At 38.9% G+C, this 117,577-nt stretch overlaps 7 protein-coding genes across 10 annotated transcripts in view; 1 reads left to right on the top strand and 6 right to left on the bottom strand.

Annotated features, from left to right (window-relative positions):
* The first annotated feature begins 9,851 nt into the window (after positions 1-9,851).
* cplx2a (complexin 2a) lies at positions 9,852-21,398 on the top strand. The gene is made up of 4 exons (XM_033970310.2): positions 9,852-10,119; positions 10,937-11,017; positions 19,161-19,339; positions 19,873-21,398. The coding sequence occupies exons 2-4, from the start codon at positions 10,987-10,989 to the stop codon at positions 20,071-20,073; spliced, it is 411 nt and encodes a 136-aa protein (XP_033826201.1). The 5' UTR covers positions 9,852-10,119; positions 10,937-10,986; the 3' UTR covers positions 20,074-21,398.
* Positions 21,399-21,566: 168 nt separating this feature from the next.
* Positions 21,567-44,536, bottom strand: LOC117377355 (tropomodulin-1). 3 transcript variants are annotated; one of them, XM_055230827.1, is made up of 24 exons: positions 44,393-44,536; positions 43,733-43,937; positions 43,503-43,647; positions 43,313-43,418; positions 43,084-43,157; positions 42,930-42,994; positions 42,692-42,862; positions 41,983-42,615; positions 41,708-41,886; positions 41,295-41,481; positions 41,116-41,227; positions 40,840-41,051; positions 40,623-40,757; positions 40,473-40,556; positions 40,258-40,392; positions 39,616-39,726; positions 39,404-39,554; positions 38,690-38,853; positions 38,420-38,613; positions 38,185-38,345; positions 37,038-38,072; positions 36,177-36,368; positions 34,302-34,341; positions 34,141-34,208 (listed from the first exon to the last, which is right to left on the bottom strand). In XM_055230827.1, exons 2-21 carry the CDS (start codon positions 43,934-43,936, stop codon positions 37,840-37,842), a joined length of 3,456 nt encoding a protein of 1,151 aa, XP_055086802.1. In that variant the 5' UTR covers position 43,937; positions 44,393-44,536; the 3' UTR covers positions 34,141-34,208; positions 34,302-34,341; positions 36,177-36,368; positions 37,038-37,839. The 3 variants fall into 3 exon arrangements, with proteins under 3 accessions (XP_033842939.1, XP_033843014.1, XP_055086802.1); XM_033987048.2 differs by lacking the exons at positions 38,185-38,345; positions 38,420-38,613; positions 38,690-38,853; ... (15 more) ...; positions 43,733-43,937; positions 44,393-44,536 and adding exons at positions 21,567-22,572; positions 23,341-23,440; positions 23,800-23,944; ... (5 more) ...; positions 30,505-30,661; positions 33,929-34,065 and having other exon boundaries at positions 34,143-34,208; positions 37,038-37,461; XM_033987123.2 differs by lacking the exons at positions 38,185-38,345; positions 38,420-38,613; positions 38,690-38,853; ... (15 more) ...; positions 43,733-43,937; positions 44,393-44,536 and adding exons at positions 21,567-22,572; positions 23,800-23,944; positions 24,626-24,769; ... (4 more) ...; positions 30,505-30,661; positions 33,929-34,065 and having other exon boundaries at positions 34,143-34,208; positions 37,038-37,340.
* A 964-nt stretch (positions 44,537-45,500) lies between these two features.
* On the bottom strand, positions 45,501-54,610 carry stra6l (STRA6-like). The gene is made up of 18 exons (XM_033986933.2): positions 54,272-54,610; positions 53,945-54,014; positions 53,751-53,851; positions 53,500-53,630; positions 53,139-53,259; positions 52,798-52,843; positions 51,752-51,874; positions 51,580-51,653; positions 51,374-51,482; positions 49,857-50,010; positions 49,365-49,440; positions 49,208-49,289; positions 48,995-49,043; positions 48,805-48,922; positions 48,607-48,726; positions 48,362-48,525; positions 47,432-47,575; positions 45,501-47,348 (listed from the first exon to the last, which is right to left on the bottom strand). The coding sequence occupies exons 1-18, from the start codon at positions 54,292-54,294 to the stop codon at positions 47,128-47,130; spliced, it is 1,926 nt and encodes a 641-aa protein (XP_033842824.1). The 5' UTR covers positions 54,295-54,610; the 3' UTR covers positions 45,501-47,127.
* A 363-nt stretch (positions 54,611-54,973) lies between these two features.
* On the bottom strand, positions 54,974-56,574 carry spink4 (serine peptidase inhibitor, Kazal type 4). Its single transcript, XM_033987232.2, has 4 exons — positions 56,433-56,574; positions 56,284-56,315; positions 56,085-56,197; positions 54,974-55,140 (listed from the first exon to the last, which is right to left on the bottom strand). Exons 1-4 carry the CDS (start codon positions 56,488-56,490, stop codon positions 55,074-55,076), a joined length of 270 nt encoding a protein of 89 aa, XP_033843123.1. The 5' UTR covers positions 56,491-56,574; the 3' UTR covers positions 54,974-55,073.
* Positions 56,575-56,757: 183 nt separating this feature from the next.
* On the bottom strand, positions 56,758-65,552 carry LOC129457333 (stimulated by retinoic acid gene 6 protein-like). 2 transcript variants are annotated; one of them, XM_055231031.1, is made up of 18 exons: positions 65,424-65,552; positions 64,507-64,579; positions 64,296-64,396; positions 64,049-64,176; positions 63,542-63,662; positions 62,920-62,965; positions 62,595-62,720; positions 62,444-62,517; positions 62,232-62,340; positions 61,768-61,858; positions 61,621-61,696; positions 61,470-61,551; positions 60,866-60,914; positions 60,669-60,786; positions 60,473-60,592; positions 58,845-59,008; positions 58,222-58,365; positions 56,758-57,828 (listed from the first exon to the last, which is right to left on the bottom strand). In XM_055231031.1, exons 1-18 carry the CDS (start codon positions 65,444-65,446, stop codon positions 57,626-57,628), a joined length of 1,848 nt encoding a protein of 615 aa, XP_055087006.1. In that variant the 5' UTR covers positions 65,447-65,552; the 3' UTR covers positions 56,758-57,625. The 2 variants fall into 2 exon arrangements, with proteins under 2 accessions (XP_055087006.1, XP_055087034.1); XM_055231059.1 differs by having other exon boundaries at positions 64,507-64,575.
* A 4,995-nt stretch (positions 65,553-70,547) lies between these two features.
* LOC117389101 (phospholipid-transporting ATPase ABCA1-like) lies at positions 70,548-103,052 on the bottom strand. The gene is made up of 48 exons (XM_033986816.2): positions 102,922-103,052; positions 100,214-100,317; positions 98,304-98,397; positions 97,447-97,588; positions 97,174-97,292; positions 93,408-93,529; positions 91,406-91,597; positions 89,961-90,050; positions 86,737-86,980; positions 85,714-85,853; positions 85,506-85,622; positions 84,658-84,846; positions 83,213-83,424; positions 82,758-82,934; positions 82,448-82,670; positions 82,040-82,261; positions 81,402-81,717; positions 81,137-81,311; positions 80,608-80,739; positions 80,372-80,511; positions 80,141-80,278; positions 79,830-80,059; positions 79,662-79,734; positions 79,355-79,557; positions 78,984-79,035; positions 78,760-78,864; positions 78,354-78,502; positions 77,727-77,851; positions 77,546-77,644; positions 77,277-77,466; positions 77,102-77,196; positions 76,978-77,010; positions 76,776-76,881; positions 76,540-76,614; positions 76,027-76,196; positions 75,769-75,946; positions 75,515-75,630; positions 75,284-75,428; positions 75,080-75,203; positions 74,739-74,868; positions 74,291-74,474; positions 74,097-74,203; positions 73,869-74,010; positions 73,643-73,777; positions 73,463-73,566; positions 73,294-73,386; positions 72,968-73,211; positions 70,548-72,816 (listed from the first exon to the last, which is right to left on the bottom strand). Exons 2-48 carry the CDS (start codon positions 100,277-100,279, stop codon positions 72,682-72,684), a joined length of 6,792 nt encoding a protein of 2,263 aa, XP_033842707.1. The 5' UTR covers positions 100,280-100,317; positions 102,922-103,052; the 3' UTR covers positions 70,548-72,681.
* Positions 103,053-113,048: 9,996 nt separating this feature from the next.
* The window catches only part of LOC117371126 (galactosylceramide sulfotransferase-like), a 5,020-nt gene continuing 491 nt past the window's right edge, over positions 113,049-117,577 (bottom strand). The window contains exons 2-3 of the mRNA XM_055222119.1: positions 116,766-116,899; positions 113,049-115,399 (exon numbers count right to left, since the gene is read on the bottom strand). Of these exons, the coding sequence (XP_055078094.1) occupies positions 114,265-115,399; positions 116,766-116,875 (1,245 nt within the window). The 5' untranslated portion in view covers positions 116,876-116,899 and the 3' untranslated portion in view covers positions 113,049-114,264. The remainder of the gene's footprint in view (positions 115,400-116,765; positions 116,900-117,577) is intronic.

The following is a 117,577-nucleotide window of genomic DNA, read 5'->3' as shown; positions in this document are numbered from 1 at the left end:
GCTTAGCAATTGTAGGTAACTTGCTATACAAATGAACGACTTTTTTAATCACAAATAATCCGTGCGGAAGTTGCAGCTGCATCAACCGGTCTATGCAAAGTTACCTAGCAACGGCGCAAAAATATCGCGCACTCTGAGGAGTTCTGAAGGAGAGCAGTGCTGTTGACACGTCAGAGTGGATGGTGTCTTTTGACTAGTATTTAGCTCAAATATTTACTTAAATCTGTGCAGCCTATAAGCCTTATTCAAATAACAGCGGATATAAAGGCCCACTCTTTCTAAGAAAATGGTTGCCTGCAAATCCACAGTGATTAACGAGGGAGTATTCTGGACCCCAGACAAAGACAATGGGTGTTTGCAGATAGGCCTATTGTGCATTGAAAGGTGAACAAAAGTTTGTGCTTTTCTTCAACCGTCAGCAGCAATATTACACCTAGTGCGTTGAAAGTATTTTGAAAAGCTTTTCTGGGTCAAGCTCAGAGATGCTCAAGGACTTGAAGCTTGAATCCATGGAGACTACAACAACACTGACGCAGCAGGACGTGCACAGAGACATAAATCATCTACTGTACTGCCCCACCCACAACCCAACCCACTCTGTCTCGTGGCATGATGTAGTACTTGATTCTCCTGTTTGCATGAGGAAACAATCATTATAAAAATTACTAGGCTAAATATTTTGTAGGCTATTAGTACTGTCCTGGAAAGAAAAAGTGGCTATTTTAAACTACTTACAGGGTTACATAAAAGTGTAAATTTGTCTTTTTGTCTGAGGAAAAAAAGCAAGATTTGTGTTCACTCAGGCTTGACAGTTGTGGGTAGGTTGTACATGGCTGAATTACTCTAAGGTCAAATAGAAAGACTGACTTCATCACAATTTCAATACTAAACAGAACATCAAGCTTGGTAGAGCTTCTTTTACTTCCTGTGAACCTTCATTTTGTATTTCTACATCTCAGTCACTAGGGGGCAGCAGTTTTAACAGTTGGCAGCATCATGACTGCACTGTAAGCCAAGGTCTCTTTCAAGGGCACACATCATATCTGCAAAGTCACATGTATCACAGAGAGTACTCAAAGGCCTAGCAGTATTCAAGATAAAGAGGATGAACGCATTTTAATATTTTAGCAATAATCTTTTGTCCTATTATTCCAATTATTTGATTCAATGGTAATTAGCACATAAATAAATCTTGGATTTGCAAATATAGTCTGTCGAATACAGAGGAAACTTACATGGTCATGCATCAAATCTCTCTTCTAGTCTTACCTTTTTACAATCATCAAATATGCATGGGCCTCTTGAGTGTAGTCATAATGTATTCACAGATCCCTGTTGCTCTAGAAATCTTCCCATCAGCACTTTGGCTACAGCATCTGTGTGTGTGTGTGTGTGTGTGTGTGTGTGTGTGTGCGCGCGCGTGTGTGTGTGTGCATGTGTGTGTGTGTGCATGCGTGTGTGAGGAGGGGGCCAGATGATCAATAAACACTGATCACACAATCCTCATTTTACAAAGAGTTACAAGGAGACAGCAGGGAAAGTGGTGGGCGGTATGCAGTTGGTTTGAACATTTTCCCATGAAGAAGTGTTCAGAGGGAATAGTCTGAATCTTTTGTTGTTTTTTAAAGCCTTGCTGAGGCATTGTTGTATGTTGCACACGGTTTTATTTTTATGGAGCTGATAGGACATTTTGTGGTACTGGTTTTATGTGCATATTTTACTATTGAAGTACAATGGGTCACTGCAAACACAAGTAAGTGCAGAAAATAGCAATGGTAAAGGAATCTGACATAGCAGTGTCAAAATAATTCACATCACATAGGAGGCAGAAGGCAACCCAAGGAAAATCAAAAACATGATAGATTGTACATATTGTTTAGAGTTCAGTATGACAACATAAAACAAAATAAATAAAATATAAGTTGGAGGTCATGTTAACTCATCCATGGATCATAGAGAATAGAATATTATTGCATCTATTGGACTCAAATGGAAATGGTCGCTTTGCAGTTTTGATCTAAATGTTTCATGTCTAGAATCAAAGCAGCCTTTTTAGCATGCTGTCTTTTCCAACATGGAATCAGATTATTGAAGACCTATACATGGCGTTCCCACTGGACATGAGCCAATGCGTAGTTACTGGAAGATTGCTCTGTCAGCATTTTTTTATGACTGTAGGGATGAATGGTGTAGCGGCCTATAGTGCGTGTGAATGGAGGAGGCATTTAGGTGATTTGAGTTGCAGCAAGATGACAGGTCCCCATAAAGCTGCTAATACTGACTATCGGTCACGTATAGAACCCATTTTGTGCAATATGCAGCCGTGCCAAAAATAAGTTAAGAATATGTACTATATGTATAAATCATATAAGTAATAATGTACAGAAATTACATTTACAAACTACATTTCTGAGAATAGGAATCTCTCCAAATTGAAAATCCAATTAAATCAGACCAGGTGATGTCCTGAGTACTATTATTGTACTACTATACATTTTGTTGAATCCTTAGATAATGGTTTTAAGTGGAAACCTTCCCCCAAAAAAACAAAAAAACAAAAAACAAAAATTCAACTTATGTGACTGGCTTACAAAGAGTTTGAAATTCAGGAAGCCATGAATGTATCCTACAAAAAGTAAGACTGCACGGTGTTGCTCCTATTCCAAATCATCTTCGGTAAAAACGTTGACACCTGCCTTAACTGAAAGACACACAAACTGATATTGCTTCCCCTGGTAAAACAGCATACAGAATAATAGATCCATTGTAAAGCATTCTCTGTGTCTATTTTGTGATAGCGCAGCAGTATTTGACACTCGTGTTTGTATGTGCCTCAAGGGATGTGTTTAGACAGAAGGTCCTGACACAGGTGCTGCCAAGAGAAATGCCTCCAGTGCACTGTGCCTCCTCAGGTGAACACAGCACAGCGTGGTCTCTGCATGGCCAAACCTCTCAATTCTAAACCTGCGTCTTTCTATAAAGTCTTTGTCTAATACCATGTTAGGACAGTAAAAGTAAGTATCACCATTTTTCTTAAAATAATCACAAATGGCAGTGTTCACTATGTTCCGGTGCCAAGTCGTAAATAAATGGGGTGAGAGTTATCTGACTGGTGGGGACTTCTGGTGTAATATCTTTGACAAATAACAGAAAAGGCAACAAAAGCTAGTACTTTTAGAGATAAAATGTGCAATAACTGGACATGTGTAAACCCCCAAATAAGCATTTTCTGGAAAGCCAGTTATTTTGTGATATATATATATATATGCCATACTCACAAATTGGGAACAAGTGCTAGCTATTAATTACATTGTAATTTGCGCCATGAAATATCCAAAATGTATTCACAATTGTTGAACCTGATCATTTCCAAACTAGACTGCAGAATTCACTTTATTTCCCCAATTTGCATTTTAACGATATATTATTTTTAACTGCGCCGCCATCTGTTTTGCAGCTGATGTCACCAACATTCCCTGGGGGTGTGATGCTAACTCGAGGCATGTCTGAGGCTTTGTTAGACTTTAACCTGAGCTTTGTTTCAGCACAATCTGGCCATAAAGAACTGACTTAGATGGAATTACAACAGATGAGCTGATGACTTACAAGCTAGCAAGCATTATCCAATAGTTCTTCCAACACCTAAACAGGATAATGAACGCTCGCATTGAGGATTTGATTTGAGGAGCATGTCCTCAAATGTGTTTTTTAAATCAATTTTGTGTGTTTTCTTGAGTTTTCAGAGGATCTAAGAATGTTCTGGAAAACCTGCAATATAGAAAGTCATGATGAGGGACGTTATACTTTATATACCATGGAACAGCATTTGGAGACACTTTATATAATTCTTTAGAGCTAAAATTGCTGGCTGCTTTTCGTGTCATCCAATAAGATAAACCTCTTTGCGTCTGTGCCAAGCCTGGATAAACAGATGAGGCTGAGTCTGAAAGATCACAACATATAGTCTATAAATGTACAACTGCAGTGGCAATATGTCTAAATAAAAAAAGGATCATACTATGTGAATGGAGACACATCACCCGTAGATGGTGAAATTAGTCATTACACTAGTGAAAGTTGGTGGCATTTCTTGCGAGTATATCGAGGTAAATGAGCTCTTTTTCCTCTGCACCTTTAGGCAGATTTGAGTGGGTGTGTTTTCGCTCCCACTGTGCCATCACGCTCCTCTCTCGCCTGCAATGCTCCGTGACAGTTCTACTGCACTGGCTTTCTGGGGCAGGATGCGCTCAGTTTTGGATTGCTTCCAAGTGTTTTCCTTTTTTTCTTCACTCATTCTTTTTTCAAATAAAATCTGTCGTTCCAGCCTTATTGCAGCATTTCATTTCTCTATTTTATACAGGATACGAGAACGAAAGTGACGGCTGAAGATGTGTTGAATAGAAACAATGTAACAGGGCATATTTGAAGGATGGCAGTAGTTGTCCGTGTGCTTGTTAAGCTTGCAGTGAGGTGACAGGTGGCTGCAGAGGAGGTGCCCATCACTGTCCATCCTTTCCCCAAACACATAAAAGAGCATGTTTCTCTGTGCCTGTCCCTCTACAGTGTGGGCGAGGGGAGGGGGGACCATGCTAGGGTCCTGCTGAGCCACTTCCTGAACCACACCTCTATCCCGCTGCTGGACCTCAGGCCATTGGCGACTTTTTGACCCCACAATATGGTCAGTATGATGTCATCTCAGGATCTTCCCTCTCACAATTACAATGCATTTTTAAATCAAACTAAGCATTCAACACAAAAACAGTGTGCAGTGGAATTAACGTTGTAGGCAGCAATGTTCCCAAACTCCACTTTTGTTGCCATGGCTATAGCCTCTGTTCGCCCCTCTGCTGTTTTCTAATTACTTAGTGCTCATTTAGCTGTGCAGTAGAGGATTTCCCTCAGAATTCCCACTGGCAAACTGGAATCCCCCAAAGAGGAAAACAGCAACCAATTGTGTAACATGTCCAGCTTATGTATTGAATGTTTAACAGAAACTATTGCATGTGGGCTGTTTGCTCTCCCTTAAGATTATTTTGTTTATTATGTTTAACAATTAACATGGGACATAGTAACATACCATGGTCAGGTAAAATTGAAATCACAGCTTAAAACGAGGCAATATGTACATTGATTTTTAAATTGATCGATTTATAGATTTATTTTTGAATTTCATGATTTGTCATCGATTTCACACCATACGCCAGATACAAGTGCACTGTTATGTGACTCCTTGAGGTTTGATCAACAACTATACAACTTATGTTAGTGTTTATGTAGAATTTCTGACACATTGCATTCTGTTTTTTATTTACAGCCAGAGTGCCCCCATCTTCTTCAAAATGAGCTATTTCACAGGGCAGTAACTGTGGCATTAACCCCAGGGCAGTCAGTTTGTCCATCACTGCCTCTCTTTTCCATCTCTGGAGCCGTGATGCCTTTACGCATTGCAGCAGTCCACGCCCCCCTCAGTCTGGGACTTCAGAGGTGTTTTCCTTGTTGATGGGCACACACACACACACACACACACATACACATGCACGCACACACTTCCCCCTCTGCCCTCTCCGCTCCCCTGCCTCTCTCTTGGGACCCCTGTGTGCAGAGACTGGGGTGATGGACAGAAGACTAATATCCAAAGCTAACCACTCACTCCTCCCTCCCTCCGACTCTACACAGCCAGCTGTCACAAGGCCTTCATGGTGACAAATACAGCGCGACATGGGAGGAAAGAAATAAATCTGGAGATAGAATATGAAAGATGTGCTAAATGTAGAAACACTGAATGAAAGCATTAATAATTGCGTCATTTTCACACTTCGAAAGAAAGATGGAGGATGTCTAACAATGGACTGCACACTCCATTTGATTAGACTGTAATGTTGCCTTAGGCGTTACATGCTTCATATAATGAGCTATCTGAAGTCACATGTCAGGTGAATTGTTGAATCTAAATTGCTCTTGATGAAGGAAATTGGCTGACAGAAAGATTTTGTGGAGAATCCCTGTAATCACAGAGATATTAACAAAAAACCGAGACACATAATCTGAACCTTGACCAGAAGTGCGGGTTTCTTTATGTTAATAGACAGGTTTTGGCACTGTCTTCCTATTGGCGGAGACAGACCGATGAAATACAGAAACATGCACACAGGACTTCAAACCGGGACGAGGGGGGGTGGGCGTTTTACTCTCATGCACCTGGGATACTGTCCTGAAGAAGTCGGATTGGAGATGGCGCTGTCATCCTGCTTCCACCTCCAAAACCTGTTTAAATCAGCTGACCGGACACATCACAGCGACATCACGTGACCACTCTGAGGAAGAGTGCAAGTGAGCTGTCCAAACTGCCAGGTATGAAAATAAACTAAACCTTGGTCTGGAAAAATAATCTATTAATATAAATGGAAGACCAGATGAACCTCAATTCCTCACTTTTAAACTAGTTCTTTAGAAATACGGTCTGCGTGTATTATACTTGTAAGATTATTTTAAAGCCAAGGAAAACTGGGATAGGCTCCTCTGGTAATATATTACAAATGATACTCAATTTTATTTAAACCAAATACAGAGGTCTGTCTTCACTGTTACATTCTCCCCAATGTAGCATAAGTCCTAAAAAGAAAAATATAGTACAAATAAACAAACATGCAGAACGCCTGGAATAATAGTAAAACGAAAGCCTAATATTTAATCTGCTTTTGCTCCATTGTATTTAATGAAGCCCCCACAACCTGAGGGGCTGCATACCTGGCACAGCCTTTGAATTATCTTGCCCAGTGCACAGCTTCAAAGTGGCAGTGTCCCGGTGGCTTTAGCTGACATTCTGCTACCTCCACATTATATCACATTCAATGGGATTTGAGACTGCTCCCATTTTGTGCCGCTGCAGTGAGACTTCTGCAATCAGAGAGCAAATAGAGAGAGCAGTATGAGGTCTGGATGCTCAGTACGCCAGGGTTGTCCTTTCAGGTGAACTGCAAATAGCATATATAGGTGCTTTGGTTTTCGCTTTTCACCAGCTGCTGGTGTAGATACAGCTTTCCCAGTCACATAATCCACCTTTTATTCAGACAACTAATTTAGGGTTGGTAAAATGATGTCCAAACGGTATTGTGACGCCAAAACATTCCAGTGAAAGTCGTGAGGAGGTTCAATATTGCACAAAAACTGAACAGATCCTAAAATTATAAACTACAAAATTGAAGAAATATCAGTACACCGTATTCACCCTATTCCAGTAGTTGTCTTGGGCGCTGCCATCGTCATTCGGGTTGTGTTATTTTGGAGCTGCCGATCTTGACAGACTACAGAGCTGTTTTCAAGCCTCCCAAAGAATTGCCGCAGTGTTGACTTACTTGGTGGTTGCATGAGCATTGAGCATTTTACACAAATCAACCTTTATATTAGATTTTAATGGCAAAACGTCTGTCAAATTCTCCATTGAAATGACTGGGATTCCCACTTAACCGGAAGTGGCACTTTGGAAGCATTCAGAGATAAAAGTGGGCGGGGCAGAATAAGGTAGATTTACACTCAATATTCAGATTTTGTATATCTCCAAAGCAACAACTGCAGTATTATCATTTTTTCTCTATAATTACAATTTCTGTTAACATGACCACACAGTTATATATGAATGTTACATGTGTACCTACATTTAAAGAGACCAGGAGGAGTGTATTCCCTACAGAAAGTCAGCAGATGAATGCATGTCTTTGGATGGTGGAAGATGGAATTCCCCCGAGAGAGCCTACAGACATAAGGGGGTCACTACATCCAGAATACATTATATAATTTTACATTTTAAAACTTACTTTTTCCACTCTTGGCACAAATGAGCTTTGTGTGACACATTGCTGTTTTTGTAATTATAGAGATCCTATTGTCAATTCATACCAGAAAATAATAGCTTTTTGAAGAAACTGCCCATCAAACAAAGTTAGACAAATACACAAGAAATATTAAGAGGAATATGAAAAGAGACTTCACAGTACTATTTTTCATTTCTAACGCTGCGTTAATTTGCCTATGTTTGATGGGTCTCTGTGCTGCTCAGCATGGCTAATCTGAGAAAAAATGCTAATGTTGTTTTCAGGCAGCCTTTTTCAAATAATAAGGGATTAGAGACAAACATACTACACTTCTTCACCATGCTGTACCTGCTACTCAAAAGCCTCTCCTGTTGGTCCTCTATGGCGAGTCCCTTCACAGGGTAAAATGAACACATTTAGTTCCCATTCTGACCTTGTGCTACACAGAAGGATAAATCACAGGACACATATAAAACTACCTTTTCTAGAATGAGGCCAAAGCTCCTGTGTGTGTGGAAAGTCCCAGGGTCAGTTAAAGCTAATTCTGTGTTGGATGTGTCCATGGGGGCCTCCTGACACTTACACACATATATATATAATACAAGCCACATATGGTATTACAATGTATGTGAAGTATGCCTTTTGCATTAACCATTTATAAAAAAGGGCTGAATCTATAATGAGGATTCCTGTAAGTATCAGCAGTAATGTGTGAATACAGTGTTAGCAACATCATAATCTGTATATCTGTGTAATCCCCAGACTACAAACAGAAACTACAGATGATACGTATGTGAGTTTCAGTGTAATTAGCTCCTCCCTTCAGGTAGATATAGGGCAGTGTCCACCAGTAATCTGACCAGAACTGAAGAAGCGACTTCGATGAGCAGCGAAACGTCTTCACACCTACAACGTTTAGTCCAGTTGACAGATTTTATTTTTCGTTTGCCATAATCTGTATAGAAGAGAGAATAAGAAGAGAGCTCAGAATATATACTCAAGTAAATGTACATCTAGCACCTTGTTATTTTAATCGATCCATGACCTAGCACCACTTACTAACCTAGACTACAAGTAAACGGAATGCATTGTGGGATAAAATTATGCAAACATTGTGGGGTTAGGCCATAATATAAGACAGAGATAAAGCAGAAAGGCTTAAGGGTTGGCGTGGAAGTGCACTCTCCAAGTGTCTCTGCTGTTAACAGTGAGATGGATGCAGTGTGAGAGCGCTGGCTGGACAGTGCCTCCCATGTCGTGATTAATTGATGGGGCAAACAGCAGTTAAGCTCCCCATGGTCCACTGTGAGCTCGCTGCTATCTCGCTCACTTGCCACTACACAATGTGGCAATGTTACTTTGAGAGAAAAGAAAAAAAACCAAGGACGTTTAAGTGCGCACAAAGGGAAAAGGGGCCTATTTTAGAACAAGGACTTTGGATGATAGAGACACAGGCTGAAGTGCTCAGTGTGAAGAGTATTTGAATTAAGCTGCAGATGTGTCTCTGATAAAGGGAGAGAGGAGAGGGTTTTTTTTTGTTTGGGTTTTTTTTTTTTTTACATTTTTTTGGAGTTACTGGGCATTTTGGGGGTTGCGAAATTGCGATTTAGTGTGAAAATCATGGTGTTGTTTCGCAAAAATGTTTGGTTATGTAACAGCTAATGCCAATCATGCAAATAAGAAGCATTTTAGACATCTGCAGCTGGTACATTGGACGAATTAGAAGTGATATGGGTATGTCTAGGCCTATATTCAGGTGTGATCCAGACCAGAAGGGTTTAACTAGAGACTATTTGAAATTTTAAGAGCTCAATTTGTACCCTCACATCTACAATATGTCTAAAGTAGGCCTATCCTATGTTGAAGTTGGTAGGCGTAATACTGTACTCTCTTTTCCATTCTTGCGCGCGCGTTGTTTACAGTCCTTGGTTTATTGACATTTAAAAGATGGCCCCTCTTCCCTCGGAGTGCATCCACCACCACCTCCTCCTCCTCCTCCTCCTCTTCTTTCTCATCCTCCTCCCTGCCCTCCCTCGTGGTGCACTTTCTCGGCTGGTCCTGTAGGAACACTCTCCTCCTCCTCCTCCTCCTCCTCCTCGTCCTCCTCGTCCTCCTCCTCCCCGCGCCGCTGCAGCCCGCGCGCTTGACACTAGCGGCATCACAAGCACGCAGCAGCAGCGCCTCTCCTAGACTCGCAACTTACATCTTTCTCTCTCTCCGCACTGAATGAGAACAAGGAGGCTGCCCGGAACACTGCGACAAAGCGCTTTTTGGTTGGAATAGTGACTTGGAGCAGCGATCGCACGAGGTAAACACACACACGGGACGAACCCAAGATAACGGCACGGGACGGGGTAGATTGGTGCACTTGTGTCGCGTGCATATGATCAGCCATAGATGTATTCAGTGGTTTCTTTGGTTAGTTTATTCCTAGTAAGTAATGCGTAGGTGTAGTGGGACAGAGTTTGAGTGATAGAATATGCTGCACTGGAAGGAAGCGCACGGGTTCACCTAAGGCAAATAGATTCTGGACAGTGAAATTAAAGGAATACCACAAAAATAATGCCAATATGCGCTTTTTAAGGACAAACTGAAAAACAAGAGATGCAACGCAGTTTTGAGGAGTTTGCTTATCCTCCTACAGAGTCACAAGGTTGCACCAGGATCTTTTTCATTACAGTTAATGTCCCATAACTTCTATTCAATAAAAGCTCAACTGCCCTGGGACCACAGATGTTAATATCCTAATTCCCCCAAATGAAGGTCATCGCTCAATTCACCAAGCAAATCCTCCTTTTCATGTGTGCTCCTCTTCACAAGTTATTTTAATGAGGCAGGTGGGCAGTGTCAGCACAAAGCGCAGCAAGGTGGACTCTAGTTGTATATCAAGGACACAGGTGCCTTGTTGTAACATGGGACAGTACAAAACCCTTACCTAACCCACTTTTTTTTGCTCTATTAAAACTTACAATGGAGAATATGGTGTTTGAATAAATATTGGATTGTTCTGATGTGGAAGTGTATCTAATTTGTATTAAACATTTTTAAATAAAATACTAAACTGGTGAAATTACATATCCTTACCGATGCGGTCATTGCTTTGTGTGTTTTTCCCTTGTTCATAGGTCTGCCCCTGTAACGTGACCGAAGGAGGAGTGCACAGAACTGCTTCATCATGAACTATGTAATGAAAGCTGCGCTGGGAGGTGAGTGGTCTGCCCGGGCTGTGGGTTGATTTAACAGCACTGCAGTGTACAGGATTTAAAGGGGAGCCGCGTCCATGCACGCACACTATCACCGTGTAGTTGTCCTGTGGCCTCAGATAAGCTAATGGAACAAAGAGAGGGCTTTTTCATCTGTTTGAAAAAGGCAATTTAAGTGGTTTATGGTGCATTGAAGTCTTATGGGACCACTAAACTGCTATTGGACCCAAAAGACGCTGTACTATATTTCTGCCAGACATTTTTCTACTTCCACAAAATGAGCATATTGATTTTTTCATTTTAATGCCAAAATCTTACATTATCAATAACAGGTCGTCTTTGTTCTGTTTTGGAGCAAGGAGAGTCATCTGGTCAGGAGTGCACTTGTTCTGCATGTCCTGATAAATAGAAAACGCTGGTTTCAGGAGGAGCATCGGATGTAAAGGCACTCAAAATGTTAATTACTGCACAAAATGAGGCAGATGGTTTCCTCTAGCGAACCCAGAAGGAGAACCAAAAGTGAAAAGAAAGGAGTTTTAAGCCGAGAATTCCAAGCACAAAGACTTTTTAGCCTTTAAAGCCAGGCATTATCATAATCTTTGGCCCCCTAATTAGTGCCTATAATAGCTCTGAAACATATCCTTCTTGCTTCAGGCTTCAGGGCAATGAGAGCACGGAAACTAGTCACATTTATCTGCTACAGTGCTGCACAGGCTCACGCACTGGTCAGCTGTATGGAGTCTGGATGGATAAGTGCTTGGCAGTTGCACTTGTGCGGTAGTGCTCCCCTCCCAAAGCCCCCTCACATCTCCTCATTGGGATGCAGGGGATGGCGGCGTTGGCTCGCTCTGCATAGCGGCTGGGCTCATGTCTGCACTGTGAATTCTTAAATCAACTCCCCACCGCATCACGTTGCACAACACAACTGTGGACTTTGGGAATTCATTTGAGAGCGCTCTGAGAAAGAGAGAGAGAGAGTTTGGTGTGTGTATAAGCAGTAATGTTTTATCGATACTGTATATGGGACAAATGGGGGAGAGAGGGGATTAATTATGGTGGTAGCACGGGGCGGGTGAAACCTACAGGGCCTGGTTGTTTGTCACTGTGAGACAACAAGAAGAAGGATTGTTAATGTATCTACAATATGCTGCTTTTCGTTTGGGGCCTTGAGGATGGTTTCACTGGAAAATGCTGACAATACAATGCATGGACCAATTGCACCATTGGGAAATACCTATAATTAAAAACAAAACAATTAGCCAAATAATCAATCGCCAAATCCATCTGTCTGATTGTTAGAAACTGCCAATAGATCAATACTTTCACCAATTATTCACGTTCACTTGGTATTGCTCTGTTTTGGAGACTTATTCCACCAACCAATGTAATTCATTTGCAGATACAGTATTTTCAAGTAAACAAGAGCTTGCTGATAAAAAATAATGAAGATTTCCCCAATATGAATATCCCCGGTATCTAGCCCAAAGATTTAGGCAAATTTTGAAGTCCGATATATCGCTGAAGTAAATATAGACGATAAACGATTGTGTTGAAACTAACTGATGCTACCAAGAGCAGATTTAAACCACAAAATCTATTCTACATCAAAAATATTGCAAAAAAATGATGAGCTGCAATAAGTAAATAGCAGAATGAAACACTTAAGTACTTAGATTGCATCTGTAATGAGCCAGAGAAGTTATTAATTCAACGTTTCACGGTTTAAATCTTATCATATAGCCAAAAAATAACCAAGTAGTGCATCTGATCAGTCAAGAACGATCACGATTTTTGTGTAGATTTTTAGTTTGTCTTCTTGAGTTACATTTCTTCCTCAAAACACTGAACACTGCTTCAAACCATTTGCTAAAAAGACCTAAGTATATATATGACCTAAGACTTGACTGGATCTCCATTAGAATATGATTAATTGCTAAGGTGAACAAGCCAGTGCTCTATGGTAGTGTGAGCTGGTGGGATCGTATATATGTTGGAGAGTGCATAGAAAAATAATGCAAGGAGATTTGGTTTCATGGAGTGGCACTACCTTTTGCTGAGTGTCTGGTGGGAAGTGTGTGGAGCGAGGATGCTGTCAGTGCATTAGTGAATCCTCCAAGGCTTATTTAGTTACAGAAGCATTGGAAAAAATGAGATGTTTAACAGGAGTGATTCAGCAGGTCGAGTGTCCTGCCACGGTCTGCGGCTTCTGCAGTGGTCATGTGATCACTGTTATGGAGGTCACTTCCTGTTTACAATTCAAATGACAAATCGTTTTATAAAGATGTTCAAACTCAAATGGAGACTATATATTTTCTGAAAGGCTTTTAAAGTAGACCATTACACTATGCCTCTTCTCTAGTCGGGAGAGAGTCCAAATCAAATCCAAGATCTAAAACAGGCAATCACTTTTTCTTTTCTATAAATATATATATTAAAATCTGTTCCACTATCTCTATTTTACTTTATTCAAAATGTCAAATGTTAAGGATTCCATTTTAGTCAAGCTACTGCGGACAAGCCACTGTAGTCCTGAGTCGAAAAGGTTGAGTCAGAAAGAGCATCTGGCATAAAACATTTGCCAAATCAAAATGCAAATCGCTTCTCACAAGTGATTTGCTGTGACAAAAGAAAAGACGATTTGTCAAAAGAATAATCAATGTGTTATAGTGTTTGTCATTTGCTAATCAGCTACGCTCAGTTCACCTCACCTTCTTGACGATGCTAACGCTCAAATGTCACTATTTAAACAGTTTGGTGCTTTTGTTTGTGACACTTTAAATTTAGGCACCATAAAAGTTTCTCCCTGCACTGATTGCCTTTCCCCTTGAATGCTTTAACACCGACTCAGCACTTCCCAATCTCCTAAATGCTGAAATAGTTTGTCAGAAAATGACAATGTTAAGTGACGCACACTTCAGTCTGAAGGTGAGCAGCTCAATCAAGCTGCAGGAGCCCGAGGCAACAGTCGAACCATGACGACATCAGCAAAAACACTTACCAGTCTGTCAATGGGAAACCAGTGCACTGTGGTGGGAGTCAAACGGTTTCAGCATATGTTCAAATAAGAAGCTCGCTGACTACAGAGGCATTAGCTTTGGCATGCAGTGGTAACAAGATAAGATAACCTCTCTGTGTTCCTCAATGGGGAAATTTCAATGTTGCAACGTAAAGTTCACGGAGAATGCAATAAAATCAAGATAAATAATAACTACTAAAAGAACTATAGAACTATAGAAAACAATAGACAAAACAATAGAAGACAACACAGTGGCAGCAGGGTACAAAACTATTAAGAATAATAAAGGGGTATGACTGTAACTAAGGAAACGCCCAAAAAAATGCTTTCTTTAGTGAGCCAAAACCTGTGAATCTTGTTTACAGTACGTTTCTTAATATTTGACAGTAATATGAATACCAACTACGGACTGTATAAAGAAGTGGACCAAGAGAGTGTAGTTATAGGGGCAAATTTGGAGCCAAGTTCCTTATTTGGAATTCCGACTGCGAGTATCATAGCAACCAAAGAGCCAATCCGGAGCGAGGCTGGTTTAGCACGGAGGGGGCACTTAGCAACGCTGTCAATCAAACCTGTTGCTAGCACTAATAGGAGCGAACTCTGAGAAAGAAGGCGTCTGATTTGTTTGTTGTTAATGCTCACATCTTGATTTACTGACACAAAAGAGAATTAAAAATAGAAGGATCATGTAGCGGGTTAATACGAACATTTTAAGACCAAAATGATGAGCCTGACATGAGCAGTTACAGAGAGAACGGCAATAGTTTTTCAATAGAAAGGGAATTAGAGCCAGAATCGATGGAGCCATAAGCGCCTTCCTATTTAAAATGCAGTGGCTAGCATGTTAGCTATGTCCATTTAAATATATATAGTCTATGATACCAACCCTAATGGTTTATAATGGTAATATTTTGTCTCACAATTGTAAAACAGAAACAAGGATGAACAGTTCCCAAACATTTAAGTTATTAGATTTCAGATTCAGATGTGCTTATTCAGCTGTACACTGTTTTTTTTTTACAGAATGTCCTTTACAGCATTCTCTAAGATATTATATTGCATAAAACCTGTGTACTCTTCCACGCCGTGATATAAAAAGGAGGGCATCTGACATAAATCACTCCAAACACTATGTAAATCTTTGCACACTATATACATGACATAAATTGTTTTCTGAGGCGACCCCAGAAGGGAAAAGCTAAAATGAAAGATGGTGCAAAGCGGCTCAGCCTAAAATAGATCCTAGTACCAAATGACTAGTCCCGGATAAAGCATTGTGACAGACTTGAAGGGAAACAAAACATATTAAAATTTTAATCTAATTCACCCCCTCTCCAGCATTGTATCTTGTCTTTTCAATGTGGCAGGCAAAACTGCAAAATTACACTCACACAATGGCTCTTTTTAGTTCCAAAAAAAACACGCAACATTTTCAGACCAACACTCATCTCATTTCATCTTCTGTAAGTGCCTGTAATTGCATTGAAAAGCAGACTAATATGATTGACAGAGTGCCCTGGTCTGCATCGGTTGAATGGCCCCTGACACACACACACAAGCACAAATCAAATTCACTTCACTGGTGACCTTCACTCCCTCCTTCAGCGCGAGAGGTTGTATAGGATATAAATGTTTGACAGTAAGCTCAGAAGAATAAATTATGCAAGCTCGAACTCTTTTAGCAGATAGAGCTTTGCGTGCAAGAATACATCCACCATAGGAATATAAAAGATATTAGGACGTACTAAGGCAAAGGAGTCACTAGTCTTGTTAACATTTAAGAAAGGCAGACTGTAATATCACCACTGCTATGCTAATATGTAAGTCAAATGAGAAGTTTGGGTGGAAAGGTCAACTTTTTTTTATTCTTTTCTTTTTATAGTTGGATTTAGAAAAATGATTTGCATAAAACTATTAGAGAAGTTCTATTATGTGTTTCTGTTTTAACAAATAAAACATTAGTGATTACAATAAGGCCCGGATAATACAAAACTCTTCAAAACCTTTTCAGTTTTGGCTGTGACGTGTGTTGAATCATACTCGGACAGATATGCTGCAGAAGGGCTGAAAGTGCACTCGTTTGTTTTGCAAAGATTTATCTCCCTTAATGTTTTTGTCATCTTAATAAGTGCACTCTATAAATCTGTTTTATAAGCATGTTGACTCAATACTGTAATTAGTGTTGTAACATGAGTTGTCAGCTGTATAGCAATGTTTTTCCTTTCCACGCTAAACTTCACTTCAGCTGGATTCTTCTTAACTAGGCTGCTGGGGCGTTATTAAAGCTTTAGTGATTCTTATAGTCAGACAGACCTGTGTTTTTGACCTTGACCTGTTTCATCTGCAGTCTTCTACTTTCCTCAGAAATAATGTTGTTGATGTTGCTGTGATGTGTCTAGTTAGCTGTGGTTTGACTGGAGAATAAACACAACATCAGCACTCCAGTCAAACCACACATCAAACTAAGACAGCTGTTAGCACACCCCAAGGACAAAATAGACCAAGAACACACAAACGCAACGTCATGAAATACCTTGTTTTTTCAGGCAACAAAACCTGCATAAGGGAAACTAGAAGAGCATTTAACAACCACAAAAACGCACCAAACAAAGTGAGAAAAAGATACCACCAAATCATGCACACGAGCTGTGAAGTGGCAAACAGAACAACAACAGCTCAAGTCCGCATAACTATCTAACGGACTGGGACAATGCTAAGGTCATAGGACAGAGAGGAACAAGCATCATCGTTGGATCAGGGCAGCAATCGAGATCCAGAAACGCACCCACGAGACTATAAATCGGCATTTGGGGGCATACTAACACTCTCACACCGGGGATACAGTTATGAAGAAGTCGGACTGCAGATGTCTGTTTGAATCAACTGGCAGACATGTCACAGTAACATCATGTGACGCATTTGAGGAAAACCACAGAGTGCAGCCAATATCAATGTATGACATAAAAATACTGGACTGACTATAACAATCGCTAATCTTTATCATAGCCCACCTACATGATTTGTACCCACGACCAAGAATTTCTAAAATAAAACACATCAACAGTGTCATAAAGTTAAACATACAAGTAACGACTGAAAAGGCCTCTTGCCCTCTTTTCTAGACAATGTTTTAACACTGATAGTTAGTTTAAAGATTTCAATACATTTCATTTAAATCACAAACATGAATTCATTGCAAACAGATATTCGCCCTTTTATGTGCAACAACTTAAATGTATCGGTTGGAAGTTTGATGCCATTTCCAGTGATGCACAAGTCCACAGTCCAATATCAGTCTGTAATTAGGCCCAAATGAAATAGGCTGGCGAAGGGCCTGTTAGTATAGTAAAGCCGCACAGTGTTTACGAATCAAATGCAAAACACTCACCCTCAAACAGTCACCTTATTATAAACACTCAGACGCTCACCCTCTTATTAACACTCACCCTCAAATGTTCATCGTCTCACAAACGTCCACCCTCTTGTAAACTCTCACCCTCAAACACACACCCACTTACAAATGCTCACTCTCAAACCCTTACCCTCAAACACTCACCCTCGTACAAACACCCTCTTATAAATACCCTCAAACACACACTCTCTTACAAATGCTCACTCTTAAACACTCACTCTCAAACATTCTCCCAAGACACACATCAAGTCATGCTTGTCCCCTGCACACAAATAAGTCATGTACAAATACAACATTATCTTCCTATGTCGGGGGAGCCCATGTGAGTACTTCACTTAAAGCTTTTTTCTGTATTACTGTATTACTGTCCAAATGAAAAACAAAGTGCATTTTATCAGTTTACACTTTGTAAATTATACCTTCTAATTTAATCCGCATTTGCTCATCTTTCTCCAGTCCGCAGTTTAGTTGGTTTTATGCTGATAAGTGAAAACACAACAGCACTACAGGCAGCTGCAGACTCCAAAACCACCCTGTCTGTTGTATATCTCCTCTGATACCCTGTCCTCTGCCACTGCACTTCATTTTTCTCTCTTGTCATCCCCCGTTCCTTCAGACTGAATTTTGTGGACGTATTTTATCTCCTTTCTCATTTGTCACTGTCTTTCATCCCCCCATCCTCCACTCGTCTTGAATGGATGGCACTAACTGGAACAACATGCATAATTAGACTCACTCTGATGGGTGCTTTCTAGTTATCTTATTACTGGCATCTTAATAGTTTAATCCCCAAATGCCATTTTGTATAATCTATCCATAATCTATTCCCATAGTACGCCTGTGCAATTCATCACATTTAAATCTTGATTTTTAAAATGTAATGATGTTCAGAGTGATGGTGATCATGTGCTGCCAGTCAAACCCTGGAGCCAAAACATTACTAATAATAAACATTACATTTATACTTTCTTTACAGGTAAATTTTGACAGTTTAGGAGTAACTGTTTGAAAAATGTGTGATTTTAGTTGTGAGCTAAAGAAATCGTGATTATGATTTTTTTTCCATAATTAGTGGCCCTACTCTATAATATAAAGTGCTAATAAACCAGGCGCATTATGATGAGCTGCCTAATATGTATAGCCACAAGTTCAGACGGACCTTTGCACCCAGCACGCATCACCTGTCTCCATAGATACCGACGAGAGCGGAGCACACCCCATACCAGCCGCAGTTTTGGCGAGGCAATCACTCAGTTTCCAAGCCTTTTGTCAGATTCACAAACACATCAACAACTTTGAGGACAAAATTTTGACTTGCTGCTAAATATATTCCACCCACCAACAGTTGCACCAATAATCTGTGCTATTCATCTCAAAAGACATTTTTTTTTTATGTATTCCCTGATCAATCAATTCTAAATCTGCTGAAATGACTTGAACATATTGAGTATATTGACCCGTTTAAAGATGTTTTTCCTCATGGGGTAAAAAACTACACGTCTAACTTACTTATTTTGATATTCCAATCTAAATTATCTCAAATAGCATGAAACAAATAAATAAAATCCTTTAGATTCAAGGTCATATAAGCCGTAGTCACAACTTCTGAAATCTGAAAGCCATTTTTGAAGTGCATGATTGTACAGTTCAAGATTTGTGCTTTTTTATCTGTTTTATCTGTTATGTTCTTCACTCTGACCTTTACTTTTCTCTCCAAGGTGGCCCTCCTGATGTGGGGAAGATGCTGGGAGGAGAGGAGAAGGAGGAGGACCCCGACGCAGCCAAGAAAGAAGAGGAGCGACAGGAGGCACTGAGGCAGCAGGAGGAGGAGAGGAAGGCCAAATACGCCAAGATGGAGGCGGAGAGAGAGTCCATGAGGCAAGGCATCAGAGATAAGGTGCGCAAACACTGCAAGAACTCCAAAATAAACAAGGAACATAGAGACTCTCGAGTAGAGAAGGTGTACTGTCCGTAGTATTATATGTTAAATATGAAAGCTGTCTCCTGTATGAAAGATCATCAAAACATCTAAAAATAGACAAACCCTTTCACTTTGTCTCTTGGTAATGCAGCATGAGCCTTGAGCAACAAATAACTAATTTAAAAGGAGGGGGAGGGTGGGAGACGATACCTTTTAAAAACAGGGGGAGGATGGGAGACGATACCTATTAATGCTTCTGATCCTCCTAATGTGTCAGACAGTGAGGCAGGATTACTCACTTACACAATGCTCTTGATTGGATGTTCTGTCCATATTGTATATTTTATATTCATATTTAGTGCAATATTTATTTAATCCTTTATCTTGCAACTTTATCTATGCATGCTTATTGTACATGCAGTTGAATTATAGTCACATTAATATTAATAAAGGCTGCTCTGAATTATGAGAATCCAGAAGATATTAATTTTTCCCCCTTGCCCACACAGTACGGATTGAAAAAGCGCGAGGAAGCCGAGGCGGAGGCGGCTGCAGCTGCAGAAGAGCCGGCCGCTGGGAGCTTGACTCGACCCAAACAGGCGGTTCCCAAAGGCTGCGGAGACGAAGAGGAGGAGGAGAGCATCATGGACACCGTAGTGAAGTACCTGCCAGGGCCCCTGCAAGAAAAAGTGACTGGGTGGCTCAAATGAGTGTTATATTTGTACATGACAGATGACATCATGTTTGAATCTGTCTACACTACTTTTGACACCTATCTCCCCTTTCGGTTAAACAAACTAAATACAACATTACAACTACTGAAAATCCCAATTCAATTTATTACATTTTGTCACATTGAGAAAACTGTTATGAGCAGGCCTATATCATTTGAAATATGTTTTATTTTTATCCCATATTTTGTTCAACTTTTTTTTTGTCTAACCGAGAGGGATAGAGATATTCATGTAGTTAAGGACTGTATAACCAATCAGAGATCAACAAAGGGCCATATGAGACAGATTTGAGCCAGTAGTTCAAATAATACCTTTAGATTAGGCTAGATAGGCTAACTCAGGAGCCAGGTAGATGTTAGCTGAACGCTAACAGCAAGCAGGGGGACTAAATGTTGTAGCCTGAGATATTTAAACTCCTTTACCCTCTTGATTGCTGCACAGCTCTAAAAATGCATAAAAATATAAATTATGCTGCTCACTTGGTTTGTACATAAATATAGCTAATATGCCTCAAGCAGGGCAAACAATCATTTACTATTATACTACATGTGTGTCTAAAATAATAAAAGATAACGTGATAACTCGATAAGCCATATTTTAAAAGTTACCGTAATCTTGTGTTTTGTCATGATGTTATTGAGGTTTTGCACATGCAGCACTCCTTTGTTTGTTGTACTGTATATAGTGTTGTCTATCTCCCCAGCACACTGTCTGAAGCCTCATGTCAGTGCTGTGTAGTAGTGTGTAGCAGTACTTTTTACTCCACCTTCAGTGTCTTGCATGCCATATGTCTTGACATGTCTGTTGTGTGAGTATGTAAAGTCACCCTCCCCTGATATGTTTTGTATCATGCAAAATATAAGGCAATAATGCTTTGAGTTTGAGTGTGTTTCCAGTTTGATGTATGTATAAGAACAAGGTTTAAATATGTATGCGTATTGTATTTATAGATTTGCTGGGTTTTGTTTTGTTGATTCAATAGAAATGAATTAGGCCACTGTGCTGTAGTTCGCACAACAGTACATAGCCAACAGATTTCAGCCATAAAGCCAGAACTCTCAGTGTCACACTTTACTAAATATTACTGGAAGATCAAGTCACTTATGATCATTTTATTTATAACCTACTATGTTACATGTAATGTTAAAACTGGTCTCTTTGTCGCACACAATAATTCAAAGATCATGAACGTTGATTGAAGAAAAGTCATGATATGAAATAAAATGCCATGAGCAATAAAAGTTTGGTTATCTCTTATGATTTTGCCTGAGAATAAATAAAAGAAAATCTTGATCACAAAATATTGCTTTTATCTTTTACTTTAAGCTGGACACTACAGCTGTAGCAAATGTCTTCATGACAAAATATTGCAATGTCCACACCTCACCAGGGGGTGTCACTGTTGAAGCTTAACAGAGGACAAAATACTGTCCTCAGAATACCAAAGACAAGATAAAAGAGAACATGGGTCAAGCAAACCTGCATTTATTGCTTACAAATGTTTACATCCTCTATATTCAGTTTAAACAACACATGTAAAACACAAGCAGTGACAACAAATCAACGATATGTTACAGTGTAACCCTCAGTCATGCATCAGAAGTACTGTCTTTTTCTCTCAAACTGCATGCTTTCACTGTCTTGCTTTCACTGGCTGAGCAAATGTTTGCTCCGTTTGAAGTGAGCGTACCTTCGGAAAAGTAAAGATGATAAAATTACCTTTGTTTAACACTTGAATGCACAATGTTCACATTCATTTGGCCATGAGTTTTTAAACTACAGCTCCAACCATGCAGTTGATGGCATTAGATCTAACCAATGGTGACAACAAAAGCAGCATTATCAAATCACACATTTAGCTCCAGTAGATTAACACCACAAACCTGTTTTAAGAACAACACCCAGATCCACTCTCACGGCTGATATAAAATAGTCAAATTTAAGGATAAACAGCATGTCTTACACACAAGATGAAACTCAGCGTGATTCTACCTTCAATGTTTTCTAGATGATTGCAGATTTTCTTGTTTTTAGTTACTAGTTTTTACTTCATGTTGATGTGTCTACAAATAAATACACCTGTGTGTGCAGCTTGTGGCACACATTCAAAAGGCACATTACAGCATATTCTAGAGTTTAAACACTTTTAAAGAGGCTGGCTAAGTGTGAACATTGTGCTTGTTTAATGGAGAATAAACCCTGCTTAGCTATGCCACAGGCAATAAGTCAAGTTTTCGCTCCATTGAAATAACTCAAACAATGACATTTATGTCAACTAAATGAACACTGCACAAATACAACACTTCTGTGTGCTACACTTAAAGACAATGTTTAAGGCACCGTTGGTAAGTCATCAGAAAACCTGCAGAGTTTGAAACATTTGGAAGGAGGTGGCATAGGTCTGGAGTCCTGATTTTTAAACATTTGTTCGACATTTGGGGAAAATGGGTCCTCCCTCAAGCCTTCTCTTTCTTACTGCAAAGAAAATAAAGACATATTTGGGTAATTAGTACACTCCACATTGTTGACATTTAATTTTGCAAAATGACAGAAAAATACAAGTGTAGAATAGAAATATGCAGCATTGTACAAGATCAGAATGCTGAAATATTCAAAGTCTTAAAAAGAATAAATAGTGGACACTCAGGACAGCAAATAGTAGAAGAAATGAAAAACTCTGTTTGCCAAGGCCCCCTCCTGCAAACTAGACTAATTCAAATGCACGTGTTCCCTCTTTGTGGCTGGAGCTCTACTTTGACACTCAACAAAATACTTGGATTCATTTTGGGAGCTGTTCTTTAGACAAAAACAAATAACTTTATACAAGTTATTACATATATTACAATAATTACATTTTGTATAATTTTCTAGAGGTAACCAGACCAATCAGCTAATGTCACCATATGTACTTAACCCATGTAACAAATTTACTTTGACTCAAATATTTATTTAAAAATGTGAGTTTCAGTCTGATGTATGTATATCTCATGTATTGTTTAATGTTACCTTTTATGTAAATAGTATCATCTGACAAAAAAAATAAATAAAAAAAATCCCTCGTTCTTGGCACAAGAGTCACCCAGACGCTTTGAGAGAGCAGATGGTGGGGAAAAAAGAGAGAGAATCTGTATCATTGTGCTTTGAGGAGAAACTGTAATCTGACAGGGCTGAAGGTGGCAGCAGATCCAGCTCAAGATGTTGGCAGAAGGAAAAAAAAGATATTTGTCATAATATTTTTTGTACTTAGTTTTAGACTTGAACTTTTTCCCAAAGGCTTTCTCCAGCTCTGGGACAGACAGAGTGAACGTGATGGAGCCATCTGACTCTGACCTGACGACCCGGGCTTCAAACGACGAAAGACAAATCAGGATGCAACCAAGATGAGACAAATTACCTCACTTTATTTAGCCATTTATAAACCCTGCTATTCCCCCTCTAAGTGCTGATGTCATGAGTGCAGAAGGCACTGTTGTATTGTGTTTGGCTTGGTTTTCTGGCTCAAAATGAAAGTTACAGACCGATGAGATCACTGCTGTTCGTCTGTGAAAAGCTGATTAGGGTACACTCAACAAGATGTAGTGAAGATTGAGAGTCCAACTTAATAGAACTCAATGCCAAACACATTACAACCAATACTAAATATGGATATCTGGAGTGAATAAGATCATAATATGTGTTTTGTACTAAAGTAGAACTACATACCCAAGTCATTGTTGTTCATCATAGCGTTGGATCCTCTAAGGCGAGGGCCCTGTTGAGTGAAGTGGTAGCCAAACTTTAACAAAGTAGTGTTTTTCTCCAGCATGGCAGCAATCTCCATCTCCACCTTGTTACCTAATGGTTGGCTCTAGAGTGAGAAAGAAAAAAGAATGCACGTGTACGATTACATAATGTGGGAGAATACTTGGACTGTTGCAAAATGCACATAAATGGCTATTCTGTGTGTATACCCTCTGTCGTTCAGGTAGGGCCCATAGCAAAAGAAGGTTGAATTCTATCAACTGAAAACATTAACTACACTATAGCTAACACTAACACCAACAACTGTTTACCGCTGATTACTTTCTTCAGAGACATATTTAAGCCTTTGCAGAGCTGCACAAAAACAAAAGAAGCTACTTGAACGAGTGGCAAAATTCATATCCATACACGCATTCAACCTTCTATTGCTATGAAATGGTTTTTTGTAGTTTTTAGAGGTACCGAGAAATACAGGAGATAGAGCTCAGGTTGCTGGGGTTCACTTTGGGATGTACAAGAATGGAAAAGGTTAGCAACAAGTAAATCATTGCGGTATAAGACATAGTTGTTGTCGATAGCGTCCCAGAGTCCCAGATTGTGATTTGGTGTTTGGTCAGACTCAGGTTTTTACAGGTGGGCTATGTGTCATTTCTTGTGGGGTGAATCTATTTATCAAAGGATGAAAAGACTAGCGTTGCCAAGTTGGTGTCATGGGAACAGTAATGAAATGCAAAGAGACAGATGCGGTTACTCTTGGAGCTAGAAGTCAAATTAAAATAGCATTTACCTGATTGTCTATCTTAAGCTCCTGTAGTGTTGTATTGAACTGCAGTGACGCGACTAATGTCATGATGCCAGCCCCTGTGATGAAGTTGGATTCCACGTTGAGGCTTTTTAGCGTAGTGTTTACTCGTAACATTTCTGCAAGTGCCTGAAAAGATCACATTTGAATTAATAAAGTTCTTAGTTTTGTATACTGCTTAGCATAAATTAACTGTGACCTACAAATGCTACTGGGTCATTACTCCTGGTGCCGACGATGCTAAACCTCTCCACTACAGTGTTCTTCATCAGTGCCTCAGCATAAGCCTTGAGTGTCGGAATAGGGATGTTCTGGGTAAAGAAATAGAACAATAATCTATAAGGTTATTAGATCTATTTTGAAGGCTGATGTTGTGCCACTTACCCTGATGTTGTTGAGGTTGACCTCCACTAGCTCAGGGTCGTTCCTCTTCAGTCTTATCAGAGTCTCCTCCACATCGGTCGAGTTGGGCTCCTCGTCTGGGACAGGTTTATACTGAGTGCACTGGATCACACCTACACACACATTATTGTAAGTCAAATAGCAGTAAAAATATTCAGTAGTCTCAGTAGTTCTAGTAATCATTATTAAAAGTACTACCAATGTGCCATGTTTTGACTTCCTGTTTATTGGTGGCGTTTGACCATTCAGAAGACATAATATTTTGTTGAATTATTAATTGCTATGACATTGGTGCTTTTTTCATCACTCTGAATTCCATGGCTAAAGACAAGCAAGTGACATCTCGGGCCATTTTATAGGTCAGATCTGTAAAGAGGAGAGCTCATTCACAGTAGAGAATGTTTTTCAATGTATTTCTTAAACATAATATAACATAAACAAATGCAAGACAATAATTACAATACACTGGATTTATATAGTGCACTTTACAGTATATCATTCGTTCACTCCTGGTAAGCTACTATTGTAGCCACAGCTGCACTGGGGCAGAATACCAGAAGCGAGGCTTCCAGTTTGCACCATCAGCCCCTCTGACCCCCCTAATGGTCACACACACACCACATTCATTCTAGGCAATGTGGGTGAAGTGCCTTGCCAAAGAACACAACAACAGTTTTTTTGCCACTGACACCCCACTGTGGTGCCTGATATTCAGAGCGGTCTCCCATCCAAGTACTAACCGGGCCTGGCCTTGCTTAGTTTCTGTGTAAAATTTTGATAAAAATCTAAAATAATATAAGACTAAAACTACTGCCTCTTGCGTGTACTTGTAAAAGAGGGCACAAACAGTCACTTGATAAAGCTGTCTGGAATATCCAAACATGTTTTAAAAAGTGTTCTGTACATCAGTGTTTCTGTTAACGTCACCATCTTGTTTTGTATCTTCCAGTGTTTACATGAACTGGTCCTGTCGCTCTCCCTGTTTAGACCATGAGTGTGCCTATAGCTGCTGTGCTGTGTAAACCTCCAGCTCATTAAAAGGTTGTGTATGATAGGGCTCACTATTTCAATTCAACATTACTCTGTTTACAGAATGGGTTCTCGGAAAGTGTTGTATAGAGTGGGCAATATTTAATTCCCAATAATTTGACGTTACATTAACCTAGTTTTACCATTTCAACAGGCTGTATGTTTTATACTTAAAATACTTGGCTTCACAAACCAGAGTATCCTCCTGCACAAGTGAACATTTGGATGACATTACCCTGTTTGGGGCAAGGGACATATACAGTCGTCATATTCACCTTATTCCGGACGTTGCTGTCATTGTTATTGTGACTGTATTCTTTTGTGTGGGGGCTGCCGATCTTGACAGTAAAGAAGTTCTATAGGGACTACAGAGCTGTTTTAAAGCCTCCAGAAAATCAATGCATTGTTGACTTGTTAGTCACATGTAGATAGAACATTTTACACAAATCAACCTACTTTAGCGGCAAGAATTTTCCCAAAGTTTCCATTGAAATGAATGGGATTCCTGCTTAACCTTAAACGCCACCACAAAGAAAGTGTGGTTTAGTAGCATTTAGAGGCAAAAGTGGGCATGGGCGAATAAGGTCAATATAAGCTTTAAGTGTCACATACTGTTGAGTCCTTGTTTGTTCACAATGGTGCTGCTGGCCAGAGCTTCGTAGTACTGCTGATTGCTCATTAGAGTGTGCATGCCCAGGATGGCTGCAAGAAAGAGAAAATTACAATGTTTTGGACCTAATGCAAAGTTAATGAAAACAAAGCTTCTGTGCAGAAAGACTTAGCAAGCAATTCAACTATTTCAAATTACTGGGTGCTACTTATCTGTGGGTAATTAAAATAACACATTTTCTCTCCACATGCATATGATTTTTTGCCACCACAAAGAATACAACTTATACAAGCCTTTTGTTTGCTATTAAAGTTTTCATGCTACATTTAACAGCACTTATTAAGAATTCAACTTCCCTTTATCTGTGTCCCCAATGGGCCAAATGATTCATAACATTCTGCATAATTATAACCGTTTCTCATGCACATATTAGCATGTAGATTTCAGTTACATTCAAGCTGGACGTTTACATGTAAGTTAAGTGTGGAGCAGACATGATGAGCAAGGCTAGGCATGCTGTGGAGCAGGTGATGTGATACCAGAGTGGTGCTAACAAACGCAGAGGTCTGTTACAGGAGGGAGGATGAAGGATGGAGGAGTGAAGGAGGGTGGAGGTGAAGCTGGAGGACATGTACAGCAGGTTAGACCACATGGAGAAGGTCAATTTAACACTAAGAGCTGTTGAGAGGATCTTAATACTTAATACTTGCATCTATAAATGTGAAGTGGTAGTACAGAGTGGACAATGGCTGGTTATTTATGCTATATATGCAATAATGGAAAGCTGTTCACTTCATAATGTCTAAAATCTCATAGACTGCTGATACTAGGCCTGTCACTACATATCGCTACAGAGAAATATTGCGATAAACGATAATACTGAAACTACTTTATGCCACTGACACAATAGAAATAAAGCAAGATAATCCCAATTAACAATTTTTCAATAGATAATATCATTAATAGATGTGTGCTACAACAAATAAAACAGCATAATTAAGTAAAAATTACCCAGATAAGTAATAGTAAGATAGTAACCCTCTGCAGCAACACAAATAAAATCTTCCCTAATATATATATATATATATATATATATATATATATATATATATATAGGCCTAGTTGATACTAAGGAAGCCTTGATGCTTGATACAGATTTCAACATCACAATAATAATAAAACATTATTTTTATATATTAACACAAAACAATAAGAGTTTCTTTAATATTACCATGCTGTATTATAATAGTTCTGACCTTTCATTAATAGTTTTATGATTTTGAATCTATTTCAGATGTTTTGTTTCAGTCACACACAAATCTTACATTTTTAGGCTAAGATTTTTCTACTCTCAAACTGAAACATGCTATTCCACCTTGTGATGTCATGTGGTAATACAGGAAGTGCTCCACTGTGTTTTTAAACTCCATACACCTTCACGAGAACCTTCACATTTGGGTAATTTCAGCCCTGGAACTGCCAATCTCTATTCAACAAAAGGTAAAAGATAACTGTTAACCTGAAAACTAGCACTTCATGACATCACAAGGTGGAGCACAGCATTTTGGGTTTTGAAGATGTAGACAGATTAATAATAAAGGGTAACTCATACATGTGTGAATGAAACAAAACAACTCCAGGTATGTTTTTGATGAGGTAACAACATTATAATCTGGGTAAAAGCTCACAAGAGTCAATTTTGTGTAATATAAGACCTTTAATCTAATGCACATGGACAGATTTACCACAGCCTATGTAGTGCAAACATAAACTGGCCTGTATATTCTGTGTTTTTACCTGCAATGTCACACAGTTCTGCATCAGTAGCGCTTGCAAGTGCCTCTTCCAGCTCTGGCTCCAGCTCCACAGACTCTATGATGGGGTCCACTATTTTCTTAGGAACCCATGCTTTCCCTGTTAACACACACATTACATTACGCAGGCGGGCAAGCTTAAATTGTAAAAGCACACAGTAAATCCATAGCTTCTGTTATATTTCCCTGTTACATAAGTGCTGAATGGTCTGAAAGCACTTGCCACATTTGACCAGCATCTATCATCACGCTCTGGCTGACAGGAACGGCGCCGCGTGACTCGTTAGCGATTTGGGGAGAGTAATTGTGAGATATATTTAGACAGAGGAGAGGAAGGTGGCAGGTGACGCTTTCCACACCACATGGCTCCACTTTGATGATAGACATGAATAAAGCCTAATTTATGGGAAAGATGGAAACTATAAAAATACAAAATATACTCAAAGCTGTTAACAGGCATGTATCTGATTTTCAGTCAGTTTGAGTTCTTAACCCTGTACAATTCAGTCTTTTCTGCCACTCGGATGAAACAACTCACTCTGATAACACAATATGACAAGAAATCAGCTGTCTGGGATAGACTCAGGCAATTATTTCCTTGTGAATATTAGCGATTGCTGTTCCTAATTGGATAAAGTAGCTTCTGTCAGTGATGTGACATTTGTGAATGAGTTGGTTCTTAACGCGAACAGTTGGAAGTTTTTTAAAAGAACTGAATCTTTTTCTTTCCAATTTTTATGCATTTTTTTTTACTGATTTACTCTGAACAAACACAAGAATCAGAACAGAAGCACAGCAGGCAACACAAGTGCGAGATTTGTGCATAAAACAACATAATAACAGTTAAATTATTAGCCTATTATTAGTGTAGTGCAACATCTTATTTACCGTAGTTTTTCATAATTTCAAAGGGTAAACTCACTCCCACTCTCAGTTTGAACCATTTCAAACAAATCTTAGTAATTTCTTTCTATGCCTAAAATGAGTTCTCGCGTTGGCTTCTGTCATATAAATAAATACTAAAGGAGCCTTTCTTTTGAACGGCTCTTTGAAGAGAAGTTATCCAAAAGATTTGGATCCCACAATGGAGCCGGAAGTCCCATCACTAGTTTCTGTATTAATTATTACCCAACAAAACGCTTTTCAAAATGCATAGATTATGTGTTAAAGTGTAATTTTTTCTCATTTAGCTGTTCATATAATCCAATGCATGATGAAAAGAGCATTTATCTTGACTAGAATTCTGTCCCACTCTCACCTCTTGTTATCCATCATCATTACGTTACTCGGGAGAAGCCACATTATCCTACGTTTTAGACATTCATTTAATAAACTCTTTCTTTAAGTAAAAAAAAAATGTGACAGGTGCAAATAGAAACTGCAGAGAGGCATTATTCGGTGAGATTTTGTGCAATTGTTGTCAAAATATTATTCAGCCGGTGACGTGCAATTAAATACAGCAAAACAGTGTCTAAATGTGGAAATTGTGAAGGAGATTTCTCAAAACCACAAAGACTTAAACATTTTAGATTCCCACACATTTGCAAATACACTACCAGTCAAAAGTTTGGATAGGGATGCACCAATATAGTACGAGTATCGATATCGGCGCCAATACTGAACATTTTTGTGGATTGGATATCGGCTTCCCAGATACTGGTTCAGACGATATCCCATTTGGGTCTATAAGTTGGTGTAATAAAACAATTTACTAGCGAATAAAATTTAACTTGTACTCTTATAAAGCTGCTCTGTAGTCATGTTTTATCTTATGCTGTTTGTGTTTAAGGAAATTTTAAGGAAATAAATGATACTTTCAGTCTCTGCCCTAGAATCGGTAGACTTATTTAACTTTATTCTTTGCTAAATAATTCCATATACCTTCATATCTATGATTCTGTATATAAAACGTAGAAAGTAACAAATAAACACTGAGGGAGATGGTGAGTCCAAAGTTTTGACTGGTTGTATACAGTAATGTGAAGTAAATGCGGCTTAGAAGGTGGTACCTCTTTTCTCCCCAGTGAAGGGCACCAAGTCCTCTCTGTCTGGGTGCTCTTTGGCCTGCTTCTCCAGATGAGCCATGAGGTTGTCTCGCTGAAATGTTCCTGTCGGAGCTTTCTTTGTCTGGTCTTTTTGCCGTAACCCAGCTGGCAACAAAGCATTCTGAAAAATTGTAATAAAAAACGGCTTTGAAAAACAGTTTTTTATAATTTAATATTTTGAAGGCATGGGACAATATTGAAATTGTGTGTGACGATTATTATGGCCAAAATAACTGCAATAAACAATTATATCAGGATAATCATTAAAGTTGCTGACAATTTAAAAATGTTATGGATATGAATCATTAACAGTTGTTTATAGTTAATATTATAAGTTCCAAGTTTATAGTATTTATAGTATTGTACTTTGTTATCAGTGAAAACTATGCTCCCCCCGTCCCTGTCGACTCCCCTGTGGATAAGTTATTTTTTTCTGCACATTCTGGAGATATAAAGGCAATTATCTTTGTTGGCGATTATCACAATTCTATAAAAAGTCCCACGAGAAATTATTTGTCTCACACTCAAAGTATTCCCTAATTCAGGCACAAATAAATAGGTTAACTTTACTTTTTAGCATATTCTCAAATACTACTATATTTTTGTTTTGGTGGATTTTGGACACCAATAAGATTAAAATATTATTAAAGAATTTGCTATTTATTTTCATTCAAATGCTACAGTTTCAGTTCATTTTAAATCCTGAAGTCACTCCAAAACCCCCCCAGAATCCCTGAATTCCTGGTTGGGAAACACAAGCTTAAAGTGCCATGCTACTTACTCTGCTTCACCTACATTAAACTCCGCACTGCACAGTTGGCATCTTAAGCCTGTTACAATGCTCAAATCTAAAGGGTGCTACATTTAGCTTCAAATCTTATCTGTTCACTCAGCGCTCTCAAGACAACTTTTATATCAGTGTTCATGTCTGTGTTTGTCTTCGCTTTTCACAACTTTCCAAATGATTTCTAGACAAAAAATAAATGTACAATTAATAAATGTAGTTAATATGATTGATTGAGATTCAGGAGCAGAACCACGCCTCAGCCTCCTCCTGCTGCTCCTCTCCAGCGAACCACACCTCAGTTCAACCACACCTCTAATTACCCAGAAGTCTTATTTATACGAGTCTCCCTCCCACCCTGCCTCTTGTTCATCTTTCAGTCCAAAAACAGAGCCCCCATCCTGAGTCTCTCCACAGCCTCCATATCTATTCATATAAACAATAAATATCTTCATCGTATACCATTGTTGTTGTGTGGTCCTTAGTACTGGAAGTAAAAATGTTTTTGCAGCAAACGTTTTGTGTCATGTTGATGGTTTCAGTATCAGTTGTTTCAATCAATAGTATATGGAGTTTATATTATTATTAGCATGTTATTATTAGCAAAGCCCAGAATATAATCATGTCGTGTCACATAGTTACTTTATCTCTACTCCTCTACTCCAGATTATGTGGTGACCGTGGTATTTTTAACACGAGACATGACACTACTATACATTTGTACTAGCCAAACAATATTTAGGTAGGCTTTGAAGCATGATATACTGCTACAGATATATACTGTGATAAACGAAAATAATGAAACTATTTTATGCCACTGATACAGTAAGAATAATGCAAGATTATCCCAGTAAACCATTTTAAATAGAGCGTAGCATTAAAAGGCCTGAGCTGCAACAAGTAAATAGCAGAATGAACTCATAATTAGCCACTGAAGTTATTTTTTCAAATCTCTACAGCTCAAAATCTTATAATTTTACAACAAAAATACCCAAAATCAACTCGCTTTTACAAATGTACACAAGATAAATTTTGAGCCTAAAAATATATTGTTCCAGCTTTCACATATTGAAACATAAGTATAAGATATAGTATAGATCAGGGGTGTCAAAGTCAATTTCACCGAGGGCCACATCAGCAAAATGGTTTGTCTCAAATTTGCAAAGATATAAAAAAATATGTCTGCGTAATTGTTTAACTCCTGATAAACTGACATTTTAAAGACAATCATACATTTAAATTTACCTTGTCGCGGGCCACGTAAAATGAGATGGCGGGCCGCATTTGGCCCCCGGGTCTTGAGTTTGACACATGTGGTATAGATCTAGTAATTATCGCGACAGGCCTATATTTAGGTATTATATAAAAAGATTTATCTGCGTGTTTGTTTGTTATTTTGTTTTTGTTTTTCTTAATTGATTATGTTTTTCAGTTTTTTTATTGTTGTTTTATCAGTCTCAATTTCTTGAACTTAAACCAGAAGACATCATTTTAATTTCTTAAATCCAATTAATTTCCTGCTCCAAACAGCACACTATAACTGACAGAGGATTAGCTTTAGATTTCTCCAAAAAAAAAAAAAAAAGCCCCAAGATGAACATCTCGATTTAATAAAAATTTTATTAATTGCACAGCCCTAATCAGCCTCACATACATCCATACAGGCGAGATATGACTGAGACAAAAACAACTAAACTCCTGGAGAATGCAGTGAAAAAGTCAAACCCAAGCACTTCAAGTGAGTCTAGTGGATGATGTTAAATCCAGCTATGACTGAATCCATCTTAAACAACAACAGCAGCTGAATGCACTGTTCTGGATGACTGGACTGTTTTCAGAGGCTTACTGGAAGTGATGTGAGCCGCTCTGCCAAAAAGGTTCACGATGCTCTAAACCAAATGGGCACTTAGCTGTTGTGACATACAGTATGCAAGTCCCATAAACAGACACAACCAGGGCGCAGCAGCTGGGCCGGTTTATTGTACCCACGTCACTAGCGTCTCCAGCGGCCCCACTCACTGTTGGCATCGGGCGTGCGGATGCGGATGAGCTAACACACGGGCTACTCCTGCTCTCTATCACTCATCCTGTTGGCATTGTGGGGGATTGCAGCCTCTTTATGAGTAACTGGACATCCAAATAAAACATATTACTGCTGCGGGAATACACCAACGGGTATAAGGTCTACACTGAGCACATCTAAACAATCCACATAATGGCACACTTACTATGTTAAGGTAAGTGTACTTATAGTGTAGTATAGGTGGTATCTACTGTAAAATTGTATTCTACTTGAGCACAGAACTTTACTATTTGTACTTTGTTATCTGGTTACTGTACTGTTATTTGTAAAGATTAATTTGTTATGGTGGTGAATGTAAAAAGAGCCGGGTTCAAATGACGTATCATGAGCTGCCACTGCACTAATAGCACAGAAAATATTTACGCTACTGCCATTCATTATTAACGGGCTTTAGGGGAATTAAAACATCTTTGGTCTGACACACTTTGACAGGCTTTAAATAACCCGCTCCCTACTTTCACAAAACAACAACTCACTTCCTTCAGGCACTATAAAATATAATTTCCTTATTTCTCACTCACATCGGGATCCAGCTCCTCAAGCTCGTCCTCTAATCTCTGTAGCTCCTCCTCTGATAGTTTCTTCAGCAGCTCGTCTTCATCGATATCCCGGTACTTTTCCATCTCCTTCCTCATGACCGACATGACGGACGGTGCACCTGGAAACACAAGGTTGAGTCGAACAAGTGGAATCTGGATCTAATATACACCAGAGACACTAAAATGATTGTCTTACCTTGGTAACCCCCTGTGAGAAGATAACACTATAAATATGGGGGTCGGAAGAGGGCCCCAAGGATATCTGTAGGTAGAAGTGGAGAAAAATAAATCAGATTTGGTGTAATGGAAAGTATGAGTTGAGAGATGATATAAAAATGGTATGGATAGAACTCACCCTCCTTTAGATGTGCAAAGGCAGCCAAGTGCCTGAAGCTCTACAAAACACAATAAAAACGCACAGATTATGTGGGATTCAGGTTGATTTTTTTTTTCATTTTCAGTGTCATTCGTTTCTAGTCACATGTATTAGTCTGTTCAATTTCTTTCAAGGATCGCCAGAAAATAGCATCCAGGTTTTTTACACTAGACGTCCTCCTTGATGCATTAAAAAGCCAGTACAGGCAGTTCAAACAATGAGTGTGGACAAACAAGTGAAGGGGCACTGAACTAAAGTGAAGTGGTGTAGCTTGTATTCAATTACACAGTGTGATCATAACTTCAGATCTATCTCACGTACATGACTCACTACATTTTAGCAGTGGTGCAGGCATCAATTTTACTAAAAGATTTATGTAAAAGAATGAATGCTTGAGCTCTTCCAGTGTTTTTCAACCTTTTTGATGCAACACTTCATTTTGTTGAAAAGATACTGTGACACAGTAGCAACTGAAACATTATCTAATGCTATGGTGGAAAGTAATGAAGTAAAACTAGTAAAGTACTGTACTTAAGTAGAATTTTTAGGTATCTTTCCTTTGCTTTAGTACATTTTGAACAGGACTGAAAAGTGAAAAGTACTTTTCATATGATTTGAGGGGTTATTTTTACCATGTTTGTGGTAACATCCTGACTAACGTTTTCGCTCAAACAAAAATAAATAAACAAAATACATAATAAAAAAAATTAAGACATTGAATCATATTGCTACTCTTCACATATATATATATATATATATATATATATACACACACTTTTTTATCAATATCACTACATTTAACACTTTAACAAGTTTAAAAAATACATGTATTTCATACAAGTGTTGTACTCTTAAAGTACATTTTTAAACGGGTACTTAAATACTTTTAATTTAGTAACTTTTTACCTCTGTATCTATACTTTCACATTTAAGTAACAAAATTGAATACTTCATCCACCACTGATCTAATGGCACTAATTAGTGTAAGTCAACATATGTGTGTGTACTTTATGTCCAAGTCACTGTGTCCAGCACTTGGGATTTTGCTTTGGTGGCCGTTTGGTGTCTTTTCTGATTCAGAGGTTTATTCAGGCCATTCCAAACAATATTACATTGGATAAATGTGTGAAGACAGTTCTATTATAACAGAGGAGTTAAATAGCCATTTGCCTTTTATTTTCTCCAAATATGACAGGAGCTAGCACTCAGCCTATGCACAACTGCTAGTATAAACGAACACTCCATAGCCTGGGCTGTATCCTGTGACTGACCTCTTTTGCTGTGAAAAGATGTCAGAGTGTCTCTGCTTATTTTCTCTCAACACTTAAAAGTCAACCAAAGATAAACCAAATCTCTGGTTCAAATGCATACTCTCTCTGTTCCAGATTCTCAGCTGTGGACAGATCTGTTATCTCCTCTGACAGTCACTATTGGACAAACATTTGTGGGTCACAGCATCAAATGCAGAGCAACTGCAACAAGCCCAAACTGTCCACAAGGCCTAAAACTACTTTTTCAAACTCCTTTTGTACATTTGAAGATGCAGTATTTAACTTGTCTTGTGGGAGAGTCCATCACCTGCTTCTCTCCATGAACATGTTGTTGCTTTGCCAGGAATATTCCACAGAGGCATTAGACTAATATGTCTTGTTTATTCAATTATAGGCGATACAGGTACAGCTTTTTTTGTTTTGTTTAAAAACACCTCATAAGTGTGGAGTTGCCTGGTTGTCTACATGGAGATACACAATGCCATAGAGTGGAACAGTCCAACATAATAACATCTGCACATCAGGTGGTGTTACATACTGCACCTTTCAGCTTTACACTTCTCAAATGTTTGCTTTGGCTCACCTCCTAAGTGGAGATTGTGCGTGCTGTTGTTGTGCTCTGCTTTGTCTAGGCTTCAGCAGAAGACACACTCCAAAGATGAAGAGGCAGGCTGAGCGCCAGAAAGCACAGCAAGTCTTCTGGAAGAACCTCTGATGAAGTCCAACAGTGTCCACAGGTCACAAAAGAGCACAGCACCCTCACAGTGATCTGTCTCTAAGAATAGCACACACATTATTCAAGTCAGTGGTGTGTGAAAGGGACGTAAATGAGAGCAAGTCCGAAGAGATAAGACATTTGCAGATAAAGGAGTTTAGTTTGAGTCCAATGAAGTTTATTACCAAAGCAGAAAATAGAGCAAGATCTAATGCACAGAAAGGATCAAACTCAGGCAAAAACAAGGATTTAACTTTTGCCTCTTCACACATTTCTTGTAGACAAGACAAATTCAGGACAGCATATTACAAACAAAAAATGCTTTCTAATAGTGTATAATTCAAACGCTGGTGACACTTTTGTAGTGAGATGATAATTTAGTGAAATTAGGTCACATGACGTGAGGCCACAGGCTCAGTGTCATCTGTCAGACACAAACTCGGTCATTATGAGCTTTTAATCAAAGTGTGAGGAGAATGTGAGTAAAGGACAGCTTTAACACGCACAGAGGACATACGGCTTTAAAAGGAAAACACAACAGCCAATAAAACAAGATCCATCCTTTGTTTGATGGAAACTCTGCTTACGCACAAACTTTAACCGAGAGCAGTTGGGAGCAACTTTTTTCAACATTTCAGTGTTACACACAGCATGTACAAAAGTCTCATGTATTTCACTCATTTGTCTCTATTACAGACTTCATTCTAAGTTGTGCATGCATTTCCGTACCTCCTCCAGCACTATTTATAGCCGGGCGTCCCGCCGGGTGACAGGACGAATACTTTGACCAGATATGGTTTCCTCCAGAGCAGAGGACTCCACACGCTAAAACCGCGCTACTTCCAATGCACGAACCAGCGTCTCCAAACTGCGCCGGACGGGCCCCGGGCCGCGCTGTGCTCCTAAATTCAGCAAGTAACAGCGGCCATTTCTGTCCAGGTCTGCTTTAGTTGAGAGCGCAGTGACTGAATCTCATCTCCCACTAAGGGCAAACTAAACTTATGGAGGCGAAGATCCTCCTCCTCCTCCTGCCCCCCGCGCGGCTGCCCTGTCACTCTGCTGATGTCATAGACTGGACCTACACCGAGCGAAACCAGAGCAAAACAACGGGACAGGAGCAGCCAAAGCAGGCTGGACCCTCAAGGACAGCCACTCAGTCAACTTCAACGGGACTCGCTTTTAATAGAAGACATTTTTACCTTATTTTAAGTCAAATACTTTTAACAATTTTGTTCAGCGTGATTTAAATCGGGATAAAGTTTAGTTACTTGGCGCTGAATAACAATATTTACAGACAAAATTAAGTGCCACACAACTGCATGCAAAGGAACAAAACATGCAACACACGGGTGAGCAAACATATTCAATAATCACAGTTCGTCAATTTACAGAACATAAAACTATCATTGGAAACATGACCAAGGAATATTAGTGATTACCTTTTTTTTTAAGAAAATTCAATTTACAAACAAGTAGCTGCTTATCAGCACATTTTGTGTCTTTGGATATTTTTGAACGGTACATTGTAACCCTAAGCTGCCATGGTCAATTCACCACCAATGTCAGCCATGACAGTATGAATCCACAAGTCTCTGTCCTCCATTGTTGTGTCCACTAGGTACACAGTGAGCCTGCGCTCCCATGGTGCAGCCCTGACGTCTGGAGCCTCCTGGACACTGTCCACCTGAGCCACCAGCGCACGCTTCTCTACATGATTTCTGAACACTATGGACGCCTCTTCGGACCATTGGAGCCGTGACAACCCTGAAGAAAATAAAAGAAAATAAATGTACCATAAACAAGGCCTCTAGGCCTGGCATACACTTAAAATCCAGTATAGATAAACATAAAAATGAATTACTGTGATTAAACCCACCTGCCAGTTGAGCTGTTATAGCTTGGAAAGGCAGTTGTCGAAATTGTTCAATCAGAGGTTGAATTGCTGTGCTTCTGACCAACTCATGTTTGCCATGGTCCAACTCATAGATTGAAATCAGCCCATTTGATAAAATTCCTTTGACAAGCACCCGATGCCAGCTTTAAGGAAAACAAATGAATACAAATGTTTTTCTACAGTAGCAGGATCAACAGGATAATTGCAATTAACTAACTTTTTGTCAATTTTAGCTGCATACACCTCTGCTTTCTTGATTTCTGTCTGTGAGCTAGTCTTTGATGTTTTGTTGTAGTAAAGAACCATTTCACCCATCAACACCACAAGTTTGTGCAGGTCCTGCCATGGCTGCAGCACAAAGTATCCCGGATGACAGGCCACAGGCACAAACACATCCATGTTTTGACCCATCTGACAAGAAAGGTTAGATTGCATTTATATAAACAAAGTATGTGCATAATTCTGTTTACTAAAATATACATGTTACCTGGGGAAGATCCAACAGTGGAGGCATTGACAGGGAGTCCATTTTGGGGCTTGTACACTTTACAGACAGACCCTCTTTTTCTAATCCAACTGTTGTCGCTTGGTGGGTATTGGCAAAAGGAACTGAAGTCTTGATAGTCAACCTCTCCACAAGTGCACTGAGCCCTACATGTATATAAAAATGCTTGAATAATAATAACAATGATAATAATGATAATACTTTGCACTGTATGGTCCTGGTACCAGATACCCTCATAGAAACACATGCCGAGGTTGTTTTCACACTGCCACTGTGTGTAAAAGAGACTGACCAGTTTGGATCATCTTAGTATCAGTGACACGTCTCTTCTGCCTCTGCACAGGTAAGACTGGGTCTGTCTGCATCTCGTTCAAAAAGCTTTTTCTCTGCTGTCACCAGCGCCACTCAGCCCTCATGGAGGATTTAACCATAGGTGAAATAAAAGATCACCGCGTATCGCACCAGGGAAGTGCATGTGCATTCACAGGGGTCTGTTCACTTGAAGCTCGTTGTCATAGAGATGAGTCTGGTGATCGGTTGATGGACTCATGTGGCTCATGGTGCATGTTCGGTGTGAATGATGTGTGGTACATGTGAATAAGACTGACCCAAAATTGAAGTAAATGGCACTAAAACTAGTATGTGCTGGGACCAGGCCAGAGTGCAAGAACATGTGTAAACAACCTGAAACATTACCTGTGTCTGTCTTGTTGTTTATGTGTTTCTGATAGAGCTCTGACTGGACAAGCTGATGGTTGACACTGTTTTCAACCTCCAAACCGTCTACTCCAAGGAACAGGTGCATGTAGACAAGTCTGTTTCCCTTATGATAATCTAATTTGCGGATCTAAATATGAAGGAAAAGTCAATAAAGATTAACTCTGTAATACAATTATACACCACCTTACCGTCATTTTAGCAGCTTCAGCACCAAGAACCACTTTCTTAACCCATTTGACAGCCTCTGGACTCCAGCCTCCTTCTGGCACTTGGACATCTTCCAGCCTACATCTGATGGCCTAAAGAGCACAAAGTGTCTCATTTTACTGTCTAATGTTAATTAGGCAACCAATATTACAGTTGGGCCTTATTTCACAGATTCAGTGTTAAAGCAATGTCATTTAATTGTATTAATTGCAGTGCCAGAAGCAGAAGATGAGGAGGATTTGTACATTTCCAACAGCTGACACTTGTGTGCTGCATACAATTTACACCAGTCTTCTGTAGATAATTATATAACATCCAGTCTTTTGAAACACTTCCAAAGGCAACAATTCAGTTTAATTAGTTTAATGTATGTAATTGCATTTAAAGCAGTTTTTTTTTTATTAACTCTCATATTTTCAGCTTTATGTTAATTAGTTACCATTTCTTTTCTCTTTGTCAGTGACCATGTACAAACGCATTAATCTTACAAAAGAAAAGGTGATTTGTACCAGACTTAACTACTGCTACTTTTCATCTGCAGTCCCTGGACAGTCACCTCTGATCTGCACTGAAAGTGGCAACAAAGTACAGAGAAATGAGGAGACCAACTAGTTTAAACAAACCTGTGGTGGGATGATGATGAAGTCTTTGAGTAACAGTGGGGGGATCTCTCTGAGCTCAGTGACTTCAATAGTCACTGTCACTCCAAAGTCAATGAACAGAGTCTCTAGAACCCTGTTACCATAAATATTGGCGACCTAAATAAGAGACATTTCACATAACCACATTTAGTTAAAAGGGTATTGCAGAGTTTACTTCAATTAAAAATACTTAATACCTCCACTCGTGACCATTTCCCTTTGTAGCGTGCAAGACACAACTTCCCAGTGAACGGGCTGGAGACCAGAGATTCTGATGTTACCTAGAAGACACACAGAGGCAAAGTAGATACAGTGGAAAAGTATAGCTGATTTTTAGAGACATTTACCTGAGTTTTAAAGAATGCCTCTGTTTGCTCCAGTAACTTCATGAGTCTGGCCATTCCTCTGGATGGTAGCTGGCAGTAGATAATGCCATCAGCACATACATTTGTGACACTCACATCCTGATAAGTGACATTTATCTGGGGATGAACACACTTAGTTTAGTAAATACATTACAAATTGTGTCAATTAAAATTGATTAAGAGCACTTTTGATGCTAACAGTGAGCGGGTTGTTCATGGTCTCGTCCTGCAGAACTTTCAGACAGGCTGAGTTTATGTTGAGGTCTTCAGCTTCCGAAGTGTCATACAGCACCACAAGAGGAGTGTCATTGTGTTGACAGGGCTCCAGTGTCTCCATTAGAAGAATCTTTCCAATGGCCAGTTTTTCAAAGATGGACAGCACTGAAGGGTGGGAGCTAAAATGTTCAAGACCTGGAAAAAGATTTTACTTTAGTGTATCTAAGTGTATTTGATGGCAGTTGGCACAGGTCTTTACCTGCCAATTTAACATTAATAGCTTGAAATGGCAGAGAGAGGAAGTCTTGGTGCAGCTCCCGGAGATTATGTGCACTTGTCTCTAAAGAGCAGCCATAGTCCAAATAATACACCTAAAATCAAAAATACAAAGTTTTCTAAATTAATGTGACACGACATCACTTACCCCACTAAACTTACCTTGACCTTTTGTGGATTTATGACCTCCATGACCTGTGCTCTGGCCACATCTTCATCCTCTCTGGCAGCTACAAGCTGCCCAATCGTGACCTTACTGAGAGAGTAGCCTGTCAGTCTTTTACTGTAAAAGCTGCACATCGCTTCCTCCATGGCTTCCTGGGCATTTGAGTAGTTTTTGCCAACATATCTGAGAAGAAAGGCATTTTGAGGGCTTGCTTTACAAGTGAAATGTTCAATTAGGTCCACATGATATCAAAACTTTTTCACTGAATCTGTTTGATCAATTCACTGTGTCATTATAAACCTTCAGATTACATGTAAAATGTAAGTTAATACTAGAGCTGTCAACATTAATTGTGGTTAAGCCGATTAATTTTTTTTAATTGTTGACAGCACTAGTCATTATTTTCTACCTGACAGTAACTGCATTGCTGCCTTTGGCATCAGTGACCAGAACTGATGGGTACTGCTCTGAGGGAAAAGCCAAACGTGGAGGAGCTGTGGCCCCCACAACCTCCAGGCCTGAAGGAAGAGGGTGAGCTTGCTCTTCTGTGGTCTTCGAGTCACCTCGGCCAGAGTAATACAAGATTGCCTAGTGATAAAAAACCCCAAAAGAAAATGTGCTATTAACGATAAAGCTATAAACAAATGATAGGAGGTGAACCAAACTTTAAAATTTAAAGCTTACCTTCTTCTTGTCATTGGGAAAGGGGTATTCTACACTGCAGATGTCCAACCAGAGAGACAAGTCATCAAGTGCATGTTCAGGAAGTGGCATTTTGTACGTGTCTTCAAAAATCTTTGGCACAGCCTGAACCCAAAGACCACTGCTGTACTTGAAGAGAAGTTCCTTTACTTTCTGTCGTACATTTTCTGAAATTGTGCTTGCAGAAGCTGCTTTGGGGGTTTGAGGTGACAGATCCGATTTTGTGTTGAAAATAGCCTTTGAGAGAGTGTGAATGTCAGGACTAGGTTGGAGAAAAGAAGCTGAGCTGGAACATGAGATTTGGGCAGCTGGAAGGTTAGGACCATCTCCAAAGTCAGAGTTGATAAAATGGGGCACCAATGCTGGAATTGGAGAACTGACCATATGTAAACCATCTCCAATAGCTCCAGGAGGAAAAACAAAGGTGGGTTTTGCCATATAAATTTTGGGAACAGGCGCTGGAGCCTTCTCTGGAGTTGACGAACGGGATGAAAGAGGTGTGGAAGCTGGGCTATTGGGTGATACATCTGGCCCATTGGTATTTCTGTATGTTGGAGGAGGTAGAGGAGGGTATATCAAACAATCAGCTCTGTTGGTGATTGAAGGTTTCTCGAGCTGTTGATAAGTGAACATATATAAACCATTATTTGAAATCAAACCTGTGATACATGAAGCTATATTGCAGCCTTACAGAACAAATGTGTGTCCACTTTTCCAGCTCCAGAAGGGTCCTGGGATGAGGAGGCCGATTAAAGATGTTATTGTAGACTGCGGGTAGTTTGGACATCCATAGTCCATTCTTGTATTTGTTCAAGACTTGAGAGAGTCTGCTCTGTTCCAGCTCCAAATTAAAATCATTTGGCTACATGAAGAGATGCAGTCATTCAAATAATAATGTTGGTGTGAACTTTGCTTTTTCTGTTTCTTACATTTATTTGAACAATATCATCTTTGTTGGCTTGTGTTGAGGCCATTTCTTGGGTGGGAGATTTGACTTGAGAAAAGATGAAGCAACAAATAATGGTTCCATAATACAATTCTAAAAATAAACTTGCATACATATACACAGAAGTACTTAGCAACCTGGAGGCCTTTGGTTTACAACTGGCGGTCTTTGGTACACAGAGATGACAGAACTCCGCCGAGGGTCCTGCTTTCTATCATTGATAAATTAAGAAAGAAATATGATTAAGGTAGAGGATGTTATATCCAAAATAATGACTAAAGGGATGTTATATCCAAAATAATGACTAAACAACAAGCCAAAATGTTATACAAAGTTTGAAAAAAAAACCCAAAAAAAACACTCAACCTGACATCTCCTGATGCACTGAAGCCTCCGGAGCCTTGAGCAGGCTGTCGGTTAATGGTCCTGTTTGAACAGTTGGATGGCTGCCGAAGAGATGCCTTGGGTTTCACTAAACAATCAGTTAGGTCAGGGTTTATTTTATATTACTAGGGCATAAAGTACAGAATATCCATAAAATAAACAGGCAACCTACCACTGAGGGCATAGGGGTTAGAGGGTTTAAATCTCATCTTGCAGTTGACAACCTGAGATCGTCCAGCTTTTTTGGAGTTTTTTTGCCGTGCCACCAATTCAGCTATATGTGCTGTTTCTTTGCACACAGTCGCAAAACATACAAGCTATAAAATATGAGTACATTTGAATATATTTTGTATTTAGATTTTTAAATGTTCAGTGTTCTTGACCAAGTAAAAGAGCCCTCACGAAGCCCTGACGAGACTCCAGGCGGACCACAGATGGGATGCTGCGGAGGTAGTCCTCCAAGTTGGAGAAGCCCAGTCTTTTCAGAGGGATGGCCTCCCCACAAAGTGACTTGTAGTCGGCCTGCAGGCTGCTGATATTCACGCCGTTTTTGCTGGACTGCAGCACAGACCTGAGCATTTTCTTTATGGATTCACTGTCTGCCATCCTAAAAACACTTATGTTAAAATTAGACAAAATATACACAAAGGGAAAACCACAGACGTTATTTTTCAACAGACTTAAAAACATTTCACACATTATGGAGATAATTTATTTGCATAAGTGTCCCTTGTTTAGGATTGCCTGACACATGAAACGCTGATTAGCTTGAATAAAGTTAAGGACTCAATCAGTGACAACTATAGCTTTAGCTACTTGAAATAATATGTGAAATAGAAAATGCTAATGCTATTCTAATGCTAATGCTAATTCTAATAATCTGAAGCACTAGCATATGCTAAGGCTAACGGTTAGCCTAGTTGACACTTTGAGCGGTACCTTATCATCGGTACTTTCAATGCCAATAACCAAGTTCATAAAACAATAGATGTAGAAAACAATACAGTGAAGTTTAAATAGTGATGTGTTAAATAGAATAGGATAACGGTAAAACTCTCCTACCTAAAACTCCTGTAACAACGCACTACCCGCGCTCGAGCTCAGGCGGAGGTTTGAGCGCGTGAATCTGCCGTAGGACGCATGAGGGAGGGGCACTGCGCGAGCACGCGAGCACCCACACACATTTATTTATTCTTTTTTTTTTTTTTTTTTTTTTTTTTTTTTTTTTTTTTACAATTTGACCAAAAATATTGCAAAATTATCCGATGAATATGACACAAAATAAAATGCGGATGGACCTGCTGTCTGTTGGAACATGGCATCAACAACATACAAAAATGTTATACATCAACAACATACTATACAACAGTGGTCCCCAACCACCGGGCCGCGGAACGGTACCGGTCCGTGGATCAATTGATACCGGGCCGCGGGCCGTCCCAGAAATAATTAATTATTATTAATTATTATTAATTAATAATTAATTATTTCTGTTGTATTTATTAGCTGAGTCTGAACAATCGTTTATTTTGAAAAATGACCGGATTCTCTCGGTTACATTTCCGTCACTTGAGCACCGACAACTTAACCACTTAGCGTTCCGACGGCCCGCCCGCGTTACACCTTTACAGCAATGTACGTGTATTTCTGCGTCACCCACACAAACAATCTACACATCAAATGAAAGCTACGGCATTCATCTTTCTGAATATGTAAACCATTTACACCTCGAATCACCACAGTGCTGACAGGAAAGCCGTTTTTACAGAGAAGTCAGAAATGTGAATCTGGGCTTCACTTACCATTGAGCGCTCTGGTTCTGTCAAACATCAACATATTCACACAAAGTTGGTCTCATTCGTTCCGTAAAGGTCCAGAGAATATAATCCAGTCAAGAAATTATGTCCACAAAGGAAGTTAGAGCCTCCATGTCCAATCTGCTGCAGGAAAGTGAAATCTGTTCCGTCACTTCTCCGCGTAAAAACACGAGACTGGATATAAAGATCCGCGCGTAAAATTATGCGCGCGTATTGCGTAATTTTACGCAGCAGTTTTGCGTTTTAAACATAACGAAACGGACAAAACAAAGGAAGTACGCGACCGAGGACACTGTGGATGTTTGTACAAATTAAACTAGAGGCATCTCGGACCCGAGCGGTTCGTGGAACCGAGTGAAGATCTCATGGTGGACTGAGGAGTAGAGGGACCTTATGTTTTGATGGACTGGATGCTGTTCCTGATCGGTAAGCGTGGTTTATTCTGCTATTAACTTAACCCCCCCCCCGGTCCGCGGTGATAAAAAGGTTGGGGACCACTGCTATACAACATACAACATTTAACATACAACATACGGCTATATAATACACTGATATATTTTTATTGAAAGTCTTGTTGTGATAAGCCTTTGACAGCCAAAACAAACTGAATATTGATAAAATCAGAATTGGGGCCAATGTGGTTGGATGGTGCAGATTGACAGCCTCACTTCCTTCTAATACTTTAAAATATAGTCTGTCTGTGTTTAGACACATTCGAAAACAAATTTACCAACGAGGCTGCAAAAGTGTATCTAGATGCAATGATTATTTTACATATTAATTATTGTATATCTTGTTGGTCTCAAGCATGTGAAACAACAACAAAACCTTTAAAGTCCTTATATAATCAAGCTGTTAAGATACTGGACAAAAAGCCACTGCGATATCATCGTTGTCCAATATTTGCACAACATAACATGTTAAACTTTGACAATTTAATTAGCTATTCAAATGTGTGATTAGTCTTTAAAATCTTAAATAACACAGCGCCTCCTCCAGTGAAAAAATTTGTGCAGCTCTGCTCTGAACAAACAGCCAGATCCTCCAGGTCCACAAGTCACAATGACTGCAGATTACCTAAACGAAGCTCAGACAGCTTTTTCTTTCAAAGCCATCAAAGAATGGAACAAACTGCCACAAAGTCTGAAACTTTCCTCTGACATGAAAAACTTTTCATTTAATGTTAAGAAATTATTATTAGAGAATCAGCAGTGTCAGCATTAAGAATGGTATTTGGTATTATATAGTGTTAGTGAGATTTTATTGTAAAATTTTATTGTGTAATAATTGTTCATTTGTAGTGTGTGAGTATGTTTATATTGTATTTCTCACCTGCTCAAGGACTACAGATGGAAACTAGCTTCAGCTATAATCTGGTGTAAAGCATCTTTAATGATTTTGCACATTGTCCCTGTCAAATAAACTAATAAAGAAAGAAAAGAAAGTCCAGGGTAGCTGACTATAGCAGTGGTCATTTCTTATCAGTATATGGAGTAAATAAGGGGTCAATGAATAATAAGCACTAAGGGTGTCTTGAATGGTCCTATATTAATCCAATACATTATTATTATTATTATTATTATTATTATTATGAGTGAGTTTGTGAAATACTGCAGTCTGCTGCAAATAGACTGCATTATTAACAAATTAACATCAGCAAAGATGACTTGGCAACATGCCAAGTTCAGATTAAAAGTGTCCATTACCCCATTTAAGAAACTGAAATTATTGTCAATTATTGCTGTTTTTCCTATTACATCCATTGCTTATTTATAAATCAGTGGGGTCCTTTTGGACTGGTGTGCAAACGTCCAGGGAACACACCAAAGCAGTTGCATACGTACACTTTCAAAGCACATGTCATTGTCTCTGGGGTCTCAGGCTTTCCAAAAAGTATCTTCATTTATCCTATAACCTCAGAAATTAAATTCGGAAAAATGTAGGAACAAACAATGCCTATAGCGCTGCTGGTGTGGAGTGTCATGTGTCTGTCTCTGGTGCAGAGTCTGAATGTATATCAGCTCCACTCCTCTGAGTTTGAGAGGCCAGGACCACAGCCTTGACCACTGTGTCTGTGCAGGAGAAAGTTAAACATGAAGTTGTAGAGAGGTGGTGTTTCCTCAGTAGAATCAGGTGTGGGTTTCTCAATAAAGTATAATATAATGCCCAACGTCTGCGACTCCTGTTGTTCACCGATGGATCTGGAAAATGAAAGATATTTATAGGCAGAGGAAGAAGTGACAATACACAAACATACACGCCCATACAGACAGGCAGCACTGACCAGATGGTGTGTTGCTGAATGCGGAGTATGCCGATAAGCCTTGTCTCTCCAGAGTGTGGGAGACCAGCAGCTGACAGAAGCACACCATTACTGGGTTGGTGTGGTAGTGGTCAGCAGTGATCATTCCAACCCAAGTGCTGTAACCTACAATTACAAATCAATGGGGCTGCAAGATTAATAGCGATCGAAACAAAACCACAAGTAGAGCGAACACAAGCAAAACACAAGTACCCTAATGTCCTCTACAAACAAAATATTCTGTCTTATTCTCAGTGGTGGATGAAGTACTCAATTTTGTTACTTATGTAAAAGTACAGATACAGAGGTAAAAAGTTGCTCAAGTAACTTTAGTGACAGTGATTAAAATGATACGTATTGTATGTGGTCAGCAGCAGCAATACAAATCAATTTCTTAATATTTCTTAGGAATTTTGTGTAATTATTTTTGTTTGATCAAACCCGAAGCTTGAACTCAAAAACTCAAAAACTCAGAAACTCAAAATAACCCCTTAAATCATATGAAAAGTACTTTTTACTTTTCAGCCCAGTTAAAAAATGTAGTGGAATAGAAAGTACAGATACCTGCTCTCAAATATAGCGATGTAAAAATAAAAAGCACCCACTGTAAAATCTGTAAAATGTATTTAAGTAAAATACAGATCGTAGAGAACACAGTACAGAACTTTAGTACTGCTTATACTGCATGAAAACTGTGAACCCTTTTCTTAGATCTGTACAAACAGGCTCTTGAATGTGATTCTTGTATTGATTCTTGTTTGTCAGTTCATGTTTAATTTTGTAGCCTATTCTGACGGGCCATAACATTATAACATCTTTTTTGTAGCTCATCTGAACAATTTAACATATTCAAAATGACCAATGCATTGAACTTATTATTCTGATTACTGTACTTATCCGTAAGTGTTCAACCTGGGTCCATATGTTCATATCCTCTCTGCATGATGGTTCGGTCAATGCGAGACACCAGCCATGTCCCCACCACCACGCTGTTTAAGAGTCGGACGATGCAGTTACTGATTCCCATCACCACGTTATAGAAGAAGAAGAAGTAGTTGAAGCAGTGGAATGCCTTCCTGGGAAAAATACAATCAGAAAAGCATTTGGTTAATCAGCTGGTGAGGTCGAGAGGTATTTGAAATAAAAACGTTGCCCACCTGTTATTTAGTGCAATGGGTTTCTGTTTATCAGTTGGAGACATTTTGTCTTGAAGGAAAAATATTTGCACTAACACCACTTGAATGATCACAAAGAATATAATAATGCCGATTGTGAGCCTAGATGACAAGAACAGGACATATTACACATTTTTAATAACTATCTAGGTAATTTCCAGAAGTCTAGAGATTGCTTACAGTATAATTCCAAGGTTCTTCAGCAAAGTCAGGATCTGTCCATGTTGAATGGGGAGAACAAAGATGTAAACAAACGCCAAGGCAAACAGGAAGTGGACAAAATGAACAATCAGATAACCTAATATGAAAAACGTGTTATAGTCGCATGATTAATATTCCAAAAATGAATATGTGAATGAAAAGATCGTACCCCATAGTGTAAAAGCAATCTGCCATCCTGAGTACCTCGCAATTGAAGCCTGCACAGAACAGGCGCATGTAAATAACTCAAATACACCTTTTCAACAGGTACGTACTGAACTCAAACATTAAATATATGAAGTAAGATATATGGAATTATGTAGCAAAGGAAAAAAAAGATGTTTTCTGCGTGTATATGAAAGTCTGTTAGTGTATATCTTACCACGCTGATAGCTGAACCAGGATTGTGAAATTTATCAGGTAGAAAATTCTTCTGCCCTTTCCACAGTCTCTTCATTTGTTTCCTGTGAATAATCAAGATCACTTAAAAAACATATATTTCTATGTGGGCCACAACATTAAAATAAAAGTTTACACACCTGTAACATGCAAGCACATGGCAGACATAAGCCACTGAGTTGAGACTTGCAAAAATAGTAGTTGCCAGCCAGCACTCTGCACCAAAAACAAGGTTCAAAGCATAGGCCTGTCACAATAATCCCTATATCGACTTATCGTTCAATATATTATAAATGGAGCAATCATTTTTGGGGGGCAATGTCTCATGTGGTACTTTTTCTTTGTACTCGTGGAATATTTTTTTTCTGCAATATGAGCAGATTTGAGCTGTAGAAGCTTTAATTATGAACTAAAATGACACAAACTAATTACTTAGGTGCTGTATTCTGCTATTGCTTTATACAGCTCAACGATGTTTAACAATATTGCACATTTAGAATACTTTTTTGTGAATAATGCTGCTTTATGGTTTGGTTTCAGTATTATTGCTTATCATCTATATTTGTTTGTGTGTGTTTCATGACAGACAAAAGTCATTTACTGCAATAATATTTGGTACACTATCAACTCACTTCTTGAAACATCAATAAACTCCTCCAGTTGTGGAATCACAGCAGCAAAAGGTTCAGTTTTGTTGCATGAAATAGTCACGTTCTTCAGTGTTTCTTTCCATCTGTCAATTTGTCCAAAAGCCACATTACTGAGACTGTAATCTGCCAGTGTTATCTGAAAAACAAATAAGCAAAAAAATATGAATAAAAAAAACAAAAAAACAACAACAACAACCCCAAATCCCAAATCTATAAATACTAACATCCAGTGGTGGAAGGTCATGAAGTACAAGTAGTAAAGTATTTTACTTAAGTAGACATTAAAAGAGAAAAATGCAGAATAAAAACCTTTCAGTCATATGCACCGCTAAACAGAACTGTTTTGAACCTGGATTTAAACATTGTCAAAGTAGAGGCCTGTCTCACATCTTCAGGAAGACTGTTCCAGGTTTTAGCTACATAAAACTGAAACGCTGATGTTTAGTCCTGACTCTGGGCACCAGCAGGAAGCCGGTCCCTGAAATCCACAGAGTGCGAGATGGTTCATATGGCACTAACAAATCAGAGATGTACTTTGGTGCGTGCTAGGCCATGGAGAGACTTGTTCACAAGCAGAGCTGCTTTAAAGTCTATTCTCTGAGCCACAGGAGCCAGTGCAGAGACCTGAGCACAGGACTTATGTGCTTGTACTTCCTGGTTCCAGTCAGGATCCGAGCAACAGCGCTCTAGAGATGTAGCAGGCCGTTACAGTGGTCTATTCCTCTACTGCTCCTACTGGAAACAAATGCATGGATAAGTCTCTTTAAGCCTGGTTTTGACAGTATATTTTTGATCTTTGACATGTTTTTAAATGGTAAAAAGCTGCTGATGTGATTGATTTGATGTGACTGTTAAAGTTCAAGTCTGAGTCCATTATTACCCCTAGATTTATAGAGAGAGACTGGAGGTGACTGCTGACACTTTCTCCATGTTTCTGTGGACAAATGACTTCAGTCTTGTCTGAGTTTACCTAAAGAAAGTTGTTTTGCATCCACACACTGTTCTGTTGGATGCAGTGGCAGAGTGAATCCACTGGTCCATATTCACCTGCTGCCAGTGAGACATAGATCTGAGTGTCATAGTCATAGTTGAAAAGTAAAAGTACTTTTCATGTGATTTGACGGGTTATTTTTAACATGTTCGTGGTACCATCCTGGCTAAAGTTTTCGAGTTCAAGCTTCAGCTTTGAGCAAACAAAAACAAATATACAAAATTGATAAGAAAAATGAAGAAATTGATTCGTATTGTTACTGTTGACCAAAAAATGCATAATTTTGAATCACTATCAATACATTTACCACTTTAAACACTAGTGTGAAATACTTTGTACTTGTAAAAGTACATTTTTAATGGGTACTTAAATACTTTTACTTAAGCAGATTTTTTCATGTGATAATTTTAATTTTCCTTGAGTAACTTTTGGCCTCTGTATCTGTACTTTTACTTGAGTAACAAAATATAGTACTTCATCCACCACTGTTAACATGTCAAGATATTACCGTATATAGACCGATAAGTGATATAATGGCGGTGCCGATGAGCCTGTTGGGAAACTTGAAATGGGGGTCCCACTCATACACCTTTCTCTGGAACCAATTTAGTGGTTTTCTGCAACAAAGGTTAGTAAACAAACGTAACATTTTAATGAGGTAATGCTATAGGGTTTGGCTTGTATTAATTTTAACGATCCCAGATAAATACTTACATTTCCTCAGGTGTTTTTCTAAAAAGTCGTTTAACATGCTGCATTTGGTTAAGGTGCATCAGCTCCTCTGTCTCCTGCCAGCAGCAAAATATTAATAGAATGAAAGTTACTTATTAAAATCAATTTGCCACACAAAAATGACACTCATTACAAGTCAAACGTGTAAGGTTACCTGCTCCAGCTTAAGGTGTATCCGAATGGCTTTCACCAGAATATACACAAAACGTCCCAACAGGAAAAGTAGGGAAAGGATGCAAGGCCACTGGATTATCAGCTTTTGGTATCTACCCAAAACCTAATGCAAAAGACACATACACAATCAATACTTGATACTTTGCAGTAACATTACGCTGGAAGTGTCCTATGTACATCTCTAATGATTGAATGTTTAAGAGTTATCATAGTGACACAATGCACACATTAACAACTGACAAAAAAGTTTGAAGATTGTCTGAAAATTCAAGAAAAAGCACACAATGGATTTAAACAACACATTTTCAGGACCAATAGTGAAAGTGTTCATGGTCCTGTTTGGGAGATTGATTTTCAACAAAAAGGTGAGAGTTACTAACTTAAAAACAGTTGGCTCACGCTATAGCTTGTCACTGTAATTTTATGTATGAGTAGGGTGACCAGATGGCCCTATTTACCTGGGACAGTCCCAGTTTTGAGCTGTGTCCCCTCTCCCAGCAGATTTATCCAAAATCTGTTATTTGTTAGTTTAACAAATTATAGTTTTATACAAGAAATGTTCAAGGTATCTCTATATTTGACCAATCTGACTCCCCGCCAACAACAAAGAGGGGAATATATTGTCATTTGTTTAGCTAAAACACAGAACCGTGAGTGAAAATGACCATAAGGCAGAAAAATGCACCAACAGAAGTCCCTCAGATTATATACTGACCCACAAGTAAACTGAGAATGGGCAATGTTACACGCTCTTTTCACAATTTTATTTATACCAGCCATCCCAACCCAGGTGTGTCCCAGTTTTGAATTTTGAAAATCTGGTCACCCTAAGTATGAGAGAGAGACATATTTAACAGCACAGTTCAGCTTTATGATCAGATTGTGTTAAAATAAAGCACAGATTAAAGTCTAACAAAGCCTCAGACAGAGCAGTGCCTACAGTTAGCATCAAACCCCTAGGCAATGTTGATGACATCAGATGCAAAGTTTCAAGTATGTTATTTAAATAAATATTTAGTGACGTACCTTGCCATCAGGACAAGTGAATGTATCCCAGATCGTGACAATAATCCTAAAACACAGAGAGTTAAATAACAATAAACAACAAACATTGTATTAAAGGTGCACTATGTAACTTTCTGGTGGGTTGTCCGCCACTTCCATGTCTCTATCATTACTTTGTTTCTGTTGCTAAAATACCTTGAAAAACACTCTCCGCAGATCTGACCCATCTGAGTTTAATGCCATACTGTGGAACTCCAACCAATATTAATAACATGTAATGGAGATGAGCAGGTGATGGGGCCTCCACCAGCAAAGTTTCATAGAGTCCTTTTAAATGAAATATAAACTGTTGTATATTTTACCAGCAGATTGAGTACAGTAGTCCCAGTGCAGCACCCACCGCTCTAAAGTTTGTAGATAAACAGGCAAAGAAAGGAAAATAGGCCAGTCCCACTTCTATGGCTCCAATCAAATACACTATAGCTGATAGGAAACAAACACATTTGTGGGAATTGTAAATACTACATTTCACACCAGCTAGTTACTGAGTTGCTTTAATCCTTATGAAATACTGAATAACAAATATATTTCATGTGCGTCCTTGAAAACAGGCCTAACTATACCTATGATGATCTATAGTACATTATAATTTAGGTTAGAAAAGAGATGTAAGAAGGTAGTTTATTGAGTTTACAAAACCTTAGAAATCGGACCTTCTCCTACCTCTGGCCCAGGTCGGGACAGTAAATGGGATGTATCTGTCAGAGAAGAGGAGCAGGACACTTGAGGACACAGCACCAAATGCAAAACCATAAGACCAACGGTTACTGAAGCTGCCAATGGTATCCAAAGGTCTGTCATATACAAATAATCATAAAAGTTCACAGAAAGCAAAAAAATGTACTTAATTAAGTAAATTACTTAATTTACTTTATACTACTATACTACTACTACTATACTACTTGGTTACTTACACCACAATCCCAAATCGTCCATCTAAAAAGGGCAGTTTATGGTCAATGGAGTGTTTTTGGGCTCGTTTCTGAAGAAAAGAGAGCACTCCTAAAATCATCACCTGTAAATATATATTCTATTTAGCAATCAAATTACTACAGTTGAAAGGATACAGATACAGTAATATATGTATGTCTCTTGATATTTGACTCACTGCTGGTAAAAGAGAAATATGGAGGAAAAGCTCCATCGAGATGTTATTCTTACAATCCTCCATTATGGGTCTGTGAAACAGGCAAAGATTCATTCATTTAAATAGGTTTGCATGAACCAAAATGAAAAAAAAATCATTTTGTAATAGTAAATGTTGATAATGAAAGCCATGACGTCAAAATGTCCAATAAATATCACGATGATAGACGTTAAGGTGAACATTTATACATGTGTGCATCTCCTAAAATACATCTGGTGCGTTGCGTAACATTGCAAATGACAGGCGCGAGCCAAACTGAGACAAGATAACATAAGAAAATGTACTTACAAAAGCTCCTCTTTGTTCTGCATCGTGATGGATGGGTGCGCGTCAGTGTGTTGGTCTAAAGTCAGGTGAGTCCACTGTAGAGATGAAGTAGATTTAGAGTCTCATTTCCTGGTTTTGAAGTGAACTTTGATCCAGAGTCATTATTTTCCTTCTGTGCACGGTCTGACTTTCTGAACTGCTGCTATTTTTCACTTCCCCTTTGAGTGCACTGTTTGTCTGGATTACATAGTGGTACAAGCATGTTCCATTGACCACACTGTCAGTGTAAATGTGAGATAACCTAAGGCACATTCACCTCAACAGGTCTTTTGTCACATGATTATTGTATTAGTGTTAATGATTAAACAACACTACTCCTGTGGTTGTATTAAAATACAAACTTCCTAAGAAATTACATTTGCTTTTGTGGATGAAGAGTGCTCCTAATTAATAATAATAGGCCTAAATAATAATAAATAAATAATACATCGACTTATATAGCTCATTTTTGAACACTCAGAAACTTTGCAAACAATAAGAAAACAGTAGAAGAAGATGGTGGAACTGATGGGGGGAATGCCAGATTGGACTGGTGAGTTTTTAGTAGTGATTTGAAGTACTGCAGTGAGTCTGAGTCTGGAGGCTATAGAATATATAAATAATGCAGAATATATAAATATGTGAAATAATTACATAACATGACCTTTATTTGTACTATAAATTGTTATAGCAATTCCAAAGAATCACAAATAGCTCTTTATTGTAGTTTATTTTGTGTCATCATGCCATCTCATGCTGGAAAAATGGTCCATGTCGTCTCAGATTAACTGCACTCTAACCGACCACAGCAGCTCTCCTCCTTGACAACCAGTATTTCCTGCTTTGTCATTCTGTGAAAAAAAAAAGCTTGTGTTATGTTGCATTTATGTTGTGGTGTTCAGATCATGTTATAGTCTCAGATTAATTACATTTTATAAGAACTATCAAACGGGTTAATTCAAATGTGAAACCCGGTGACTTCTATTGACTAAATCACAATACTGTATTATACATATGAAAGCCAACAATATGTATTTACCATTCAACTTAAAATTATAAGAAAACTCTGTGTGTAGACCCTGCGCTGGCTCCTGGTTCATATCAGGCCAATTCAAAAAGGTATTGACAGTGTTTAAGTATGTGCACTCTATGGGTCCTCTTTCTCTGACAGACTCACTGCAGCCCTATACTCCACCCAGAGCCCTGAGGTCAGCTGACCAGCTCCTGCTGCTGTGCCCAAAGTCAGACTCAAGACCAGAGGTGACAGAGCCTTTTCTGTGGACTATGGAACAGCGCCCTCTGCCTGTCACATCTTTAATACAGTTTAAGATGAGACTGAAAACCAACCTCTTCTCCCTGGCATTTAATTCTAGCTATACAGGATATCTTGCTGTTTTATTGTTCTTTTCCTATGTTTCGTATTATCTGTATATTTGTTTTTAGTTGACTGTTATGTGAAGCACTTTGGTTAGCTTAAACTGTTTTTAAATGTGCTCTAGAAATAAACTTTAATTGAATTAAAGAAAAAAAAACAAAACAGAAGTATTGAGATCATTAGGTTGAGAAAGTTTCTCCTGGGCCTAACAGCTCCTGTGGGCTATTTTTTAATTATGGTATTAAATTCATGAAATCTACTTCGTGAGTATAACACCAATTCTCCTCTAGAGGGCGCCATTTGTCATTTTCACATGGCCTGTTTTTCCTCCAAATTATAAAAAGTGCAGTCAGACTCCTCTTGAGGCCGTGTGTTGCGCGCAGGCCCATTAAACACGTGTCACGTGTCCGTTTTACTCACTGTTTCTCCACGCACAGGGCGCACTCATTGGCATAAGTCTTTCCATCGCTGCCACAAACAGGAGCGAGGTTCATGGGACACGCCATGATCTCCTCCATCTCAGGACACGAGGCCTAAAGAACAAAAAACACAGCTACTTTGCAACAATACAGACATACATCATTTGGCTTTCATACTGCGAAGAAATAGTACTAGTCACCTTCCTGGGGCCAGATTTCTTGGCATCATCATCTGACAAAAAGAAAATTGAAATCTCAGTCTAAATAAGGTTTTATATAAAGAACTTTCCACTACATATACAGGGACAGCAGTGGCCTATACACATTGAAGAGTTCAGAAACCTCCTACCTGCTGTTACTGCTGCACAGACGAGCAGAAGCCCCAGAAAAACAACCTTCACAGTCATGGTGGTGAAAGAACAACCCAGAGACTGACACAGTGAGGCTCTGTTATCAGCAATAAAACTGGTGTGGGAAACAGGCAGGTGAAGTGAACACACCTCTCTTTATAGCCTCTGTCAGCTGTGCTCAAGTCTAGTGTTATTAAAAATGACTAGAGACAAGATCATATAGTCCTGCCCCTATTTGAAATTACAATGGACTTTATAGTTATTTACATCTAGTGATTTGTCCACTCACTTTTTAATGAAATACAGAAGACAACTTGCTTTTTTGTGCTGAAAAATTTTAATGCAGCTTGCATGTTCCAGAAAGAACACTGTATCACTATAACCTGGTATTGGAGGTCTACATTTCCTGTTAAATAAAATATACACTTTAATAAAAGTCATGACCTTTATTTAGTCTTTGTATAAAAAGAAACAACAGCACAAAACCAAAATTTTTGGTAACAATCTGTGCTTCTAACCATTATAAAATGCACATCAAGGTATAAAAAAAACCAAAACACTGTCTCATCTTAAAAACAGTAAAAAATATATAAAATATCTGAAAAATGAAAAAATAAAACAACTTTCAATACAATACGACATCGGTATGGCACCATTTACAACCTTCTTTTTTGGTCTTTCTCCAAAAAAGAAAAGAAAATGATCTTGGTAATACCCTAAAAGTAGAAGTCAAGATCTATAAGTCTCAATCTGTAACAGCCAACTAATCTGAACCAAGCTGTGACAATGATCCAACAAAACTATAATACAATGAACATTCAAGTGCAGGCTTAAGTAGTGCATTTAAGTAACAGTGATTTGATATACTCCTGACATTTTTTGTGTAATTAGCCCTGTCATGATAATTACTATATTGACTATTATTTTGCGGTCAGTATTAATTAAATTTTCTTTGCACTACAGGAACATTTTTTGCTATACGATAAGATTTAAGCTGCAAAAGGGTGAATTAATAACTTCTTTGACTCATTACAGATGCAAACTAAAACAAAACTACTACTAAAGTGTTTCATTCTGCTGTATTTATGATTTTTTTTAAATCACTTATCATCTATATTTACTTCAGCAATATATATATTATCGTGACAGGCCTATATGTAAACCAGGTGTTTGGGTTGGTCACATGACAGTTTCAGTAGTTATCTGAGACCAGCTCTGTTGCCGCCTGCGAGCGCATGAGCCAGGCCCGCACCACAATATCTGCCTGCGGTGAGGAGGATAACTTCAGGGGGACATTAGCGCGGAGGTGGTGCTTCCGGAGTGGGATCAGATGAGGGTTCTTGAGTAACGTGTAAAACAATCTCCAGCGCTTCTTAGCCCGGCCGTGTGCTGGATCTGAGAGAAGAAGAAGAGTTGGAGATTGGACACGAGCCACAAGGGAAACAGTAATAGGTATTGTTACAGTTACAATAATATAATGATATATTTAATGTCATGTTGTTCCTTATTGCTTTTATTTTGGAATTTCTGTAACGCTGTGTGTGTATGAGTTTTACTGATATTATTGATTGCTTGCTCTGCCCTCATGTGCTTTACCTGTGTCTCGTTCCTCTTGTGTATTTAAACCCTGTGTTCAACTTGTTGGTCCATTGTCAGTGTCATGTCCTGTACTTGTTTAATTTTACTTCTGGTCTGTTATTATGAGCCATAAAGTTAAAGTGAAATAAATGCACCAAAACTCCAGAGGAGTGCTAAACTTGCCTCTGTTGTGTCACTTCTAGCACTTACCGCAGGGGGCGTTGTTGAGTATGGAGTAGCTGGAGTCATGTTGTACGTCTTGAACATGAGAAATCAGAAGCTGACAGAAGCACACCATCACTGGGTTGCTGTGGTAGTGATCAGCAAAAATCATCCCAATCCATGTACAAAAACCTACAAAAATACAGGGAACAGCAATAAAAAGCAACAGGGCCTATAATCTGACAAAGGCAGCAAAATTGTACATTTTTAAAATGCTGTTTTTGGGTGTAATTAATTTCTAATTAATTTTTTTTTAAATAAACACAAGTTAGAATAGAGACATCAGCGGGTATAGGACATAGATGAAATCAGATTTTTTTGAAGAACTCAAGCTTCCAAGAATGACAATACAGGATTAATCACACATGCATAAATCAATCAAAATATAGTTTTGAGGAAGCAAATGATGAGGGAATATTGTTATAATATAAATGCTAACAACAATACAATAATAACAAAATGATTGGATTAAACTCTTGCCTCTCATCTGAGAGTATCTGAAAGCCACACCTATAGTAGTCACATAATTATGATTTTAACTGTACTGTATTTCCAAGGGAAACGGGTTTGCGCTCTAGTATTTTCATTGCATTATTCCTCGTGTAACTGACCCCTGTCTAACTTCTCATATCCTTTCTGCATGATGGTCCGGTCGATGCGAGACACCAGCCACGTCCCCAACATGAAGCTGATCATCATCCGGAGGAAACAGCTCGTTATCCCCATCACCACATTGTAGAAGAAGAAGAAGTAGTTGAAGCAGTTAAATGCATTCCTGTAACAATGACATCGTATGGATCATAATCAAGTACAAATATTTTATATAAACATCTCTGTGGGAAATGAGTCAGACATTATCTGCATCTATAGTATTTTTTCAGGAACAACTTCAGCACTATTCACTTATTTCAGAGTTTATATCAGCCCAAGAATATGACATATGTCAAATTTACATTGTCAATGTTTGCAAAGGTATACATCATTGTTTTCACAGTTATTAGACCAATATGTTTCAACCTTTTTTGAGTCACAGCAGACTTTTTTGGTTAAAAGATTCCAGGTCACACCACACACTAAAATATGAACAAATTACACAAATTAGAACAAAACTATTGGAACCTAAACAGTTTTGTTAATGTGATGGAAATGTAAGTGTATTCATGTTGTAAATTTCTTAATATCTTTATTATTAATTCTATTTTGTTTTGAGTTAATATTTACTGAAGTCCATGATCTGTGCTTATTTTGGTCATTTTTATGGTTAACATGATTATTTGGTGATTATTTACTTGATTTATTTATTCTTTATTCTTTCATTTAATTATTGCTAATGGTAAACATGGAGTGGAGCCAAACAGTTTTTTGACCCTCTGTCGCTCTTGTCTGTAAATTCCCCTTTTAGTTGTAATAATACGAGTACACAGTAAAGAGGTTTTAACTGCACTTAGATCGCTCTCCATGGATTCATTTCATTTCGGCGGCATTATAAAAGGTGAAACTAAGGTCAAAGTGTCAAGCTGGCTTTACAAATATTTGGACCTTAATTTCTGGTTCTTTCTATCTGGCAATTGTGATGTTTTACTTCCTTCCCCGGTTCAGACGTTAAATTCATGTGTGAATTAAAGGGCCCATATTACGCTATGTTCTGATCTATGTTATTATGTTGTTTCCTCATCAAAAACAGACCTAGAGTCATGTTTTGTTTGATTCACACATGTTTAACACACAAACCCTGCATATTTAGGCTGAGTCCTGCTCTTAAATATCACTAGAATTGAATGACTAGAATGATTTCAGACGTGGAATTGCTAATCTCTAATAAAAACAAATGTAAAATGTAGCTTTTAACTTGAAGGTGACTGATGATTGCTCCAACATGTGCGAATGAAAGAAAAAAAAACACACTAAAACACTAAAAGCTCACAGGAGTCAATTTCATGTATAATATAGGACCTTTAACTGAAACTGGACTTTACTTTAAGTACACCTCAAATACCCCAAGGCACACAAGTGTTCCCCAGTTGGAAATGAAAGGATTAGACCAGTTCTTATACCCATTCCTGTCAAAACCAGCAACAACATTATGACTGAGATGTGCAATGGGGGGTGAAGAGCGAGAGCTTGCACTTGACTGACAACTCAAACTCAACCTTTTAAATCAGGGTTACTGTATTTTTGTGTTTAAAGTAATCCAGAGTAACATACCTTATTTACTTTTATATAAATTAACTCAACATACCTGTTATTGAGGGCAAGAGGCTTTTTGTCATCAGTCGGAGATATTTTGTCTTGAAGGAAGAAATACTTAACCAGAAGAACTTGGAGTTTGAGGAGAGCAAACAATAAGCCAAACGTTACCCTGGAGAGCATTAAAAACACCAATATATCAATATGAATGAGTGCATTAAAGCAAGTCAAAAAAGAATGAGTCTTACAATAGGGTCCCCACTGATTTGAGTAGCTCCATCCCAAAACCATGTTTTATTTGTAAGACAAATCCATAAGCGATTAGAAAGGCAGCCAAAAAGTGAACGATGCGGATAATCGCATAACCTAATGTAAAAAAATAAACAGATAGAAATAAAGAATGCACAAATACACAGAGTACACACAATAAAGCAGACAGCCTTACCCCAAAGACTGAATGCTATTTGCCAACCAGAGTATTTTGCAATAGAGGCCTGCAAACAAAAACAATTCTAAACATCTAATCTCAAATAAGATAAGGTATACTTTACTGATCCTTTGTGAGGGAAATTCATTTTGTGCATTTGACCCATCCTGGCCCATCCATCCAACCTGTCAGGAGCATTGATCTATTCATAGATTGTATACAGAAGGTTTATATATACAGTCTATGGATCTACTGCCGTACTGCGCTCGGGGAGACATCTCCATGATCTGGAGTTAGGCTCGTTCAGGGCTAACTTCACTGGACGATCACTACCTATGGTGCATGTTTTGGGTTGATGGAGTGACTGGAGGAAAACCTTGACCCGGGAATTGAAACCAGAACCTTTTTGCTGTGTGAAACGTGAGAGCCAATGCAAATATGCAATCATGGCTCTTACAATACTAAAATACAGAAACAAATTTTAAGATAAGAGTTAAGGTTTAAACTATCTGTCTCATATATGACACATCATATTCACAACAGTAGCATCTGTCAAACAAACAGTAAAACTTTCTTCTTTAAGTGAATCACAAAATGAAATCAAATTCAGTCTAAAACACACCACACTGGCAGCAGAACTTGGATTTTGTAACTTCTTTGGCAGAAAATCCTTGTGCCCTTTCCACAGTCTCTTTATCTGTTTTCTGCAGAGAAATAAAACCTTTGTCAAAAAACAAATCACACTGGCTAATGACTTCTGTATTAACTCTCACCTGTAACAGACCAAAACATGGCAAACATAGACCACCATGTTGAGACCCGCTGATACAAGTGTAACATGGTGACACTCTGTGAAGACATGACACGCAAATTAAGCTTTTTAATTAAAGCAATCACATATGACAAAACCAATGCCTTACTCCGCATGACATCGAACAACTCTGGTGTATTTCCAGGAACGTCAATCCAGTTAAATATAGCAGAGGCCCATGCAAGGTCTTTTAGAATGATCTGTGTAAGTATAATCACAGTTATAGTTGAACACATAGACTGTATATGACTGTATATGGTTGGTTATACATGATTGTACTAATACTTGTTTAAAAGTACTACCTTATTTTGTATACAGTGTTGTCACAAAAATAAAATATTAAACATGATCACGATTCTAAAGAAAAGGCTTGATACTATATACCAAAAAATGATGATAAAATAATACTTTTTTTGACAATAGGACATCATTTTCAGCACAATATGTCGTCCTACTAGTGTTGATATAGTTTAAGACCATCGTAAAACTATTCAGGAAAGGCTAGATTTAGCTTTTTGTTGAAAATGTGTCCGATATTGATTGATTGATTGATTGATATTTGTATCTGGGTACCATATAAAGAGTTAGAAGAGATATAATGGCAGTCCCAATGAGCCGGTTGGGAAACTTGAAGTGAGGGTCCCACTCATAGACACGTCTCTGGAACCAGTTCAATGAGTTACTGCACAAAAAACAAGGGACATTTGCATGCACTGGCACAACATCCTAAATACAAGATTACAGTAAATATAAATTCAACATATTGCAGTGAAAATGTGTTCTACCTGTTTGCAGCCGTCTTCCTCAGCAGCCTCTTTACATGTTCAGTCTGATGAGTGTGCATGAGCTCCTCGCAGTCCTAGCAAAGAATGACACGATTACAGAGTTAAATAAATACTTTGAATGACGTTTTCATAAGAAGGAAAAGTGATTCACCTCCTGCTCGGCCTTACACTGTTTGCACACAGCTTTTACCAGCAAGCAAACAAAACGTCCTAAGAGGAAGATGAGAGAGAGAATCCAAGGCCACTGGTAAATCGGCTTCTGGTAGTTCCACCATTTCTGCCAAAAAAATAAAAATAAAAAAATAAATAAAAAAAAAAATAAAAATAAAAATAAAAATAAATAAATAAATAAATAAATAAATAAATAAATAAATAAATAAATAAATAAATAAATAAAATAAAATAAGTCATGAGTTGAGAAAAACACATTTAATCAAATAAAATTCCACAATAGGTAGATAAGAATTGTATACCACCTCAACATTGGGGCAAGTAATCCAATCCCAGCCAACAAGAGTAATCCTGAAACAAAAACACACGGTTTATTCGATACTTATCCGGCCTGTCATGATAACACATTTTGAAGTACAATAAATAGCTGAAGTAAATATAGATGAACGGTAATATTGAAACTAATTTACGCCACTGACAAAAACCAAAGAGCAGATTTAAACCACAAAAACTAATCTAAATATTGTTAAAAATCATGAGATATAATAAATAAATGGCAGAATGAAACACTTTAGTACTTAGTTTGTATCTGTAATAAATTGTTAATTCAACCTTTTAAAGATTAAATGTTACCATATAGCCAAAATATAACCCCAAATTTCCAGGCAGTAAATATTGACCCCCTCAAAAAATATTGTTCCAGGTTTCATATACTGAACAATAAGTCGATACAGTAATTATCGTGACAGGCCTAGAACTTGTGTCATTTCCTTAGACGTTATAAAATATCAGGGCAGGAAGTGAAACCAAACCACTGTACGAAAGTAAACAGCTCCCAAATACCAAGCAAATGAGGTTCTGTGAAATCAGTACAAAAAGCTGTATGCATCATTTCAGTAAACATGCACTACAAACATATGTGTTTACCAGAATATGGAGTAGCATATTCCCATCACAGCCCCAGTCGCCTTGTACGGTGTTGACAGACAAGCAAAAAAGGGGAAATATGCCAGGCCCACTTCAAAGGCTCCAATTAAATAAGCTACAGCTGAGAAGAAAACAGGAAAACCATGATAAATCCAGAATAATAACAGGAATATCAGTCTGGTAATCACTGGTAACCTCGTCCCTCGTATGCACCTTGATCCAGGCTCAAACGTGCAATCAGATTTGTTCATTTCTGTAACGACTGTGAAATTAAAATCCAATTCCTCTCACCCTAAATTATCTGCTATGCTTTTGAGTCCCCTCTGATTTTTCCCCTTTATTTTTTCCTCATAAGAATCCATATTTGTTTTGATACAGACAAACCATGTCGTGTCCCTGATTGGCCAATTCACCTGTCAATCATCCAAATCTGACCTCTAGGAGACTCACATCTTCATGAAGTATTGGAGTAATGTGTATTCTGGATTCCAAGCGATGTTACAATACCTTTGGCCCAATCTGGAAAAACTTTAGGTATGTGTCGTTCCCTGAAGAGCTCCAACACACTGTAGGAAATAGCTCCAAAAGCAAATCCATATGACCAGCGATTACTGAAGCCCATAGCATCCATGGGTCTGTTAACAAGGACAATCACAATATGTATGCTTCAAATACACTGCAATTTGTACAAAAATAATTATTATCATCATCAAACTAACTGTATTTTTTTCTTTGTTGAAATACAAGCTCTTACATCACAATGCCAAAGCGTCCTTGTAGTAACGGCAGTCTGTGGTCAATGGCATATTTCTTGGTTCTTCTTGTGAGGAATGACAGCACTCCCACAATGAACAACTGGAAAAGAGCCAACCGCATTTAGATCAGTGTGATGGAAACGTGGTACGCCAGAGATTGTTGAGTTTATTGTTAAAAGATGTGTATGATAATCAAAGGCCATCACTTACAGCAGGTATGAGGGAAAAGTGCAGGGAATTTTCAGTGGAGAGTGTGCTGTTACATACTGGAACAATCGGCTTCCTGGGAAAAAAACAAAAAAACTAAACAAAAAAACAGAGGGAAAAAAAAACAAAGCAATTGCATGTACATGTTTTAGTTACGCACAAAACATAAATCTGAGGATAGCATTTTGTATGTAATCTTCTGGTTGCATACTTTCATAAAATATTCTTTTACTTTGAAATTTTTTTGGGGAATGTTGCAAGTTTGGTAAGCTCAGTGGGAGAGGCAAACAGGATATCTCTGCTCTGACTTAGTTTCGTTTCTGGGCCACAGTGGCATTCCTAGTGTGCTTTTCAGAGCTTTCCAGCTTAACAGTCTCTTTACACAATATGCAATTTTGAGACGTAAGACACGTGAATCTGTTGAATCTGTTGCATTGAGTTTCATTTAGTTTTGCAGAAAATAGTCCAAATGTTCTTTTTGGATTTAAGATTTTCACCCAAAAAAGCCCCACCCTGAGCATAAACATGAACAGTCCTTGGCCTAAACATGTCTAATTCCTAAATAACACCTGAAAGTCTTACATTTCAGAGATTTACAGTTTAAACATGATGCTGTGTTTTACTACAGGGTTAATGTTACCAAGTTAAAGTAAGTATCCTGGCATAATGGGCATTCAATAAGGAGGGGAGGTTTTAATCAGATTTTTTAATACAACTTTTTGACTGTTTAAAGTGGGAGACGCACGTGATAAATACAGTATTTCCCCATTTCTATATTTTCATTATCACATATATTTTCTAATGCAGCCCTGAAGTGAGTGTTTGATATCTTGTTCAAATAATCAAGATAGATGGTACATAGATGCTACACGAAATTTGTTCCTCTAACCAAACACGTGGTTCACAGGAGCAGTACTTACCCATATTCTTGCATCCAGTCCATTTTAGTGGTTGCTAGTCAGGCTACGTTGAATAGTTCTGTTTTAAACAAATTAACAAAAGAAGTATTGTACCAGCGTCTACATCAGGATGCTACTTTTTTCTTTTTTTTTTTTTTTTTTTTTAGATGGGACCTCCCCCCTCTCCTTCCACTCATCCTCGCTTCCACCACGTCACTTGCAAAGATTATTTCCTGTTACCTGACACTCTTCTTGATAAATCTTTCACTCCTACTTTATCAGTGACATCCAACCTGTTGCTTTTAAGCTAATTTCAAGAAACAAACAGAACCAAAACTTCTGTAAAAATGAATAAATACTTGAGTCACTTTCCAGGTTCATCACTCATTACTCCACTCATTACTCAACTGTCCATCCTTCCCCTCAGGTCAAGAGTCTGGGTGTCATCCTCGAGAATAATGTCACCCGGTCTGCATATTTCCACTCACGCAATATCTCTCGTCTTCGCCCCTCCATCACTCCTCACACCACTGCCATTCTAGTCCACAGCCTTGTAACTTCCCGCATTGATTACTGTAATTCTCTTCTCTTTGGTCTCCCCAATAAATCCATCCAGAAACTGCAGCTCCTTCAGAACTCTGCAGCCTGGGTCATAACACGGACGTCCACTATCCACCACATCACCCCCGTCCTACAACAACTCCACTGGCTCCCATAAAACAGAGAATTATCTTCAAAATACTATTTACCACCTTCAAAGCAACACACAACCTAGCCCCTTCATACATATCTGACCTCCTCCACATTGCTGCTCCTGCCCGCACTCTCCACTCCTCCTCCTCTCTCCAGCTCACTGTACCCTCTGCACGACTTGTGACCATGGGGAACTGGGCTTGCAGCTGCTCTGCCCCTCTGGAACTCTCTCCCTCCTGATCTCCGCACCTTAGATTCTCTTCCACTCTTCAAATCCAGACTAAAAACTCACCTGTTCAGACTGTCCTACCTCTTGTAATCAATCACACATATTTTATCAATCAGTTTTTGTCATGTTTTACTGTATTTGTATGTTTTTATCTAATTTTTATCTTGTTCAGTGTCTTTGGGTGTTTTGAAAGGCGCTTATAAATAAAATGTATTATTATTATTATTATTATTATTATTATCATCATCATCATCACTGCTCGCGTTACCATTACGCACCACTAGGGGGAGCATGTTTTTGTCTATAACTCGGGGTTATTCTTATGGATCGTTATGTAATCGCATAATGATGTTAGGTAGTAAACAACAGCAGGCCAATTTAACTATTAAACTCACCCCTTTGGGACTAGATATAGTAAACTCAGGTTAGGATAAAGCCCAGAGCTTCAAGCCAGTTCCAGCAAAATGAAAATGTCTTCTGGATGGGAGCAGCAGAGACGTCTTTGTAGCAAAAATTGTCCCGATAACCACTGGCACCCCCTCATTAATAATCATTATAACATTAACATTAAAAAAGAAGAGTGCATTTGACATAATACAGGACCTTTAAGACACCTGTAAACACAGAACAACAGCTTGCTGAGTAATCGCTTCTCTGTACAGGCTGTAAATCAGCTTAACCTGAGCTGAGCAGGTTGTAAACCCGAGGAGTCTCTTTTAACTGCGCCATTACTGACACCTGCTGGAGGAATATGGAATTACACCTGTAACTAAATATTACATGTGATTAAGAGCCACATATAAATTAACCTAAAGTATAGACAGAAGAACACTACAAAATTAAAAGTTATTGGGGGTGCCTTTTTATAGCAAATATGTCCAGGGTACCGCGTGTAGATCTGTGTACTCTTCCCACTCACTGCTCTATGCTCCCACATTTTAAATATATTTTTGAAAGTAAATCCATAACCTCAGCCCTCTCCCTGGATCCCACCCCAGAATATCAAAACCATGATCATACCACCCAATAAATGTGGTAACATAGTGCTGTGGGAACATATGTTCAGCTTTTTTAATATGTTAGTCGTAAACCAATTATGGACACAAATATTCATACTTCAAAATTAAATAGTATTGCACATTGAGTAAAATCGTACATGTGACACAACCTGTTTGCCAGTCAATTTTAAAGTTGTGATTCTCGGGCTAAACGTGTTTTTAGATGTAACATGATTTTGTATATTTGAACAAAGGTTATGGATGAGGAGTGTGTGCACTTACAGGTTTTGGCCACCAGAGGGTAATGTTTGACACAAGATGACCTTCTCTTTTCCTGTTCAAAATACAAATACAAAAATACTACTACTACTACTACTACGACTAATAATAATAATAATAATAATAATACCTCGCTGGGAGGGAAGGAGCCTGAGCTTGTGCGGGAGGTTGAGCGTTACCGGCTTGATATAGTCGGCCTCACCTCCACGCACAGCTTGGGCTCTGGAACCCAACTTCTTGAGAGGGGCTGGACTCTCCATTTCTCTGGCGTTGCCCGCGGGGAGCGACGGCGAGCTGGTGTGGGCTTGCTCATTGCCCCACAGCTCAGCCGCCACGTGTTGGAGTTCACCCCGGTGAACGAGAGGGTCGCGTCCCTGCGCCTTCGGGTGGGGGACAGGTCTCTCACTGTTGTGTCGGCCTACGGGCCGAACAGCAGTGCAGAGTACCCGGCCTTCTTGGAGTCCCTGGGAGGGGTACTAAACAGTGCACCAACCGGGGACTCCATTGTTCTCCTGGGGGACTTCAATGCCCATGTGGGTAATGACGGTGACACTTGGAGGGGCGTGATTGGGAGGAGTGGCCTCCCCGATCTGAACCCGAGTGGTGTTTTGTTATTGGACTTTTGTGCTAGTCACAGCTTGTCCATAACAAACACCATGTTCGAGCACAAGGGTGTCCATCAGTGCACGTGGCACCAGGACACTCTAGGTCAGAGGTCGATGATCGACTTTGTGGTCGTGTCATCTGACCTCCGACCGCGTGTCTTGGACACTCGGGTGAAGAGAGGAGTTCGGGGAGGCCATGGAGGAGGACTATCGGACAGCCTCAAAGAGATTCTGGCAAACTGTCCGACGCCTCAGGAGGGGGAAGCAGTGCTTCACCAACACTGTTTACAGTGCAGGCAGAGAGCTGATGACCTCAACTGGGGATGTTGTCGGGCGGTGGAAAGAATACTTTGAGGATCTCCTCAATCCCACCGTCACGTCTTCCGAGGAAGAACCAGAGACCGGGGACCCAGAGGCAGACTCGACCATCACCCTGGCTGAAGTCACCGACGTGGTTGACACGCTCCTTGGTGGCAAGGCTCCGGGTGTGGACGAGATCCGTCCTGAGTAACTCAAGTCTCTGTATGTTGTGGGCTTCTTGGCTGACACGTCTCTGTTCATTATATTTATGGACAGAATTTCTAGGCGCAGCCAGGGGCAGGAGGGGGTCTGGTTTGGGAACCACAGGATTTCATCTCTGCTGTTTGCAGATGATGTTGTCCTGATGGCTTCTTCGAGCCAGGACCTGCAGCAGGCACTGGGGCGGTTTGCAGCCGAGTGTGAAGCGGCTGGGATGAGAATCAGCTCCTCCAAATCCGAAGCCATCGTTCTCAGCCAGAAAAAGGTGGTTTGCCCTCTCCGGGTGGGTGGTGAGTCTCTGCCTTAAGTGGAGGAGTTCAAGTATCTCGGGGTCTTGTTCACGAGTGAGGGAAGGATGGAGCGTGAGATTGACAGGCGGATCTGTGCAGCGTCTGCAGTGATGCGGTCGCTGTATCGGTCTGTTGTGGTAAAGAAGGAGCTGAGTCCAAAGGCAAAGCTCTCGATTTACCGGTCAATCTACGTTCCTACTCTCACCTATGGTCATGAGCTCTGGGTAATGACCGAAAGGACAAGGTCGCGGATACAAGTGGCTGAAATGGGTTACCTCCGTAGGGTGGCCAGGCGCACCTTTAGGGATAGGGTGAGGAGCTCGGAGTAGAGCCGCAGCTCCTACACGTCGAGAGGAACCAGTTGAGGTGGCTCAAGCATGTGCTCAGGATGCCTCCTGGACGCCTCCCTAGGGAGGTGTTCTGGGCATGTCCCACCGGGAGGAGGCCCCGGGGAAGATCCAGGACACGCTGGAGGGACTATGTCTCTCGGCTGGCCTGGGAACGCCTTGGGGTCCCACCAGAGGAGCTGGAGGACGTGTCCGGGGGTGAGGGAAGTCTGGGAGTCTGCTTAGACTGCTGCCCCCGCGACCCGGCCCTGGATAAGTGGAAGAAAATGGATGGATGAATAATAATAATAATAATAATATTATAAATTATTATTATTATTATATATATTATATGCAGGTGCAGGTGTGTGTATAAATGTTTGCTTCTAGATTATTACATTGCGACTGTAGCCTCGAAATGTGATGTAAAACAGTCAAAAGCCTTTTTCCCATCTCAATTCTAGTACGGCCAGTGCTTAGCCGTGTAGTCGTGTGAGCTATGTTCCTGTATCAATGATTAACAAGCAGGTGAGATATTCTGGCAGTAGAAGTCCCTTATAAATAAATGTCATACAGTGCTGTTCTCCTCTAATAGACAGCGATGGCCAATCCACTTTTCCACAGAGAATACAGTGATGGATTCAAGGGCAGAGAATAAGAACATGTGATCAAAATGAAGATCAAGATCAATGAAAGTAGTACACACTGCTGACAACAAAACAAATGAGCTGAGGTCTGCTTCTGCAATGGTGAACTGTACACAGCATTTAATTACCGGTATATCACTATATTCCATTTTCTGTTCATGGGAGAAAGCTTAACCCACAGCAACATTTGAAAAAAATAAAGAAAAGAAAGTATGCTATTTCCATAACATGTTCAGCAGATCAAATATTAACAGAAGTCCCAGCACACAGTGTCTGTCCTGTGTGTGGCCCATTGAACATCCATCCAAAATCTTGTTCCAATCCCATTGGCTGTTGCTGCAGATGCAGATCACCTCCCATTTGTTCTAGTAAAGTGAAGTGAGGAATCTGGACATCGTGCAAATATTTACCAGAAGCTTTAATAGGACACAGGTTTTTCAAACATCAGACACATTTTGTACTGTAAATCTATGATGGCCTTTTTATTCTGTAATTTTTATTACAATAGAAGTTGGCCAGTGTGTTCAACTTTATAAAAGTGAAAAGTCAGAAGGGAACATTGTCAAAAAATGTTTGAACTTTATTAAAAGAGAAGCTGTACATAATCAGTAACAGACTTAATACTTATAAATGTAAACAAACCATAACAATGACACAATGATGAGGAGAAAGAACACGCCTGTCCCACATTCTTCTCAGTTTCTCTGCTTTTCAGATTTTAATGTTGTCTCAGTTTCAAGTTTCCAACAGATCTGATTATCTGAGTTCCAGTGCAGAGTATTATATTTAAATATTATTTACTATAACTTATTTGAAATAATAGGCAACTACGCCTTTAAAGTGCTCAGTCTGCAACTGAGAGACTGTGGCTATGGCTCTAAACTGATGTTAAGCTGAGCCAAAACCCCACAGCCGTCAGAACAGAAATGCCTCACTGATATTTCAAGATACGAGCACCTGAAATGACATGAATATGCCATTCATTTTCACCCTGAAAGGATTTTGTTTTAAAAAACATACCATAGAGTGCTAAAAGCTATTTTAAGTCTGTGGTCCCTGTGAAGGTTAGCCTGGGCGACCCCTGGAAATGTTTATCTTTTCAGTTTTATAGCTAGTTGTGTGTAGTCAGTAAAGTGAAATATCTGAATTTTGGGGAACTCACTAAATAACAAAGGTTTCATTTAGAAGAATAAACACAAATGTACAATGTTGTGCTTTTTCAAAAATCCAAAAACGAGTAGGAGGCTAAAAGTATGAATGAGTTAAAAGAAAGTAAAGCACAAATTATGAACTGTTACAAAAATGCTGGTAGATACATAGTGAGCTCCATTTGGCACATGTACTATTTTTTCACTCCACTGTTTTTATATAGTTGACAACACAAATTTGCTACAATAACTAGAACATCCAAACATCTGAACTGGCTCAGGTCTGCTCCTGCAATGATGGTGAACTGTACAGAGCATTTACCTGCACAACAATATCCCATTTTGTGTTTATGGGAGAAGCTTTACCTACAGCAACATTTTAAGAAAGAAAGTAAGTATGCGCTTTCCACAACATGTTCTGGCGACCAAATATTGATACAAGCTGGTAACAAGTATCAGTCCTTTCTAGTCCTCTTCCACATAAACACACACTGTCCTGTGTGCAGCCCATTGCATGCAATATACTCCCAAGATGCATCCAAAATCTTGTTTGAGTCTTTCATCTTGTCCGAGCGGCTGTGGCCGCAGGTGCAGATCACCTCCAATTTGTTCAAATGCAACAAAAATAAAATGGGATCTGGACATCAGGGTACAATTATTTACCAAAAGCCCATTTTGTAGTAGGACACAGGTTGGTGTTAATACATTCCTTGGCAGCATACATACATTGTTGTTTAATGGAGTGCTGGATTTATGTCTCTCCATGACAGTATAGGCACTGTGCTGAAAATGGGCAGGAAAAAGATTAAGAACAAATAAAAAAGACTGAAGGTCTTAAAATAAACAGAAGTCAACGGCCCATAGGAGCCTGTACAGTAAATAAAAATTGAATATACTAACAAAAGAAACTATAAACAAAAAATATTTGTCACGATTGAGAATTCAGATTTTAAACTAATCTGTAATACTTTATATAAATAAAGTATTGTGGATTAGTATATACGTATACTTTATATAAAATAACAGAACATCTTAATAACAAAAAATGTGAAGTTTGATCCTGATCTGTCTGTTCTGTGTAATTGGCAGTGAAACATCACCTAAATTAGCACTAACAAAGTCCCACAGACAAATAGCTACTAAAAAGTCCTAGTCGTCCTTCAACTCTATCTCCAGACTTGTTTTCCACAGAGAGGGGAACTCTGATCTTCCCAGGCAAAAACAGAACTTATGCCTGTTGTTTCTTCAAGTTCCATTCTTCAAGTTCTATTCTTCTTTCTCTTCGGCGTCTTGTGAAGGAGAAGCACCAGTCTCCCACCTTCACACATCTTCTTATTTAAATATATATTTGCATTGATTTGCATTGTTTCAGTGTCTGTCACAACATTTGCAGTCTTTGCCTCACATGTATCACAAGGCTGTGGCTTGTGCAGGTTCACTGGGAAATGTTGACCATTAAAAAAAATAAAAATATAAAAGGAACCAAGTTGTCCTGGTCAGTCCGAGGCTCACTTGTAGTGGTGGGGCTGGTGAAGTCTGTAGAGTTCACACACAGCTCTCCTTGGTCTTACTGTCCATGAGGAAAGAGCTGAGTTGTGAAATGTCCACTACCACAGCATCTCGCTTATTCAGATGGATGTGGTCCTCATCACTTTGGTCCTTGGCAAAATTAACAAAAACCTTCAGGAGAGACAAGAAAAGAAAAATTATGAAAATGACTGGGTCCTCACGTTCAACAAGTTAACAGCAGAGTGTAAAATGCAAAAACAAAACACAGATTTAAACACACACTGTACAGTTTCTAATTTACAGCCACATAAGAAAGTCTTACTTGGTCTAAAGTTGTCTGGGACACGGAGTAGTCCTCTATGCTGAGTGTCTCCTTGTTCTTAGAGAGTAAGGAGAAGATACGGGCTAGTGAGGTGAGGGAGGAGGGGAGCTGGTATTGCAGCATGTTGCGGTGTTTCTCCTTCAGAGTACTTCCTGGAAGCTCCTGCTCAATAAATTCCATCACAGGCCTAAGGTCGGGGTCCGGCCCCGCCACACGCAGAATAATAGTGTAACCATCACCGAATCTGTGATATACACACACATAATATTTACGTTTATATACTGTACTCATGGGTACATAATTAGTATGCACTGGTAATTGCTTACTTGTTTTTAAGATGTTGCACACTGCCCAGACAGCGGAACCTGCCATTGACCATGATGGCCATTCTAGTGCAAAGTGCTTCACACTCCTCCATACTGTAAAAATATCAACCACAGAATGTCAGGACACTATAAAAACTCAAGGAAAATCTTAAACTACTAAATGAGTCACCTATGGGAAGTCAGGACAACTGATCGTCCTTCTTTGATGATACTAAGAATGGCATTCCACAGAGCTCGACGCGCTTTGGGGTCCATGCCTGTTGTGGGTTCATCCTGTGGAACCGAAAACACATTACTGTAGTAACAAATGACCATGTGCGTCATCAGCGTAAGCATCATCGTCATTTACCAGAAACACAACAGGTGGCCCTCCGATCAGAGCGATGGCAGTGGAAAGTTTCCTCATATTTCCTCCGCTGTAGCTGCCGGCTGACTTATCTACATATTTGACCAAGCCTAGCTTTCGAATACCCCACTCCGCAACCTTAAAATGAGAAAAAAACATTTTAATATAGAAACAAAATTAGAGCTGTGACATCATGACTTAAAAGCATGTTCCAGGTTGTAATGCTGACCTCACAAACTTCCTTCTCAGGCACTCCTCTCAGAATGGCATAAAACTCCAGGTGCTCCCTGCCAGTCAAAAGGTCGTTAATGGCATCAAACTGAGGACAGTAACCCATGTTCTGGTGCACCTCGTCAATTTCTGCTGTTACACTGAGGGGAAGATACAGGCACTTTGTTACTCTGGTGAACACTCAAAGCATAAACACAGACACAATTGACAACATCAGACTTCTTACCTCTTTCCAGCCAGGTAGGCCTCTCCACCAGTGACCTCTGAGTCGCCTGTAAGCATTTTAAATGTACTTGTTTTTCCTGCTCCATTCACTCCCAGCAAACCAAAGCACTGCACAAAAGAAAGTAGCCGTATTAAAACTTGTGTTGCCGATTTCAAATTGGTGTGTAAAAATTGTTGTCAAAAGGTGAGCTCTACCTCTCCAGGGGGAATGCCCACACAGAGCCGGTCCACTGCGGGCTTCTGCTTTCTTTTGTAAATCTTTGTGAGCTGCCGAAGCTCCAGGATATCCGTATGTCCTCCTCCACTCAGGATCCTCTGACGCTCCCTGGCCACATCTTCATCCTCTTCTCCAATAGGCTTCAAGTGACTAGTGGATGACCTGTTGTGTTAGAGTAGGAAACATATTGTTATTGAAAGTGTTGTAAAAGGTATAATGAAAAGTTTTGGTCAGTCCATATTTACTCTAGTTTATTTTAGGGTCATTGCATTTTTTTTTTTGGCTTAGTTTACGGTTATCTGAAAATGTGTGATTAAAGTAAATATGTAGTCCAGTATATATATATATATATATATATATATATATATATATATATATATATAAACAAGTTTCAAAACCACTGCACTAGATGGCAGTATTAAGTACCTGGCCTTGATGCAGAAGCGATACTGTATCAGGACAGTGATGAAGAAGAAGATCACGCCCTCAATAGCCATCGCAAACAGGTTCTTTCCCACCATGTCCCAGGCCAGAGGGGAGCGGAAACGGTTTTCCCCTGTGTAAATAAAACAAAAGCAATTTAAGTACTAAACAGGGGAGTAGACGGGTGGGCAAATGAGTCTGTTGTCCCAGGCCCAGAATTGGACCTTCTTATTATTTTACGTGAAGTTTCTTGCCCTGGGCCACCAAATTTCTGTTGATGGGCCTGATATTAAAACATTACAACTAAATACTTGAGATGCCTAAAGATGATCCTTTGTACTCACCAAAACGTTCGAGAGCATCTGCCATCGCCTGATTCTTCACCATGTCAATCAACCCTCTTCCCAGACAGAAGTGAGGGAAAATCAGGAAGACATTTTTTAGGATGTCGTTAATGCCACCTATTTCCTGTAAGAAAAACACAAATATTTATTTAGTTAAACATTTTGCAATTCTTTGTAGATTAATAAAATATAACAAACACATACATTGCTTCCAAACAGCTCCAAGACAAAAGTGGACACGCTGCCATTTATCCCAATGAGAATGTTGACACTGGTCAGAACCACATAAGCTGTGCTGGGGATCTTGAAGAAGAACGAGGCTGGGTACATCAGAGGAGTGATAGACCACCTGCATAAGAAAATCAGTCATTTTTACATGGAGTCCTAATATCAAATAGTTGTGTGAATAAGAGCAAAGCTGTTTTAAACACTGACCCATAGAGCAGGAGCAGCAGAGCCAGCACAGGGAGATTTGTGGAGGAGACATAAGCGTCTTGTTGGAAGCACACAAAAATTATGATAACCAGAGTGGCTGGGACAATGTAGTTACACTGTAAAAAGAAAGAACAAAAAACATAATTCAGTATTTGAGTTTGAAATAATAACATTTTGAATTGAATTCTCTACCAAATCTGTGTAATGAGAATAACTAGTCTACCCTTATTTGTACATAAAAACATAGTACTTACCATATCCCAGACAAAGTTGGCCAGCCAGTAGAGGAAAGGCTGCACTCCGCTGATAAACTGAAGATGCTTGGCTTTGTTGACTCTCTCCTGGATGAGAAAGACCACAAAACTAGCTGGGACAAAGGACATGGCAAAAATGACGCAGATGGACACCAGCACATCCACTGAGGTTGTCATTCTGCAAAACAGGTAAAAATAAAACGTGTGAATTTGACTATTTTGGCTCATCATAACAGTACTTCTATCACTAAAACTCACAGCGCGACTTGGGACAGCTGCTCTTTGGTGAGGTTGAGCGGGTGATTGTGGGCTGTGATGCCAAACTTGGAGGGGTCTTTGCCAGCTGGGAGACTTGCCCTTAGGATGCCGTTGTTCATCACATTCAGAAATGATGCAATGCTGTGCCATCCTTTGTTATTAAACCAGATCTACACAGAGACAAAAAAAGATATAAACAGGGAAGTTGACAGGGGGACAAAGGGGGATGTGTTGTCCCGGGCTCCAAGGTCTAAGGGGCCTAGAATTGGACCCTCTTCTTATTAATTTAGATTAGAGGGGGGCCCATGTGAGGTTCTGCCCCGAGCCCCCAAATTTCTGTCAACAGGGCTGGGCCAAGTCATAAATACCAAATAGAGTATGTGTAACAATGTAATACACCATTTCTTTTATTTCTAGTGATCATATCGGGTGGATTTAGTTGTGAAATCATTTGTAGTCTCAGGTAGAGTAGTTATCTGAGCAGGAATTGCATTAGTATAGATGTGTGCTAACCTTGACATTATTCTTTGTGTCCAATCCTCCCATAAAACTGGAGAGACTGCGGAAGAAGCGATCTGCTGCTGTTCCCTGGAGATTAGAACAAGAGGCCAGTTAAGGACATGCTAACACAGTACAAATATCCAGTCTCAGTAAGTCTAGGTGAATCTGAGGTAAGAGCAGAACTAGAACGCATTTAAGCAAAACTATTACAAAAGTGTTGAAAATAGTGTTATCTTTGTTTTTCTTACTCTCTCCAGTCGGAAGCGCCTCCGGAGCTGAGCAATAGCTTCATCGATTTCATCTCGCTGTGACAGAAGATGAGAATTCCTGGCACCCAATGAAAATCCACCATATCTGTGTAAAAATAGCCATGAAGGACACGTTATATTTCACTACTTTGGAGAATCAATATACAAACAAGGTTTCAAAGGGAGATGTGAGATGATGTACCTGAACTCGTTGACCCAAATCTTGTTTTTCAGGCTGCAAGAGAATGTAAATGGTTGATAAGTTTTTGTCTTTGATTGAAAAGTCAATATATTTGCATTAAGGAATAGTAGTAAAAGTAGGTTACCTCCTCCCAATGATCTGAGCGTACGTTTTCACCAAATAGTCTGAGACATTTCTGCCTGTCAAATTCTGAAGTGTGTCTGTTTCACTGATCTTTGTCTGCAAAAGTGAAATAAATTATTAGTTTTACAATTGAAATAAATAACTTAATAATCAAACTAAAAGTTTAAATTTCTAACCTGTGGAGGAGGCAGACCCCCAGCACCAGCGGGACACTCGGGTAACATCCTCTTACGGCCCCCACAACTGCAGCTACAGAGAGGAGACGGGTTCTCCATGGTCCAGTTTCCATTCTCAAACATCTCAGTGACACTCAGAGGCACTTCAGGAACCAACCACTCCTCTTCCACAGTCGTACATGGTGCATCCCTGGAAAATAGTTACAATAAATTCATCATTAAATTGTCTTTACTTTTCTTACTATTCACATTTTGCCAAAGCAACTTACGGTATAGGTTCCCCTTCCATACAGTGTGTCCCAAACCCTGGTTTCTCTGTCAAAGCACTTTGTAGCTTGTTTATATGAGGATCCTCAGGCATATCATTGCTGTAATAAGCAGGCGTCACAAATAATTAAAATTGGGTTTCATGTAGATGGTAATAAACACTGAATGAAATGTGCGTTTTACCTGATGAAGGTGAACTGTTCTCCGTACATGCCGGGGTGTAGAGCAAGGCTGGGGTACTTTCCAAAAGGTGGCACAATCAGACTAAACACCAGAGCGATGCAAACAAAAACAGCAGGGAGCACAATCTGAAAAATAACATATATTTTTGTTATTGTACAGACAGCACTTTTATTACTTACTACTAATATTAGGGTTGCCACAATGATCAAATCACAAAGGCTAACTTTACAAAGGGAAATTTGTTTTGGGCACAAACATCCAATAAATAGATACAGTACAGATAAGAGAATTCATAAGGTCATAAGACAATAAAAAAAAAAAAAAAACAGTTAAGTGGAATGTGCCCTAGATGTTAGGTTTACATGTGTGGGCAGAGCAGCAGATGGAGCGTGTTATTGGGAGAGTCATAATAGAATGTCCCTTAGATAATAGAACGTCCTGTGCAAACACAATATCCTGTTGTTTTTATATACCTGTAGTTTAGACCTTTTCAAACATGTTTTGAAATGAATTGGATTTACTCTTGTATTTGTTCAGTTCATATTTCAGTCTTCCCTCAAATTTAATCTTAATGCTTCTGGGAATTGTTTACAGTGTGCAAAGAATCTAAATCTAAAGAAAAAATACCTGAGCGAAAAATCCCTTTCTGGAGCGGCGAGCGTAGAGAAAGCGTTTCCACAGCAAAGCCACAAACTGCTGCCTCTTCAGACTCCAGCCTTTGACCTGGTATGACCCTTTGCCATCTGTTCCACTGAGCCAGTCGGTCTCACGGGATTCTGGATTCACACCGGGAATAAAGATTGAGATTCAGGAAATATGAGCAAAATGCCTCAAATGAACTTTAAATCCATAGTCAGGGGAGTGGACGGGAGGGACAAAGGGGATTGTTGTCCCTGGACCCAGGGTCTTAGGGGCCCAGAAATGGACCCTCGTCTTATTAATTTATATTACAGGAGGGCCTATGTGAGGCGTCTTGCCCCAGGCCCCCAAATTTCTCTCAGGCCTGATATCATTACTCTGCAACCTCAATCACCTTCTGAGTCGTTGAAATCAAAGTCATCCTCGGTGAAGGGCTTCAGGCAGCTCTGGTGGTCTCCGAAAGCATGACGACGTCGTGTCCTGGTCGGCACAACCCCATCTAAGAAGAAAATAAATTAACGTTTAGCTCTTTTCAATTTGTGTAGTCAAACGCTCCAAATGTGACACTGAACATGTATAATCTTTTTGTATAGAAATAAAAATATATAATCCATTTACCTGAAAGTTCAACTGCATCCACGCCACTATCTTCAGCCACTTTTAAGAAGATCTGCAGAGGAAAACAAAACTTAGAACACAGAAGACTGAAGCAACTGTAGGGATGCAAGGATTAATCTAATTTAAATGATAATTCAGTCATGTCTAATTGGCAATGATCAGCTTGAGTCTTTGTAATCGAGAGGTCCACAGCAAATCCAGTAAAAAAATGTGGTTTGGAGCAGGGTTCAAACTTTGGAGGAAGAAATATTAACATTTGAACAAAATACTGATTAAAAGATTTGAAAAAATCTTCAGTGACATTTTATTTGTTGTTAATAGGAAAAACTAAAACGAAATAAAATATATATATATATTTTCCTGGACCATACCTCTTCCAGTGTTGTGTCAGATATTCCATAACTTGAGATTCCCAGATCAGTCAGACGATCATCCAGCTCATGGAAAAGCTCCACAAAAGCTCCATCTTTGGCTGACTGGTACGGCAGGATGTAGGTCAACTCATGCCCAAGGTCCTCCACCATCCGTGCATCCGGGACATGTTTGAAAATCACATTGGAGATCAAGGACACATCTGTGAGACAAAAACACAAAAATACAAGTTAATGAACAGTGACAAAGGACTTAAATTGAATTAACTATAGGCGAAATTGAAAATATGAAAAAAAAAATTCTCACCAATAGTAGTTGTTTCACTCTCTGGTTCACTCCCCAACCCTGCGTCTGAACTGCTCTCTGATACACTATCCTCCTGAAGCAAAAGAGAAAAATATAATGAACAAACCTGATGAAGAATTCACATATGTATAATGTATAAATGCACAACAAAATAGATTCATATGATACCTTTTCGACTTTTTTGGTGTAGGACACGGTGCTCGCTGAATTCCTGCAAGACTGGAGGGTTAAGTCATAGTCCCGTTTGACCAGGGTCAGGTAGTAGCCCGTTCCCAGGTGAGTCTTCAGGAAGAGGGAGGAGCCAACACAGCACAGCTTTCCGTGAGAGATAATCGCAATACGGTCACCCAAGATGTCTGCTTCATCCATGTGGTGGGTAGACAAAATGATTGTACGACCTATAAGACAAACAATAGAGCCAATATATTAGAAAAAAAAAAACGAAAAGTAATTCTTAGTTTGATTGATGCTTCTTTTACCTTGTCTGTATTTAAGCAGAAGATCCCAAATGCCTCTGCGAGCATAGGGGTCGACACCAGCAGTGGGCTCATCCAGAATCACAACTTTTGAGCCTCCAACAAATGCTAGCGCTACAGACAGCTTCCTCTGCATGCCTCCTGTGTATAGTACAAGACAACCAGGTCAACCAAGTCAAATTTTAAACAGGATTTTCTAAGTAACTTGATGAAATAGTACGTTATGTAACTGACCGGACAGAGTGCTCGTTCTGGAGGTTCGTTTATGGGGCAGTCCGACATCATTAACAATCTGCTCCATTTCTGCTTTCACCTTCTCTTCAGGCAAACCCTTAAGGCGACCGTAGAACCAGATGTGCTCCTCTACAGTCAGCCTTTGTTTAAAAAGAACAAAACATTAAATGAGTTAGTATATGTCCTAATTTGAACTATACAAAGGGTTAGGAAGACTGAATATTGAAAGTACATACATGCTAAACAGAACATTGTGTTGAGGGCACACGCCTAGATTTTGGCGAATGGTGCTTAGTTCGTTGCGAATATCTTTCCCGAGGATGTAGGCAGTGCCAGAGGTGGGTGGGAACAACCCAGTCAGAATGGACCTATTGAGAACAAAACAGGAGAATATTAGCTAACATGTTAAGGTCATTTCTGTGTTTATAGGCTCATTTTAAAGGTGTATTTTGAAACTTTTCAAGCAGAGGGTCTCATGGGACGTCCCACGGGTGTTTTATTGCCAAGAACTACCATACAAAACATGCATATTCACAATTATTGGGGTCACCTCTCTGCAAATCTGACCTATAACTTGGCTTAATTGTGTCAGCTGCTTGTTTCCATGTGGATAAAAAAGATTTATGCTCTATTGTTGAACATTCCAAGCAAAGCAATAACTTCACCATAGAAATGCGTTTTCTGGCAGACGCTCCCCCACCAGACAAGTTATATAGTGTACCTTTAAATAACCCAAAATATATAATTATGTATGAAAAAGCTTACATGGTTGTGGTCTTGCCAGCTCCATTGTGACCAAGGAATGAGGTGATCTGCCCTTCGTAAAATCTCAGAGTTAATCCGTCAACAGCCAGTTTGTTTCCATGGCTGTATACTTTCACCAGATTCTCAATGTATACACCAGGTTCAATGTGACCAGGCTCCTCTTCAATACATAGATCTGTGAATCAAGAACAGAAATATATAGAAATATGTCTGCACACTTAAAAGGTTTCAAGTTTAGTTTTAAGATTAAGCCCACTGTTTGTACCTTGAGGATTGCTTTTCGACTGAGAACTTGAGAGGTTTTTGTTTTCTTTCTCTCCGCACCAATATGTCCGAGTGAAAGGGAAGTACCATGGTCTGGGAATACCGTACTGTCCGGGGAAAACAGCCTCAATGTACCAGGTCATTATTCCATACAGCGCAGCGTCGAACAGCATGAGGCAGATAGATGTGGTCAGGTTGTAGCTGTCCTCCTCCAGAGGACTGGCCAGAAGATTAGACCACTGGATCCCCACACCTTGCTCTTCAAACAGGGCAAAGTACTCGCAGCCAAAGCCAAAGGCCACGGGAGACAACAAACTCTGCAAAGAAATGAAGGAAGAGCTTATTTTAAAGTCACAAATGGGACTGTCAGAGAAATCAATAATACCAATAATAATAATAATAATAATAATAATAATAATAGTTGTATAATATGCTTGATCTATCCATGAGTTACAAATTAGCACTGTTGCTAAAATTTATCTAGTGAAAATTACATTACATGCTACAAATATTGTGCTTTTAATTATCATTGTTATTGATAATTGAGTCAAAATACTAGTCACAAACTAAACAGACTTAATTTTTTTGCCCTTTACTATTGGAAGGATTTATAATTTTGTAATAATTTCATGAACATACCACTACAATTTTGGCTCCATATCCCACGTAGTCTTGCCAGGCCACACAGAGCACATATGGGAGGTAGAGGGTGAAGTAGATGATGCCACCGCATGCTGCTGCCAGATTGGCGCGTGAAAACAGAGTGCTAATCAGGAAACATTGCATTATCGTGACCACTCCGAATGATCCCAAGAACAGGAATACCACCCCTGAGTCACTGTAGGGCAGCAGGTTTCCCATCTGAAAGGACAAAGGAGAATGATGTTGAATAACTTCTTGGTGAGCACATTATGGTGACTTCATTTGCTTGTGAATAAAAAATAGTCTGACGATGCATGACGACACGGTGAGTACAACAATAATTGATTTGTTTAAGCACGGCATTGCTAAGTACTGATCTAATATTTGCTGGTTTCCAATACAAACCTTGAGTAACATCACCAGCAAACCAGCACTGATGAGAAGTGGTATAAGGCTGCTGATGAACCAACTGAGCCACAAAGTGCCATTGTTCAACCCCATGATTCTCATAGTCTCCTTAAGTCGAGCCTCTTTCTCATAGACGACTCCTTTGATAATGATGGCCACAGAGTACATCCACGCCAAGGTCATAAAGAGGGGCATTGATCGGCTCATCACACGGAGGAATCTGAAAATTAGGAAACAAAAATACTAAATGTTTACAGCAGCCTATTTTTTATACTTCAGCAAATTTCAGTACAGAATGTGTGCTTACATGTCGTCTACATAACAAGGATACGGCATCTGCTGAATATAGATTCCAGTTCGTTCCTTGGTTCCAGTGATAGCTCGGATTATTCCATGTTCAATGACGTCCTGCAGGTAGGAAAATCCACCCCAAACGTACCTCAGATCCTCAAAGGGATCAGCTCTGGGACCCGGATCCCAGTATCTACAAAACAAATGATTCAATATTTAATGTCATTGTCATAGAAAAAAAATTAGGTTTAGAGCATCAGTTTTGTTTAGTTTCAATGTAAAGTAAAATAAAAAGGTGTCAGACCCCATCCAATGAACCCCATAAATAACCCCTGTGTAACAATGAATACAATGATGACACTCGGGGTAGGCACATATGTTATAAATGGTGACTGTGTCTTAGTAGCAGCATAAAGAGCAAATCAAAAGCTTATGAATAAAAGAATCAGATTATAGCAAACAGGTTCTTACGCGTCTTTGATCTTGTTTGTCCTTTCAACGTTGTCGATGTCCATTCGGATTTTGTAGTTGACGTTGGGGGGCAGATCAGAACTGCTGCTGCCGTGCGTGATGTCTGGGAACACTATTCCTGCCCAAAACTTTTGGTTGTCGAGAAGACCCATGGACTTGTTTACCAGCCGCTCCTCGTTAGCAACTGGCTCGAGCTTGTCCAGATTCACACACTATTGAATAAGAAACATAGTGGATAAATTCACATTTTTTCCATGATAAAGATTATTGTTTGTGCAGTCTGAACAGATTAGCTTGCATATCTTGACTATACACTGACTTACACTACCAGTCAAACGTTTCGGCACAACCTCTCATTCAATATTTTTATCTTTCTACATTTTATATACATACAGAAGACATCACATATATGAAGTAAGATATATGGAATTATGTAGCAATGGAAAAAAGGCAAATAAGTATTTTTGGTATATTTTACATTCAAAACCTGAAAGTAGCTACCCTTTGATTTGTCAAAAATATTCACTTATTTCACTTTTGTTCTTTACTACAAAATTCCATTTATCTTCCTTCATATATATGATGTGTTCTGTATGTATCTAAAATGTAGAAAACAGTAAAAATAAAGAAAAAGAAACATTGAATAAGGTGTGTCCAAACGTTTGATTGGCAGTGTACATGACCTTTTCAGTCCGTAAAATGTAATTTGTCCTGGAACTCAATGTAAACAAACTCATAATTCCTTACAGACATGACTTTTATGACCCCATAGGCTTTGACACAGTTTGTGGTGTGTAAACCTTCAGCACATCTATAGTAAATCACTGTGAGTAGGTCAGTGGGTTACTTTGTATGGACAGTCAGGGTCATAGGCTTTAATCGTAAATGATTGGATCATTTGTACACACTTAACGATGTTACTTTAGAGACATGGACTATTACAGATGAGATTGTGTAAAGCACCAGCTTATTTGTTATTTGTTTTTTGCATTTAGGTCAATGAAAAAGACTTGACTGTCGTCTTTGAAAAGAGCATGAAAATTGATTAGCACTTGGCAGGGCAATAATAGTGGTGGTTGTTGTGGGTAAAGCTTGGCGCTGCACTGACCTACAAGAGCTTTTGGTACACTGAACACTGCAGTAATTACATTTGAGAAAGAAACCCACCAAAGCAAATGTAATTTAAGGACATTAAGTAGTGATTGTCCCATCAAAAGCAACATAAAACAAGAACCAAACTCCATAAAATGCTGACCTGACCTAGAAAGCCAAGAAAAAACATGTAACCATGGTCTTCACAAGGTTTCTGTGTGAGGCAATGACCTAAATGTTATATAATAGCCATATTAAGAAAATCACTGAATCAGACCTTCTGTCCTATTTTATGTCCTGCTTTTCTAATGTCATTTTTTATACTCTTGTCTATTGTGGGGTAGGAAACTGACCTCCATGAAGCGAGAGATGGTCTGAATGGCCTGGTCGGTCTCATTGAAAACCTCTTTCCAGGTGTAAGCAGCAGACTGAGGACCCTCGGACACTTTGGACAAAAACCGCGCCACATCGGACACTTTCCACTCCGTGCCACTCAGCTGTGTGTTGAAGAACGAGGCGCTGGCATTGTTCTGCAGCAATGTCTGAAAATAACAAAACAATAAGCAGTTATATACATGAGGTTAAGGTTAGGGTTTAGACTATTAAGAACAGACTTTGGTTAAGGTTAGGATCTCCAGGAAATAATATAAATCAATGTGGTTTTCCTAAGAAGCATGGAAACTCAACATGTATGAACTTGTCCTAACATGCACATTACAGTACCGGCTTTGGCCACTAGGTGGAGGTGATACAGTATTATGGAAGTGGTATTATGTTGTTTGCCAATGTAGCTATGAGATTATAACTGTATTTGCTGTAGCCAAACCAACTCATAAACATTGCATAAGAGCATGTATTGTAATCCTTTTGGTGTTAGGGCACACACTATCCCTGATTAAAGTAAGTACAAATTGATTACATTTGTAGAGATATCTTTATGACTAAACACTGGTGAGGCTCCCTTCTGTCTGAGCTAACTTTTGTGATTGTGGTCCATCTGACGACATGGCTGCATTTTTGTTACATGGGATTTGCCAGTGTAGACAGACTAAATCCATGGGGTATTGTGGGTGGTCAGTGTTTCTTTGAAGGCCACTCTAAGGACTGCATTATAGTTAAGATGTCGAGATACAAAGAAAACTGTAAACAGGAAAAACATTTAGACAAGACTTTGTATGCGACATCAGTGCAGCGGACCCACCCTGACTAAGTCCATTTCCTCGCTGTTCTCCATGAAGTTCCAGAGTTTAGGTCTCATTTCTTCCCACATGCCGCCAAGATCACGTAAGACACCAAGTTCCTGGAAGGTCTTATTAACCTGCGAAACGATCACAAGATTGCAGTTCATAGATAACTGTTGAAAATATAGCCCTTAGTTTTAAAAATATTTGACTTCTGTAAAACTGTACCTCGTGAATTATTCTCTGTGTTGCTGGAGTGTCTGGAGTGTACAGGATTTTGCCCATCAGCAGAGGCTTCAAGGCCCTCCAGATCATTCGAGAAATAGGGCTGGACTCAAGGCTCCTCATCAGGTTGTTGCAATAGGGAGCTGGAAAATCAATACCAATACATCCTTTTACTTTGTCCATTAGAGTTGTATCATCTTCTAAATATCTGTGTGTAACATGATCTCAGCTCTAGAGAAGAAATAGTAAAACTGTTACGGTAATTATGAAACATGATATCATAAATAATTTGAAAATTTCTAAGTAAAAAAGTATAAACCCAAGGAAAATTCAATTATATTTGGCATCAACATTAAAACCTGAAGACGAAATTGCGTCAAAAAACAAGTTAAAGGGACCATATTATGCTATTTTTTAAAATCTATGCTATAATAATGGACTACGTTATAATAATAACTTTATAATAATAACTTTATAATAATAATGTTGTTTCCTCATCAAAAACATTCCCGGAGTTGTGTTTTGTTTCATTCAGACATGTTAAACATACAAACTCTGCAAATGTTGCTATGTTCTTTTCTCAAACAGAAAACACTCTGTTCCACCTTGTGATGTCATACGGTAATATAGGAAGTAATCATTTAGATAATTTCAGCCCTGGAATTGCCAATCTCTGCTGAACAAAAAGTAAAAACTGGTTGTTAACTTATAAACAACCACTTCATGACATCACAAGGTGGAACAGAGCATTTTGAGCTTAGGAGCTGAAGACAGACTAATAATAAAGGGTGACTCAGACATGTGTTAATGAAACAAAACACAACTCCAGGTATGTTTTTGAGGAGGTAGTAACATTATAACATGGCTTAAAGCTCACAAGAATTCATAGCATCTGGAAAAGTTCTATATAAGACTAATGCTTCTTGGGTGTATTTGTTCAGCCCAAATATAAATCCATAACAGTCAAATACAGTCTAAATTCAACAAAAATAACATTACAAATATGTGAAGTCAAAATGGACGTACTTGAGGAGTTGTCGTACACAGAGACAGGTTCAGTGTCGCTGTCGTTGCCATGGTTTCCAAACAGGGCTTTGTAGTTGTTGTCTTCGTACCAGTTCAGGGACTTGATCTTGAGGCCGCCGCCTTCAGGGTGCCCACACACGATTCGTGACACAGCCTGGTACATCTGGTTTGGGGAGCCTGTGGCGTTTCCAGTGAGATACAGGATCTCTCTGCGCATGTCTTTCCAACTGTCAATGCTGCCGAGCTGAACAGACAGAACATACATGTTAGTCATTTTTTAACACAAAAATTGACAGGCACAAATTGTCTTCAAGTTCAACGTGAAAGCACTTAACAGAAGTGTTCCCACAGCTGGTCTCTAAAATTTTAAATATATTTTTAAAGTAAATCCTACTTACAGCATGGTTGCTAGGTAATAGTTATGGAATTCCCTAGTATAATTTTCATGATTTTCTACCAGGAAGTAAAATTTTAAATCTAAAAAATGGCCAAACTGGGATTTTTTTTGTGTAAACTCTAATATAATGTTGAACTGCGTTTGTGTTGGAGGAGTACTTAAACCGCGTATATAAAGAATGAGTAACAAAATTCAGCTACATCTGACAGTCACAAGCAAATATTCCTAGAACTAATGTGAGATGGTTTAGAAGAAATCACAGACAAACCAAAACAAAAACAGAAAATGTAAATGCATTTGTCAAATTGAAACCCATCATGTTCATCTCCAGAACAATACATCTTTATACTCTGCAGGACTTTGTTACAGTCAATATTCCCGTGAGGTTATGACATGAGGTTAACCTGCTTTAAAAATTCTCTTCAGGCTTAAGTTACAGAGACTAAAAGCTACATTTGCATTTATGTCGCTATCACGTATCACAACACAGTCCGTGTATTTAAACTATGTGGCCGTGCTTGTGTACGGTGGGAGAGATTTTGAGCTTGAGTTACAGTGTGCTTTTGGCTGTCCTAGACTTCAACCACGTCAGGATGGAGACAGATCGCACTTAGCCTCCTGCTTCAATGTGATAAATTTAGTTAGTGCCAGCTTGCTATCTGAACCTGCTAAGAATTCATACAGGCGTGAATTTTATAGCAGGTCACGGCCTAGTGTTGCTAATGTGTTATTGTTACACTTATATAAAATGTTTTTAACAGCTGTGTTACATAAGGATAGCACAAATAGTTTAGTATGTTTCATGCTATAACAGACAAAGCATTGTAGGTTACAATAAATACTTCTGGTTTCTCATAACTGAGATACTTGCTTATCCAGGATACTGAAATTAGGGTATTGTATATACATGGACTCTAAAAACTCTAAAAACCTTTGTGTGTTGCAGTAGTGAATCATATTGAGGTTATTACAGGTCAAGAAACTAGTCCATACAAGTTCCCAATGATAACTGGCCTATGTCACAAGCTCATGTTCAAGAAGGAATGAAAGTGGGAGTTCAAATTTTTTGCCCATTTACCAAACAAAGGGCTAAAAATGTGAATTTGTTTACGATGCAATGTTACGTATTAAAATACAAAGAACAGAGGCCATGCTGTGTTGTGAGGTGCTACCAGAAGCTTCCAGAACAAAGAGTTACTATCGGTCATTCTCCTAATAGGCAGCCTACACAAGTACAGCCATATTATGTTCAAACTGTAGCTGAGTACACAGTAAGTACCAAACAAAAGGATATATTTACGCTAGGGTGAGCCAAAACAGGGCCTGTTCACAATGAATAACATTCTTGTTCTTCTTCAATCAAGCTTTTTGCACTTTTTGGTTAGAATTGGACCTGTCAACTGACTCTCTTAGCTCTTGTTTCAAACTAAGAGAAAGTGAGACTGAGACTCAGCTCACCATAAAAAACACACTGTGGTTACCTTACAGCTGCAATACAAAACCAGTCACATGTTTCCTGCTTTATAAAGCATGATTTAGTTCACACAGTTTAAGCACATAGTAACTATAGTCAGAACAGATAACCGCTTGGAGCTATAATAAAAGAGAAAGTGGGACATCTTAAACCCATCTTGTGTTTACTCAAATTACCATCTCACGTTTAAACTGTGTCAATGGCTCTGTGTGTCAAGTGTGCAGCGTTCTTCATCAACCTGTGACCCTGCTGAAAGGTTGTGAGTGTTAGCAGGAGGAGCCAGACGACTAACACATATGTATACATCCTAAGAGACGCCAGCAAATAGGTGACAGGAAGCTTAAAAATGCCCCTGAGTTACCTCAAGGAGCAGACTGCCAAAGGTTACTAGAGTTCATACAGCCTGAAGCCAGAACAGCTTGGTAACACATTTAAGCCAATGGAGAAAGATAGCCCACAAATGTCATTGGTGATGAATCAGTTATAAACTGTGGACTACTGTAGATGGACACATTCAAGTTTATTTATACAGCATGTTTTTCAGGTTACTTTGGTGTATTTCTGTACTCTGCAGGCCTGGGACCTTCTTGTACCAGACAGTTAAATCAACTGTGATAATCTCCTTTAAGTAAAACTAACAATGCATTAAAAGGGCACCAATGTGTTAAGTAATCATTATGGTGAAACATGGAACAGTGTGTACCAGGTGCTAAGCAACAGCAATGTAAATCTTAAATAATTGTATAGGGATTTATATAATTCACACATACTTGCCACTGGCATTGCGCGCTTTTTAATGTAGTTGACTAAGTGTCTTAACATCTACAATTACATTATAGATGTTCTTCAAACCACGCAGACAGGAAACCCTATACTTCCACCTTGTACAGTTGGCTCTATAGTTTTGCCAGATCGACATAACAAGAGTCTAACAGGAGGCTTGTATGTACTGTGAATGTGCAATGTGATCCTTCAGCTGTGATCTGGGAGCACTGGTTTACATTAGATTATAGCGTTGTATAAGGAACGTTTTAGACATGCTGTAGTTATCTGGGGTTTCATGGGGTGAATTTAAGTTGAATTATGAGTATCAAAGCTTAAAATTTATTTTTTTTTGTGTCTAAAATGTTTTAAGGCAATGAAATTATTACTTCATAAATTGTGTTATTTTTAATATTTTTTATCTTTTTACAACAGTAATGGGATATAATTTGTTGAGCCCATTAAATTGTAACTGATGTATTCTTAGAAACCATCGACTAATGGGGCAAATATTAGCGTCTGCACTTTGGAATCAAACAGTGGACACAGGTGGTCTGATGCGTGTTGTAACATGGAGGATGTTTAATTTACCTCCACGGCCAAAGCACCCAGACTCTGCAGCAGACTGTCCGTCGCAGCCGAGACCTCCTGAACCACTTTGGGATCGGTCTTCACATCTTTCTGTTGAGAAGAGTCATAAAAAAATTGTTAATATTACAAGACAAAGTATTAAATAACTTCCCAGATGTTGGTGAATAATTTAACATAGAAAAGATTTGATGATACAGTATTTAATGGCACCCTACTATCAAATATTAAGTAAGGAAACACATTACTCATTGGTTCATTAATGTTTACAGTTCTGTTGAGTGTTTGAATAGGACTGCAGTCATACACTGTGATATATTTGTTGAAGTGTTAACTTATCAAATCAATCTCTTCTTAAATAGGCAGTCTCCACAAGAACAGCCCTATTATATTCAGAACACAGTTGCTACCAGACAAAAGAATGTATTTATACTGATGTGAGACAAATCTGGAGCATTCTCAGCTGCTTCCATCATTTCCCAGCAATTGTGAATCAGTTTGTAATGGTAAATGGTCACATTTTTATTAAATGTCACAGGTATCACTCACCCATTCACACACACATTCATACACCAGGGTAGGCAGACACTGAGGGCGAAGTGTCTTGCCCAAAGACACAACAACAGCATTCATCTGTGAAAGCTGGACTTTATGTCAAGGGCGGGATTTGAACCACCAACCTTCGGATCAGCGGACAAAAGCTCTATCACCTGAGCTACTGTCTTAATTTGCTAAAAATAATAATAATTTTACACAGGATGGTAATCACTAACTATCTTGGCTAAGTTTTACAATAAAAAACATTATAATACTCAAGATAAGATTAATGATGATACATTTCTACAAATCTGAAATGACATTGATGAACACGTGACACAAAGTAGAAGGGGTCCCGACCCAAAGATCAGATCCGCAAACATAAAAGCCTGCAGCACCTGCTTTTTGGCCCTCTTGTGCTCCCGTCAGCATGACCACTTGTGTTTTTTGGCTGTCTGTGAGTGGACAATGGCACTGCGGTGCTGTGGCTCATATATCACATGTCAGCTGTTGGAATGTGTGAGACCAGATAAAGCTCAGGTGCCACAAACACAAACCAGTACAAGACACACACAGGATGAGAAAAACATCCATCTTGAGTTAAAATGGGAAAAAACAGGAAGGGGTTTAGTCAACAAGGGTTTTTTTGCAATTGCAAAAAAAAAAAGTCTGTGATTGAGAAACAAAGCGCAAGTTGTGGCCTTGGTCTTACTCAATGCTCGGAAGAGGAGGTGGGAGTAAGGAATGTAAGGAAAAGGTTAGAGACGGGACAGGAGTAGAGCTGAGTTCAGAAGCAGAACGACTCAAGTTAGAGATAAAGCAGGTATTTTGATTGCCCTTTTGAAGTTGTAAACAGCTGATGTGATGTTTCCAGACAGTCAAATAAAAAGGATCAATTTGATGTGACTTACTCGAACGGGTTTGAGGAAGTCCAGGTTTGAGAGGAAGTGGCTCTGTGCTTTGTTCAACCATTCGCTGGAAGATTTGCAGATGATTTCTTGCGTTCTTTTGGATACGTTGCGATCGGCAATATGAACAAACTCTTCTAAGGGTGTTGTGTTGCAGAGATCTCTGAGGTGGAATCCAAAACCTTTTGTGAGCACCTAATGGAATGAGAAAAATAGAACATTATTTCACATTTTTCCAAAAGACATTAGGAAACCTTTATAAATTTGAGGGATAATATTAAAATACAAAATAGCAATAATACAAAATACGATAACACATTTTGAAAAACAATATATTGCTATATAGATATACTGCCATAAAAGATAAAACTGAAACAGATTTATGCCACTGACAATAACAATAATGAAGGATAATGCCAGTTAAACATTTTTGAATAGACAGTATCATTAAACGTCCTGAGCTGCAACAAATAAACAGCTGAATGAAGCAATAATTAGCCACAGAAGTTACAGTTTGAACCCGTGTACTACAACAAAAACAAAATCTCAAAACAAAACTCTCCTTACTATTGCAAAAAAAAAAGCAGCTACGCTATATATTGAGCCCCAAAATATATAGTTCCAGCTTTCACACTGAGCGATAAGTCGATATAGTAATTATTTTGACAAGTCTAGTTGAACATGACATGATTTTATATAAAACATTTCGATGCACAAACAAGGCTGTCAGTGTTAACCTGGAAACAAAATATCCTGTTCTGTGATATGAACTAGATAGTTTGCATAACCAGTCAACGATGTTACACACAACTTTCATGTTTATCTAATTATAAACAGGCATACTGCACTTCTAATCTCTCTAAATTAACAACAGGGGGTGTACATCTATGTACTGTATCTCCCTCAGTATTCACCAAGCTATTTTTATTAAGCTGTACTGATGTTCACTACAGATCAAAATCCAAACCTATTTTAATAACTCTTTCTTCAGTTCTCAAAACAAACATTGAAAAAAAAAAATGAAAAATTGCGTGTCTGCAGTGGTTCCAATTATTTTCTGTGATCAATGTGCGTCTACTACAGAGAAGCTGAGATGCACCAGACATTTGGACAGAGCGTGCACGTGTTCCCGAACACAGGAACGGGGGGAGGTGCGCGTCACGTGCCGCAGCCCACCAACAGCGGAGAGGGGATGATGTTATAGATTCAGGGTAAAGCTGCTGCAACAATGTGATGGATGGTTTTAAAAATACATCGGGCTAAAATGAAACAAACCCACGTGACTACAGTAAAAGCAAAGATATGAGTGGGCTTGGCTAAGAATGTTAAAATTGAAGCTGTGATGTACACTCTGAAAAAATAAAAAGAGGACTTGAAGAAAGAAGGAAAGTGTTTGCAATCAAAGGATGCACATCAGCGTTTATGCTCCCACCCTGGATGCATTTCAGCTGGGTATTAAGGGCTTAACTGTGCCACAACAGGCGATGCCAAGACAAGGTCATTACAGTGCTGAAGGCTGTATGAGTCTGAACTGTAGCTGTGCTGTTAGACCTGTCACGGTAACACATTTTGAAGCAAGATATATCGCTACAGAGAAATATCACGATAAACGATAATATTGAAAATACTTTATGCCAATGACACAAGATTTAAATAATGCAAAATAATTCTAGTAAACCATTTTTAAATAAACTGTTTCATTAAAAGACATGAGATGCAACAAATAAACAGCAGAATGTACCAATAATTAACCATAAAAGGAAGTCAAATCACATCAAATACCAACAAAAATACCCCAAATCTCCCACTTTTGCCAAGAAAAAGTACTAATACTAGTACTAATATATATAGAGGCCCAAAATATATTGTCCCAGCTTTCATATACTGAATGATAAGTTCATATAGTGATTATCATGACAGGCCTTTATGTTGTTGCTAAAGCAGGTGATAATAACATGTGTATGATCTATTCAGAGAGCGAAGAGCCATACAGTGAGCCCTTTACCTTTTCCAGATTGACGTCAGCCTCCACGATCTGTCTGAGGTCATGTCGGGGAAGAGAGGCGTTGTGGTGAAGGAAGTGGGAAAGGGTCTCGTTATCTCTGAGAAAATCCTTCAATTTGAACCCTGTGGAACACCAAGAATGCATTTAGCTGACATGACTTTGCAAGAACAATAAAACAAAAACAAAAAATATGGTGAAAAATATTATAAGTCTTATATTACACAAAACTAACTCTAACTAACTACAGCTAACTAGCTTTAAGCCATGTTATAATGCTCTTACCTCCTCAAAAACATACCTGGAGCTGTATTTTGTTTCATTCTCATATGTTTGAATAATCCTTTACTATTAGTCTATCTACATCTCCAAAGTGCAAAACGCTCTGTTCAACCTTGTGACGTCATGAAGTGGTAGTTTTCAACTTAACAGCAACCTTTAACCTTTAGTTCAGTAGAGAGGAGGCAATTCCAAGGCTGAACTTATTCAATTAATTCTAGTTAAAGGGTATGGAGTTTACAAGCACTGGAGCACTTCCTGTATTACCACATGACATCACAAGGTGGAACAGAGTGTCTTCTGTTTGAGAGACGAACACTAAATATTTATGATTTGTGTGTTAAATATGTCTGAATGAAACAAAACACAACTCGGAATATGTTTGTGATGAGGAAACAACATAACATAAATCAGAAAATAGTGTAAAATGGGCCCTTTAATAGCCACTCTATGTGTGAAATCTCCTGAGCTTTAAATAAATGTGTACTGGGGAGGACACCGCTCTGAGTACGGTTTGTTCTTTTCCTGAATTCCACGGACAGTGTTTATGAAACTGGCTGGAGTCGGTTTAAGGACTGCAGATTCCGGCTCTCATACAAAAGAGGTTACTCCCGGTCAGTCCACTTTACTCTAAATGCCACCAACTTCTCCTCCATCTCCCTCTTTGTAATTTGGGAACAAATTGACTCATGATAACAAAAGCCCCAATGAAAGTAGGTTAAGAGGAATCTCACATACAAGAAATGGGCCTACAGGCGGCTGCTGTACTGCGTTATTTTGGTTACAAACAAACTTGTCTCTGTACAACTTTTGTGTCAGTGTAGACGTTTGCATCCTGCTAATCGCCTTGTAACAAAATAGGGCATGACCAGTTGTCCAGAGTCAGCCAGTTCCCTGTGGTTTAGCTCATCTCCAGTAAATGTTCTTGCAAGTTTTTGCGTGACATAGGCAAGCAGTAAGCACTCTGCGCTCCCTTGAGAGGAAATCAAAAAGAACAGCATGTGTGGAGCCAGCACAAACATGATATCTGTCATGTGTTCAGCCTTCAATGTCGATTAGAAACTCAGCACTTTTGACTCCATTTACCCCAGCCATTTGTCTGCATGCAGTTTTTTCATTAAACACCAGCGACTTCAGTTCTCGAGGGATAACAACAGGGGAGTGCTAATAAGCTCTAATCAGGGTCCCAGTAGAAAAACTACCATGATGCTCTCTGCTGTGGAGCTTGGGGAGAAACAGCACTGTTCACTTTGGTTGAAAAAAGAGTTGGCAGAGACACACGTGGCTACTTGAAATCCTTTGTTTGTCTGTTTGGACAACTTAAGTGCACGCAAAAGACTTTCCACCGCAAGCAACAGAAGTAACAAGTCTTATCTATTAGTGTTTAGATTTGGACTTAACCAGGATTTCACACAAGGGCGATGCCTCTTTCACTGCGTGCTCCTAGTATTTTATATCCTGTTTTAAACAAACATGAAAACGCAAAACAAACAGCAGCTTATTCCCTCAGTGGCCAAACAAGTGTTTAAAAGATAAACATGAGCAAAATCTTCACCACACCCCAACTGTTTAGCTGAAGGTAGTCAGATTAATATTGAAATGGTTGAGGTGAGAAAAATTATGAAATTTCTGGAAATAGCAATAATGTGTCAGATGAAGTGTATAGTTATTTTTGCTGAAAAATAATCAAACAAATTTTAGAACAAGTACATTTGCACCACAACGATCCATAAGTTTGACTCAATCCCTTAACCACTGCCAAATGTTTTGGTAAAGGCCTGCACACACTACAAATGCCTCTACTTTTTCATATATATCTGTGTAATCCCAGTCGTCCAGGTCTAATCCATAGCAAAAGAGGAAGTTTAAATCTGTCAACTGGACAAATTATTGTAGGAGTGAATACCTTTCGCTGTTCAACCAAGCAGCTTCATCAGTTTAGGTTTTTTTTTATATATAGGTGTATTTTGTACATTGATCATTATTTCCATTGGTAAATCCTTTAAGTACATCATCATATGTGTATCATCATCATCATCATCATCATCTAAACATGATAAAGATTCATCTATTGCTCTAGTGAGACGAATGCAGGAATTCAATTTGAATTTCATTTTTATTGGTGTCTAATAGAACCAAAAGCATTGCTTTGAACCAGCTGTTAACAGTTTATACTCTATACAGGCCGCTCTGCTTGACCCTTAACAGTTTATCTGTATAAATCTCTCTCCTAACCCCTCGTCGCTGGCTGAATTATTAAGCTACACGTGAGCCCCTCTGTACTCAGCTCTTTGATCCCTATAGCGCCACGCTCCCTTTTCCTCCATCAGTCGCCTCAATCGAACACTTCTCACGTGGCTTAAGAACAAAACACCCCTGTATGTTCCATTAATATGATGATATACAGCACCGGTGTAGCAAAGGCCTAAAATCAATGAGCACCGTTATACAATAATGAACAACTTCACCCCCACCTCCTTGTGCGTAGGCTATTGGGATTTATGATACATGTCAATATTTTCTTTTCATTTTGTTAATGTGTGAAATATACAGGTTTTTCAAGGCCATGTAAAGCACTGTGTGTTCATTTCATAATAGCTCGCCTACCTTTGGGCTAACACAGCAGAAGTAATCCAAAACAACATCCCTGATTGTGTAGATGTGTTGCATAATTTGTAAATGTACTCTCGATAAAGTGGGTTAGGGGAGAAGACCCAAAAGTTCAACTGAGTGGCGTGATGATAAAATGAGCAGGTAATGTAAACAAAGCATGAACAAATAATGGTTTTTTTTCTTCTTTTTGATAACTGTAAATGATCTATAAATGTACTTTTTTGGCCATATCGCCCAGCTGTACTTCTAAGTTTAATTTGATGATAATGTTTTAAATTTTATGCAAATGCAGTAAGAATGTTTGTGTATTTTTGTGCCCAGGTCAGCATAGCACAGACCTAAGGACATGCTATTTTTGGCTGTTGACACACAGTTGTCCATCGGTGGTTAAAGATAAAATAATGTTTAAATAACTCAACTGAATGCACGGGGAATACTTGTTTTAGCGTAGTATTTACAGCGGCTACGAGATGATTTTTATATAACCAAAATTGTGTTTGTAGAGGACATTTTAGATGCAGTGAATTGCAACACTTGACTTTTGGAAGATCGGATCATGAGTCTGGCGGACACCGATAACAGAGTGCAGGTCACGCCCCTCGTCCCTGCTTTGAGTAGGGAGATAAGTCACTTAGTGGGCAGCAGGGTTACCAAATGTACTTGCTGTTTTGGTTTATTGGCAAACTTAAAATCACTAACAGATGTCTAAAAATGCATGAGCAGCTGAGTGTTGAGATAACCAATAACATAAAATTAGTATTCAAAACAATGTGGGAGGATTTATCGTGGCTTGTGGTGAATTATAAAAAATATGAATAGATGACTCAGTGCCAGTACAAAGTGTACTGAAAAGACGATATAATGTGTTTTCTCTTACGGGCTGTGTTTTTCTGCAGCTTCCTGAGGGCTCTGACCAGGCCCTTGTAGCCCTCGTAGCTTTTATCGTTCTGGCTGTAGAGCAGAATCTTCTTGGCGTCAGTGATGAGACGAGAAATTCTGCAGAAACATTGGTCAGATAAGCCCCACATATGTCCAACAGGAAGTATCAAAGCAAACCTGTTCATCTTAAATTTGGACTTAAACTGTAGTCAATTATTCGTTATGGTATTTTCAGTTGTATATTGTTGTTGCAGTAATCAGTATTTCTTACATAGAATCGTTGAAGTTTCCCACCAACCCGGGGCTCTCTCCAGGAGTGGAGGAGCGGAAGCAAGGGTTGTTTGCGTTGCAGATGATGCCTTGTACCCACGGCAGAGTACCAGCTGAGGGCATGGCCTTGTTGGGAAAATGACCTGAAAAGAAAGGTTTATATTATATAATAAATAAACCAGAAAAGAGATCATTCCTTAAACAATAATCTTACTGTAGTTGTAAATGTTCATATGAGCATACAGGGCCCATACCCTTGAGACACAACTTTATAAACTTCACAGTGTACACAATTGATCCATTTGTCTGTGATACTTAGGTCTTATCTTTACGATGAAACTTATCAACTGGCCTTTCAGCTACTGGTGAGGTTAACAAGATTATAATTACTTTTACCCTAAGATAAGCAAAACAGGACAAGAATTTAACCTACTTATTTGACAATTAAGGATGGCTTTAAGTCTTTACAAAATAATAAATAACTTTGTTTGAACGTAGTTTAAAATCTGTGTGCACAGTTAATAACCTGAAGCTTTTAGTTTACAGATCACTGTTTAATTTGTCTACAGTCACATGCTCACAGTAAGAACAAATATTGGCACAAATCCTCCTGTGTATTCTGTGACACAACAAAAATCTGTAACAACTTGTTCCAAGAACACAAAAGGTAAATATAGATAAATATAAGGCAAAAAATCTCTCTCTATATATATACTTGGATGTTTTATACAGACACACACTATATATATGTGTGTGTATATATATATATATATATATATATATAAACATATTTCATATAAAGTGTATTTGGAGTATTATATGTGTCATGAGTTGCTGGCAAAAATGTATGTTACTTACATTCATGCTGCTCATAGGGGGGATAGTGTATTCTAACTGAAATCAAGATGAAGAAGATGAACAGTGGCCAGATGATCTCAATCAGAAGCTGGAGCTATAGGAAAAACACACAAAACATTTAATCAAAGGGCTTGAGTTAATCAACAACACACAGAGGTGACTGCTGTTATAAAGATCAAACCGGGTCACTTTAACTTTGTACTAGTATGGGGGTCTGTCAGCTGTTTGCCTGTACACAGTAATCCCACTGCAGTCTGGGTGTGCACTATATGGGTTAATAAGGGGAGATGCACACAAGTGCGTTCCTGGGCTATGGGGCTGTCCATCTGCTCCATATGGCCCCTGTGCCTCAGCTGCCTCACAGACTTAACCAGTGCTGCTCACATGCGACAAGGATCAAGCATAAGGACAGTGTCTTAGTGATGTCCTGCTTTCCTTTGTGGTGAGTAAGTGGCCTGGAAGTCAAGTTACCACAGCCACAGTTCTGATGGACACATGACCTAAATATGTGACGATAAGACAGCCACTCAAGCATAAAGGAGCCTTGTATTTGAACTAGTGGATTTGATTTACATATGTGTGACTGAGTGGGCTTCGACCAGAACAAAATGGACGCCGGATAAGAAAGCTCATAAAGAAGCGTGTCACCACCACATCTTTGACTCAAACTATGCTCAATGTTTAGCTCAAGGGCAAGTCCCATATTCCCATAGATGTGAGCTTCCTACACACCGAATACTTGCATAATAATAAAGCCGCAACATTATAATCTGAAAAAGTACATGAAAGATTGACTGTGCTAAATGTGTTTGTATGGTGTAATGATCAGATGCAGTGACACTAGAGGGGGGAGATGTATTGAAAAAATTTAATATTGGGTGACCAGACATCCGTATTTATCCGGGACAGTCCTAGTTGTAAGCCCTGTGTCCCTTGTAGAGATATATTGGTCCAATATTTAGATTTTTGTAGAATATAGAATAAATGATCAGCCTTAAAATCTCCAGCATAGGCCAACATTTTGATTTGGCCCTAAAAAATACACACAAAGCTTTACATTAACACCCTAATATGAAGAGATAGCTGCATAAACCATGGCACAACTCTCTTATAGGTCTGAGGTAGACAAAAGCTGTAGGTGAGTTTATAGTAAATTTAAATCACATAATTTGGGGAAAATCATCAAAACGGGTCCAACATATCAACCCAAAAATATTAGCAGAGTTTATTGGCCATCGGTTCCTCTAGATTTTAAACAATCAGTATGGCCATCGGCCATGGCCAAACCCATATCGGACAATCTCTAGTCCCCTGTCCCAGCAGATTTATCCAAAACCAGTGATTTGCCACAGTTTTACATGAGAAATGTCCCAGGTGTCCCTATTTTTGACCAATTTGATACCCAGCAAAAGTATAGAGGGGCATAAACTGTCATTTGTTTATCAAAAGTACAGAAAACAATGTGCTTGAGAATGGCCAAAATACACAAATATGTACTCAATTGCACTGTCCAAAGTCTCTTGGATCATATACTGACTCAGTACAAGATGTGAATAAGTCATGAATGGACCAAGCGCATAATAATATTATTAATTACACACTTTTTTCAGAATTTTATTATTACCAAACACCCCAACCTGGCTGTGTCCCAGTTTTTTTTTGAAAATCTAGTCACCCTAAATATATGCCAAGTTATAATATCTAGTATATTGTCTATAAGAAAAAAGAAAAAAAACAACAACAAATGTACATGTAACCTTCCAAATAAGGGTATAAAATGATATTTCTACACTTTTGGGGTAATTACACTAATTATTCTAAGGTTTTGTGCAATCAGATTTTGTTTTAGCACATTTTTGATGGATTTCCATAATAATTAAGCCCTGAGTGATCCATGGGTGATTTTGTACCGTTTGCCTCCTCCGATACGTGAAGTTCTTCCACAGCAGTAAGCCCAGCTGAGTGGAGACGGCCATGGCGCTGTCTTCCTCACTGAGCCCACTCCAGCTCGTCACTAGGAAACACACGAGACACAAGAAAGGTTACTTAAAGCAAACAACAAAAGAGGATCTGAACAACTCCTGGAAAAGTCAACAACCAAGTCCAAGAACTGAAAGTCCAAGAAGTCTAAAACAGCTTTGAACTTCCTTCACTTCAAACTCAACATGAAAAAACACACAGAGCATAAAGTCAAAATACCAAAAACAAGCCAAAAAAGAATAAAGATGAAGTGCCAGTGAAAGTAGTCAAAATTATACTAAAGTAGGACTAAGCCTGCTACTGTTACAAAAAAAAAAAAAACAAATCCTAATAACCCAATTGTCTTTTTTCCATAATATAACACAAATTTGTTTTTCACAACAGAAATAGTTTTAAACCAAACCTTCAGTAGAGCACAGCTGTAAATTTTGCCAATTAAAAATATTGTTTCTTACCAGTTTAGTCTAGAAGAAGTAAAACTTTTCTTACACTGAAACTAAAGTCCCTCAAATGCTGTATCAGAGTTACAGCAGCAGTCTGGATCCCGCCTCAGTTTAAGTGAAGTGAAAACATCATGTCTGTCTCAGGCCTACTTAATGTGGATGCATCAGTCCAAAGGTCGGCTGACCAGGCTCACGGCTGAGTGGGCAGTGTGAATATTGTGAAAGTTATTTGCAATCCTTTCATCATAACTCATATATTATTCTTAAAGTTGCACCATAACACCAAAGCAAAAAGAACCTTGTCTGTGAATTTGTTCACTGATCAATGCAATAAAACATATTCTTATTCTGATTATCTTACTTGTTAGTAATTAACAAGTTGTACATTTGTGGGTCTTGCTAAAAGGTCTCGATGGATCAGCAGTAGGAGACGAGTCAATAGAGAAAGTGGCTCCTTGGTCTATAGTTTTATAAATCTATTAACATGACTTTGAATGTGACTGCATCATTGCGTAAAGCACAGCGAGGGAGACATCTTCAAATTTCAAAAGTTTTCTGAATCTGTTCTGTTCTGCCAACACTGCAGGAGAACATTGAGCAATGAACATTAGTAAGCTCAGTGGAATTGATTAAATAAATAGAGCAATATTGGACATTTTGACACAGCCAACAGTGACCCTTCAACAAGACCCGTTTATCTCAAACAAAGCAACTTCCACGTGCATCTACTTTATACAAATAGACTATAATAATAATCATTGTTGGAAAATCTAGACTTTTGCGCAGTATGACTAATTTCTGTTTGTTACATGGGCCCATTTATCATGACAACAAAGCCAGCTGATTCCTGGATTCCTACCGCCTCCATTTTGCGTGAACACTTCTTTTACACCGAATTACCAGAAGAACCAGATGTTTGGGTCAGGGAATAGAAATACATCTTTGTATTTTTTGGCATATGCGCACAAACATACTGCCATGTCTATGTGGTCTAATTGCCATTAGGAGAATAGCGCTGGTTGTCGTGGTTATTATCGTCTCCACTGAGATAAAAAAACACTCATCAGATAAACTGTATCAGCTCCGAATGGTGCAGTGCCAGTGCGCCTCTAGTGGACACACGAAACAATCATTTTATACTTGTTTACCACAATTTCATCATCACGTGCTCGATCACGTTCATACACCTCTTCATCTAAATTGGACGTTTCCTGCAATACTGGACAATCTGCGAGAGAATAAAACCATAATTTCATCCAAAATGGTCGAAAACACACTGGTTTATATTACCATTGATAGAAAAGCTATATTTGAGTTGCGTTGCGTTTTGTAATCTATACCTACGTTGCATATAGATATATTAATATTGCCTACAGATTACTCAGAAGATTAGACCTGCGTGTATTTTAAAGCGCTAAAACACATCAAGTATTAAAATATTCGGAGGATCAATCGTTTTCCAAATTTAATAAGACTTTTCCGCTTGCGTTTCATTGTTCAACAGAGCCTGGGTTACTGTCGGTCATTGGGTTTCGCGATGCTCAACCACAGTCGTGTCAATGTCGACAGAACTACCACATAACCGGAAAATGAATCTGATTACAAAATAAAAGAACCTTACCACAATTGACTCCAAAATGTACATCTAAAGAAAAAATCCTCTACCAATTAATTTTAAGTTATCATTTGAACAATTAAAATACTACCAAATAAGTAAATTACAAAATAAATACCCTGCTGTTTTTAAAAATCATAATGAGACTTTTATTTTCAACAACAAAAACCGGAAGTTACTTTAAAGTACATCTGTCTTGATGTATTTTGTGCACAAAAGACAGACGGTCAATGAGAGAATATAAACAAGATAAAAACCGTCAGAAATTACCAGAAAAGGCGACTATAATTTTCTCAAACCATCGTAATGATCTTCAACATCCTCTGCCCATTCAGCACACGACGTGACAATTCAAGATGGGCGAACACAAAGTTACACAAAGGATACGAAAAAAAAATCCGATTTGTTGACAATCTCAAACAAAACTTGCAAAAACAAAAAAAAAGACATTTGCCATTAGCGTTTTAATCAGTTTTATCCTTTCATGTCCCTTCATTAACGAATATTTTTGCATATTTTTATTTGATGAACAAAAGAAACTCTGAGATCACCCCGAAAATAACAAAAACTCCAAACTCACCGAGCTCGTGCTGATAGTTTTTTTATTCCCCCTCGTCCTCTTTTCATAAATAAATTGTCGAAAGAAAGGCTTGCGAGTCAAATAGCTCCAGTTGTGACGGTCCCCGACTGTAGTGCGTCTCAGCGTCTGGTAAAACGGTCTTTTTTTTCCTTGGCCAGGGTTTTATAGTGCGACTCGGTGCGCAGAGAGAAGAGAGAGGCAGAGAGGTAACTAACGGTCATCCTTTTGTTGGCGCTCCATATAAGGAAAGCACGTGCGGACTCAAAACACGTCTTAAAGGGACAGGCGCACACATTCACAAAACCATCATTTAGGTTAGAGTGAATTATTAAAATATACCTACTTTATATACGCTAAACATACATCCCTATTTATTACACCTGCTCTAGTTACAAATACATACATTCAAATTACAACCAATTGCTAGAAAAAAGAGCAATTTTAATGGTATAAAGCAAACTGTGGCCCGGTAGCCAAATGCGGCCCTCAGACCAATTTCTCTTGGCCCTTAAGCTTCCAGGTGAATTGGCCCATATTGCCTTATCCCTTTTGTGGCGGATGCTGTCGTCGCCGATAGAGCGCGGTCGCGGACTTTCCATTACCGAAATTCCGCAACCAATTGTGATATCATGTAAATTGAAATGGCATCGCAAAACACTTAAAATGTTTTACTGTCATTACGATAATCTGCCTTCGTCGTCCCTCGAAGGTGACGAATCAGAGGGCAGGTGCAGCGGGGATTTTCACAGTCATGTATTCGATGCGTCAAAGAAAAAAATATGGATGGATATGTAAAATAGAGGTAGTTGTGTGAAAAAATTGAATATATTCTGATATTTCCTTTAACATGATTTTTATGGCTAAAAAAAAAGAATAAAAGTCTAGGCGAGATATATTGGTCTATAGTGTGCTCAGTCCTCAAAGGGTTAAACAGTACTTTTTACTGTACATTTCTGAAAATTTACTTTAACAAGCCCATATCAAATATTTAATGTGCCCCATTGAGGTTGTGAGCATGAATAAAGGTCTAGTGGTTCAGTCTAACTTGTAAAAATAACACAGATTTGAAGTATTCACTGTATTGGCGAGCAGTCTATGGCCCTCAATCGGTCCTCAGCTTTGTTTGTGTTTTTATATGTGGCCCTTGATGAGAAAAGTTTGGACACCCCTGGTATAGAGTATTGATTGGATTGAACCACAACAATGTATTCGAAAACTTGAAGGAATCTTGCAGGATGCCTCCGGTTGTGCTGCGTCTTGGGATATGCGTCTGTGGAGTGGACCGCTCTGAGACTGGATGGGATAAGCAGCTTTGAAATCAAATGGATGGATGGACCTTGTAATGACTCAATTTGCACATTCAGCTTTAATCACAATGTTCACAACTGTTGAATCAAAACCTTTACAGTTTTACACATAGAGTTTTTACTGTCACTAGTTAGGATCCAAAAAAATAAAACATTGAAAGCTAAAAACCTAGATTGGTATGTAAATAAGCCTATAATGAAAGCAATATGTTGATTTATGTGACACTGATTAACATGTTTTTGCATCCAGACTGGGGCACTGTGCCTAATGCATTTCCGAATGAGTGTAAAATTATTATATAAGAGTGAAACTTTAAAGCATTTTTTCTTTTCTTTTACATGTGCGCATAATATGTTAACAATTGCCACCTGTTGAACTTGTACTTGGAAGCTGAATAATAAGGTATAACTATGTGAAGAGACGGTTGAGGTCAAAATCACTGCATCTGCAAAAAGATTAAGCTTAGCTGAGTATTTTCATCCATTTTGTATTAGGTAAAATGTTCTGAAAATGTACTTTCAAGTTCCTGAAAAAAACAAAAAAACAAAAAAAAACTAAAATGTGTTCATTGTAACTGAAAATAGTTCCACCACCAGGTCTTTATATATTACATTTGACATTAATTATCTTAGCCCTGAGTGCAAAATATACATTGGTACTATTGGACATTCTCCAAGCATAATTTATAACACAGTTTGGTTTGCTCTAAAATGAAAATGTACAGGACTCCATAAAGACTTGTGTATACCCATTCACCTTCTGTGTTCCTGTAATGATCTCTGTAGGATCCCATTAAAATCCTCATTGAAAGAGATTAGCCATTAATCCAGGGAGGAACTTGAAGTGTGTGCATGGCTGCACACTGAGGAAGATAATTGATCACTGAATGTGTGAATGTTGAGCAATAGTTTTCATCTTGAGAATCTAGGCTAAGTTAGAATTTAACTATCTAACTATCTATGAAGCAGAAGTGTCTTTCTTATTACAAATGGTAAATAGTCACATTTTTGTATAGGGCTTTTCCACCTTGACCCATTCACACACACATTTATATAACAGTGTAGACACTGGAGGTGAGGTGTGTTAAGTGTCTTGCCCAAGGGCACAAGGACAGTATTCACAAGGACGCCTTGGAGGTCAGTGGATTTGACCGCTCAGCCAATTATATTTTCATCAAGAGTGGGATTTGAACTGCAAACCTTTGGATCACTTGACAAACACTGAGCGACTGTTTCCCTACAAAGTGCTTGAGTGTTCATTTAGAGCGGAAACATTAGGCCTGTCCTTTTCATGCCTTGTCAAGTTCAGCTGTTGTACAATACACTGCCTTGCAACATTATTTTGATTATTATTTTGGGTTTAAAGCCGTAAAACGTCGACTTTGCATTTCTTCCTATGTATGCCCAATTCAAGTATCCGTAAAGTACTTTCAAACTGAAGCTGTGATTATATGTTGTGAGTTACCAAATACCACTCAGTGGAGAACAATGGCTTTGTTATGGCTGGCCCAGCATGGAGTATAGCGTACACACCCAGGGGCTTACAGGATATTCCTGCTGGACCTCGGAAGGGTCACCCAGGACATTCTTGGACAGTGCTGAGCGTGTAGAAAGAGCATTTAAGTTTATCGCTGTTACTCTGTTTACCATTTAGCTTTAAAATTATGAATTGAGGCAGTGTACTGTGTGAACTGAGTTAACCTGTCAGTCTGGATCTGGCTACAACTCAGATTAAACCCTTATTTTTTCATACTTTATAAAAAATAAAATTAAAAAATACAAATACATTAATAATAATAATAATAATAATAATAATAATAATAATAATAATAATAATAATAATAACAACAACAATAATAATAATAATAATAATAATAATAATAATAATAATAATAATAATAATAATAATAATAATAATAATAATAATAATAATAATAATAATAACTGTTTAAAAACTGTTAAGGCTTTTATACAAGTTGTGCCTATACTGCCTTTGCACATGTTTTCACCACAGACATTACAGTTTTTCTAGAAGTAGAATCAGCTTCCTCGTTTCTCATTGGCCGATATTAACCCCACGCGCAGCAGACACTTATTTCCAACTTGTCTTAAACCAAATCAACGAATATACTACGGTTTTCCTATATGCTTTACATTGTTATTGTAATCAAAGCTCTATATTGAGGACGGAGGGTGCAGAATTGCAGAATGAGGGTCAGAAGTGGAAGAGGATGCTTGATTTGTCCGATAGTAACCCCAGCTCAGAGAGCGGGGGGAGGGGAGACGCGTGTCCGATAGTAACCCCGTACAGAGTTTGAACAGAACCAGGTTAAGAAGCTGGGGGCTGCTCTGCCTTAATTTAACTCAAGTGCCCATTTCTGCCTTTTGATGTGTGGCATTAATAAAGTCCAGGTTTTGGCTGTTGTGTTGTGGTGGAGTCTCATGGGCTGTGTTCAGAAATGGAGCAGATTAACATAAAGAAATGTTTTGGGTTTATTTGACTTTTTGGTCTTTGGATGCAGTTTTGTCATAAATTAGCAGTGATTTGGCTGAGTTGGACTTGGTAAATAAACACTGGGCTGAAATCTTCCTGCCTACAGCGTCGGCAGAAGGAGGCGTTCAGGTGCAACTGGAAAATCAAAGACAGTCAATCGTTTCTAATAATGAGAAAACGCCCTGCTAAAATTGGTCATGGCCAAAAGAATTCTTATAGCCTAAATAAAGAAATGATACTTTAGTAGACTTCAGTATTATAACCTGTATATTTTTTTTTCAATGTGCAGCTAAACGTTGTGTGTGGGTCCGTGAAAGCAGCGCGCTTTGACCGCTGGTTACCTCTCACTGCAGCGCGAGGAGAACTGGGTGAAAGGGGAATGATGTCAGAGAATGGCGGAGGACGGCTGAGGAGAAGAACAAAGTGCTCTACTTCTGGTACTGGGCATTGTGGAACCTAAAGAAACAGATTATATGCATTATCTGCAACAAACAACACGTGTATGATTCATATGATTCAGCCTCGGGTAGCTTTAGTACTGGTTCTTACAGCAGACTATAGATTATATTTTGGACTGAAAACGCGTGTGATGTTTACATAGTTTATAGTCTAGTTTATGTAATATCACAGTCTGGAATAGTTCTCTTTGGAGTGTTTTTAGCATTCATAAGCTGTTGCTCTAAGACAATGAGACAAAAGGCATGAAAGGCACCACAGATCCTGATAACACTAAAACGGTGTGGGTAAGAGATTTGGATGATTAATACCTGCTGGATGTAAATGAGTAATAGGTGACTCTTCTGGGTGATTGGTGACTCTTCATGTGTTCTCATTAAACACACTGACACCTCTCTTGTGTATTACAGTATTAGCTGCATAACTGTAGAAGTAACTCTGATGGAGAACAGACCTTACACCAAATGACGCATTTTTAATTTCTTATTGGATATATAGGCCCTCAGTTGCATTGTAAAATCCAGATTTGCTTTATTTATACAGCACGTTTTACAAACAGAAACAGATGATAAAGGATGCCAACAAAAGGTATAAGGTAAATAAAAGGTATAAATGCTAAATCTGAGCGTATTAGTCCCAAAACTATAAAATCAAATAAGAACAAAATGTAACAGAATAGCCCTGGAGTAAGAGTCTCTCCTGTACGAAGACCTCAGCTTGGGTTCGCTTCCTCGTCTGCTTGAGTTTTGACTCATGGGTGCGTGTGAGCGTTTCCCTATAATTGTGTGGGTTTGTACATTTATAAAAGGGCGCTCAGTGGGATGTATCCACACGCTATCATGACTCCAGAATACCTCCCCCAATACAGACAAAACTGTGCCAAAGTTCAACACGTACACACACGCCAATAAAGTATAGATCTACTTTTACTGTGTCACTGCTGTTTACATCTCAGCTCAACAGCAAATCATGTTAACTACACTACAAAGGGAAACAGAATGCCCTGGACTGCAGAATAGTGGAAAGTATTTACATTTTGGGATGAAAATTTGCTCATCTAAATTCTATTTCTGCAGTATGGTACGTTTTTATTTAGCTTTTTTCCACCTTCTAAGCACTTTACATCAAGGAACCAAGTGACACACATTCATACACCAGTGTACATAGACACTCAGGGTGATGTGGGTTAGGTGTCTTGCCCAAGGACAGAACAACAGCAACAGCTAGAATCACACATATTTATGTCGAGACGAGATTTGAACCAGAAATCTTTAGATAAGTGGATAAATGCTCTACCAACTGAGCTACTGTCATCCGGTCTCATTCAAATCAGATGACAAAAAACACCAGTGAAAAGCTATATAAATATTTGCCCAATATGAATGTAAGTACAGACAACGAAAGTAAGTGGGATAAATCTCAGCTGACATCTGACACATCAATTATGTAATTCTACCTGAAAGTGAAAGTGAAGGGTCTGACCCACGCTTCATTAGAGCAGTGGTATGTTTGCACTTGAGCCGTACTGTAGGTCACATGAGCTGCAGCTGGTGTTGAACATGCTGAGTGTTTGCTGTGTATGACTATAGACTTTTGCTGACTGGCCATCTGCTGCCCTCTGTCCCACATAATAGACCATTCATTCAGTCAAACAGCTGTTGGACACCCTGATCTGTCTGTGCTGTCTGACCAGTGCTCTCATACCTAATGGCTTATTTCGGAAATTAATGTAGACTCAAAAAAAAACAAAAAAAAACATGGACATTTTGAATTTTTTGGTATATCAGACTATCATAACAATGGTAAACGGTCACATTTTTATATAGCACTTTTCCAAATTCAAGTCACCCATTTACTCACTCATTCAACACCAGTGTACGCAGACACCGGGGTAAATTAGGTTAGGTGTCTTGCCCAACGACATAACAACAGCATTCATGTGTGGGAGCTGAAATCGCACTTTCAACCTGTGGGTCAGAGGACAAACACTCGCCCAATATGAAAATGCTTCTGATCCAAAATATTGCTGGAGGTTAAAGTACTTTTTCAAATACCACAGAGGACGCAGAATAGTAACCAATGAGTTTTATGTCGAGAGCGGGATTCGAACCACCAACCTTCAGATCAGAGGACAAACACTACCAACTGAACTACTGTCATCCCAATGTGAAAATACTTCTAATTCAATATAGTGTTGGAGCTTAAAGTACTTGTTGAAATACCACACAGTACTCAGAATAACATGTTGAACCGTTTGAGTTTGCATGACCTCTCACCCGTCTAGAGTTTTTATCTCATATTTTCTTTCCTTTTTCGCTGTCGCTGCTCTCTCTCTCTCTGTTTATCGTGACCCTAGTTCCACTGTGCTGAGGTGGCACCTTCTCACCTCACATGCTTGTTTTTAATCTTAACCCCTCCACACTCCCCTGTCCAAACATCACTGTTTCAACAACACGGTTCATTGTTGGTTTTGTGAGTCCAATTAGCTTATTTTTCTACTCGGTTTTGACTGTGCAGTGTATGTCTGCACCATTGTCATGAAAACCCATCGGAACCCAGATACAGTGACAATGTTATAGACAGAGAATCCACTGCTAAAATGGAGCTATATGTTTTTTTCATGGCCGATGCCGAAGCCAATTTTTTATAATCCAGAGAAACAAATGGCTGATATGCTCTGCTGATATTTTGGGCCAATATTTTGGGATGGTTATGTCATTAACCATCCCGTACATTATGTCATTCAAATTTACTCCAAACTCCCCCCAAAAGCCATTTTTACCACAAACCTATAGACCAAGAGAGCTGTGTAGTCATATTTTGTGTAGCTATCTCTTCGTATTAAAGTGTTCATATAAAGTTTTGTGTGTATTTTTTTTGTGAACAGCAATTCAATTCAATTTTATTTATATAGCACATTTAAAATACAACTCAAGCTGCCCAAGGTGCTTTACAGAAAGTCAGAAAAAACAAAAAACAAAAGCATACAAAACAAAACAAAACAACATATCGATCCATGCTGGATATTTAAGGCTGATAATTGATACGCTAAAAAGTAAAAATTTTGGCCTGATATATGAACAGACCAATTACAGACTTGTCCCTGGCATTTAATACTAGCTAGACCTGTTATGTTGGTGTTTTATTGTTCTTTTCTTATGTATCGTGTTATAAGATAAGATATGCCTTTATTAGTCCCACAGTGGGGAAATTCCAGTATTGCACCGCACAGTTAAAGAACAGAAGGAAAATGGTACATGCAATAAAACAAGATAATAGATAAATAGCTTAAAATAATTTAAAAAAATAGACTTTAAAATAAACTAAAAATAGACTCTAATATAACATCTCCGTAAAGTAACTTGAGTATTGCACATAGGTGTGGTTGAATGAAACATGTTCAGTGTTAACAGTGTTCATTGTAAAGTCTGACAGCAGCAGGAAGGAAAGACCTGCGAAAACTCTCCTTCACACAGCGAGGGTGAATCAGTCTGTCACTGAAGCTGCTCTCCAGGGCAGACAGAGCGTCCAGCAGGGGGTGAGACTCATGGCCCAGCGTAGAAATGACCTTAGCCAGGACCCTCCTGTCCCCCACCTCCTGCACTGAGTCCAGAGGACAGCCCAGGACAGAGCTGGACGTCTTGATGACCTTGTCCAGCTTCTTCCTCTCCCTCTCTGTGATGCTGCTACGTTATCTGTATATTTGTTTTTTGTTTACTTATATTATCAACTTAAGTTGTTTTAAATGTGCTGTACAATTTCTTTCTTTCTTTGTTTTTCTAATACATACGTTTTTCTCTTGGCTACATCCTTTGGAGTCATACCTGGATACTACCATGACCTTCTTTACCACAATTATTAATGTACATAAACAACAACACCATCATAATATGAGCCCTCGCAGCTCTGGAGTAGTTCCCAAGGGAGCACCCCATTGCTATTTTTGACAGCCCAAATCCTTTAATGTGGAAAGAAGAGAGGATGCAGGCGGATTGGATAACACCGGCCCTCCTTTCAGTACTCATGCTGGCAGATAAGGAGAGTAGCTGGTTTTCATAAAGGGTCACGGAGTACAGTGTCACGTGGAGACTGTCTTACGAGTGTCCAAAAATATGTGCACAATGTTTTATTTATGGTCCAATTTATAAACAGGACAAGCAGCTTTTTTATTTGTATTTTTTTATTTATTTAATGCAAGACAGACAAACAATGATAATAAGACATACCAGGTCATACCAAGACATAAGGTAGTTTGTAGATGTAACAGCTAGTTATAGTTGTATGTGACAAGACGTGTGTGTGTGTGTGTGTATGTGTGTATGGTGTGTGTGAGGGGTGTGTGTGTAAAATAAAAAAAATAAAAAATAAAATACAATACAATACAATACAATACAATACAATACAATACAATACAATACAATACAATACAATACAATACAATACAATACAATACAATACAATACAATACAATTAAATTAAATTAAAATTCTTAGTCCTCCTTTTTTCCCCCAAGTGTCTTGTTAGAGCAGACAACCTGAAGGTCAACAGCATTAAATACATTGGAAGGCATTGCAAACAAATACAGTATTTTAGTAACACATTTGAATAAAATATGACATGGGCTGAGTCATGTGTAATTATTAGCATGCCCTGATTACAGACTGTGACTGTTCCTAAATAAAACCACTGATTGGGTCATTCACGGTGTAAAAATAGAACGAGGCAATGAGGCAGATCTCGTATATGGATTACAGAGAGAGAGGGGAGACCGCAAAAGTGTATCTGCCCCAATAACAGTTCTTTTTTCCTTTTTTTCCTGAACTCACGCTCCTCTCATGGCATCCACGTGAGATGAAGGAGGGAGGGGAGGCAGATGGGAGGAAGAGCGAGGGGCATACTGAGCACCACTGCATGCTTCTGTCCATGCCAAATAACCCACAATGCCACAGGGACGGGGGGATAGACACAATAAGTTAATGTCATCAATGGAGGGATGAAATATAACTTTGGATACGTGTGATATGCAAAAGACTAAGCACGCATGAAGGCACGTGTCCACAGTCCACTGGGGTTTATAAAGACTATAAGCTGGTTTGGAAAATTTCCCAGTGTAATAAGTTGGGGTAAAGATACATCTGTTATGTCAGGGGTTTTGGCCAGTGATAGGAAAGAGGAAATACATGGATTCTAGCTGTATTTAGGTATGGGCTAAGCTGTTACAAGCAAGAAGATTACTACAAAGAAATGCTGACATGATTTAAAAGATGTAGTAAGATATTTGAAACTGTTTTTTGAAATTGTACCAGTATTAGATATGGCCTGCACATACAACATTTGTGTGGTAAAGGTCTATGGCATGGTTATTCACAACTACAATACACTTTTTCTATTTCTAGGACTTTCTAGGGTAGTATTTACAGGTATTCAAATCAATATTTTGAGGGCTTTACATCAGGAAACCACTTACCCATTCACATACCAGTATACGTAGACACTGGAGGCAAGGTAGGTTAAGTGTCTTGCCCAAGGACACACCCAGAGCATTCATCTGCGGGAGCTGGAATCACACCGCCAACCTGTGGGTCAGTGACTGCTCAACCAATGACGATTATGTCAAAAGCGGGATTTGAACCACCAACCTTCAGATCAGTGGACAAACACTTTACAGTCTGAGCTACTGTCTGTGCAACATAAAAGAAGACTGAATATCAAATTTGGAAAAGTATTCTCTATTGAGTTTGCTTCCCCTGCTGCCAACAGGGAATAAATTGCATTCTCCAAAACAATAGTAAAGAGCCATAGAGACATCCTTCTAGTTTGACAATCAACTGGGCAGAACAAACTGTCCAGACCTTTGTTTTGGTGACATAACTTTCATATTTCATTCATACATCATGCATAGGTTAGTGAGGACAGTGTGTGCGTGCTGGTTTGGGTTTGTAAAAGCCTGAAGGCCATGAATGCACGTGTAACTTCCAGTCAAGGACAAGGCCACGGCGCTTTGAATGTAGATTTACGCCCCGCTTTTCTCCATGTGCGTTTGTGTGATACTGTCCATGGCTTCTTACATAATATCCATTCCCCCAAAGTCACCGTGAAGGTCTGTACAGATGAAAAATGACGCATCCAGCGTTTCCTATGAGCGTATTGGCTGAAGCCTTAGTTTCTGGCTCCCTCTTCTGGACATTTCTAGTAACTGCCTGTCTCTGGGCACTGACGTAACAGTGTACTGGCAGTCTAAAAATAGATTTCCAGACGCGAAGTCGAGGACAGACAGTTGCGATGATGATCCGGAGGTAAAATTGGAGTCGGCTATAAGATCCACATGTTCAGTGTATTCTAGCGTAGAGTGCACTATGTATTTTGTATTTTGCATTTTATTTAGGTGCAAATGAATAATAAGAAACTTAGGCAACAAGTATTTACAGCAATTGTGTAAAGCACATGACATGTGTCTGTATAGAGATGTTGTTTCTTTGCCTGAAAGGTTCCATAGGCTGGCATTAAATTGACCTAACTCACATTTATTTAATACAGTTTTTAGTTACTCCAAGATACATTGAAAAACATGCTTTCTGTAAGAGGATCACCTCTTCGCAGACCTGTTCCAAAACTACACACAAAAAGTTACATACAAAGATATATACAAGGTCTATACAACAAAAGAGACATAAAGGCGACAATAGCTCAGTTGGTAAAGTGTTTGTCAACTGATCTGAAGGTTTACGGTTTGAATCCTACTATCGACATAGTAGAGAGGTGTGATTCTAGCTTCTACAGATGATTACTGCCATTGTGTCCTTGGGTAATACACTTAGCCCAATTTTCCCCAGTGTCTGTATACACTGGTGTGTGAATAGGTGAGTGGTTCCTTGATGTAAAGCACTTTGAGTGCCTTGAAGGTGGAAAGACACTATATAAAAATGTGATTTAAAGCTAATGCTGATTTTGAACTGAAGTTTGGTTGGCCATTGACTCATGCTAAACAATTTAAAGTTGTTAATAGTAGAAATGTCGCTCCCTTAGCTTTATAACACTGCAAAATAAATATATCTATGAAAAAAATGAAAAACTAGCATCAAAGTCTCACAATCCCATCACTTTTCTCACAGACCCCCACAGTCTGGTGAGCCACAAGTTGACCCCTAAATCGGACATATACTGCAGTTCTGGAGTCAGCATCTTCCTGCACAGCTCCTCATACTGTTTATCAATGTTACTTTTCAGATTGTATCCCACTATAGACTTTTCTCCCACCGGTTGCCATGGCTGCAAATCCTCACTGTGAATGTTTGTAGCCTCAACTGAATGACCCCCTTCGATGCATATTTCCATCATTTCCGCATTTCTCCTTTTAAGCTCTGCCACATCTTTGACCATTTGTTCTCTCCCATACAATTCCACTTTGTGCCAGAAAGTGCTATTGAAATACTTATAGAGTTTCCAATCAATGCTGTTCCATTTAAGGGCTTTTTGCTTCAGTTCGGGAGTCAGTCTTGGAGCAGAAGATTCCTTGCGAGCATTAAGCTTGAAAAATAATAGTTCATCCATGCTCCAGCAGAGGACATCCTTGAGCAGTATAAGAGATTCCTCAAAGTGCTCTGTTAACATCACCAGGTCGAAGCGTTTAGCAATCTCCTTGAAGCTCTGTTCCACCATGGGACTGTCTTCATCTAGATTATTATCATAGCCAAAGTCGAAGAAAAGCAGATTTTTTAGATAGAAAGAATACAATCCGTTTGGTTTGTAGTAGTAGTTTGGATCACGAAGGAATTCTGTCATTTTATCCTCGCCTTGAATCCACCAAGTCAGTGGAATAAGGTGACTAAAGTAATGGAACGATGACTCAAATAGCTCCGCCGGGTCTCGTAGGACAGTGACGTAAACAGTGTCCTGAGGTAGGACTTGAGTAACTTCAGCGCTGTTAAACCTCATGTGGTTAGACATTATGTTGAAGCAGAGGCCGGACTGATATCCCTTCACATATGTGCGATGGAAAGACGATGGATAGTAGAAATCGTTTCTGCTATTTGGAAAGGCAAATTTGAGTCCATGCTTTTGGCCAAAACGAAATAGAATGTTGATGATAGTGCTGCTGGCAGTTTTATGGGTCTTCATGAACATAATATCCATTTTAGGGAGACAGCCACGAGAATTCTGGGAAACATTTTGAGGAGTTTGGTGGAGCTGCATGGGAGCGCATGAAGAAGGCACAGGAAAACTGGAGACAGAGAATTCAACGTTAACCCAAACATTTTCTGCTAATCATTGCTAACATGTCAATAAAAACAAAATAAAAGATGAAGAGTAAATCCCTCCATTGGGATAATAAATAATAATAATGGCTTACATTTGTAATGCGCTTTTTCAAGCGATAATAAAGTCTATGTCAGTTTTGGATATCTGTCAGGTCTTAAAGCATAACTTGTTTTTTTATGGCAGAAGGCAAATGCGTGCTTATCATCAAGTTAATCGTTAATCATCTCTGTGGTGTAATATAAATATACCATTCTTTGACCATGAGTGTCATAAAATGTGTTCAGTGACATAAAGGGTGAGAGAACTCAATATCATCTGCCATAGACTATAGTTAATGAATGTTATGTGGTTGCTGCTTTTGTCTTTTGTGTCTTCTGTTGACCTTATTTGGCCCCGCTCACTTTTGCCATAAATGCTCCAAATCGCACTTTCATTGTGATAGACATTCCATTCATTTCAGTGGAGAATTAGGGAAAAGTTTTGCCGCTAAAATCTGATATGAAGTAGGTTAATTTGTGTAAAAGACTGTATAAAAAGTAGACTAAGAGAGTGTTATGTCACCCACAGCGTTCGGCTCCAGTCACATGAAGCTCATCGAGACTAGAGCGGTTATAGGGGTGAATTTGAAGCCATATTTCCTTACTTGGAATTCCAACCACAAGTCATAGCAACCAAAGAACAAATCCGGAACGAGACTGTTCAGGGTAATGCCCCTTCCCGCTTAGCAACACTGTTAATCAAACTTATTGTTAACGCTAATGTGAGCGATTCTGGGGAAAGAAGGCACCTGATTTGTCTGTTATTAATGTTCATGTCTTGAGTTATGGACAAAATAGCGAAATAAAAACACCAGGATCATGTAGAATCAATACAGAGAGAAGGGGTGAATAGTAAAAAATAAAGCACACTACTTGAGGATTTTGCCTATTGTGGGTGATAAACGAGGGACCACTGGACAGTCTATGGCACCAAAAAGTCAACAATGGACCGATTCTCTGGGGGCTTTAAAATGGCTCTGTAGTCCGTATTTGTTGCCAAGATCTGCAGACTCATGCAAACTAATAAAACCCGAATAACGTTGCCCACAGTAACTTCCAGAATAAGGTGAATACTACTAATATTTTAACAATTACTATTACTTCAGCTGCACTACATTCCACTCTTGCCGCTAATGCTTGAAAACCCGCTCATAAGTATCCCGTTCAACATTGGCAGGCAGATTCTTCATATCCAGCTGTTACTCATTTATCAGATTCATAATGATGGCCTTTGAATCTATTCTAATTGTTTCTTAAGTGAAGCGGTCATGATAGTGCGTTATCTCTTACTCATTGGGGCTGTGGTAGAGGTGGACAGAGCAGAGGCAGTAGAACACAGTGATGGCGGTGACAATACAAAACGCACTCCCATATTTCAGGTTGACTTTCGGCCAGAGCATGATGCAGACAGACTCCAAGTTTATCTGATGAGAGGGATAACACAGTAAAAAAACAAACACACCCCAGGTCTGGCTAATTAAAAGTGTCCATGTATGTGCACGCCTTTTCAGACTCATGTGTTGATTGACATGCAGTGCACATACTAGCATTTTTACTGTATTTGCCAATGCTGTAAATATAAAATGAGCAGCATCGTGTTTGAACATGATATATCTCTAAATTACGTGATCACATAATTACTTTTAGTTTTGATTTTGAATGCAATTAGTGCTGTCAAACAATTTTAAAAAATGTATCAGATTAATCAGACTTTCAGAATATGATTAATCACGATTCATCACATTGCGCACCGATTTTAATGAAGTAATTCAAACATTCAAACATACTTTTTTAAATTTACATTCTCATTTGATTATTCCACAAATCTAAATTCATTATTTTAGAGCACAAGTGGCTGTAATTTAAGTGTACAAATTGCAACTTATTATGAATGTCAGGTTTAGTGAAGTTAAAGGCCCTTCATTGCCGCTTGCGGGTGTAAATGGCTCTCATTGTGACAGATACAAATTGTTAGATGTCTGTGTAATCCCTCAGTAATCCAGGTATGATCAATAGTAAAAGAACAATTCAAATTTGTCAAATGGACAAAAAATGTAGGAATGAAGATGTATCTAAATGTAATACAATCCCGAAATGACCAA

This window comes from Periophthalmus magnuspinnatus, chromosome 1, assembly GCF_009829125.3.
Source record: "Periophthalmus magnuspinnatus isolate fPerMag1 chromosome 1, fPerMag1.2.pri, whole genome shotgun sequence".
NCBI lineage: Eukaryota > Metazoa > Chordata > Actinopteri > Gobiiformes > Gobiidae > Periophthalmus > Periophthalmus magnuspinnatus.
This window is presented reverse-complemented; position numbering and strand designations above follow the sequence as displayed.

Coding starts and splice junctions, on each gene's coding strand:
- LOC117389101 (XM_033986816.2), bottom strand. CDS start 100,279: ATGGCCGTCTCCACTCAGCTGGGCTTACTGCTGTGGAAGAACTTCACG. Junction 77,011..77,101: donor GCTCAGATCATTGGGAGGAG/GTAACCTACTTT, acceptor ATTCTCTTGCAG/CCTGAAAAACAAGATTTGGG. Junction 75,204..75,283: donor TGGAGCTGTTTGGAAGCAAT/GTATGTGTTTGT, acceptor TTTTTCTTACAG/GAAATAGGTGGCATTAACGA.
- cplx2a (XM_033970310.2), top strand. CDS start 10,987: ATGAACTATGTAATGAAAGCTGCGCTGGGAG. Junction 11,018..19,160: donor AATGAAAGCTGCGCTGGGAG/GTGAGTGGTCTG, acceptor TTTCTCTCCAAG/GTGGCCCTCCTGATGTGGGG. Junction 19,340..19,872: donor GGCAAGGCATCAGAGATAAG/GTGCGCAAACAC, acceptor TTGCCCACACAG/TACGGATTGAAAAAGCGCGA.
- LOC129457333 (XM_055231031.1), bottom strand. CDS start 65,446: ATGGACTGGATGCAAGAATATGG. Junction 59,009..60,472: donor CCTCTTGCCCTCAATAACAG/GTATGTTGAGTT, acceptor TCATTGTTACAG/GAATGCATTTAACTGCTTCA. Junction 57,829..58,221: donor ACTCAACAACGCCCCCTGCG/GTAAGTGCTAGA, acceptor TTCTTCTCTCAG/ATCCAGCACACGGCCGGGCT.
- spink4 (XM_033987232.2), bottom strand. CDS start 56,490: ATGACTGTGAAGGTTGTTTTTCTGGGGCTTCTGCTCGTCTGTGCAGCA. Junction 56,316..56,432: donor CTGTGCAGCAGTAACAGCAG/GTAGGAGGTTTC, acceptor TCTTTTTGTCAG/ATGATGATGCCAAGAAATCT. Junction 55,141..56,084: donor GCCCTGTGCGTGGAGAAACA/GTGAGTAAAACG, acceptor TTTTTTTCACAG/AATGACAAAGCAGGAAATAC.
- stra6l (XM_033986933.2), bottom strand. CDS start 54,294: ATGCAGAACAAAGAGGAGCTTTT. Junction 52,844..53,138: donor CTACTGTACTCAATCTGCTG/GTAAAATATACA, acceptor TCTGTGTTTTAG/GATTATTGTCACGATCTGGG. Junction 51,654..51,751: donor TACACCTTAAGCTGGAGCAG/GTAACCTTACAC, acceptor TGCTGCTGGCAG/GAGACAGAGGAGCTGATGCA.
- LOC117377355 (XM_055230827.1), bottom strand. CDS start 43,936: ATGGCAGACAGTGAATCCATAAAGAAAATGCTCAGGTCTGTGCTGCAG. Junction 43,648..43,732: donor TGGAGTCTCGTCAGGGCTTC/GTGAGGGCTCTT, acceptor CATATTTTATAG/CTTGTATGTTTTGCGACTGT. Junction 38,614..38,689: donor CACTGTTGGATCTTCCCCAG/GTAACATGTATA, acceptor CTTTCTTGTCAG/ATGGGTCAAAACATGGATGT.